At 41.6% G+C, this 144,179-nt stretch overlaps 2 protein-coding genes across 2 annotated transcripts; both read left to right on the top strand.

Annotated features, from left to right (window-relative positions):
* Positions 1-89,947: 89,947 nt before the first annotated feature.
* On the top strand, positions 89,948-119,473 carry wnt4 (wingless-type MMTV integration site family, member 4). The gene is made up of 5 exons (XM_068017471.1): positions 89,948-90,510; positions 93,374-93,609; positions 106,005-106,136; positions 109,178-109,320; positions 115,325-119,473. Exons 1-5 carry the CDS (start codon positions 90,434-90,436, stop codon positions 115,790-115,792), a joined length of 1,056 nt encoding a protein of 351 aa, XP_067873572.1. The 5' UTR covers positions 89,948-90,433; the 3' UTR covers positions 115,793-119,473.
* Positions 119,474-135,369: 15,896 nt separating this feature from the next.
* On the top strand, positions 135,370-143,826 carry svbp (small vasohibin binding protein). Its single transcript, XM_068017469.1, has 3 exons — positions 135,370-135,466; positions 136,192-136,308; positions 137,623-143,826. Exons 2-3 carry the CDS (start codon positions 136,195-136,197, stop codon positions 137,719-137,721), a joined length of 213 nt encoding a protein of 70 aa, XP_067873570.1. The 5' UTR covers positions 135,370-135,466; positions 136,192-136,194; the 3' UTR covers positions 137,722-143,826.
* Positions 143,827-144,179: the final 353 nt, after the last annotated feature.

Below are 144,179 nucleotides of genomic sequence, written 5' to 3'. Positions count from 1 at the left end.
CGGAGGTGCACCAACTTTCCAGCCGGTGGATGGGGCCGCTTCCACGGCCATTAAATTCAGCCCAGTGTGTGCAATAACTTTGCTTCACTAAAGAGAGGCTCACTGAAATAGGCTACCTGTTGCAGGCAAAACTATAACCTCACAGGAGGGCGCAGACAGCATTGCCAGTACCTGTGACAGTGACCATAGCCTGGACCAGGAGAAGGCTTTTGACAGGATATCGCACACCTACATGATGGATGTGCTTTCCAAAATGGGGTTTGGGGAGGGAATCTGCAATTGGATCAAGCTGCTCTACACAAACATCAGTAGCGCAGTCTCAATCAATGGGTGGGAATCAGAAAGTTTCCCGATCCAATCTGGAGTCAGACAGGGCTGTCCTCTCTCCCCTGTCTTGTTTGTTTGCTGTATTGAACCCTTTGCTGAGTCTATTAGGAAGGATGCGAGCATAAGAGGGCTGATAATCCCAGGCAGTGGAGGCACTCAGGTTAAAACCTCCCTGTACATGGATGACGTCGCCGTTTTCTGCTCAGACCCGCTGTCTGTGCGCAGACTGATGAGCATCTGCGACCAGTTCGAACTGACCTCGGGAGCTAAAGTTAACCATGGCAAGAGCAAGGCCATGTTCTTTGGGAACTAGGCTGACTGATCCTTTGTCCCCTTCACCGTCAGGTCAGACTACCTGAAGGTGCTGGGGTTATGGTTTGGAAGGGCCGGGGCGTGCACCAAAACCCGGAAGGAGCGAGTAGCCAGGGTACGACATAAGCTGAACATGTGGGCGCAGCGATCTCACTCCATTATGGGTAAGAACTTGGTCATCAGGTGCGAGGCGCTCACATTGTTGCTGTACGTGGCGGAGGTCTGGCCGATACCCCACTCCGGCGCTGTGGCGGTCACCCAAGCCATTTTCCGCTTCATCTGGGGATCCAAAATGGACCTGGTCTGGAGGGACACAATGTTCAAACCTCTGGATAAGGGCGGGAAAAATGTACCCAACATCGCCCTCATCCTGATGACTACCTTCGTGTGCGGCTGCATCAAGCTGTGTGTAGACCTCCAGTACGCAAACTCCAAGTGCCACTACGTGCTGAGGTTCTTTCTGTCCCCGGTGTTGCGAAGGATGGGCCTGGTCACATTGCCGCGGAACGCTCCATCCGGTTGGACTGTGCTGTACCACCTTATCCTTCGTGGAAAAGTTTCTGCGGAAAAACACCTTTGACCACCAATCCATCAGGCAGTGGTCTGCACGGTATGTCCTCAAGGCCCTACGGGAAAAGGAGATGGTGGATCCTGTCGGATGGTTCCCCGAGCAGAGTGCCAAAGTCACTTGGCGGAATGCCTCATCACCAGAACTTTCAAACAAGCACCAAGATGTAGCTTGGCTGGTGGTGAGAAGAGCCCTCCCCGTCAGATCCTTCCTGCACGCCCGAAGTCTCACCCCCTCCGCACAATGCCCTCGAGGTGGCTGTGGTGGGGAAGAGATGGTTGCCCACCTCCTTCTGGAATGTGCCTTTGCAAAGCAGGTTTGGAAAGAGATGCAGTGGTTTTTGTCGAGGTTCATCCCAAGCAGCTCTGTAACACAGGAGTCTGTGCTCTACGGGCTGTTCCCGGGGACACACACCGAGATAAACATCAACTGCTGCTGGAGGCCTATCAATTCAGTGAAAGATGCCCTTTGATCTGCCCGAAACTTGCTGGTCTTCCAGTGCAAAGAGTTGTCCACGACCGAATGTTGCAGACTGGCACATTCCAAGGTCCAGGACTACGTGCTGAGGGACGCACTAAAGCTTGGGGCGGCCACAGCAAAGGCTCAATGAGGAAAGACCACTGTGTAAGGTCCCCCCACCAAGCTGAACGGAGGGGCTGGATCCATGGAAAACCCCTCAAACTGTATCCGGAAAATTTTTGTTTGCTGTAAAATGTATATGGCATGAAAAATGAAATGGAAGGGTTGTGAGGCAACTCACTCCTGTATTGAAGGAAACTGACCTCCTTTGCACTGTTTGTATTTTTTGACTTGGTGCTGTTTGAAACTGTTTTGTAATGTATTTTTTACATATTTTTATGAATAAAAAATGTTTTTAAAAGGTGACCATAGCCATGAACTCTTCACTTCAGGCTTCTTCCAGGTTAGAGCAGACGACATTTCCAAAATCTCGTAGTTCACATTCCACTGTTGTATAATGGAGGTCACCGACACTCCAGACAGAAGCAGATGGAGCGAGCACGTGCTTTGCCAGATTGCCACCTTCCCCATGGCGGAGGTTCCCATTGACTGTATGCATGTCACTTTGCGGGTGCTTCACGTCAATTCAGAGCTGTACCACAACCAGAAGGGATTCTGCTCCTTCAATGTCTAGCTGGTGTGTGACCATAGGCAGGGAATCATGCAGGCCAATGGTACCTTCATTCTGTGGCAGTCCGCTTTACAATCTGCATTTGAGCCACAAGGACAAAGCAGAAGGTGACAAGGCTATCTGCTGAACACCTGACTCATGACTCTGTTCATAACCCAAGCACACATAGGCAGCATGAGTACAATGGGAGCATGCTGCCACACAGAATGTGATCGAACATACCAATGGAGCACTTAAACAATACCTCCGCAGCCTAGACTGTTCTGGAGAAGCCTTGCAGTACTCACCAAAGCGCATCTCAAGATATGTTGTCATCTGCTGCATGCTACACAACCTCACCATCATCAGGGCACAGGCCTTGCCACCAGGTATATGGCAAACAGCTGACAAGGAGAAGAAGGAGGAGGAAGGGAGGAGGCAACCAACACAGCTTCTTTCAGGCTGGGCTGTCCATGATCGATTCATCCGACTACAGTACCAGTGAACATAACCCTAATTTTCCATTCACCAACAGTTCCACACCTTAACTCTGTCACTGAACATCACAGTGTCCTCTTAGCAACAATGTCAAGTTAGAAGTGACCACAAAACAAACATTCCAAACCAACTTTGTAAGTCAAACCATTAAATATCACATACAAAAGTCAACTATTCATCCTTGTGCATGGCCTTAGCACTGTCTTGCAAGTGCCTTTACCTTTCCTAGTGCTCCTATGCTGTGTTACCCCAGTGGCTGCAGCATGGCTGGTGCAAGGCTGTTTACTTTCAGTGGGGAAAACTGCAGTGCATTGATGATCTCGAGCAGCTCTGGGCTTAGAATACCCGGCTTTGGACTGCACCACCTCGGGATGGGCGACAGCAGTCTGGACTGACTGGCTGATAGATAACAACAAGAGCACTGGCTGGGTGGCAGTGGTGGGAGGACAAATGCTGTCATCCTGAGAGAGGATAGCAGATTTGTTCTCTACATAACCACTGTCTCAATCCCGGTCAGCACCTCAGCAATCCTAGTAACTTTTGGAGGACAGATTGCTGGGCTGCTGGGAGACCCTGCAAGCTCCTTTGAACACTGGCATCCACAGCCATGATGGCAGCAGTCTGAACTTGCAGGTAACAAGCTGAGCTTCCATGATCTACAGTCTGGAGCTTCAGTCTAGCATCTGCGCTACCCTTTCCCCCTGCCCCGGCTGGAGGCCACTCGTGCTCGGTAACTCACCACATGCAGATCCCACCTCTAAGTGCCCTCTAAAGTATGCATAGTGTCAGTATCTGAACTGATGGCTGCCAGTGTGAGATCAAGTGACGGTGTTTTTTATCATCAGTCTCTTCTTCCTCTTCCACTTCTTGTTCCTACGCTACGTCCAGGCCAGGTTGCAGTTCTTCGGTATCTGAAAGAGGTGTTAGGACCGCAGCTATTCACAATATATATTAATGATTTAGATGAGGGAACTAAATGTATTATCTCCAAATTTGCAGATGACATAAAACTGGGTGGGAGGGTGAGTTGTGGGGAGGATGCAGAGAGGCTTCAGGGTGATTTGGACAAGTTGAGTGAGTGGGCAAATGCATGGCAGATGCAGTACAATGTGGATAAATGTGAGGTTATCCACTTTGGTAGCAAAAACAGGAAGGCAGATTATTATCTGAATGGCTATAAACTGAGAGAGGTGAATATGCAACAAGACCTAGGTGTTCTCGTACACCAGTCACTGAAGGTAAGCATGCAGGTGCAACAGGCGGTAAAAAAGGCAAGTGATATGTTGGCCTTCATAGCGAGAGGATTCGAGTACAGGAGCAGGGATGTCTTGCTGCAATTATACAAGGCCTTGGTGAGGCCACACCTGGAATATTGTGTGCAGTTTTGGTCTCCTTATCTGAGGAAGGATGTTCTTGCTATAGAGGGAGTGCAGCGAAGGTTTACCAGACTGATTCCTGGGATGGCAGGACCGACGTATGAGGAGAGATTGAGTCAGTTAGGATTATATTCGCTGGAGTTCAGAAGAGTGAGGGGGGATCTCATAGAAACCTATAAAATTCTAACAGGACTTGACAGGGTAGATGCAGGAAGGATGTTCCCGATGGTGGGGGAGTCCAGAACCAGGGGTCATAGTCTAAGGATACGGGGTAAACCTTTCAGGACTGAGATGAGGAGAAATTTCTTCACGCAAAGAGTGGTGAGCCTGTGGAATTCACTACCACAGAAAGCAGTTGAGGCCAAAACATTCTATGTTTTCAAGAAGGAGTTAGATATAGCTCTTGGGTCTAAATGGATCAAAGGGTATGGGGCGAAAGCGGGAACAGGTTACTGAGTTGGATGATCAGCCATGATCATAATGAATGACAGAGCAGGCTCAAAGGGCCGAATGGCCTACTCCTGCTCTCTATGTTTCTAATAAAGGCACGAGAGTAAGGTTGTGGTGAGGTGACTGGGTTGGCGGGGTGGGCGGCGGGGTGGGGGGTGGTGGGGGTTGAATGCAGGGGAAGCAAGAAAGCAAGAGGTGCATGCTTAGACCATCTGCAGTTCGTATATTCAAAGAGATTGTGGGATGAGGGCAAAATGAGATGTGATAAGAAGGATTAGGTGTAAGCACACCATCATCTTTGATAGTTTCAACCCCACCGCTGTTCAAGACCTCACACATTGATGCTCCAATGGTGGTGAACATCATCTCCCCATCTGGGTAAGTCTTGCAGCTGTGTCTGCCCCTGCCGGTTAGGTGCTGCTGCCTGCAGTTGGACCCCATCTTGTCCTGCAAGAGAAAGAGAAGTGTGTCAGTGCGTGAGGTGCAATTTGTTTGGGTGATCTGCCTATCATGGCTGAATAGCTGACGATGTGGGTGTGAGGTTTGCAGCAGTGCTAAGTGTTTAAGTATGAGATGAAGCTATAAATGCAAGGTGTGAGTGGTGCTAGGTAGGGATTGTTGGTAGTAAATGAAGTGGGAGTGATGAATTGAGCAGTGTGTGAGACTCGTGTTCCGGTTGTAATGATCCAGCATTTGAAGATGCATTCATTCACCTTGACTCCTCGTGTGAGGTCATTGAAAATCTTGTGACACTGTATCCAGATCCTCGGGGCGACACAGCTGGCACTCACCATGACAGCTATCTGCTCTCACTGCATTTGCATGACTATCTGGAGAGTCTTCTACTCCCCTGTGGATAGAATACCTCTCTCCTCCTGTCCAACTCGTGCACCAAGGCCAGTACTGTGTTGGAGAACCTTGGAGTACATGTTGTGCCATTATTCAATGTTCTTTCTACCCTCGGCACACTTCCCCAGCCACTTGCAGCACCTGCTGCAGCCAGAACATACCTCCCCTTTAAAAGGTGCAGGTATCTTTAAATGACCTTAGCTTCGTATGAATTGGATCCCCTACTGAGCTGTGGAGACACTCAACAGCGGATTTAGCACTGGCTGCACACCACAATCATGGTACTAAGCAGGCAGCTAAAGTTTACATTCTGCCTCCATCAGAAGGAATGTGCGCAGATTAATTACACATCGTGCTCCCCATTTCCATTTCTCAGCTATTCAATTTTTCTCCCTAGATTAATAAGGAAGTAGAAAAGGCTTCAAGCTTATCGATCACTGCTCTAAGTTTGCTGACTATAGAAATGATAAAGATTCTGAGACATTATCTGTTTAAATCTTTTTTTGGTATCAGTTCAACTTTGGTTTATCAGCCTAGGCCTTATGTCCAGATAAACTAAACTCAGGAAACTAAAGGGTTCTCAGATACCAATGTGCTTATTTTTGGGGTTGTTCCTTTACAGCTAATTATTTTTATTTGTCACATGTGATTTTGTTCTTATTTCAACAAGTTAAAGTAATGTGTCAAATCAGTGCAAGTATTCTTTCATGGGATGTGGGTGTCGCTGGCAAGGCCAGCTTTTTGGCCATCCCTAATTACCCTTGACAACTGGGTGGCTTGTTCAGCCACTTCAGAGGGCAGTTATGAGTCAACCACATTGCTGTGGGTCTGCAGTCACATGTAGGCCAGACCAGGTCAGGACAGCAGATTTCCTTCCCTAAAAGGCATTCATGAACCAGATGGGTTGTTACAACAATCAATGCTAGTTTCATGGCATCATTACAGAGACTAGCTTTCAACTCCAGATTTTTTAATTAATTAATTGAATTTATTAATTAATTGAATTTAAATTCCACCAGCTGCTGTCATGGGATTTGGACCCATGTCAGCAGGGCATTAGCCTGGGCCTCTGGATTACTAGTTCAATGACATTACCACTACACCACCATCTCCTAAGGTCATTACTCCTCTGAACCTTCCCCTTGTTCCTCCTCATCTCCTGTATTATGCCCTACGCATTGTTCCTCCTCTCTGCATCCTTGCTGCATTGAATATGAGACTCAATTGGCTGCTTCCTACTCTAATTCCCTTCCTTCTGAGTTCTTAAAATCGTTGAACACTTTATCACCCTCAGAGCTTCAATCCTCTGACAACCCACAGACTTTTAATATCCCATGCTTGCTGTCACCAAATCAGCACCTGCTTGATTTGCTTTTATTTCTCCTATTCTTTCAACCTTGGTGATATCTAACGCAATGGCATAGTTTTTTTTATCAAATAGCGCTCCACATGTAGATCTTACTGAATGGAAAATCTTGTGAGATGCATACCTAAAATCCCTTTTTGAGTTCCTTTCAGGTGTAGCTTTGCACTGCGAGCGCTAAATCATAAAATTTACCCCTGAGTCTAGGTCCTTCACTTAAGTTACTCAGTAATGATAACTGTACTAGTCATCACATGCTTTGGTCTTTTATTGCAACAGTTGTGCTGAATATTTACTGTAAGAATCAGCTGATATAAGGAATATGTAAGAAACTGGGAAACCAAGGATGGGAAACTGAGCTGGATTTTACCATTCCTCTGGAGATGGGCTGGGGGTGGGAGCCCTCATAAAATGGTGGCGGAAGTCTTCGGAAGGGGAGCCTAACATCTTCCTGCCACTATGGGACGTTCCCAAAGATGGAAACCTCAGCCCACCCACCGTCCAGAGGCAGGTGGCCAATTAAACCAATTAATTGGGCACTTAATGGCATTTCCCGTCCCTGCCAACATTTTACCCACTTCGGAAGAGGTTGCGGTTGCCGCTCCATGGGGAGACCGCCAGGTCCTGGGGGGGTCCCAACTTTACGGCCGCTCCATGGCTCACGGAGGGGCCCCTGGCAGCAATGGTCGCCCGTCAACATGGAGGCGCCCTCTTCCTCTTCCTGCAGCCCTCTGATTGGACCGGCAGCTCTAGGTGGGTTGCCATTCTCAATTGGACAGCGATCTCAGCAGCGGCCTCTTAATTGGCTGCTGCTGGTAAAATGCCGCCCCCAGGGTCCCTCAGCCCACCCGTGTGGACTCAGGTCCCGCCTCCGGTTCCCATGCCGGGATGTTGGGGCTTTCTGAAAAATTCAGCCCTATAGTTACGACTAAGAACCTAAAATGCTGGGTACTTCTTCCCTTGGAGCAGAGGAGGATAAGAAGTTATTTAATAGAGTTTTTTTTAAATTTTGAAGAGTTTTTTGACAGAATGAATAGAGAAAGATTTTTTCCTTTAGTTGGGCAGTGAGTGATTAGGTGCAATTTTTTAATGTTTTATTTATTCCTTCATGGGATGTGGGAGTCCTAATCGCTCTTGGGAAGGTGGTGGTGAGCCATCTTCTTGAATCTCTGCAGTCCATGTGATGTACACTCACAGTGCTGTTCAGTAGAGAGTTCCGGGATTCTGACCTAATGACAGTGAAGGAACGATGATATATTTCCAAGCCAGGATGGTGTGTGACTGGGCGGGGAACTTGCAGGTGGTGGTGTTCCCATGTGTCTGCTGCCCTTATCCTTCTAGGTGGTAGAGATGGCAGATTTGGGAGCTGGTGCCGTAGAAGCCTTCGCAAGTTGCTGCAGTGCATCTTGTAGATGGTACACACTGCAGACATTGGTGGAGGGAGTGAATGTTTAAGGTGGTGGATGGGGTGCCTATCAGGTAGATGGCTTTGTCCTGGATGGTGTTGAGCTTCTTGAGTGTTGTTTCAGCTGCAGTCATCCAGGCAAGTGGAGGATATTCCATCACACTTCAGATCAGTGCCTATAATTATCATTATCATTTATAATTGTCAATAAGACAAGTATGAAGAAATTCCTTGACGCAGATAGCTGTTGGGGTATCATACATTTTACCACAGGAAGTATTTGAGGCAGACACCATCTTTTATCAGAAAGATGGATAAATACTTGAAGCAGAGGAAGATATAGGGCTCTGGAAAGTGAGCCAAGCGGTTTCATTAGTTTTGGATTGCTCTGGCAATCTAGTTACAGTAAAGATGGGCTGAATGGCTCCCTTCTATGCAGTCTGTGGTTCTATATGTTGGGTGCTTTGTGCAGAGATGAGAAATCTACTGCACTGGCCAAAATGATTTGTGGCCTTTAAGAAGCTTGGTAATTGTGGAATAGACATTTAATGCATTGGTGTAACAAGGGAATCTCTGCAAAAGAAAGTGGGACGGGGGGGGGGGGGGGGGGGCGGGGGAGGTGCAGGATATTATGGCGCAGCAATTATGCTACTGGACTAGTACTCTAGAAATCTAGATGAATGTGAGTCCAAATCCCCCCATAGCAGCTGGGGAATTTAAATTTAATTAAATAAAATCTGGAAATAAAAAACTAGCATTCATAAAGGTGACCATGAAACTACCAGATTGTCCCAAATACTCACAATATATGAATACTCTGACCCAGTCTGACCTATATGACTCCAAACCCACAGCAATGTGGTTGACTGTTAACTGCCCAGCAAGCCACTCAGTTGTAGTTGAGAAGGTGACTCACCACCACCCTACTTGGGTAATAAGGAATGGGTAATAAATGTTGGCCTTACCAGAAATCCCCACATCCTGTGAATGAATGAATGGTTTAAATTGGATATTTTGACGGGGAGGCTGAGTAGAGCCAGAGCCTCCACTCGGAGAGCGGCAGGGAACAGCGCAGAGCGAGCGAGAGTTCATTCGGAGAGCAGCGGGAAACAGTGAGAGCTGAGCCAAGCTTAGAAACAGTGCAGGGAGAGTGAGAGTTCACTCGGAGAGTGGCAGGAAACAGTGAGAGCGGAGCGGGGCTAGCCGCTGCCATCAGTCTGTAGGTTCAGAACCAGGGTTCAGAAAGAAAAATTGAGGTGTTAGGGAAGCAGGTAGGTGATTAGCTGGTGAGTATTTCCTATTTATCTTATCTAAACTAGGGAATAAATTCGTGAGTCCTTTTTTTTAAAGTAAGGTTTATTATTACTCGTAAGGTGTATTAAGTATTAGTATGGCTTATCGGTATTAGTAAGGTTCATTAGCATTAGTAAGGTTTATTATAGCAATAAAGTTTATTAGTATTGGTAAAGGTTTATTAGCAGTAGTAAGGTTTATTAGCAGTAGCAAGGTTATGAACTAACAGATAGAGGAATGGCAGGGTTGCTGCAAGCTCCAGATAGCACATCCTGTGCTCTGTGAGAACTCCAGGACATTTCCTGTGTCTGGATAACCATATGTGCAGAAAGTGTTGTCATTTGCAGCACCTTGAGCTCTGAGTTTCGGAAATTGAGCAACGGCTGGCGTCACTGCACAGCATCCATGAGGTTGAGAGTTTTGTGGATAGCACATTTATAGATGTGGTCAACCTGTGGCTTAAGAGTATGCAGGGAGAGAGGGAATGCCTGACAGTCCAGAAGAAACAGGCAGATAGTTCAGGAGACCCCTGAGTGCATCTTACTCTCCAACCGGTATTCAGTTCTGAATACTGAGGAAAGTGATGGTTCATCTGGGGAGTGCAGCCAGAGCCAAGACCATGGCACCATGGCTGGCTCAGCTGCACAGGGAGGCACAAGGAATACTGGAAGAGTGATAGTGATGAGATTCAATAGTCAGGGGACTGCAGATATGAATCCAGGAGGATGTGTTACCTCCCTGGTGCCAGAGTCAAGGATGTCACTGAATGGCTGCAGATCACTCTGAAGGGGGAGGATGAACAGCCAGCAGTCGTGGTCAACATTGGTACCGACGACATAAGTAAGAAGAGGGATGTAGTCCTGCAGGAAGACTTTAGTGAGCTAGGTAAGAAATTAGCAAGAAGGACCTCAAAAGTAGTAATCTCCAGATAACTCCCAGTACCATGCACAAGTGAGTATAGAAATAGGAGGATAGTGCAGATGAATGCGTGGCTGGAGAGATGGTGCAGGAGGGAGGGTTTTAGATTCCTGGGACACTGGGACCAGTTCTGGAGAAGGTGGGACCTGTACAAGCCGGACAGATTGCACCTGAACAGAGCTGGGACAAATTTCCTTGTGGGTCGATTTGCTAGTGCTATTGGGGAGGGTTTAAACTAACTTGGCAGTGGTGTGGGAACCAGGAGGAAATATCAGAGAAAAATACCAAGGTGCACAGAATACTGGGAGAGTTGGATAACACTAGAGTAGGGAATAATAAGTTATTGGGTGGGGTCAGAGTAAGGGAGAAAATATTAAAGTCTAAATCAGGGTTAATGTGCATGTATGTGAATGCACAGAGAGCGTTTAATAAGATTGGTGAGTTACAGGTGCAGATTGACATGTGGAAACATGATGTTGGGCTATAATAAAGACCTGGCTTAAAGAAGGGCCGGACTGGGTGTTAAATATTCCTGGATACAAGGTGTTCAGGAAAGATAGAAAAGGAAGAGAAGGGGGAGGAATGGCAGTATTCATTAAGGAGAGAAATGCTGGAGAGAGAAGATATCCCTGAGGGGTCAAGGACAGAATCTATTTGGTTCGAGCTAAGGAACAAAAAGGGTGCAATTACATTGCTCGGTGTAGTCCATAGGCCACCAACTAGTGGAAAGGATGAAGAGGAACAAATTTGTAAGGAAATTACAGAGAGATGCAAGAATTATAGAGTAGTCACAATGGGGGACTTTAATTATCCAAATATAGACTGGGACAGTAGTAGTGTAAAGGGCAGAGAGGGGCAGGAGTTCCTAGAGTGCGTTCAGGACAATTTTCTACAGTAGTATGTTTCCAGTCCATCGAGATGGAAGGCACTGCTGGATCTGGTCCGTGGGATTGAGGTGGGCCAAGTGGATTAAATATCAGTAGGAGAACATTTAGGGGACAGTGCTCACTGTATCATAAGGTTTAGGTTGGTTATCGAAAAGGACAAAGAACAATCTAGGGCTGAATTTTATAAGCCCACCACTGAAATCGGCGGCCGCACACCAAAGAGCTGCTGCAATTCCAAGCGAAGCGGTTCATTTAAATAGGCTGGGTGGGCTGCCTCCCCCTGATCATGTGGAAGGGGCGGGCTATCCATCCCTGGCAATAGTGTCAGCTGCCTGTGCACAGGTGTTGATGCCATTTTTAAAGGGCTGTCAGCCCTACTGTGAAATTTAAATATTTAAAGTTAAATGGAATTTTAAAAAATAAATACATCTCATTTGCCCCTCTCCCACCCCCCCCCCCCAATAACAATTAAATTAATTATCTGCCCTTTTCCACCCACAACACTTGCCTTTACCTTCCGACCTTCCCCTCCAACTGCACAAACTTTAAACTATAACCCTTCCCGCCATCACCTATACCCATGACGTTAATTTGACTCCATCCCCCCAACCCCGCACTGAGAAACCTACCTCCTCCCCCCTCCCCACTAGTGTTGCGCCTCGTTTCCCCAGATGGGGATCCGAAGGCTCAGCAGTGCCGGCTGCCGGGTGAAGATCGCGGTGGGACATCAGGAGGTGACGTGAAAGTTATTAATTCAGGTATTTTAATTTATTTAGATATTTAAATTGTGGTCCCGTCACCAAGCGGTTGGGGGGGGGAGGCACCACGAGGCCTTGGAGCCGCCAGCAATATCAGGCTGGGCCCTGCCGGTGTTGAGGTCCGTGGTGGGTCGTATCTGGGGCCATCTTCAGGCCCCACCCCACCATGAGTCCTGACGTTGAGGGATCCTTAAAATCCAGCCCATACAGTAAGAATAATTAACTGAGGGAAAGCCAACTTCAATGGGGTAAGCATGGATCTGAGCCAACTAAATTGGAATCAAAGGTTGGCAGGAAAAACAGTAGCTGCACAATGGCCTTCCTTCAAAGAAGAGATAATTGAGGCACAGTCAAGGTATATTCCCTCAAAGGGGAAAGGTAGGGCAAATAGATTCAGAGCTCCCTGGATGACAACAGAGATAGAAATGAAGATGAAGAAGAAAATGTGTGCTTACGACAGATGTCAGGTAGCTAATACAATGGAGATCCAGGCTGAATATAGAAGGTTCAGAAGGGAAGTGAAGAAGCACATTTTTTTTTTCTATATTCGTTCATGGGATGTTTGCTTCGCTGGCTAGGCCGCCATTTATTGCTCATCCCTAATTGCCTTGAGAAGGTAGCGGTGAGCTGCCTTCTTGAACTGCTGCAGTCCATGGGGTGTAGGTACACCAACAGTGCTGTTAGGAAGGGAGTTCCAGACTTTTGACCAGCGACAGTGAAGGAACAGCGATATAGTTCCAAGTCAGGATTTTGTGTGGCTTGGAGGGAAACTTGCAGGTGGTGGTGTTCCCATGCATCTGCTGCCCTTGTCCTTCTAGGTGGTAGAGATCGTGGGTTTGGAAGGTGCTGTTGAAGGAGCTTGGTGAGTCGCTGAAGTGCATCTTGTAGATGATACATACTGCTGCCACTGTGCGTCAGTGGTGGAGGGAATGAATGTTGAAAGTGGTGGACAGGGTGCCTATCAAGCCGGCTGCTTTGTCCTGGATGGTGTCGAGCTTCTTGAGTGTTGTTAGAGCTGGACCCATCCAGGCAAGTGGAGAGTATTCCATCACACTCCTGAGTTGTGCCTTGTAGATGGTGGACAGGCTTTGGGAAGTCAGGAAGTGAGTTACTCGTCGTAGGATTCCTAGCCTCTGACAGCCACAGTATTTATGTGGCTGGTCCAGTAAAGTTTCTGGTCAATGATAACCCCCAGGATGTTGATAATGGGGGATTCAGTGAGGGTAATGCCATTAAACGTCGAGAGGAGATGGTTGAAATCTCTCTTGTTTGAGATGGTCATTGCCTGGCACTTGTGTGGCACGAATGTTACTTGCCAGTTATCAGCCCAAACCTGGTGTCTTGCTGCTTATGGACACGGGCTGCTTCAGTATCTGAGGAGTTGCGAATGTTGTTGAACATTGTGAAATCATCAGGAACATCCCCACTTCTGACCTTTATGATTGAAGGAAGGTCATTGATGAAGCAGCTGAAGATGGTTGGGCCTAGGACACTACCCTAAGGAACTCCTGCAGTAATGTCCTGGGACTGAGATGATTGACCTCCAACAACCACAACCATCTTCCTTTGTGCTAGGTATGACTCCAACCAGCAGAGAGTTTTCCCCCTAAATTCTCATTGACTCCAGTTTTGCTAGGGCTCCTTGATACAATACTTGGTCAAATGCTGCCTTGATGTCAAAGGCAGTCACTCTCACCTCACCTCGGGAGTTCAGCTCTTTTGTCCATGTTTGGACCAAGGCTGTAATGAGGTCAGGAGCTGAGTGGCCTTGACAGAACCCAAACTGAGCAGATTATTGCTGAGCAAGTGCCGCTTGATAACAATGTTGATGACCTTTCCATCACTTTGCTGGTGATAGACAGTAGACTGATAGGGTGGTAATTGCTCAGGTTGGATATGTCCTGCTTTTTGTACACAGGACATACCTGGGCAATTTTCCACATTGCTGGGTAGATGCCAGTGTTGTAGCTGTACTGGAACAGCTTGGCTAGGGACGCTGCTCATTCTGGAGCACAAGTCTTCAGTACTATTGCCGGAATGTTGTCAGGACCCATAGCCTTTGCAGTATCTAGTACCTTCAGCCGTTTCTTGATATCACGTGGAGTGAATCGGATTAGCTGAAGACTAGCATCTGTGATGCTGGGGACTTCAGGAGGAGGTCGAGATGGATCATCCACTTGGCATTTCTGGCTGAAGCTGGATGCAAATGCTTCAGCCTTGTCTTTTGCACTGATATGCTGGGCTCCCCCATCGTTGAGGATGGGAATATTTGTGGAGCCACCTCCTCCTGTCAGTTGTTTAATAAGAAAAACAAAGAAAGAGTATGAAAAGAGACTGGCAGCTAACATAAAAGGGAATTCCGAAGTTTTCTGTAGGCATATAAATAGTAAAATGATAGTAAAAGATGGACTAGGGCCGATTAGGGACCAAAAGGAGGATTTACGCCTGGAGGCAGGGGGAGTAGCTGAGGTATTAAATGAATACTTTGCATCTATTTTTACCCAGGAAGAAGTTGCTACCCAGGCCGCAATGAAAGAGGAGGTCATTGATACGCTAGAAGGGCGTAAAATTGATAAGGAGGTATTAGATAGTCTGTCTATACTTAAAGTTGATAAGACACCAGGGCCAGATAAGATGCATCCAAGGATATTGAGGGACATGAGAGTAGAAATTGCGGAGGCACTGGCCATAATTTTTCAGTCTTCCTTAGACTCAGGGGTGGTGCCAGAGGACTGGAGAATCGCAAATGTTACATCCTTGTTCAAAAAAGGATGTAAAGATAAGCCAAGCAACTACAGTCCAGTCAGTTTAACTTCGGTGGTGGAGAAACTTCTAGAAACAATAATTCGGGACCAAATTAATAGTCACATGGACAAATGAGGGTTAATTAAGGAAAGCCAGCATGAATTTGTTAGGGAAAATCATGTTTAATTAACTTGCTGGAGTTTTTTTGGATAGGTAACAGAGAGCGTTGATGAGGGCAATGCTATTGATGTGTACATGGACTTCCAGAAGGCATTTGACACAGTGTTGCACAACAGACTTGTGAGCAAATTTATAGCTCATGGAGTAACAGGGACAGTAGCAACATGGATACGAAATTGGCTCAGTAACAGGAAACAGAGAGTACTGCTTAATGGGTGTTCTTCAGGCTGGAGGAAGGCTTGCAGTGGAGTTCCCCAGGGGTCAGTAATGGGACCGTTGCTCTTCCTGATATATATTAATGACCTAGACCTTGGTGAACAGGACACAATTTCAAAACTTGCAGATGATACAAAACTAGGAACAATGGTGAACTGTGAGGAGGATAGTGTAGAACTTCAAAAGTTGGTGGAATGGGCAGACAAGTGGTAGATGAAGTTCAATGTGGAGAAATATGAAGTGATTCAGTTTGTAGGAAGAACATGGAGAGACAATATAACATAAAGGGTACAACTCTAAAGGGGATGGAGGAGCAGAGGAACCTGGGGGTTTATGTGCTTAAGCCATTGAAGGTGGCAGGACAGGTTGAGAGAGCGGTTAATAAAGCAGTATCCTAGGCTTTATAAATAGTGGCATCGAGTACAAGAGAAAGGAGGGTTATATTGAACTTGTATCAGACAGTAGTTCAGCCTCAGCTGGAGTATTGTGTCCAGTTCTGGGTGCTGCACTTTAGGAAAGATGTGAAGGCATTGGAGAGAGTGCAGAAAAGATTCACAAGAATGGTTCCAGGGATGAAGAACTTCAGTTATGAAGATAGATTGGAGAGGTTGGGACTGTTTTCCTTGGCGAAGAGAGGTGATTTGATAGAAGTATTCAAAATCATGAGGGGTCTGGACAGAGTAGGTAGGGAAAAATTTCCCACTCATGAAAGGATCAAGAAAGAGAGGGAACAGATTTAAAATGATTGGCAAAAGGAGCAAAAATGGCAGGAGGAAAAACCTTTTCACATGGCAAGTGGTTCGGATTTGAAATGCACTACCTGAGAGTGTGGTGGTAGCAGGTTCAATAGAGTCATTCAAAAGGGAATTACACTGTTATCTGAAAAGGAAGAATGTGCAGGGTTACAGGAAGAAGGCGGGGGAATGGTACTTGGTGAATTGCTCATTCGGAGAGCCGGTGCAGAAACGATGGGCCGAATGGCCTCCTTCTGTGCTGCAACAAATTCTATGCTTCTGAGATTCTTTTTCCATAGGAGAATCAACCAAAACACATGGATAGACCGGCAATACCACTTTCACACAGCTGTCTAAAGAAACTGGGAGTCGAATGGCTGCTTGGCCTTTTACATAGTGTTACAACCAGGTGAGGAAGGGGTCTAGGGCTGCCCTCTCGGTCTTTTCCTTGTTTGGCCGTAACAGAGTTTAACTTTTAAAACACAGTGTTTTTAGCTTCCCCTCAGAGAGTCCTTGCTCACTGCTCTCTAATTGTAATTGTAAAGAAATCAACCAGACAGGTTTTCTCAGATTTAAACAAGAAAGGTGTAAGTTTCAAAAAGCTTAAAACTCTAACTCAGTTAAAACTACGAAAAATATATAACGTGACCACACTGGCATGCATACACCATAAACACACATACAAATAGATACAGAGGAGGAGAAAGAATTAAAGGGGAAAGGTTTGAATTAGTAGATGGAATTCAGTTACTGGTTTTGGGTTGGATGTAAAGTCTTTGATTGAAGTTAAGTCTTGCAGTTCTCGTTGGGGCCCAGTGCACACTTTCAAACTTGTTTCGCTGGTACCAGAAGTTTGCAGGGGTCTTCTGTCTTGTGGCTTGAGTTACTTCTGTGGGTCCCTGGAACTTTGTGTGAGAGAGACAGAGAGAGAGAAACCTTGCTTCTCTTTTTGTCTTCAAAAAGCAATCTAACTCAAAACTTTACTGCACAATTCAATCAACTCCAGGTTGACCAGCAAGTTAGTCGTGTGACTAGCTTTTTGTTTGAAACAGCCTCGCCTTTGAGATTTGTGGATTCCTCCAAGCTTACTGGGGGCGGCGGGGGGAAGGGGAAGGGGGGGGGGTGGAATGCTGGCTCTTACACATTCAATGACTCTCAATGTCTCTTGATCATCACTATTGACAAAACCCATCTGGCTAATTGAATCTGGGAATACTTCCATTGTCTCTCTGGGCAACTGTCTCTCAGAATGCAAATGTGCAGCCATGTTTTCAGCCACTCAGTACCATGGACTTTTTTTAAAAACAAGTTATGTTCAAAGTCCAGTAACAACTCAAATATTGTTTCATATGATGAAATTAATATGTTAATAGGTGTGGATATGGTCAAAATAGGACATCAGTATGTATCATGGATATCGATAAAGATGGGAACTCATCCCCAAACCTTCCTTCATCTCTAAAATCCAAATTGAGTTGTCTAATTTCTTAGATAATCACTACACGCAGCCATTGTGTTGTAGCCCGAAACCTACACTATAGCCCTCTAAGGCTTAAAGGTTCTTCATATAATAATGGTCTCTATTATTATACCTTTTGTTTAATATAGTAAAATAACTAAGGAGGCAAGCAGTTCAATTGAGCAAGAATAAATTAGAGTGGGAGCTATTTCAAAAATTTCAACGTATGTGAGGATGTAGGGAAGAATGAGGGTTGAGGGTGGTATACTTGGAGATTGGGAGGAAGATAAAGAAGAAAATTCAGAGCAGCAAGGAGTAAAGAAACTACGTATTTACAGAACAGTTTTCAGTGATGGATCTTAAAATGAACTGCACCAATGGACAGCAAAACAACTGTTGATCCCTGTTATGACCAGGTGAGAAAGAGGTCTAGGGTTCCCTTTCAGCTTTCATCTGGTCTTCCTGTAACAGGGTTTTATTTTTAAACACACTGTGTTTTTAGCTCCCCCTTGGTGAATCCTTGTTTACCACTTTCCAACTGTAAGGCAAAGAAACAAGCACAATCAGGCTTTCTTAGGTTAAAAGAAGAAAGATTGAAATTTATTAAACTTAAACTCTAATTCGGTTGACGTCTGTGGATACGCGACGCGCCCACGCTAGCATGCATATATGATACACACATGCAAACAGAGACAGAAAAGAGCAGAAGAAAAAATTAAGGTGGAAAGATTTGAGGTAATATCTGAAGAGGAGTTGTTATGGTTTTTTGAGCTCACTGTAGAGTCCTTTTGTAGGTAGATCTTTGCTTTTCGTTGGGGCCCAGTATTCTTCTTAAACCTTGTTCATTGGAGGAGACTTTTCTTTCTTGGGATTCATGTGTCTTCAGTCAGTTTTTAGAGTTCCATGAGAAAGAGATGGGAGCAGACAGGAGAGAGGGGAGGTTTGCTTCAGTCCAGGAGCATTCTATACACTGTCTCTACAATTTAAAACTCCCCAAGTTGGCCAGCAGGGTAGTCATGTGGCCGACAGGTATAACCACTTCTGGCTTTGTGTATTGTGTGGGTCAATGAATGGTCCTTTGTCTACAAATATTGTCTATTAATATGCAAAAATATCTTTCTAGCCAGGGGCCTGGCAACCCCTTGTAACAGGCCTTCTCTTCCCAGCAACAACTTGAAATTTAATGTTCATGTGACGAAATTAATATGCCTCATTTTTGGCAGGTGGGGGCCTGCATGACACCCCTGACATTGTATAGCAACAGCTATAGCCTACATGGATCTTCAAAGCCGAATTAAATAGTTCTCATATTAGGAAGCATTTCTGCTCAAAAATAAAATTGTAAGTACAATAATGTAAATCAGCAGCTTTGTATAACTGATTGATCTCTTAGTATGCCCAGTGCCCTTAGCCTCTACCTTCAGAAATTATAGTACATTCTGATATCAGTGAAAATGAAAGCCATTTGGATTTGACACTGAGCAGAAATCTGCAGTGAAGCAAAAATGTGGCAGCTCCAGACCTTTGAGTTAATTACCGGGTCACTTTTTTCAATGAGCCTCTATTTCTGGGGACCTTGTTACCTTGAAAACAATCTGTAAATTTATGATTCGAGCTGATCCTGCAAGCATGGAAGCTGAATTCTGTTTGAATCCACCATCCTGTAAAGAGAATATAGTCTGATACTTTGTGCAATATTACATAAAAACATACAAATTTTCAGGAATGGGAAAGGACCATTAGGCATAACTTGTGCAGTCATATCTCATCGTCTAGCCCCATTGACCCATGTTCTCATCATATCCTTCAATCCCTTCTATCTCCATAGATGCATGCAACTATCTATTGAATCCATTCATATATACATCAAAAGCCTTTTTGTAGTAACTTATTCCTTAACTCTAAAGCCCTTGGGGTAAAATTGTCTGTTAGGCTTCCCTTCTTTCTCCTATCCTCTCCATTTTAACTTCTGTTCCCTAGGACCCTTCACCATATATAAATAATTAACCTGCATCAATTTAAAAAGAAAGAACTTATATTTCTATATTGCCTTTCATGACCTCAAGATGTCCCAAACTGCTTTAGAGCCAATCAAGTAATTTTGAAGTGATGTAATGTAGGAACTGCTGCTATCGTTTGCAGACAGCAAGGTCCCACAAACAGCAATGTGATAATGACTAGATAAATTGTTTTAGTGATATTGGTTGAGGGATAAATATTGATTCGGACACCAGGGAGAACATCCAAACTCATCTTCCAGAATAGTGTCATGGGAAATAAAAGCAAAATACTGCAAATGATGGAAATCTGAAATAAAAACAGACAGTGCTGGAAATACTCAGCAGGTCTGGCAGCATCTGTGGAGAAAGAAACAGAGTTAATGTTACAGGTCTGTGACCATTCATCAGAACTGGCAAAGGTTAGAAATTTTAAATTGAGCAAATTAAAAGGGGCAGGGGAGAAGAAGAACAAAAGGGAAGCTGTGTGATAGGGCAAGGGCAGGAGAGATTAAATGACAGATGTGTCACGAAACAAAAGCAAAGGAAGTGCTAATAGTTGTAGTAAAAGACAAAACATTAGTTCAGAAAGTGTTAATGGCAGAATAATGAACAGCTCTGTCCAAAAGAAAAAAAAGGAAAATACTGTAGATGCTGGAAATCTGAAATAAAAACAGGAAGTGCTGGAAATACTCAGTAGGTTAGGCTGCATCTGTGGAGAGAGAAGCAGAGTTAACGTTTCAGGCCTATGACCTTTCATCGGATGATCAGACCTGAAACGTTAACTCTCCTTCTCTCTCCACAGATGCTGCACACCTGCTGAGTATTTCCAGCACTTTCTGTTTCTATTATGTTTCTAACTTTTGCCAGTTCTGATGTAAGTTCACAGACCTGAAACATTAACTCTCTGTTGCTATCTCCACAGATGCTGCCAGACCTGCTCAGTGCTTCCAGCACTTTCTATTTTTATTTTAGTGTTATGGAATCTTTTGCATCCACCTGAAAGAGCAGGCAGAACCTTCTTTTAATGTCTCATCCAAAAAATGGCACCTCTAACAGTGCAGCACTCCCTCAGTACTGCACTGCAGAGTCAGCCTAGATTATGTGCTCAAGCATTTAGAGTGAGTCTGCATTGGTTGTAAAGCATTTTGGGACATCCTGAGGTGCTTGAAATCACAACCTTCGAACTTAGATGTGAGAGTGCTACCACTCAGCCACGGCGGACGCCTCAGCACAGATGGAAATTTAGTCAATTGCCTTCCAAATCTTGAAATCCTCAATCAGGTTACTTCAAAGTGTCAACTGATCCCAACTTGCTCAAAATTTAAATTCCTGATTCCTGGAACTAACTTAATTGCCCCCTCTGTAACTTCTCAAGGACAAAGATGCACACAGTACTTCAGATGTATTGAGATACAATATAAAATATTTTTGGGTACAGTATATGAGTAAGAATGTTTGCACTTCACTCACTATTAACTTTTCAAGGGCCAATACAACAATTCCTACACATAATTGGGTTGCAATGTCCTCTTCTTCTGCTTGTTTCTTTTAATTTTTTTCTTCCTGTTCCTTTCTATTTATTTATTCTCCCTGTTTCAAACCTCTCTCTATTTTTCTGTCCGGATCTAATTTGACTCTAATCTACTTCCTTCACCTTTGTTCACCCTGTTCCTTTCTCTATCCTTAAATTTCATTGGTTAAAAAGACAGACTATTGGGTTGGACAATCATGAGCCCCCAGATGCGACATCGATCGCATTATGAATTCGCATTTCCATCAAATGTAATGCAATCTGAAGTGTGAAGAAAAAGGTCCAGTTCACCTCACTCCCCAGGAGATGCTCCATTCCAGCAATTTCTGAGCCATTAGTGCGTTCCTTATTAAAATCAAGCCAAATAATTTTTAGCTTTCCATTGAATGATTATACCCAGGAGCACCAATTTTAAAAAGGATTTCTTGTTCTTATTTCATTGATCATAAATATTCTGCTGTCACCTCAAAGTTGATTTTGATAATTTGATGCAAATTTTGTGACTTTTCTTCTGTAAAACAGTATTTTAAGTCATTTTCCTTTTCCAGACTCTCTTATCTCAATTTTAATCACACTGCAACCTGTCAATCATGATGTTATCCTTCTGTAAGGGCAGAGAAAGATCTATTCTGTATTTTAGATTGATAAAGCAGGCTGCACATTCTCCATTTCTGCTGAGAATAGGTGGTTGGTGCTTGGTTTGGAAGAAAATGAAGTAAGTGTTGGTGTAATAACAACATCTTTCAGGCTATTTTTTGATAACGAATAGATAAATTCACCAGCTTCTGTGGTATTCGGCCACATAGACCAAGAAGGTCCTAGGTTTGTTTCCAGTTCTGCTCAAGAGTCAAGGTTCCAAAGAGCTAGAATTGACTTCAGCCCCCAACCAGGACAGGGAGGAGAAAAATTAGTTGATCCTTGGACATCTGCATTGGACACACTGAAAGTTGGCTGTGATGCTCTTCATGAAAAAATAGTTTTTCACTGAAGAAGGAGCACTTGGACAAGTAGCGGGGGTGCGGGGGTGGGGGGGGGTGGTGTGGTGGGGTGGCCAGAACTTCTGGAAGCACACCCCAGCTTGAGTCAGTACCTTGATAATAGGAGCAGAGAAAAAGATTACCAGCCACAACATCAGTCAAGGCCTGAAACAGCTCCTCATAGTGCACCAGGAATTCTATCAGTTTACTAAAAATGTGGAATAATGTTCTCAGCAACTGAAAACAAAAGAACAAGGCAGCAAGTTCGATGGTGTACAAATAAAGTAATTGTGACAGTGTAAAATGAATTGAGGATGAATAAGTGAGACAAAAGAGGAAGGAATGCATGAAGGAAGGGAGTTAGAAGAATGTACGACAGGAAGGCTGAAGGGAGAGAGAGATGGAGAGAAGGAGGGACAAGAAGATTGTGAAGAAAGGTATTTATTTAGGTTGTAAAACTATAAGCTCCATAATATTACATTCTTTTGGGCCTCCTTATCTCGAGAGACAATGGATACGCGCCTGGAGGTGGTCAGTGGTTAATATTACATAATATTACATTACACAGAAACAAAACACGTACTCAAACACACTGTGAAGTGTAAATTATATAGGATCTAGAGATAAGCGGACAAACTGGGGAAAAGTGACTTCTCAGTAGCAATCGTTAAGCACTGAATTTATTCCATGGTCCTAATAAACTCACAAGAACAAAGGGCATGAGTGAGATGTATTAACCTCTACTTACAGGCGTAGTAAATTCTATATTCAACAGCTTGCTGTGCAGAATAGTGTTTAGGTCTCAAGTGTGGGAAATAATATTAGCCTTTGGGAACTAAACAAGAATATTTATAAATATTTTCAAAAGTTTCAAATGTGCTACACACCCTTCCTTCTCCTTAGACCTCCACTGTGCTACTAAATGCAGCTGGAGGTGGGAACTGAGTTATCACACAGTTCTGAAGAACTTTAATTCAGTTGTCTAATTGTGAGAGTCATTGAATGCTCCAAGCCAGTATGTCTGATAATGTCATCAGCGCCCCTGTTTAAACAGCAATATTGACTTAAATCCTGCTCTCACTTCTCACTCGTCGATACGAAGAAATACCATGCCACCTGAGAGGCAATCCCTTTCTCCCAACGTTTCTGTCTCAGTCACAACCTCTCTTGTCTCTATTTTTCAATCTTCTCGAGCTTATTGCTCCTCTGAACTCTTCCTCTCTTGCTCCTCCTAAGGTACATTTCCCTGCATCTACAATCTGTTGAAATCTAATTTATTCTTTCCCTCAAAACTATGGAACTTCTTAACTTCCTCAGCTTTAAAACATTTTAATAGGATCCTTCTTACTTCATTTAATTTTAACTCTTTAAGGACTGTGCAGAATTGACCGAGAAAACAAAAGGTACTATCCCAATGTTTGTATATCATAGAGTCACAGTTATACAGCACGGAAACAGGCCCTTCGGCCCATCGTGTCTGTGCCAGCCAAGCACCTATCTATACTTGTCCCATTTTCCAGCACTTGACCCATAGCCTTGTATGCTACGGTGTTTCAAATGCTCATCTAAATACTTCTTAAATGTTGTGAGGGTTCCTGCCTCTAACACCACTTCAGGCAGTGTATTCCAACCACCCTCTGGGTGAAAAAACTTTTCCTCAAATCCACTCTAAACCTCCTGCCCCTTACCTTAAATCTATGCCCCCTGATTATTGACCCCTCCGCTAAGGGAAAAAGTTTCTTCCTATCTAACCTATCAATGCTCCTCATAATTTTGTATACCTCAATCATGTCCCCCCTCATCCTTATCTGTTCTAAGGAAAACAACCCTAGCCTTTTCAGTCTCTCTTCATAGCTGAAATGCTCCAGCCCAGGCAACATCCTGGTGAATCTCCTCTGCACCCTCTCCAGTGCAATCATATCCTTCCTATAGTGTAGTGCCCAGAACTGTACACAGTACTCCAGCTGTCACCTAACTAGCATTTTATACAGCTCCATTATAACCTCCCTGCTCTTATATTGTATGCCTTGGCTAATAAAGGCAAATATCCCATATGCCTTCCTAAACACCTTATTTACCTGTGCTGCTGCCTTCAGTGATCTATGGACAAGTACACCAAGGTCCCTCTGACCTTCTGTACTTCCCAGGGTCCTACCATCCATTGTATAATCCCTTGCCTTGTTAGTTCTCCCAAAATGCATCACCTCACACTTCTCAGGATTAAATTCCATTTTCCACAGCTCCGCCCATCTTACCAGCCCATCTATGTCGTCCTGTAATCTAAGGCTTTCCTCCTCACTATTTACAACACCGCCATTTTTCGTGTCATCTGCGAACTTACTTATCATACCTCCTATATTCACGTCTAAATCATTAATGTACACGACAAACAGCAAGAGTCCCAGCACTGATCCCTGTGGCATACCACTGGTCACAGGTTACCACTCGCAAAAACAACCCTTGACCATTACCCTCTGTTTCCTGCCACCAAGCCAATTTTGGATCCAATTTGCCAGTGAAAATTCAAAACTGTGCAGCTCCTTATCTGTCTCAGTCTTCTTTTTACAACCTAAATGCTTTTAAAACCCAACTTATCATCCATGCACAATTTCTTGATTTGTCATGTCAGTTCTTCAACACTTTTCCACCTTGGTGTTATTCTGCACTATAGGCTTTAGCACTTCACCTACATTTCAAATTTTTAAAAAGTTGTTGATGTGGTTTTAGTGATAACTGTGAGACAAAACCCTCTGCTTCAGTTCTTTTTGATCTAACAATTTGGTTTACAGTTCTGCTGAGTCATGGAGATAAAAACTTAGTTCAATCTTGTGACAGATTAATGACTGATAAAGACCCATCCTTTAGTGGTAAAAGTTTGCACTCATCTAGTACTTGCAGTAGAATGGTTATTTTAAAGTAAACCCTACTTTAAGTGCAACAGCAAACTTTGTGCAGTTAGTTAATACACCATTTAAACTAATTATTAAAGAGACAGACCTGACTAAAATCCCATTTTGCCAATAGGATAGAGGCACTAGCAAAGGTGCATGAAAGATCCACAAGGATGATTCCAGAACTGAGAGGTCCTAACTATCAAGAAAGACTGAACAGAGAAGAGAAGGCTGAGAGATAATCTGATAGAGGTCTTTAAAATTATGAGGCAGCTCAATAGGGTAGATGTAGAGAAGATGTTTCCACATATGGGGAGAGTCTGCAATTAGGTGCTATAAATATATGATTGTCCCTAATAAATCAAGACATTCGAGAGAAACTTCTTTATTCAGAGCGAGGTTAGAATGTGGAACTCGCTACCACATGGAGCAGTTGATGCGAATGGCATTGATGCATTTAAGTGGAAGCTAGATAAGTACATAAGGGCGGAAAGGAACAGAAGGAGATGTTTGTAGGGTGAGATGAAGTAGGACGAAAGGAGACTCATGCGTAGCATAAACACCAGCATAGGGCCAAATGGCCTGTTTCTGTGCTATCAATTCTATCTAATTCCATGTAACTATGTTATACTATGTATTAAGTTATGACATCTTTGAATGCAATTGAGTTGCATCTGACCAGTTGCTTCTTCCCTAATTGTAAAAGAAATGATGAACCACAAATATAGCTATATTGTTCCTGCTGCTCTAGTTAACTTTTGGAAATCATCAGAGGCTATGGGAAGGAGTTTTAGGATTTGCAAACAACTTCCATTTTTTAATGAACTATTACAATTACAGCTTATATAGTTTAGTTAAAAGTTCATTCACAAGTATTACATAAATGGAAACTGCATTGTACAACTGGGTGAGTTACTTGACAGAAAGCAGGACGCTTTTTATGAGCGTAAAGAGGATCCAGAGAACAATGAACATTTGCCAGAATATTCCAGAAAATGCAAATATAAGAGTCGGGGCCACCTCACAGCATTCAATCCACATCACATATACTTTATTTCAAAATGCTAAGCTGGTTCCTGTGCAGTATTTTAGGAAGTTTTTCTTACGTTAAAGGCATTATATGAGTTGTTGTTGTTTTACAACATTGAAAACAAAGTTAAGTGCAGAAGAATTAATAAACAACTTTGTATTTAACAAGTCCATTACAGGAAAAGCAAATAAAGTATATTTATATCTTTTAAATCAGTGGCGTAATTTTACAAGGTTGCATTCCCAGTATGGAGCTTTGCTTGTTGGGAATAAATATTGTGAATTCAGGCAGATGTCTATATTCCCTAAATGTGGATAAAGCTCTGCAAAGGGGGACAAATTCATCGCACTAACCCTCTGATGGTAACTTCATTTTTTGAGGGCAGAGATGGTGGGGCTCCATTGCCGAATTCCATATAAGCATTCCCAGTTGACAGAGCTTCACACCAAGAGCACAAATTCATCGCATTACCCCTCAGTTAACCACTTATCAAGGTGGAGGTTGCAAGGCTGCACTCCTGACTCTAACTCATGCTTGTGTCAAGTGAAGCTCTGTGACAGCAGTAAAGCCCCACTATTTCACTTCAACTGAAAGACTCAACAGCCTGAGGTTCTTTTCTCCAGAAAAGAGAAGACTGAAATGGAAGTCTTTGAAATTATGAAAGGGTTCAATAGGGTAGGCATAGAGAAGATGTTTCCACTTGTGGGGGCAGTTCAAAACAAGGGAGCAATAATATAATATAGTAATAAATCCAGTAAGGAATTCAGGCGAAACTTCTTTACTCAGAGACTGGTGAGAATGTGGAACTCAGTTCCAGAGGGAATAGTTATGATGAATAGCTTAAATGTATTTACTGGGAAGCTGGATAAGTACATGAGGGAAAAAGGAATAGAAGGATATGGTGATAGGATGGGATGAAGTAAAGTGAGAGGAGGCTCGTGTGGAACATAAACACTGGCATAGATCTGTTGAGCCAAATGGCCTGTTCTTGTGTTATAAATTCTACATAATTCTCTGTATTGTTTTTAAAGGACATTACTGGTGCACAACTTCAGGAAGAATCAATAGTACTAGGATCCTGCACAAGATCAGCCATTGAACGGAGTGGTGATTCAGCCATAATGATGCTCGAGGCTACCTTATGATCCAAACAATTATTGACAGAAAAGCTGACTGGCATCGTTTTTGAGTTGCTTGGAAAGTGTTGGCAGGTGGCAGACTAGTGCAGTCAGCAAACTGACATGAGAGCTAATCTGTTAAGCAAACTGTGCCCAGCCAACATTCACAAATGTGATGCAAGGAAGCCAGCCTGCATACCAAAACAAACTTGGCATCTGTGCTCTGAAGGTACTTCCAGCCCAGGACAGCAAGACAGAAACACAACCTACTGAGAAAGAGGGAAGAGGAAGAATTGTTCAATTAATACAGCTGATTTGGGGGTCAATTTGACCTCCTTCGTCAGTTCACAGTTTTGATGTAGAGTATATTCAAGTTTTTATTTTTTATTTCTCTCCCCATGGTTTAACAAGTCAATCAGATAGATGCATTCACATCTTTCTGAGAATTGTGCTGTCTTTACACAGGCATGGTGAAGAAAATCCTCACAGAAATATAGGTTGTGTAGGCCTCTGAGTTGCAGCATATGGGTGATGCATTACCAGCCTAGCTATAAGCTGAAAGGTTTGCCATTTTCAAAGGCATTACATAAGTCAAAACTATAACAACTGTACCCAATCAATCATGCATATTACATTTCAATTAGCATAGTTTATGTGAGTACAGGAGCCTGATTAGTACACTGTGTGAGATTGTCAGATGAACAAATTAAGCTTTCATACAATAATATCAAACATGGGGACAATGTTAACTTTGGACAATGGTGGAATATGGGCCCTGCGAGATTATCCCATTGAATGAAATCAATGGAAAAGAAATCCAGGCAGCGTGTATATTGGGCGATGAATTCAATATTGCCCGCTGGGCCAAGTCAAATGTACTTTATAAAAAGTGCACAAATTTCAAATTGCTTTTCTTCTTTTTTAATGCATTTAAAATGAAAAAATTAACACCTCTGCTCAATAGCACACAGAGGAATTTGATCGGAACAAAATTAATAGACAACATAATCTCAATACAATAATACAAACAGAATATGCTGGAAATGCTCAGCATGTCTGGCAGCATCTGTGGAGATAGAAACCATTCTGACAAAATGCCACTAACCTGAAATGTTAACCCTTTTCTCTCTCCACAGATGCTGCCAGATATGCCGAGCATTTCCAGCATTTTCAGTTTTTATTTCACATTTCCAGCATCTGTGGTATTTTGCTTTTCTCAATACAATAATCTTTTGCTCCTAAATTATCATCAAAAAGAAAACATGGTACATTTTAGTGTACATTTAAAATGTAATTATTCATTTTGAATTTCCCATGGAATTTCTCCGGCAGGAGATTGGTAGTACCCCAAAGTTACAGTGTATACTATCTGTGTGCAGCAAGACCTGGACAACATTCAGACCTGGGCTGATACTGGCAAGTAGCATTCGCAACACACAAGTGCCAGGCAATGACCATTTCCAATAAAAGAGAGTCTAACCATCTCCCCTTGACGTTCAATGGCATTACCATCACTGAAACCCCCACAATCAACATCCTGGGGGTTACCATTGACCTGAAACTTCACTGGACCAGCCATATAAATACTGTAGCTATAAAAGCAGGTCAGAGGCTTGGAATTCTGCAGCAAGTAACTCCTTACTCCCCAAGGCCTGTCCACCATCGACAAGGCACAAGTCAGGAGTGTAATGGAATACTCTCTAGTGCAGCTCCAACAACACTCAAGAACCTTGGCACCATCCAGGATAAAACAGCCCACTTGTGTGGGACCCCTTCCACCACCTTAAGCACTCACTCCCTCCAACATTGGCACAATGTGCAAAGGGCCCCAGAAACTGCAGGGAATACTTGTGCAAACTTAATACTGTCTTTGGCCTCCTTATCTCGAGAGACAATGGGTAAGCGCATGGAGGTGGTCAGTGGTGTGTGGAGCAGTGCCTGGAGTGGCTATAAAGGCCAATTCTAGAGTGACAGGCTCTTCCACAGGTGCTGCAGAAGAATTTGTTTGTCGGGGCTGTTACACAGTTGGCTCTCCCCTTGCGCTTCTGTTTTTTTTCCTGCCAACTGCTAAGTCTCTTCGACTCGCCACACTTTAGCCCCGCCTTTATGGCTGCCCGCCAGCTCTGGCGAACGCTGGCAACTGACTCCCACGACGTGATCAATGTCACAGGACTTCATGTCGCGTTTGCAGACGTCTGTAAAGCGGAGACATGGACGGCCGGTGGGTCTGATACCAGTGGCGAGCTCGCTGTACAATGTGTCTTTGGGGATCCTGCCCTCTTCCATGCGGCTCACATGGCCAAGCCATCTCAAGCGCCGCTGACTCAGTAGTGTGTATAAGCTGGGGATGTTGGCCGCCTCGCGGACTTCTGTGTTGGAGATATGGTCCTGCCACCTGATGCCAAGTATTTTCCAGAGGCAGCGAAGATGGAATGAATTGAGACGTTGCTCTTGGCTGACATACGTTGTCCAGGCCTCGCTGCCATAGAGCAAGGTACTGAGGACACAGGCTTGATACACTCGGACTTTTGTGTTCCGTGTCAGTGCGCCATTTTCCCACACTCTCTTGGCCAGTCTGGACACAGCAGTGGAAGTCTTTCCTATGCGCTTGTTGATTTCTGCATCTAGAGACAGGTTACTGGTGATAGTTGAGTCTAGGTAGGTGAACTCTTGAACCACTTCCAGAGCGTGGTCACCAATATTGATGGATGGAGCATTTCTGACGTCCTGCCCCATGATATTCGTTTTCTTGAGGCTGATGGTTAGGCCAAATTCGTTGCAGGCAACCGCAAACCTGTCGATGAGACTCTGCAGACACTCTTCAGTGTGAGATGCTAAAGCAGCATCGTCAGCAAAGAGGAGTTCCCTGATGAGGACTTTCCGTAATTTGGACTTCGCTCTTAGAGGGGCAAGGTTGAACAACCTGCCCCCTGATCTTGTGTGGAGGAAAATTCCTTCTTCTGAAGACTTGAACGCATGTGAGAGCGGCAGGGAGAAAAAAATCCCCAAAAGTGTGGGTGCGAGAACACAGCCCTGTTTCACGCCACTCAGGATAGGAAAGGGGTCTGATGAGGTTCCTGCTATGTTGAATTGTGCCTTTCATATTTGATACAATCACAGTAATACAGGGTACTGAAAGTAAAGTACTGCATAACATGTTTCATGTACCACAAATAACAACAACTTGTATGTATGCAGCACCTTTAATATCATAAAACGTCCCAAGACAGGTCACAGAAGTGTTACGACGCAAACTTTGACACCAAGCCACATAAGGAGATATTATAGCAGATGACCAAAAGCTTGGTCAAAGATGTAGGTTTTACAGAATGTCTTAAAGGAGGAAAGAGAGGTAACGAGACACAGAGGTTTAGGGAGGAAATTCCAGAGCTTAGGGACAGGCAGTCGAAGGCACATCCACCAATGTGTAGCAATTAAAAGCAATGGACAAGAAGCCAAAATTAGAGGAGCGCAGATATCGCAGAGGGCTGTGGGGCTAGAGGAGATTACAAAGATAGGGAGCAGCGAGGGCATGAAGGGATTTAAAAACAAGGATGAGAATTTTTAATTCGAGGCATTGCTTAACTGAGAACCAATGTAGGTCAGCAAGCACAGGGATGATCAGTAAATGGGACATGGTCACTAGATTGATTCCAGGGATGAGGGGTTTGTCTTATGAAGAGAGATTGAGCAGTTTCGGCCTTTACTCTCTAGAGTTTAGAAGAATGAGAGGAGATCTATTTGAGGTATATAAGATGATTAAGGGGATTGACAAAGTAGACATAGAGAGGATGTTTCCTCTTGAGGGGCAATCTAGAACAAGAGGTCATAGTTTTAGGATAAGGGGTAGCAGATTTAAAACAGAGATGAGGAGAAATTACTTCTCTCAAAGGGTCGTGAGTCTGTGGAATACACTACCCCAGAGTGCAGTGGATGCTGGGACATTGAGTAAATTTAAGGAGGAGATAGACAGATTTTTAATTAGTAAAGGGTTAAAGGGTTATGGAGAACGGGCAGGAAAGTGGAGTTGAGGCCAAGATGAGATCAGCCATGATCATATTGAATGGTGGAGCAGGCTCGAGGGGCTGAATTTTGGATGATTCAGTCAATCATCTGTATATCTTAATTTAAAAACAAGTTCCACATGAAAGATTTTTAAATTCACATTATTGTCCTTTTAAATTGTAGTTTCCATATATTTCTAAACCTGGTGCTTTGAACCTATTGGATTCATCTGGGATTCACCAACTGTTCCAATATTATGCATAAGCTATCATCAAATGTGTACTATGGCTGATGACTGATGGATGATATTTTTGAGCCACATGTGATACACGTATCATTTGTTTATCTCTAATAGGTTACATTCCACCTTGAAGTAAATCCTGTGATGTCACACAACCTTATGATATTTGAAGTCATGAGCAGCACCATTTAAAATGCACAATCATAGACTTTTACAACACATATGGGGGACATTTAGTCCATTGTGTCTGTGTAACTCTCTGAAAGAGTGTGCAATTTAGTCCCATTGCCCTGTCCTTTCCCTATACCATTTCAAAATTTATCTTTATCCATTTCTCTTTTAAAAGCTATTTTTGATTCCGCTTCCACCACTGTTCCTGATTGGAAATTCCATGTGTTGACAATACTATGCTACAAAAAAGGTTTCTCCTTAGTTCTTCCTTTGTTCTTTTGGTGATTATTTTAAATGTATGCCCTCTAGGTACCAACTCAGCAGTCAGTGGAAATAATTTCACCTCACCAGTTCACCTCATCAAAACCCTCCATAATGTTGAATATCTTCATCAAATCTCCTCTTAAGCTTCTCTGCTGTAATGAGGAAAATCCCATAATCTCTCCTTGTAACTAAAGCTCACATCCTAGGTATCATCTTAATTAATCTCTTCCTCATCCTCTCCATAGTCTTGACATCCTTCCTAACGCAGGATGCCCAAAACTGTACACAAGTAAATGCAGCCTAGCAAAGACTTGTATAATTTTGGCACTACCTCATTGCTTTTGTATCCAATGCCCCTTTTATAAAACCTGAGATCCCATACCTCATTTTTTTTACAGCTTTATCAATTTGTATTCCTACTTTTAAAGATTTATGTATCTGAAGCTCTACATCTGTCTGTTCCTCTACTCCTTTTAAGTTTTATCATAAAGTATAAATTACCAAAATGTATCACATTTGACATCTAGTTTTCCAATCAATTAGCCTGCCTATGTCCTCAAGTTGCATAAGGTTCTCTTCACAGTTAACATGGCTTCCTATTTTCATGTAATCTGTAAATTTTGGTATTGTGCTCCCTTTACCCAAATCCAGAGAGAACAATGCTTCCAATACTGACCCCTAGTGACACCATTGGTCCCTCCATTTCAAAAAACGCCCTTTAACCGCCACTCTCCATTTCAAACTTAAGCCAAATTCCTATCCATGCTGCTAGATTCCCTTTAGTACCATGTGCCTACATTGTACCAAAAAACCTCCTTTACAGAAACTTATCAAACACTTATAGATTTCCTCTATAATACATTCTAATATTTCAGCAAAAACTCTTAAATTCAATGAGACATGACTTGTCTTTTACAAGTTCATGTTGGCTATTTTTAGTTAATCTGTACCCTTTTTGAATGATTATCAATGTTATTTGATATCATGGCCACTACAAGCTTACCCACCATTAATGTTGGACTAACAGGTCTAGTGTTGCCTGGTTTATCCATTTCTCCCTTTTTGAATAGAAGGTTACATTAGCAACCCTCCAGTCCTTCAGCACGATTTCCCTATGAAAAGAATGCATTGATCAGTCATATAGACAAAGAGTACTATCCTCCTTAATTTATAACACATACCAATGACTCTATACCTTATTCTTTCTGCAAATCATGTTCCTGTAAACTGCATGGTGACACTTGATATTTCATTTTCTATACCTCACATCCAACACTGCAAATTCATCATGCATAAATACTGTTATTTGCTTACCTACAGCAAGTATGAGGTCACAAAATAGATTTCAATAAAGAGTGAAGCAAACAATGGAGCTGCTATCAATCATACATATAATCAGAATCTTTGAAGTGACATTATGTGAACAGTACACAAATAGTTTGAGGCCTGAATATGCACCAGTACCTCTCCATTATCTTTTCCTTTGTCGATGTTGTGCTTTTCATCTCTTCACCTCTTCGCTACATAATGCACACATGCCCTCTGTCCAGGTATTCTCCATTATATTCATTATTGCTCTCTTCAGTTCTTCCTTATATGATATACACTATCACTCTCCTGTAATTTCCAAAATAATATAGATTATCACTACCTTCAGCATTTCTCAACATAATATCTGGTGTAATCTCTTCAGCTGTCCTATAATTAATATACACTCTCGTCCACTTCTATTGTTCCTATATAATTTATACAAACATGCTCCTTTCAGTTTTTCCGATATAATCTATACTATTGCTCGTTATTAATATATATTATACACTATCAATCAACTCTTCTCTATAAAATATATATTAATTTTTGCTTATATTTGTCAGAATGAACTTTACTTCCCATCCATCAATGCAATAGTACCTCAACCTCAGGGTGCAATAACTTACACCTGGTGTCCAATATTCAGCATATAAACTGCTCAAATCCTTCAATTAGATTCCAGCCTGCTATCCATTGCCAGGTATCCATTTAGTTTATAAACAAACCATCTGAAGCCCCTGATGCGACTGCAACCTGTAACTATTTGTTCTTCTGAGATTTTGCTTTGCTGCAGCTTTGAGTAATATTTTGCAAAAAAAAAGGGTGAGAAAAAAATCTCCCATGAAGCAGGTCTGTGCAGCGATTGTGAATATAACTCCTAATATGAATATGTATTGTGCTGCCACAATGAGCAGGTCAGCTCAAGCCCTGCATTTTTCAGAGACTCCCAGCATGCAAGGATTAAAGAGGGAATCAGCAACAGCCTGGCTCCGTCGCCAGGGGCATTGCCATTCATTTAGTGCCATACCATCTACGTGAAACAGCGAGGCAATGTCTTCTAATTTTAAATCAGGATTAGGGTGTAAATCCTGCTATAGTTGGACGGGACTTTTGTCAGCAAAGCCAATTGATTTTTTTTTTGTATACTTTTTTCCATGTTCTGAGGTCAGGCTGCAGAAATAGACATTAATAACCTCGCCGAATATAACTCTGAACAGTCCTTATAGAATCACTGTCTAACATGAACTATATTCAGAACGGTGCGACACTCGCTCTGCTGACTCACCTATATATTTAAAGCAGGCCATCAACATAAAACATACAATCCCTTATAGGTACACACCACTGTCCCCTGCAGAATGCAAGGGCTGATTTGCATAGCCGCTGTAACTCAGGCATGCAATCAAGTATCTCCCAATACCCATCAAAAGTCAACAGGCAGGCTGGCGACACTGTAGATTGGGGTTTGTCATTCCAACAAATATGTATTATAGTATAGTACATATTATCTATTTCAGCTGTACAGTTGCCCAGTTATCGGCTGCATTCTAATTTGCAAGTGAATTTGCAATAATGAAGTTACAATTATCAGTCTGTTGTTATGCATTAACAAGGCCAGGGCACTCTGGCAGTTGACTTCTTTCCTGAATTTACCCTGACACTATTGGGAAATTGCTCTTGTAGAAAGTGCGGAACTAGCATTTCCACTGAGATGTTCGAATAATGGGCACGTGGATTAAAATAGACTAGGATACCACTTAGTGCTTTCATCAAACCAATACTAGGAACTTGGCACAGAGGTAATTGGTGGCACAAACATACATCCTATCACAATGTTGGATGGCACTAAACTAGCCTGACAGATAGATGCACACAGTGGCAATGTCAATGGACTTGCCGTATCATTGGGCTTTTTTTTATGAACTTAAATGTGCTAGCACATCAGCACCCATGAACTGATACAAAGCTATATTTGGAGATGGGCAAATGCAGACCTGAGAGAGAGGCAAAATATGGCCGGTAATCCTTGAGTGCTGGAAGACCTTTTCAGCATGAACCCTTGGAAATCCTAAATACTCGCAAAATAAAAATTCTGTAGGCGCCCAACATCGAACTTAGGAAGTAGAATTAAAGCCGTGAATTGGCAAATAGAATTTGTTTTACTGATATATTTTCCAATACTTTGAGACAGCCTATCACACCGGAACTCTCTAGAATCTGCTGCTTACCGTCTCGGTAAGTGCAACTCCCATCAGGTTATGTACCTTTTTCTTGACCAGAACCGATGGTATCAGCACTTCTGAAATGGTAGCATGCCTTTTGTAACAAATGCATCACCAAAGAACAATGATCTTTTAACATACCATAGATAAATTCTTTCTCCAGTCATTATGTGTTAATGTAGGAGGAATATTTCCTCTGGTTGCTTATTTTTATTAAGAATGTTCTAAAGAATATGTTTGCAATTTTGCAACATAACGTGATTGTAGGGTATATTCCCTTTATGTTCACAATATCCATAAGGTATAATGATCAGGGGAAATCTTTCCAATATTCTATGAATAATCATTTTTTAATAATAAGTTTCATTCACATTGGCAAGCACTGAAATGCTTGCTGACCTAAAGGGGTTACAATATCCTTAATAAATAGAATAGAAGTGAAGACAAGGGGAACCATTTCATCAAATGGCAAAAGTCTGCCTGTTGAACAATCTCACAGGTACAACCACCCCCACCCCCTATGCTGCTTTGACCATCTTCAAGTCATAACCCTATGGATGACCACTGTCAGGGACAAAATCCTTTTAACCCTCTTTACCATGCTTTGAGATGCCAAACTTCTCTCCTCCCCTTCAGATGCAATTGTGTCTTATTCACGGCTTCAAGCACAAAGGCCCCTGAGCATTTCTGTCTCCTCCTCCCCGCTATAGATAAATAAATGATCAGCTCACTCTGTCAGAGAAGAGCTGAATGGTGCCTCTGAATCCCCAGACTATAGCCCAGTGTGAGGCAAGCACCACATCAATGCTGTCTTTTGGTGCTAATTATTACAAGCCTAATCCTGTATTTCCATCCAGTTGCGCCTTGATAAAAGCCAATTAATTCAAAGCTAATGGGATTTCAATTCAAAACAATCAACAGAGATTTCAAAAGGTGAAAGTATTTTAATACCTTTGGAGACAGCATTGAGGTGGGATTCAGCAGAACTCACAGAAGCCCCTCTTTAAGTTAAAGTGTATCTTGGGCTCATGGAGGCGAGATGGAGATTAGTTGATTTTGGATGTGAAGTTCCCGCTCTGAGACCCTTTTCTTAACTTGAACAATAATAAAAGAAACATTCAATAGAATCCCTTTGCAGGCCATTGTTAAACCATCTCTGTTGCTCTTAGCTCACTAGGTGTCCTCCGCTTTGTGTTCTGCAATTCAAATACCACCAGTTGGGTTGCTTTGTGTCTGCTAAATACCATATTTCAGCTGCTCAATTCTGTGCCTTGTATCCCTCGGTTCTTTGACTAATTATCCATTGGCATCCTCGAACCTACTGCAGAAGAAAAGCTATGCCATTCATCCTGAGAACTCGTGTTGCATGCCTTCTTTGCCAACCAAACCATTGACATTAAAATGGAAATAAGTGAATTTAGAAAATGGTTGTTGAATATTTGTCAGTTCTACAGCACAACTCTCTCTACTATGCTGTCTCTGGGAGCTATGCAAACAGGTAGCTGTACTGAGCAGAGTTTCCCAGAGAATGCTTGCTATGATTTCAATATACATTAAGAGATTTAAGTAATGATATTATATCAAAGGTTTTTTTTTAATTGAGAGTGGAGAGCCAAGGCCCATTGTGATGGAAACCACCTAGCTTGAAAAAGTAGGGGAGAAAGACTGGATAAATTAAGTCAGGTGACACTGAGCTTGAGTTTGAAAAAGCTGTAGATTATAGGATGAAGGAAGGATTGAGGGAGGTAAGGAGCTCTACAGTTTTGAAATCCAGAAATTCATCCCTTTCTTACACAACTGATTGGCTCCTCATCAGAACAGAAGAAGAATTTCCTGCCATTTTAAGGAATGCATAACAGGTTAAACAATAAAAAGTTAATTGAGCTTTTTTTTATTTCCACTATTGTGGCACCACATGACATAGTGCAACACAACGGTACCAATATTTGTGCTAGACTCCTCGTTGTTTGAGTATGTCCAAGCTGTAAATAATTTAATCGTCTTCTGTGGGTCTTCTCATGACTGAAGAGCCCGATACGGGATCGGCATGGGCGACCATAGGAACTGGCAGCTCATATTGTTGTTGTTGGTGTTTGGGGGAGCTTTTGCAGCTGTGTCTTCCTCTACGTACATTGGACATTGTGAATTTGGCATAGGTAGTCCTTGAAACATGCTGAACTCAATTTCAGTGCTTGCCTGCACGTGGGCCGGTCAGCTGCAGTGTTTTCCCAAGAGAGGTAGTCTGCAATGCAGATGTTTGTAAGGCTCTTTTTTAGGGTGTCCTTATATCGTTTGTAATGACCACCTTGATGTTGTTTGCCCTGAGACAGTTGCTCATAGAAGATCTGCTCGGAGATTCTGTAATCATCCATGCGGGAGACATGGCCTGCCCATCTAAGTTGAATTTTCTGGAGGGTGATCACCATGCTGTTGCACCCAGCATGATGCAGGACCTCGCTGTTTGTGATTTTGGTCTGCCATTGAATTCTCATGATGGACCACAGGTGTCTTTGGCAGAAGTGTTCTAGAGCTTTGATCTGGTGCCTATAGCTGACCCAGGATTCTGTGCCATACAGCAGAGTGTAAGGACAGTGGCCTGGGAGACTTTGATCTTAGTCTTCAGTTTAATGCAATGCTGCTTCCAGACATGATCATGGAGTCGGCTGTAGGCAGAACCTGCTTTCTGGATGCGTGCATGGATATCTTTATCACTAGTGGCATCCCTAGAGAGCACACTACCAAGGTATGAGAATTTTTCTACAGCCTTAAGACTGGTTCCATCAATGGTTATGTTTGGTGCTTCATAGCGTACGCCTGGTGCTGGTTGAAACATAACCTCGGTCTTGGAGACACTGATTTGGAGACTAAGATTTTTGGCAGCACTCGAGAATTTGTTTGCCATAGTCTGGATGTCTTCTTTATTCTGGGCAGTTAGGGCACAGTTATCGGCACCCAGAAGCTCTCTGATTACTGCCTCTGTGACTTTGGTGGAGGCACACACAGTCTGTAGAGATTGAAGAAATTCCCTGAACAGAACCTAATGTTGATGTCTATGGGCATGTCTCTGGCTTCCTTAAGCATTGCAGCAACAAAGAGATTGAAGAATTGGGGAGCCATAAAGCATCCTTGCTTTACAATATTAAGGACATTTCATTACTGAAAATTGCAAAGGAACACATAAGGACAAAGTATCTGTGGGGCCGATTATGCAAATGTGCAGTGCTCACTATTTGGTGTGTCCAGTGTCATCATTTTCATCCAGACAGGACTATGTTAAAATAATCACAAGTTACAAGTTGCACCTCAAAGCCCTTTTAGTCCTTCACTTACTCAGCAAAACACTGAAACAGTCACAATCCGAAGAGTTCAGCTGAAGTGCTCCCTTGGACCGTGCCAATTTCCAACCATCCTTGTCTGCTCTGCTTTCTGATCAATTGTGAACCACCTGTTTTCATCTCCATAGCTCTGGGGTCAATTTTAACCCAGATTTCAGGCAGGGAGTGTTACAAAAATGCACTCGCTTGTCTAAATTTTGGAGTCTTTTAACTCCCAGGCTTCATTTAAATTTAACTGCTCTTTTCTCCACCCAATCACATTGGGAGCAGAAAACCCGCCTATTTTCAGCAGATAATTTATGGAGGGCTATTTGAAGCAAGAGTGTTGTATTCCCTTCTGGAATATTACTCTGTGGGATTGCTGCAAATAGATTTTCTGCAGCAATGAGGCAGAAGCAAGCCACCCGGGGTTTCTGAAGCATCCATTGAGGTCCTGCTCGAACAGGAGAGGAGAGAAGCTCTCTTTCCGACCAATGGCAAGAAGAGACCAAAAATGGCCATTCACATGCCCTGGAGAGAGATGGCTGATTGTGTACTCCAGGAGCCTGACCCCAAGAGCCTGGGTTTAATGCAGGAAACGTTCCAATTACCTGATGAGAGGAGCAAGGGTGAGTTCAGCCATTCCTCTCAGTAACTCCTGGCAACAGTCTTTCTCCTCCCCAACACACTGAAGCACTCCGTCTCCAGCATCACATCCTTCACCATCCATCACATGGCACACTATATCTGCTGTTATCTTCAGTCAAAACACATACTCACCTCTTGTTTGTTGCCTTCATAACAGTCATTAACAGCACTCTGTTCTCACATGGTAGATATTGCAGAACTAAGAACTCATCTGAAGACTCCTTCCTCATTTGACAATCCATCCATTTAGCACCTTCCCATCCTGCTTGCATCTTGGTTCTTCTGCTTCTTAGCATATATACAAGAAGAGGCCCTACACACGTGGACTGTCCTTTTCAGTAGCCATTCACCAACACGCACTCTCTCTTTTTTCAGGAGAAAATGGCACACAGCACAAGGGAAAGGAGTAAGACCCTGTAACATAATTTAACACAAACACTAATATAAGCTTAATACAACCAATATTAATCGATTACAAGCTGTTATGAAAATCCTAATGTGAGCCCGAATATTAGCTAAAAACAAGACCAATCCCAATATAACCATAATAAAACGTTAAGTATAACTTTATAACAAACCCAGTATAAATATATACACCCCTAAAATCCTAATATGAACTATAATGCATAGCAAATACAAGGCTTAATGCAGATTAAAGTCAGTGACTCCTTAGTTATCCACTGCTAGTTGGTAACGCCATGCAAGAATGCATGATTAAGAGTTTAGAACAGGGACAAGGAGTAGAAATTATAATCTCTGCTGTACTTGTACAAACCCTTCATGCACTTAAACCAAATTCATCTTTACACTACTTCAACACATTTGGATTTGAAAAGAGTTCAGATTGGAATTTAAATGTTCACACAGGACAGCGCTGGTTATAATTTCTACAGTCTGTAAAGCAGCTGAAACTTCACACCAGGTCCAATTGCCTATGCTGTTATGAGTCTAAGAACTTTCAGAATGAACCTCTTACAGGGGTTCCATGTATGGAACTAATAGCTTCCGAACACCCCTGCTATCAAACTTCAAAGACAGACCTCTCAATGAAATGCCTTAAACAAAAAGACGATTCACCACAAGAACAGTTGGTTTCAGATGCTGGGTCCTGTGGCTCTTTGCAGTAGACACCAAACAGTGCTGACGACCACTTCTTAACAACATGCAGAAAATAATTTAATGTGGGTAGGTGGGAATCAGTCAGCAGTATAATGAAATAAAGGCTGCTCCTTTTATAAACCACTCAAACTTTGCCCTCATAGTTGATTATATCATCATCGCTCCAATTCATTTTTACCTTCATACATGTGGCAGCTCAATTGTTAATGTATATTATTGTATAAGGGTGTCAGTGTCTATATAGATATATAAAAAATGTATATATGTCAACACGGACAAGGCCTAGGTGTGGAACTTTCCGTTGAAAGCCATATATATGAGGTGTCACCTCATATGTAAAACATAAGTATTGTTAAAAATGGTAAACTGACTCTGTCATATGAGTGGCAGCGAATAGCCCAGTGCCATTAATATATTTTTCTGATCTTCTCTCATTCTTTTACCCTCTATTTTTCTTATTTTGTTAAGTACCTCTCTTTCTCCATCCACCATCTGTTAGGCTGTGGGATTTGCAAGTGTTTTCCCCCAACGAAGCTAAAACAAGACAAAACAGGGCAAAACTATGGAAGTGGTGCTATCCCAGCATTCATTACAGCAGTAAAAGCTCTCTGCCAAAATTGTCAATGGCAGCAACAGAAATACCACAACAACAAGACAAGTTTCAGGCAATCAGACAGTGGGAATGAACAGGATCACATCATTGGACTCTGATCTGCTTATATAAAGAAGGATCTTGTTGGTTCTGGGCAAGCTTGAGTAAACATCAAGGTCAGCAGGATCTGGCCAAAGCATTTTAATTGACAGTGGGATAGGGTTAAAATCACTCCCTCTGCAACTAGCACTTATAATAGTGTATTTAATGTAGAAAAATGTTGCAAGGATGGAATCCAGAAAATCAACCAAAAGGTTGGTCAGAGAGGTGGGTTTTAAAGAGGGCTTTAATGGAGGAGAGGGAGGGGCAGAGGGGTGGCCCTGAGGAGGGTGCTGGTCAGCTTGTTCACAAGTCTGTTAATAAAAATGAGAGCACATGGAATTGGATGCAATCTATTAATGGATAGGGAGTTGGTTAGAAGGCAGGAGACAGAGAGTTTGGTTAATGGGTATGCACTCAAATTGGTAATGACTAATGGTGTACCCCAGTGATCTGTACCGGGACCTCAGCTTTTCACTATATTTATAAATGATTTAGACAGAGGAATAAAGAGCCATATATATTCAAATTTGCTGACAACACCAAGCTAAGCGGCTAGTGTAGATGGGAGCAGAAAGTTACAAAGGGACACTGATAGATTAAGTGAGTAGGAAGAACTGTGGCAGATGGAGTTCAGCGTAGGAAACTGTGAGGCCACTCACTTTGGACCTAAGAAAGTTAGATCAAGGTATTTTCTAAAGCTAGAAACTATAGAGGAGAAGAACGATTTAGTAGTCCAGGTATAGAAATCCCTAAAAGCTAGTGGACAGGTAGGAAAAAAAATTAAAACACTAATAATGCCTTTATCTCAAGGGGGCTGGAATACAAAGGGTGGAAGTTATATTACCATTATATAAACTCTGGTTAGACCCCATTTAGAGTACTGCACCCAGTTCTGAGCACTGTACCTCAGGAAGAATATGTTGGCCTTAGAAGGAGTGCAGCACAGATTCCCCAGAATGATATTGGAGCTAAAAGGGTTAAATAATGAGGTGAGGTTGCATAGACTAGTCTTGTACTTCCTTGAGTATAGAAGATTAAGGGGTGATCCAACTGAGGTGTTTAGTATGATCAAAGGAATTGATAAGGTGGAAAGAGAGAAACTAGTTCCTCTGGTGGGGAGGCCAGAACATGGGGACATAACCTTAAAATTAGAGCTAGGCCATTCAAGGGTTATGTGAGGAAGCGCTTCTTCACTCAAAGGGTAGTGGAAATCTGGAACTCACTTCCCCCAGTAAGCTGTTGAGGCTGGGGGGGTCAATTGAAAATTTCAAAACAGATTGATAGATTTTTGTTAGGCAAGAGTATTAAAAAGTTTGGAATCAAAACAGGTAGATGCAGTTAAGATACAAATCGCCATGATCTAATTGAGTAGTGGAACAGGCTCAAGGGACTGAATGGACTTCTCCTGTTCCTATGTATGTATATAGGTCCTGATGTAAGGACAGCAAAAGGGGAAACTGCACCTGCAATGTTAATAGTGGGATGCAGCATATTCAAATCTGAGCTGATTGTCCTCTCAATTAGAAGAGGCTCATTATCAAATGGGAACCTACTAGTCTGCACCCGCCTCCTTGGAGACAAACTGCTCACCCCTCAGGTCTGAAATGCCAAATTGTTGAATTGTAGTGCTTTTAAGCTGACACAGAAATAGTTCAGAATCTCAATTAGTCTCCTTCTAATAAGCCCACCCACCCCTTGTACCAGGCAAAATATTCTAGGGATCATTTGAGCATTTCTAGATTAATAACTTGCTTTGGAATCAAAATTTGAAAGCAGAGTGAAGAGGCAGCATCAGGAGGAGCAGACCTCAGTTACAACACATACTTGCATTAAGATAAAGGACCTTCACTCTGAGGGGACAAATAATCAGTCACTCTTGATTCTACCAGTGTTCTACCCACGCTTCCCATACGAAAGTATCAATCTATAGGTGTGCAAATATTCTAGGGACTATTTCGGCTGGTCCAAAGGGTAGACTGGCTTATAACGGAAAAGACAAACTGAACGCAATTCCAGTTCAAGAGCAACAATTTCAGCAATTCAGCAATTCAGACCTGAGTCTTTCCTATAACTGTTTGAAAGAGCTGAACAGAAAGCAGAAAGAAAGGTAGGGTGATTTCTAAATTGGGAAGTGTATGTTGGAAGACTTAGCCAGTCAGTTAACCTCAGTCTTATCCCCCAAAGTTCAGAATTGTTGATGTTTGCCATCTAAACTCAAATCTTCTCTTCATCTTCAAAGACCTGGAACATATTGCTGCCTTGCAACCGCACTCCTACCTATCTCATCACTTCTTATTTGAGTCCCTCCATTTGAGTTGTTCTTTGACCCACTCCTCTTCACTATCTATATGAATTAAGAAGTCAGTTTCTGGTCTCAAATCTATCAATCTCCCAGCAGCCATCTTGAGTTGAGTCAGGAAGTACAAAACCTTGGCTACTCAATTACCTATGCTCCTTTCCTGTTCTATTGCCAAAACTCTAGCCTATTCCCTCAACACCTGACTCCTCTAGTGCTCTTCTAGATAGCCTCCCGAATCCATTCAAAATATCACTGCTTATGTTCTCTCCTGCATTGAGTTCACCCCCATTCTCTCCAAGATTCAGTGGCTCCCTCTGCTTCAACTGTTGATTTCCCAATTCTCACCCTGGCTTGCAGATCTCTCCATGGCCTCACTCCTCTCCACCTTAATGATCTTCTCCTGTCTTACATCCTTTCCTCTCCTCAAATATTAGACTTTTCACCAATTGCCTCTTCATTCCATTATTAGTGACCACTTGTTCAGTCTTGCACTCCTCCCCATGGGAATTCTCTACCCAGTCTCCTGTACTTCATTCCACCCATCCCACTTAACAAAAAATACTCAAAGCCTTTTTTTGACTGTATTTTCAAGTCCCTATCTTAGCCTCTCAATTTTTCTCCCATTCCCCTGTGCTTAGTGTCCACCTTATCCCTTTCCTATTATTGTAAAGCTCTAGGAAGTATTCCCACACCTGAGAAGGACTCTTTAAACACAAGTTTAACATACAATACAAAACATTTCTCAAATACATTTGCAATTAATGTCTAATTAGTTTGGAACTAATTGCACTGCCATTTCCCAAACTTTATTTTTGCGACAAATATAAGGTTCTTCATCTTATTGTCTTTCTATAATCATTGCTATTTATTGCTTAACACAACTCCACACCCCTACCCCCCTCCCCCCCCCCCCCCCACCCCATCCCAGCCAACTCCCTGGATAGCTCAATGAGAACAATGTACCACATTGCATAGTACTAGGATCCAAGGGTCTTTGCTGTGATTGTTGTGACAATTGGTCTCAGTTCCCCATAAATTAGGCAGGTTAAAAGAAAAATCAAACATGCCTCCTGATCATTATCCAGTTATTCCCTGCTGGAAGGTGTTCCCGTATCAAACAACTCACTGACACTCACTAAGCTGAGAATAAACATTGGTCACATAGGTGAAGTACCAGAGGGTTAGTCACAGCCATGGAATTGCACCCCAGAAAATGTTAAGCCTTCAAGAGGAAAGTCGGGGAGGAAGAATTGGAAGCCCCTTCGCCCTCAACTCCAAACTCACTGTATAAACTCCATCATTCTCTTGGTGTTCTGGGTACATAACCTGCTTTGTAGAGGCATTATCTCTATCTTTGTTAGAGATTATCTCTTGGGTTATCTCTACCTTTCCTGTGATCAGTAATCCATTTTTTATGGCCTCCCATAGGAAATTAGAGGATGTCATTCATTAGATTGACAGGGTACATAGTGGGCATTGCCCGGTCACTGTACTTGTAAATGCTGAGAGTCGGACAGTTTGAAACCTACAGCTCAACTGATAAGATAGTATATCCCTATTTCTATGATAAGAAAACAGCTACTGAGGTCTTGTGCACAGGTTCAACATTACATACAGCATTAGATCATTCAGTCTGGGACTCGGGATTTATACCTTCCCCATAAATTCTGGCTTATGCAAAGCTCAGCTCAACTGAGAATACTTCCACTCCGTAGTCTTGTTTCCAGTCCATGTTGAATCAGGTGATCTCAATGGGGTTGGTGCTTGAAGCATTAAAATGGGGCTCAGAAACCGGACTGAGGAATGAAAGTCAGTCAAAGTTTCTGCTCCCAACAGTTATCCAGTGATTGCTGTTTTACATGCACAAGAATGGTTATTGAGTGAGGACAGGACTGAGCTTGGCTGCAGTGCCTTCCATAATAAAATAGTTTCCCAACATGCACTGTCTAGGCCCATCTTGAGTAGAGAACTTGAGGGCTGTTGGCCATGGACCATACTCCATTGTGAGTTAGTGTTTTCAGGAATAAAGCAAAGACAACTGGAAGATATTAAAGAGTAACCATTCTTTATCTTGCAACTCGATGAACTGAGAGTATGTACACCTCTGAATTTGCCCTGAATCCCATGTATTATTCAGATATATTTTCATACACTCACCTGTACTCTCTGTACTTTCCCCTGTCTTTCGGATTTAAGCTTTGAAACTTGAGATTGGGAGAATTCTTGGAATAGAGATTTTGCGCTCAGTTTCCTTTCCCCTACAACGCAAGAAGCACCACTACCTTCTCTCCAAAGTCGTTGTGAACAGGGCTAACACTGTGCTAATGGAATATCCTGTAACTGGGCTGGATTTTGCAGTCAGCAGTAATGCAATGGCATTTGTTGCTAACCTTGAAGAAAGCGGCACCCAAACAACAATATGTATTTATAGAGCACCTTGAATGTAATAAAACGTCCCAAGGTGCTTCATAGGAGCATTATAAAGCAAAGTAAGACATCAAGCCACAAAAGGCAATATTTGGTCAGATGACCAAAAGTTTGGTCAAAGACTTAAGTTATCAGGAGTGTCTCAAAGGGGGAAAGTGAGATGGAGAGGTGTGGGGAGGGTATTCCAGAGTTTGGGGCCTAGGCAACTGAAGGCACAGCCACCAATGGTAAAGCGAGCCCAGGTCTAGCGATCTCTGTGGTGCAGATTTCCCCTTTCCTGATGTAAGTTTGAATCTGGTGTTGTCAAGGGGATCTCCAGGCATTCAGCAACAGTGCTGGCATCAAGCAGGTTAAGCAGCCAATCAGATTGAAGTATTCTCACAGACAGCAAACAAGGAAGTAAAAACCACTGAATCCCTTCACGTTTAATGTTTAAGTTTTATAGATAGTGAAATAAATGATTGGGACATACACATGGGACTAAGGTAGAAGCTAAAATATCACAAACTAGCCTTAAGAAATTATTTTTAAAATATACGGGATTTCTTATCATAATGGAGAAATTTGTCATTCAACATATATAAAATTACTCTTTCGAGGTCTGTGAGGCTGTTTAGCAGTAATTATGAATATGCAGTTAAAAACCCAGTTACACCTCATTCAATGTGTATCTTTTCTAAGGCTTTTTACAGTGATACTAAGAGTGGAACCTCTTAGCAGTTCAAATAGTTCAAACTGAATGCAGTCTGGGGGGGCTTTAAACAGTGCACCCTATGGAGAAATGTAGAACATTGACAGCAACTTCTGGGCTTCCGCATTTAACTGTGTGTGCGAGCTCCAGAAGTTGGTCTCAGTTTCAAAGAAATAATAATGGCGCACAACCCACCAACTGCAGTGATTAATCATATTACTGGTATCAACCAGCCTTAATTGTTTGTTATTCCAGAGTTCTCCACAACTAAGCACAGACTCAAATTGTTTTATTGAAATATATTTGACTTTTTCTCAGGTTCTTGAGAAGTCTCTGATGTAAGTGAAATTCTGTTCCATTAACCTCTTGTTTGGCAAATTACCCTTTTGTACTGCACTGAGTAAACATAAGCCCCACACTTTGCTTGAGCGAAGATAAATTTTCTGTGCCGTCCCACTTGTTCCCTGTGGTATTGGTGTTGCACCGGTCAAACGCGACATATATTTATATTCTTTTTCCATTTGCCTGGATTTTGCAGTCAGCAGCAAAGCATGGGCGCTCACTGCTGACCTCAAAGAAGGCCTCGCTGAAAGATCTAGTGATCATTGTAGGGATCATTGTAGTGGATTCTAATGTTCTCTGATGGGGATTCCTAATGTGGAGCTACAGTGATGTCAGCAAGCTGTCCAAGCAGCCAATTACATTAAAGAATTCTCACAGACACCCAACCAGGAAATGAAAATCACTAAAATATTTAATCTTTATTATGATTTTTTTTATTTTATATACAGCAAAATAAAGATTGGGACATACACATGGGGTGAAGGTAGAAGCTGAAATATGACAAAAACTTCTAAAAAAATTATTTTAAAAATTTAGTTTAAGAAATGTAGTAATTAATCTTAGTGGTGACATTTAACAACATACCTCAAATATAAAATTATCTTTTCAGGCCAGGTCTGCTGTTCAGCAATAATTATTACTAACATTGGCATTAAAAACCCAATTACACCTGATTGAACAAGGTGTAACTTTTTATGGGGTTTCTAACAACGATATGAGAGCAGAAAAGGGGATGTTCTCACCACATAAACGGATTTCAATGATTGTTGGCTCTGTATTGTGTTCTTTATGTTGTCTGATGCAACATAAATGAGATTTGTGGAATCCAGTTTTCTGAAGTTCTCAAACAGGTTTATTACAGCTAAACTATTATACACAGTACAGAGCAAACTATTTACAGAACCTTACTCTGGGTGTTACAGTTGCAGAGTGACTCTGGCTTGGAGTAACATGACTACATCCTGGTACTCAGCTCATTAGCATACTAAGATCTTAAAGGGAGATCACTCTTAAAGGCAACCATACAACATCCCCTTTCTTCCGAAAGATCAGTCTCATATGCTAAAAGCAAAAACACATAACATTATGTAACATCAAAATTATTTACACATGGATAGAATTTACACATGCAGAAGCTTAAGAGTCCACATATCGTTTTGGTGGTTTAACAGCTCTTGCTCGGAGAATTTGCGTCTCAACTGTTGCTGTTTTTTCTGAGGTTTCTCCCTTTCTGCATTCAGTTTCTGTTGCTCTGCCTTCAGCCTGCTAATACATTCTGTTGCTTTTCTCAAGATGACCACTTTTGGGGCCTTGTCATTCTTGGAAAGTTCCGGCACCTCATCTCGAAGAGCCAATAGACAATGCCTTCAACTCATTCCTCCTCTGCCTCTTGAGGACATTGCATATCCTTCGCCTCTCCTCATCCTCCACATCTGAATGCTTGGGGCTCAAGGTTGCGGACTTGTTGGGGAAGAGTACTTGGCCTCATGGAGGTTCCTGTCCGTTTTGGCTCGTTTTAGTGCTGGCGGTTCTCTAGAGAGCAGAAGTGAAGGCACGGCATAGTTATGCTGTTGCTGGATTTCCAAACTGCACCGTTTAATGCTGGCCAGAGTCTGCGAGTGGGTTCCAGTCCTTGGAGATTTCCCCTTGGCAGTGCTCCCCACTGCCAGTCTTTGCTTCTCAATAGTGACAACATCAATCTCTTCCTCTCAGTCCCTGGAGTGCGAGGAAACACTGCCTGTTGACAATGAACTTTCACCATCTGAGTTTCGATCTTCATTCTCTTGGTGTGGCATCTCTGAAAAGGGGCTGATACTTTCCAAACCAGAACCACCAAGATCCTGGAAGAACTATGACTCAATGTGGATACCTGCATTGCTGTTCAATAGGCAGTTCAATTGCTTTTTTTGTGCTAGAGGTTTTTTATGTTCTTCATGCTTGAGTGGTTTAATGGTATTTTTATAGCTGTGGCTTCATGGTACCAGGTATAATATTTGTAGTTTCCATGCTGACTTGCGATAGCTGCATTGCATTGTTAGTGTGCCACTGCATAGGATGTAAAGGCCGGCTACCCAACCCGAACCCGACGGGGTCCGGCATTTGGACTGGGGTTGGGTCGGGTCGGACACGCTCTATCACAGGTAAGTGACTCCAACGTTAATTTAATTTTTGGACTAGAAAGACGGTTTTGTTACAGTTATTTTAAGCTTGTGCAGATCAGCAACAAAGTGAAAAACGGAAGGTAAGTTAACTGATGGTCGGGTCGAGTTGGGCGTTGGAAAAAATGGAAGGACTCGGGCCGGGTCGGGCTCAAGTCGGATATGGTTCTGTCGGGCTCAGGTTGGGTTTTTTTTTTTGTAGACCCGAGCCGGCCTTTAATGGGATGGGTGCGCCATTGTATGCTGATAACTTTGCAGTTGTCTGTTGTATCATTGATTTCCAACGACTCCGCTAAATATCTTTCAGGAGTCAGACTGGTAGACTATTTGCACTAGCTCCGGTGCCATTCTTAACCCTGAGTTTATGTTTGCCAACTTTCTTTGGGCACATGATGTTAACAGTAGCAAAAGCTTCCAGTTGTTTGACTTCATCAACATGATGTGTTATGTTCACAATGTGAAACGCTTGTTTTTCTTCTGAATGAGAATTGCTTCTCTCTGAGTCTTGTCTCAGGTCTGTTTCCCTGAGGAATTCATGTATTGGCTTGTGTTTACGCAGGTCTCTGGCACTCTCCTTGCTGCTATGCCCTGTTTTCTGTTTGTTTGTGTCCTACTGTGACTTCTGGCTGCATTTTTGGAACCGGATTTCTTGCATAGGCAGGCCCAGTGTCCTTTTGCACCGCACACCTTGCACAGGTCTTGAAATGCAGGACAACTTTGCGGCGAGTGGAGCCAACCACCATTACCACACAGATTGCTTGCTCTCTTCAACCTGGTTATCATGCCGATACCATTGGCTGCACCTAGTGCTTGCAGATGTTGTTGTCCAGCTACAATCTTCGAGTAGCACAGCAATGCTGTGACCTTTCTTTTTCCCCAAAAGGTCTTTCAGAAATGCGTCAATGGGTGTTGAGACAATCACCAGCTCCATTATTCGGTTTGAGAGCTCAGCTTCTGAAAAATCACATTTGTTGCCCTTACTACAGCATGTGCTGATGAACTGATCTATTGATTCCTGTGGCTGTTGCCTGATACCAGAGGTATTGATTCTGTGTAGTCACTCATTTACAACTGCTATTAGTATTTTTAAAGCCTGTTTCTCTGGTTTGACAATCACGTGGTCTGCAAAGCATAACTGCATTCTTTGTTTAAAAAGTTTGAATTTGGATAGGATATCAATAGCCTTCCAGTTCATGGTGGGAAATTTGGTATCCATCTTCCTGCTGTTCTTTTGCTTAAAACTTGCTTTAAGACTTGTGCCATGACTCTGCACTGTTTCCCCTTAAAGAAATTCTCTGTTGTTTAGATTAGCTGCTTGGATTGAGAGGAGCAGGTGTCTGATAGTGTTCTATATTCATCTTCCTTGCAGCACTGATGCTTGTCTGTTTACATATCTGTTCAATAGGCAGTTCAATTGCTTTTTTTGTGCTAGAGTTTGTTTATGTTCTTCATGCTTGAGTGATGTAATGGTATTTTTATAGCTGTGGCTTCATGAATGGAAGCTCTTCTTTAGGCTCGAGCAGTTTAGTGATTTTTTTTTACTTTGGCTGCGTGGATGGAGACTCTGCAGTGATTGGGGTTTCCTGCGCTTTTTGCAATTGAACACCTTCTGTAACGGCGCTAACCTCGATCAGCCTGGGAGAGGAGTCAGATCTTTCCCCTGTTTTTTAAGGTTGCCTTTTAAGCATTTCAAAGATTGTTTTTTAAAACCAATTTACCTCAACCGTCAGCACAATGACTCACCCGATTTACTTGTAGCCTATCATTCGGGCTCTGTCTTCTATAGCTTGAGGTAAGTTCTTTTTTTTTCACTGTTTGAGACAGTATTTTTTTTTAACTTTCTGTCTAGTGGCTGTAGGAAGGGTCGCTTTCAAAGCTGTTTTACCCATGGTCTTCAGCTTAGATTTTGTCTTCTAACCACAGCTGCCACCATGTAATGTATTCTTTATGTTGTCTGGTGCAACATAAATGAGATGCATGGAGTCCAGTTTGCTGAAGATCTCAAACAGGTTTATTACAGCTAAACTATATACATTACGGAGCAAACTATTTACAGAACCTTACTGTGGGTGTTATAGCTGCAGAGTGACTCTGGCTTGGAGTCACATGACTACATCCTGGTACTTAGCTCATTATCATACTAAGATCTTAAAAGGACATCATGCTTAAAGGCAATCATACAACAGGCTCGGTGGGGTGCACAGTGCAGTCTGTGGTACCTGTGAGTGACAGTCTGCAACTGCAGGATTTCTGGGTTAATCTGTGTTTGCACTAAATCCTGAAGTTGCAGTCAGTTTCAGAAGGTAAGAACAGCAAGCACTGGCAGTTCGCCATCAAAAAACTTGTAAAATCAGGCCAATATGTTTACAGGATATCCCTTTTATTTAAAAGGGTTAACACATGCTTTAAAATAATGGACGGAAGAACTTTACATGAAAACCTTAAGTGTTTATCCACTAATATCTCCAACTGTAATTTTATGTATATGGCTCAGTGGATGTTACATTTAGGCACTTGGAACTATTATCAAGTGTTATATTCCAGAAAGCCAAGTGGTGAAGGATAGAACTGGAGCCAATCTTTACACACTTTTACAAGCATTTATTTACGAAGATACACATTACGAACATGCACCTCTTTACCTGACAACCACACATTCAGTCCGTCCCTTTTTAAAAGGGCACAAGTGAATCCCAGTTAATGCCACCACCTGCATACAATTAAATGTAATTAATATACGATTAACATCAACTACCCATAGCAGATACTTTAATCAGAATAAGTAATGTTCAACATCTACCTGGAACTGGTAAAATGCCAGGTAGACTTGAGTCTGTTTATGGAGCCCCATTCAACAGAATCACATCTTCAATATTCAAAATACCTCTCAGAAGTAGGCAAAAGGCCAACACAGGCTGTGGAATAAACCAACAGCACCAACTCACTATAAAGCTGAGTAAAGAAATAAACTGCAACCAATGGGACCATTTACTAAAATAGTGAGAATGCCTTCTCACAAGCAGCTTAGTTGAACCACAGACATCAAAGAGCAACATTCTCCAACCATTACATGCACACTTCCCCTAGTTCATGACAACACATGACAACAAACCCAATATATTAATGTATATAAAATTTATACATAAAATCTTGATATTACAACAGGGATGATTGCAGGACTTGTGCTGAATTTAAACCACCAAACTGTTTCTAAAGAAATGGATCAGTAACATGTTAGAGCCATGGTATTAAGAAGTGTGCCTCATTTACTCTGTGAAGTAGATTCCACAGCACTAACAGCCACACAAAACAACCAACAAATTCACATTTTTTCCAAGAAATGCTGGAAAAATTCAGCAGGTCTGGCAGTATCCGTGGAGAGAAAAGCAGAGCCAATGTTTCAGGTCAGTGATCCTTCATCAGAACTGGCAAATGTTACATATTACATTTCTAACGTTTGCCAGTTCTGATGAAGGGTCACTGACCTGAAACATTGGCTCTGCTTCTCCCTCCACGGATGCTGCCGGACCTGCTGAGTGTTTCCAGCAATTCTTGCTTTTATTTCAGATTTCCCGCATCTGCAGTATTTTGCTTTTATTATCACATTTTTTCCATATTGGTTCTCGAAATGTGGGTGGCATTGGCAAGGCTGCCTTTATTGCCCGTTCCTAGTTCCCCTGAGAAGTTGTTGGTTTGTACAATAAAGTGCCTTTCTAGACAACTTCTAGAGTCAACAATGTAGTGTAGACTTGAGCCAGGTCAGGTATGTGGTAGCAGGTTTCCTTCCCTGAAGGATATCAGTGAACCAATTGAGCTTTTATGACATTGACAGTTTTCATGGGCATTTGTTTTCTGGTGCCAGCTCACAAATGACCAGACTGATTAAATTCAATTCCACAGTTTTCCATGATTGTCTGATTTTCAGGTTGCTAGTCCAGTATCATCAGCACTACACCACTGTCAGTTAATCCCAACTTTAATATCTGGCCGATGTCTGTGGAAATTACATACAGTTCAGCAGCTGGGAAGTCAAATTGCTGGCCTGATACTGACAGACCAATCTGTCAGCCCACCTACGCTTCCGGGAAATGGTGCCTAGCGCTGCACCTGGCAGAGGCAGTGTTTGAACTGCCACCACCAGCACTGTTGCCTCTGGAGGCTCTGCGAAAACATCCTCTTGGAGTGCTCCTTGACTGTTCCTCTGGCACCAGCAGGAGCAGCACCACCTCATTTGTATCACAGCTGCTGAAGTCAGGGCTGCTTTCAACAGCAGCAGTATTATAGTGGAGAAGCCTTTAGATCGTTGTGCTACCGCAAAAAAAGGGAATTGCTCATTTTTGCAAAATGCAAAGGAAGAAATGTGGGTCAGGTTTTTAAAATATTGAGAGGAGTGGGAAAAATGGAAGCTGATAAAAGTCTTTGAATTAAATCTGGATGTGAGCTTACTCTTGAACTTGTCATTAGTTAGCTGAGAGTTTAGAAGGAACTCCTCCAGAGTTTAACTTGTGGAATAAGCTGCCACCTAGTGCAGTGAGCACGGACTCTGGATTCTTTCAAAAGAGAACTTGATAAACTTCTGTTGCAGAAGGGTGCAGATGGGTACGGAGATGGGTTTAAGTATAGATCTATGGTAAAATGAGGTGAGGTTCTGAAGTAAAGCTAGCATAAGTACTCCACAGCCATCCTTATACTGCTATTAAAAGGCAATGGTGTACTAGTTATAATACTATACGAGTGACTTGGTTTCACAAGTAACAGACTGGGATTGCAGTTATTGCAATGGCAGCACAAGTTTTATACATCATTAGGATGGTTTTTTTAAGCATGCCTTTTTTGTTGTCATCCAACTGAGGGATGTTGGGGGATGGAACACTTGCCATTATAGACACCTGGTATAGTGTTATCAAGCACTCCCGGTCAGCTAATGCAGAACTTGACGAGAAGTAGAGGTCCCTCTGCTCTGTCTCAACAACATGCCTCAGTCCAACCCTCAGAAGAGCGCCCCATACTATTCTGGTATGATACTATTGTGTCACATTCCAGCCATCCTCTGCCCATTAAGAGTAAAATTGCCAATCATAGTATCAATTAATGCCAGGTTAGAAGCTGCCAGGCCCACTGAGAACTGGTTTGAGACTACCCAAAATCATTTTACAGAAAATCTTTGGCAACAAACAAGTAAAGGACATTTCAGAAAACTATATTTTAGGAATTGTGTTAGTATTAGTATTATATGTTAGTATTAAAGGGAATGAGCTAGTATCACAGATAAAAGGGTGAGATCACAGGCGATAGACTTATATGACAGGTAAAGAGCTAGTTGGTGTCACAGATAATGGTTTCACAGGAAACAGGCTAGTAACACTGATGATGGATTTGGATTGAATAATGGATCTGTAACACTGGTAGTAAGCCGCTATGACATATAAAAGACTATTATAACAACTAATGGGTTGACACCACAGGTAATGGATCTGTATCATTGGTAATGGACTTATATTACAGTTAATGGATTTGCATTACAGATAAAATTGTCCTATCACAGGTAATAAGCTGCATCACAGGTAATTTATTTGTGCTCTCTTGGGGTAGATTTTATGGATTAGTTTCACCCGGCAAGAGTACATCTTAGGAAATCATGTGTGGAGATTAGTGTACCCTACACAATTCTTCATCAGTTATTCTTAATGGATAGAAAATCATATGAGGTATGCTAACCTCCACATCTCAATCCTGACATTGACTGCTGTTGAAGCCCAGCAAAAAGATTTTTTTGTATTCATTCATGGGATGACAGCATCACTTGCAAGGCCAGCATTTATTGCCCATCCCTAATTGCCCTTGAGAAGGTGATGGTGAGCCAGCTTCTTGAACCACTGCAGTCATTGTGGTGTAGGTACACCACAGTGATGTTAGGGAGGGAATTCCAGGGTTTTGACCCAGCGACAGTGAAGGAGCGGCTATATAATTCCAAGTCAGGATGGTGTGTAGCTTGGAGGGAAACTTGCAGATAGTGGTGTTCCCAAGTGTCTGCTGCCTTGCTCTTCTAGGTGGTAGAGGTCGCAAGTTAGCAAGATGCTGTCAAAGGAGCCTTGGTGAGTTGCTGCAGTGCATCTTGTCGATAGTACACACTGTTGCCACAGTGTGCCAGTGATGGAGGGAGTGAATGTTTCAGGTGATGGATGGGGTACCAATCAAGCGGGTCGCTTTGTCCTGGATGGTGTTGAGCTTCTTGAGTGTTGTTGGAGCTGCACCCATCCATGCAAGTAGGGAGTATTCTATCACACTCCTGAATTGTGCCTAGTAGATGGTGGACAGGTTTTGGGGAGTCATGAGGTGAGTTACTCACTACAGAATTCCCAGCCTCTGACCTGCTCTTGTGGTCACAGCATTTATGTGGCTGGTCCAGTTCAGTTTCTGATCAATGGTGACCCCCAGGCTGTTGATGGTGCAGGATTCAGCGATGGTAATACTGTTGATTATCAAGGAGAGGTGGTTAGATTCTCACTTGTTGGAGATGATTATTGCCTGGCATTTGTGTGGCACAAATGTTACTTGCCATTTATCAGCCCAAGCCAGAATGTTGTCCAGGTCTTGCTGCATGCAGGCACAGACTGTTTCCTTATCTGAGGAATTGTGAATAGACACAGTGCAATCATCAGCGTATGTCCCTGCTTCTGACCTTATGATGCAGGGAAAATCATTTATGAAGCAGCTGAGGTGGTTGGGCCTGGGACACTGCCCTGAGGAACTCCTGTAGCAATGTCCTGAGGCTGAGATGTTTGGCCTTCAACAACCACAACCATCTTCCTTTGTGCTGGATATGACTCCAACCATTAGCAAGTTTTCCCCGGATTCCCATTGACTTCAGTTTTACTAGGGACCATTGCTGCCACACTCAGACAAATGCTGCCTTGATGTCAAGGGCAATCACACTCACCTCAGCTCATTTCTGTAATTCAGCTCTTTTTTTCCATGCTTGGACCAAGGCTGTAATAAGGTCTGGAGCAGAGTGGTCTGGCAGAACACAAACTGAGCATTGGTGAGCAGCTTATTGTAAGGGTTGCTCGATAGCACTGTCAATTATACCTTCCATCACTTTACTGATGATTAAGAGTGGGCTGATGGGGCAATAATTGGCCAGATTGGATTTGTCCTGCTTTTAGTGGACAGGACATAAGTGGGCAACTTTTCCACTTTGTCGGGTAGATGGCAGTGTTGTAGCTGCACTGGAACAGCTTGACTAAGGGAATGGTTAATTCTAGAGTACAAGTCTTCAGCACTACAACCGGGATGTTGTCAGATCACATAGCCATTGCCGTATCCAGTGCATTCAGTCATTTCTTGATATTATGTGGAGTGAATCGAATTGGTTGAAGTCTGGAATCTGTGATGGTGGGGACCTCAGGAGATGATTGCAAATGCTTCAGCCTTGTCTTTTGGCCTGACATGCTGGGCTCCACGATCATTGAGGCCTCTGCCTCCTGTTAGTTGTTTAATTGTCCACCACCATTCATGACTGGATGTGGTAGGACTGCAGAGCTTTTGGCTGATCTGTTGGCTGTGGGATTGCTTAGCTCTATCTATAGAATGCTGCTCCAACTGGTTAATGTTATGTTAATCATCAAATGTTCCCTTCCTCCTATAATCTACAGTCTTTTAAAACCAAGCTTGGAATTCCCAAATCACTACTTGATTTACCTCATCTTCTTTCCCACTCTTTTCAACCTTGGTGGTGTCCTGCACCATAGGCCTTGTTCCCTCACCTAAGTTTCTCCGTGAAAACAAATTAAAACATTGTTCCCAGGATCATGCTTTTGACCCTTTCAACCGAATTAGAACTACATTAGGTATTTTCTAATCTTTTAGTTCTACCCTGTTACTTAATGAGCTGTAAAAAATTTCAGTCACAGCTCCTCTACCTCTACAAGTATTTTTGGATGCATTCCATCTGTTCCTGTTGTCTTATGAATATTCAAGTGCTCCTGTTCTTTCATGGCAATTTTATTACTGAGCTCCATTTTGTTCTTGAATTCAGTGCATCCCTTAGTCTTTCCTAGTATCAGAAAGCAAATATTAATGTTCTCTTCAGTGTTTGTATTGTTAAAGCATTTATTAAATTTCTGTACATTCTTTTCATAACAAAGAACATCAGAAAAAGCCATGGATCAGAAAAGGCCCTTCTAGCCCATCAAGTTCATTTCTCTAGCATGTATCCAACCAGCCCAGCGCCCATCTCACCCACCCAGCATCATCTCACCCACCATGTATCCAAATACATCCTGTACTTCCCTAAGTTGATTCTAGTAGCATATCTGATAAATCATTTCTAACTGTCTCCTGGCAGCCTTCCGTCTCATAAGATAATGGTTTGTGCCTTGGTGGTCAACTCTGTTTTAAACATTACCTGGTGTGGCTCAGGAGCCCCACTCTGGCATGGCAATCTCTGCAACACGCTGCAAATGAAGGCAGGATTCACTGTCCTCTGTTTTCTCTGGGCCCTCTTCTCACCCAGCTGAACTTTCCATTTCTCCTCGCTTCTTCCATTGCTCATCCCAACAGTCAGCCTCCAGAGACCCCGGCCATCGGTAGCTGTCTCCCCGTTGTCCACAATCTTTATATCTCGTTTGTAGATGTCTTTGTGGTGGAGGTATGGACATCCAGCAGGTCATAATTCAGTGGCCAGTTCACGGTACAGAAGGTCTTTGGGCATACTGCCATCATTCATCCAATGAACGTGGCTGAGCCATTGCAGAGTCATGGTTAAAGATATTTTATCCGGGATTTATTTTAGATTGACATTTCTCTCATTTATATTTATGTTCTCTTACTGAATTGCCATGACAACCTTAATATGTAGTACATGCACAAACAAGGGGCAAACACACTATCAAAATACAGTAAACATGTTGATCAGTATCATGACATAGTTGAATAAAATGAATGTTAATGCATTCATATTACATTTAATATGTTGGTATCACACAAACTGTACTGGCATCCCAGATAGTGTACCGATATTAGAAGAAATGCATGTATTACAGGTAATATACAGTATTAATAATGTTTGTATTATGGGTAATGTGCTGATATTACAGGTCTTTTGCTGTATCATAAGATCACAATAAAATAGTCACTGATAAGGAAGACCATTCAGCTCACCTTTGTTCATCCACCCAGAAAGATACTAAAGCTCTCCCATTTCAGTATCCAATTGTTTCTTAAAAAGGTTCCAGGTTTTTTCATCTCCACCACTCTTCCTGAAACTCTACTCCATACACTGATGTGTGATTTGTGTGAAGAAAAAGTTCCTCACAATAGTCCTAAAGTTAGGTTTACTACTCCCACCATTTAATGCAAAGTCGTACTCTAGGTTTACCTTCCCTATTCCGTTACCTATTTCATGAACCTATGTAAAATAGGATCTCAGACACTTCCTTTCCAGGATGACAAACCCAAATTTTTCTTGCATTTATATGGCGCCTTTCATAACTTCAAGATGTCTCAAAGCACTTTACAATGAAGTACTTTTGAAAAACAATCACTGTGGTAATGTAGGGATCAACTTTGTGGCTCTTCTCTGCACTGACTTTGGCATGTGGATGTCTCCCTAAGATCTGGTGACCAGAACTGGACGCAATACTCAAGGTAAGGTCAGACGAGAGCATTATACATTTTGGGCATAACTTCCTCTGACTCACATTTAACATTTGTGGCTATGTAGTCCAACATCCTATTAGCTTTGTTGGTTGCTGCATGTGTATTGGTTGGTTATGATTAGTGTTAAGTCTGTTCAGACTCCTACGTCTCTTTTGTCAGGTAATGGGTTGGCACTATAGGTAATGTGTTGGGATCACAGGTGATGTGTTGGCAATACAACTAATGTACAGGCATCACATTTATTATGCTGGTATTGTAGGTAATGTACTGGTATCACAGGTAATGTACTGGCAACATAGACAAGCTAACTGGCTGCTACTTTTGCCTATGAAACAACACTGACTACACTCCAAATGTGTTTAGTTGATTGTGGAGCACTCTGAGATGTCCTAGGGACATGAATGGCACTATGTGAATCAAGTCGTTTCATAGTGGGGTTTTGACAATTTTCTGGTGTCGAGGGAAAACACAACATAAAAAATTTAAAGAAATGTGGAAATGAGAAAGATTGAATATCATTCAAATCATTCAGGTAGCAAGAAATATAATTTGGAGGGGAAATAAAATAAATATATCAGGAATATGTTCAGAGCAGATAAATTATTAAAGAACAATTGAGGCTCCATAAGGCAGATGAAATAGAATTAGGGCAAAATTTAAAATAATTTATTTCTAACAGTTTGCACTGTACAAACATTGGTGATGTTACTATCTGGTAAGTGATCACAGAAAATATTCAAGTGTCGAAAAATGGTTACTAATGTACCTGTCAGTAAAAATCTGAATCCTGAATATTCATAAAGCATCACACGATGGACCGAGTCCAAAAATACTTAAGTAAATGAGGATAGAAGCAGAGGGCTGTTGTAGAAATGTTTCACAGGTCATTGGTATAATGTCAAAAGTTTGGAATTTTTTCCCTAAAGTCAGAATTATAGTTCTAGAAATTACAAAGCTTTTATTTTGGCATTTATTGTACGGAAACAGGGAACCCATTATATAGGAAGCATTCCATACTGACTGAAAGGTTCAAGATTCGATCTGTACTGAGAGAGCCAACCTCCACCAGGGTGATGGCAGGAGCATTATAACTGGCCAGAAAGGGAAAATAAACCAATATTCCTGATCCATATCCTGTGACAGCTGTTAGAAACTGTTGGGTTGACATCAGATAAAGAACAATATCTGGCTCTACTGTGTTGCACCTCATGGTCACACATTAGCAGGTTCACTCATGGAGAATAGCACCCAGCACCTTTGGGACCATAATCCAGTAAGTCAACACCTACAGAGGAGGGGCCAAAATTGCAGGAAAGTGCAATCAAAGAAGAATTCTGAGAGACTGGATCTGAGTTTGACAATAATATGAAGGACAGTAATAGGAAATTAATTACGAATGTGAACTTTTGATACACAGCTTTGCCCACTAGAAACACATTTCTAGAAAGCAGATGCACAAGTCGGTGGGTGCGTGGGGCCCATAGGTTTTCTGTCTATATAGACGGAAATCCCGGAGGGATCCTCAAACATCAGTGCCCATGTTCCTGATATGTGCTCCCAGTAGGGAAAGCTCTGCAACTGGAGTGCAAATTATTAAAATTATCTCATATCTGGACTTTCAGAAGTTATTTGATAAGGTGTGTAATGAGGTATATGGCGAAAGCTCTTGAGTAAAGGAGGAAGCTTTAAATTGAATAATGAATTGGTTAAATATTAGGAAATAAAGGATAGTGATCAATTATGGTAGTTCCAATGAGTACACAGGGCTGAGTACTGGAACCTCTCCTGTGCCCATTATTTATAAAAGTAGAATGCATTCAATTATGTGTGAAAGCAGGAGGTTTGGAGGAAAGGTGCTAATCATGAATTGATCTGTAATACTTGTAAAGTTCTAGGTGTAAAACCTGACCAGAGTTTGAAATTTGTCACAAAAGTTTCAGAGGTTTCAAAGGCATTCTGCATTTTGGGAAACATGAGGAGAAGCTCATAATATTAATCCAAGAAAAGGACATTGGCAAACTATTACTAAGAACACAAATAAGGGATGATTCCATTAATTGATGCTCTCAGCAGGGTGTGGCACTCACTGGGAGTGCTTATCGCACAATCACACACATGCAGCCCATGATTTTTCTGTCTAAATGATGGACAGAAAATGATGGGCTATATGCCTGCAATTCCCAAAGGCCCGTTCCCCTCTGAGAACATCAGGTTGTGGAATCGCCCTTATGGAGTATTGAGTAAAGTTGTGGCCATTGTGATTACAGAAAGGCACAAGCCTAGAAATGACTGTTGGCAATATTAGCAGACAAAAGTTTTACTATGTTGGCATTCGTTTGTCTGCTCTTTTAGTGGAGGCTGTAACCCACTAAAATAAATGGGTTAATGCCTGCATTAAATAGTAAAGAGAAAAATCCCATACAAACATTTTACATGTTTGTGATTTTTATTAACGACTTGGATGAGGAAGTCGAAGGGTGGGTCAGTAAATTTGCAGATGATACAAAGGTTGGTGGAGTTGTGGATACCGAGGAGGGCTATTGTCGTCTGCAAAGGGACTTGGATAGGTTGCAGTGCTGGGCTGAAAAGTGGCAGATGGAGTTTAACCCTGAAAAGTGTGAGGTCGTCCATTTTGGAAGGACAAACACGAATGCAAAATACTGGGTTAACGGTAGGGTTCTTGGGCATGTGGAGGAGCAGAGAGACCTTGGGGTCTATGTGCATAGATCGTTGAAAGTTGCAACTCAGGTGGATAGGGCTGTGAAGAAGGCATATGGGGTGTTAGCGTTCATTAGCAGAGGAATTGAATTTAAGAGCCGTGAGGTGATGATGCAGCTGTACAGGACCTTGGTAAGGCCTCATTTGGAGTACTGTGTGCAGTTCTGGTCGCCTCATTTTAGGAAGGATGTGGAAGCCTTGGAGAGGGTGCAGAGGAGATTTACCAGGATGTTGCCTGGAATGGAGAATAAGTCTTACGAGGAAAGGCTGAACATTCTAGGCCTCTTCTCATTAGAACGGAGAAGGATGAGGGGTGACATGATAGAGGTTTATAAGATGATCAGGGGAATAGATAGGGTAGACAGTCAGAAACTTTTTCCCCGGGTGGAGCAAAGCGTTACAAGGGGTCATAAATTTAAGGTGAAGGGTGGGAGATATAAGGGGGATGTCAGGGGAAGGTTCTTTACCCAGAGAGTGGTCGGGGCATGGAATGCCTTGCCTGGGGAAGTTGTTGAGTCAGAAACTTTAGGGACTTTCAAACGGCTTTTAGATAGGTATATGGATAAAGGAGAATGATGGGGTATAGATTAAATTGTCCTTGACAGAGGACAAAGGATCGGCACAACATCGTGGGCCGAAGGGCCTGTTCTGTGCTGTATTTTTCTATGTTCTATGTTCTAAGTTCATCCAGTCTTTTCTAGGCTGTAAGGGAGGGTCGACAATCAAGGTCAACAATATAATTCCACATTTTAGGTTACTGAGCTATAAAAATTGGCTAAGGAAGATCAAACTATTATCACTTTCAGCCCTTCATTCAGTACTGGATTCAAATTCTTGTATCAAAAATGAAAGAAATAATATTGATAATGGTGAATATGGTATTTATTAATGTCACTTATAGAACATCAACAACCATATTTCAAATATACTCTTATAATGATTATTGCATAAGTACCTTAGCCTTGGTATCACAGTTACTTGCAACATATTTTGCATTACAGGTAGCCTGTGGCTATTACATACGAACATACGAATTAGAAGTAGGAGTAGGCCACTCGGCCCCTCGAGCCTGCTCTGTCTTTCAATAAGTTCATGGCTGAACTGATTACTCCACATTTCCACCTACCCCCGATAACCTTTCACCCCCTTACTTATCAAGAATCTATCTACCTCTGCCTTAAAAATATTCAAAGATTCTGCTTCTACCGCCTTTTGAGGAAGAAAATTCCAAAGACTCACGACCCTCTGAGAGAAAAAATTTTTCCTCATCTCTGTATTAAATGGGTGACCCCTTACTTTTAAACAGTGATCCCTAGTTCTAGATTCTCCCACAAGGTGAAACATCCTTTCCACATCCACCCTGTCAAGACTCCTCAGGATCTTATATGTTTCTAAGTCAGAAGGCTGTGAATTCAAGCCCCACTCCAGGAAAGAAGCACATAATGTAAGTTGACACTGCAATGCAGCACTAAGGAAGTTGTAGGAGGTGCTGCATTTTGGATGAGAAGTTAAACTGAGGCTTTATTTGCCTGTTTAGGTATTCCATGGCACTATTTGAAGAAGAGCAGGAAGTTCTCCTGGTATCCTGGACATTAATTCTCCCTTAACTGAAAACATATTCAGGTCATCCTGCATATTTGCTGTCTGTGGGACTTGCCTGTGTGCATATGTGGCCGTGTTTGCCTCCATAACAAATACTTGTGAAAAATAAAGTAAATGTGAAGCATTTTAGAGCACACGATAAGGTGATATATCAATGCAAATTCTTTAATTTCTTTATGGTAGAACAGTTCAAATATTGGTCAACACAAATTAAAAGAATAATGAATTTAAGGGCAAAGGAACTTTTGGAATAATCTCCTGGAAAAAGCCATTGAAGCAGACAATATAAAAGGGTTCAAGAGGCAATTAAATGCATTTCTGGAGACAGAATATATGAGGGATAGAATGAGAATGCAGACAGGTGCGATTGATCTATAAAAGAGTCATCTTGAAGGCCCCAAAAGGCCTTCACTGGTTCCTAAACCTTGTGCCAGTCAAAATACTGCATTATTGATCCATCTTTCTGCCATTTACGGTTAAAAGTTACAGTAATCAGTTCATCAGTCCAGTAATCAGTACACTGAAAAATGTTGATAAATTTGAATGATCCCCACAAAAAAGATTGATGCATTCAGACCAAATAGTTACAGGGTAATTTCAGAAAAAAGTCACAGCCAAATTGATTATTGTTAATGACTAGGATTATGAAGTATGACTAAAGTAATGGTTGCAGGCACTTTTCAGAGTCATAGACTGAAATAAATTGAGCTTGCTGGAGAACTTTCAAATTATGGTTTTTCTCCCACTGCCTGATGAGCATGGTCATTAATCAGGAGACCAATAAAGCTTCGCATGTCTTAAAGATCTAGCAATTTAATTTTTTATGGTCAAAAGACCATGCAATGCCATGCAGGATGTGATTCAGAATGTAACTATGCATGCAACCTTTCCTGTCAAAGAGCTATATTAGGAGGAATATGCACAACACTTATTTATACATAGATTAATTTTCTATGAAAGCACTCTGAAGATATATGTTAAAAGTCATTAACAGGAAAATATATATCGTGAACTATATTCTCATCTTCTCTCACCATAACAGTAAGTGTTGGCAAGCTAATTGATTCTGGAGGGTTTCAAAGTGGGTTAATCTGTTCTCACCACACTTTACAGGAGGTGTCAATGGATAGCGATCATTTTTTGCGGCCCACACCCAGCTCAATGGAGCTGAGGCCAGTTGTCTTTCTCCAACTTCTGTCCTGGCTGAGAACAGGATCTCAGACTTGGCCCTGACGCCCTTCACTGTCAAATTGCTTGCCAACATCTGCTGTCCTGTCACATTTTTGAAGAATGGCTACTTGGGCAGTGTACTGGACAGCACCCAAGATCAGTACCCTGCCACAAGTCAGCACCTTTGGGAGAGATGGGGAGATGATCGGAGAACTCATAAAATAAAAACAACTGAAATTACATATACTTTCCAGCACTGTTAAGAGTACTGTAATAGCTGCAGTGCACAGATGTTGAGTTTAGCCTCAGACTGCTATATAATTGCTGGAGCTTAAATATTCATGGTTTGGAAACTCTCTCCCCAACACACACACTCAGACAAGGGTCAATACAAATCACTTTATTGCACGTATTTAGGAAATCAGTCTGTTTGTATCCCAAGAGGGCATCTCAGGGTCAGAGTTGGGAGTCAAGTTATAGAGTGTGACCATCACTATGAGTTACTGAGTAACTGGAGTTAGCAGGGGGTGTGAGGCAAAATACCAAGCATGATTAATTGGAGGCATTTGTACCTTCTACTTAAATTATGGAAAAAGTTGCTGTAAGTTGTGGAGACAGTCAAATGGCTGTATGAGAGAAAAGAGAAAGAATTTAAAGAAAAAGAAGAAACAAAGATTGCAAGGAAAGAGGAAAGACAGAAGCAACAGAGAGAAATATGGAGAAGACAGAAAGAACAAGAAAAAGAAAATGATGAGGAAGAAAAATAAAAAACAGATAGAAACAAAGAGTGAAAGATCAAGAGAGAGAGATGAAACTCGAAAAAAGTAAAAGGAAGAAAAAAAAGGAAAAATTATTCTTTTAAATTGGATTTGTTTTTCAACAAAGCTTTTCATTTACATACTAACCTGTTCCATTTGAAATGTCTCATTGTGGTTTGCTCACAGAAAGGAAATAGATTTTCAATTGTTATACCTGTCTGTCTATTCCCGACTATCGCAGAAGTTAACTGCTATAAAAACTCAGATAATCACCATCTTTGCATCCATGGCAAGGGTGGAGAGTAGATTATCTCTATGCCACTTTCACTGCCATGTCCTGCTTCAGTAATGCATTTACTTTCTTGATTCAATTTTCAGCACTGCTTTGCAGAAATAATAGGCCAAGACTTTTATTTTGAAGTCAATGGCCTTTTAAACTCATTTTATGATTGTGCTATTTAACTTAACTGAATTTCAGACATAATTAACACCTCCTAGTGGAACCTTCCTCTATGTAGTGCCCCTCTGTCTCTTTTCAATGTGCAGATTCACTCCATTAACATCAATTTCCTCGAACAACATCTTATAAGAAACATAATTGTCAATGGGGAACACGGGTTCTGATACACAGATTATCACTGACAGTCAAAAATCGCAATTGCACTATGAACCCTCAGTTATAAACTACGTATTAGCACAAGATCATTATTGTGAATTGATTATTTTTAAATATGACTATTTTAATACCTATGGGCCCGATTTTAACTCACTCAAAACCCAGTCACTTACACGGACTTAAAATTGGGTCCATGTGTCAGTTTGACTCAGTTGGTAGCATTCTTATCTCCAAGTCAGAAGATTGCAGGGTTAAGCCCTGCTTCAGGACTTGAGCACATAATTTAGGCTAACACTTCAGCGATGTAGCAAGAGAGTGTTTCATTGTCGGAGATGCTACCTTTCAGATAAAATGTTAAACCAAGAATCCATATACCTGCTCAGGAGGATATATAAAAATCTATTGTGCTACTTGAAAAAGAATTTTCCTACTATCCTAAACATCATTCTTTCCCCCAACCACCATCAAAATGAGGGCTTGTTTCATTCATTCATTTTCTGGGTGCAAATTGGCTGCCATGTTTGCCTACGTAACAACAGTGACTACACTTAAAAAGTAATCCATTGGTCAAAAAGCACTTAGGAACATCCCTAAGAAGTGATAAGCTGCCGTACAACTGCATGTTCTTTTCTGTCTATATTTTGTAACCTTTTTAAACTTTCAGACCTTAAGATTATGTTGTGAAAGAATGAATGAACACTTAGGTGTTTGCATTAAATACCCTATGGCTTCTGAGTCATTAATCTGTTTATTTTATATAGGTTGATGCCAATATTAAATGATAATTGTGCAGTAAGGAATTTAATAGGAACAAGTTAAGGGTTGTATGCTAAATTCTACACCCTGTAATTTCAGCCTCAATTTATTTTTGAAGTTTTCTTGATCTCTGTATGATTGTGACTTTTGTTTTCTGGATGAGGAAATTTCCCACGGCCATGGAAGATTCACACAGGGCAGGAATGTGAAACTTACAGTCAGAAAATGGAGTAGCTCATGGCATCCAGCAAATTAAACTGTTCTCGATGGTAGGGCAGTGCTGAAGGGAAAAACACTCCTCTTGAAGTGGTATTCCATACTATTAAAAAGATTAGTATTGCTTTCTTTACAGTTCAGTATTGCCCCTAGAGCTGAAGCAATCGCCAGCAGTAGAGTATAGGGTAATTACAGCACTGATGGTGACATCTGTATGAGTAGAAGCACGTTGCAATAAGGACCTTACAATTGGTCTGCATTAGGAGAAGGAGAATCAGCCAGGCCCCCATTGCTGACCACTAGGTCACAATCCCCTGCCCCAACATTGGAAATAGCACGTATGGACATCAGGTGAGGACAGGAAAGGGTTTGGCTGTGAAACCCCTTTCAATTGAATGACCTGTTAACATTCACTGAGCCCAAGCTCATACATACAGAATGGTCACTTGGGAGGTTACCAGTAGCTGTGGAACAGTATTCCAGCATGAGGAAGCATGTTGGAAAAGGAAAAAGAAAATTGATACAGTGAAATATAACTTTATGGGAATGCAACATTTACCAGCTGAAATGATATAGTCCCAGTTTCACCTCATTTTCACCTTACCAGAAATCAATATTTGTACAGTAATTTCTGGACAGCAACCAAGTAATGGAAAAACTAATAAAAGAAAATAAACTTTGCTATTCCCTAACCACATGTGCTGTGCTATGTAAGGGTTTCCTGCTCAGTATTTAAAGGAATTAGATGACTTCATTTGGCGCTGATGCATGCATACACACTAATATTGTGATTCCATTGCAAATAATATTCCAACCAAAGCACATGCAATGTATATAAAATGATCATTCTGTCAGAATTTTGTACTCATTACGATGAAGGATGTTAGATCTGAGGAATAGGACATGCCCAGGTCATCTATCACAGGTTAGATGTAGAATAAAGCTCCAACTACTCTACTCCAAGATTGCGCTTCAGCTTCAAACTCAGAAGAGCATCCCCTAATGTACTGGTGCTATCCTCTGTGTGTAAATTTATTGGCAATTTTGTGACGTGGGCTGATGCTCTCGAAGAAATGCATTGAGTCCACCAAAGTTCCTTTCTTAAATAGCCCTTACAAATAACTAGCAGGCACATTATATCCCATCAGTCTGGGCTAGACATGAACCAAGATCCAAGGTGAGATATTGGATATGAAACCTTCCTGCTATGTATGGTTCAGCCACAACAACAAAAACTTGTATTTATATAGCACCTTTAAAGTATAAAACAATCATGAGGGATTCACAGGAGTATAACAGGCAAAAACTGACACCAAGTCAGATAAAGAGCTATTAGGACAAGTGACCAAAAGCTTGGTCAAAGATGTAGGCTTTAAAAAGTGTCTTAAAGGAGAAGAGAGAGGCAAAGAAGGAACTACACATTGCATAAAGTCAGCTGAGCCTTCTGGGATCGAGTACCTAGACAGTTAAAGGCAATATGTATAAATGGACATGTAGATGTCCTTTGGTTGAACGGCTCACAGGCTGAGTATTTAGTGTAGCTTTGCAGAGTTGCTATTTCCTACCATAGACAAATAAAAGAGCTAGTTAAGTTCCTAAGCCATTAAGATTCCCATTGTTGCAAGATTTATTTATTAGTCTATGTTGCCATGGCCCAGAATTGTAGACCGTTAAAGGACTGAATGTGGCTTTGTACACAGTACCTTACGTCAGGAGGTTTTTAAGCTAAGAAACATACTCCTTTGTCAAGTGTATAACCCACTATTTATCACTGTATCCAGTTTCCCTCTGCTTTTGCTATTCTTTCAATTGAGACGAATAAAAACCCAAAAGTTGTTTTAAAATGCATCGAATATCTTTCACTTTGAACAATATGCATTTCATGTTAGCACTGTCACAACATAAAACTGATTGGTATACCAAAAGAAGCAACCAGCTACTCAGAGTTATTAAGGTATCTATATACTAAAACTGAATTGGTAATTGTTCAGGTAAAATGTTCAGTTAATGCATGCTAACCTCCCAGTACTGAAACAATAGGCACTGATAATGGAGCATTACACACTGCAAGATGCATAACTGAGCCTTTCAGATCAACAAGTCTTACGTACAATCTCTGCTCTGCTAATTAGCTGGTCTCAACCAGGGCATAGGTATGAGCACTACAATCAGCCTCATTTACCCTAGGATAGGATTACGAGCGGGGGTGGGGGCATCAGTCAGAATGATTGCTGCTGTTTGCTAAGCAGTGGTTCCTGCTGAAGTGTGCATGTGGGAATGTTGCTTGTGAGCAGAAGTTATCTCCACAGTGATGCCTCCCTGAATACAATAGAAAGACTTGCATTTATGTAGCACCTTACACAACTTCAAGATGTCCAAAAACACTTACGAACATACCAACATATGAATTAGGAGCAGGAGTAGGCCACACGGCCCCTCGAGCCTGTTCCGCCATTCAATAAGTTCATGGCTGAACTGATTACTCCACATTTCCACCTACCCCCGATATCCTTTCACTCCCTTGCTTATCAATAATCTATCTACCTCTGCCTTAAAAATACTCAAAGACTCTGCTTCCACCGCCTTTTGAGGAAGAGAATTCCAAAGACTCACGACCCTCTGAGAGAAAAAATTTCTCCTCATCTCTGTCTTAAATGGGCGACCCCTGATTTTTAAATAGTGACTCCTAGTTCTAAATTCTCCCACAAGGGGAAACATCCTTTCCACATCCACCTTATCAATTCACTTCACAGACAATAGCTGGCCAATGCTCACTGTCTTGGCTCATAATGAAAAAAACCCAATTGGATGAAGTACTGCAGGGCAGATAGCATGAAACAGTACTCCAGCATGAGCTGGCACCTTCAGGAAAGGAGGGCCAAGTTATTAAAGTCATTTTGAGCAAAGAATCAGCTTATGCTTTACAGCTTGTGCTTATCAAGGTAACAGCTGTCAGTTGCAGGAAGCTTATTGAGACTAAATTGATTTGGGGGACTTTTTATATTAAACACTCCCAGGTCAACATGTGTTTGATGACAATAATGTTCAACCCACTTTGCTTAAGATTCTGCATTATCATAAGCATCAGAAAATCACTCAGTGCTGACGCAGTGTGCCTTTTCTAACTCCTGCATCACCCATTCTTGACACCTTTATGAGTGAGATTGCCAATTAGACCTGAATTATGGGTAGCTTTATGTTGCGGATTTATGCTGGCAGTAAAATGAGTTGAAACTCTAAAGACCCTCTAAAGATCTTCCAAACATCTGTGAGTGAATCTGCATTAGATTTGGGTTAGATCCCAATCAGATCCTGGGATAAAAGGACAGTTTTCTGAAACCTCAGCAGCATACAGCTCTCTTTTAAACTGGCCTAGGAACAGAAAGGGGTAATTTTAACCGTGGGTGACAGTGTAAAATGGACAATATCGATTTAGCTGCCAATTTTAATTTCCAAATGAAATTTGGGAGAGATATGTAGCTGAATCTATATCACTCATTTTACACTATCGTTCAAAGTCAAAATTATCCCCAAAGATTTACACTCATATTTCCTCTTTCCTCATTTTCTCTTTCTTCTATAATATATAGGTTTTTAAAATTCAATTTTGACTTATCCCATCTTCTCTTTGCAATCATGGTGCTGACCTGTACCCCAGATGTTGGTTTTTCATCTGTGTTTCACAACTAATAAAGAGATTTATATTATTTATATTGTAAGACACTAAGATACATATGTGTTGAGTCACAAAGATCACAGGAGGGAGGCCATTCAGCCCAATTTGCTTATCCTTTCATAGAAATTTATGTCTCCCCATCACATCATCTAACAACCGCACGAATGACCACAAAGACTTTGCCTCCACTAAATCACTCCAAATAATTTCCCTAGTCACGATTGTTGTTTCTGTGAAGATGTGCTTCCAGACATCAATTCTCAACTTATCTTTTATTAGTTGATACCATGAGCTTTTTTCCTGCAATCATAGTTTAACTCAAATGATGCTCTGGATTAATTCATATTCTGCATGGTATCTTATACACCTCTAGAAGATCTCTCTTATTTGCCTCTTTTCAAGGTTGAATGGTCTGAGTTTTTCTAAACTTTCCTTATATCTCAATCCTCACACTCGGGCCAAGAAATTGGATGGTGCAGCACCCATTTTTGAGGCAGAAAATAGGCACTGAAGAGTCCAATATGGCATGCGGCATTGGCACTGATTCTGTACCGGGTATGTGCTATACGCCACATTGGTTAGCGGGCCATGTAATCACCCAGAGCATCCCCGTGAAGTAGATGTTAGGCCCACTGCCTATGCAAATTATAGGGTTAATCCAGGCCCCTACCCAAAATAGGTGGCGCCAAGATTGCTGCAGTCAGTTGTCTTAGGTGCAGAGCAGCCAAACCAATGTTCCTTAAAGCAACAACTGGAGGCTGCCAACATAAAGGTAAGTAACAATTGTTTACTCACCTGGAAGAAGGGCCAGCAGGAGCACTCCTGCCACATTAAAATTGTGGGCCACTGTCAGCATTCACTCACTCCTCTTCTCATCTCCTCCCCACCCCAGCCACCTATCCTGGGCTTACCATTGCTCCGGTGACGGCGTCCCTCATCTCTTACCTGACCACTGCACTGCCTCGTGGTGCCCCCAGCATACCTGTCGTGTCATGATGATGCAAGGGGACCAATTTTGCATGGTCCTCCTGATCATTAGTTTCGTCATGGTGGTTTCCATTTGCAATAGGGTTTGTGCCCAAAGTTGGGCACGAATGAATTTCTCAGCCTATGGGCCTTCTCTGCATGGTCTCTGGGACTTGGATGGTTCCCTTTTGCCAGAACTGAATCCAGTACTGAAAGTGTGGCCTGATCAGAGCTCTATGCAGTTTCAGCGTGATGGTCTCAGACTTGAATGCTACTAATTTGGCAATACTCATAATCTACTTGTTGTTGTTTCGCATGTAACTACACTCCATTACAAGCAACACAGTAACACTGGGCTGGGAAGAACAGCAGAACAACATGTTGATTCTTCACGGGTATTCACTCCAGATTTTGAATTGCAAAGATCTGAAACTGATATTATTCTGCATGAATATTCAAAGTAACCTTCAGGACATTCAAATTATTACATGATCCGATGCATATTATGAATACATTTATGTCTAATAACGGTTCCTGGTATTTGACTAATTAGAAAGCCTTTTTTTTTAAAGGCAGGAAATCACTAAAGAAATTACATAATTGTCACAATATGCATGATACTTTATATATGGTTTGTTGAAGGTGTGAGCATAATGGTACAGATATACTTTTCTCTTTCTGTGCTTTCCTTTGATCTTAATCAAACACTTGGAGGGCTATGGTACTGCTTCACCATAGCTTTCCCCATGAAGAACTTGCATTTTTATAGCCCCTTGCATGACCTCAGGATGCTCCAATTAAATATGTTTTACAGCCAATGAAACATTTTTGAAGTGTAGTCGGTGTTGTAATGTAGGAAATGCTACAGCCAATTTGTGCACTGCAGTCTCACAAACATCAATGAGTTAAAGAACAGATAACTTGTTTTATGTTGCTGTTGAGAGTGACAGCATTGTGAAATACAGTGAAAAACAAGAGCCATGATGAAAGATCATGGACCTGAAACAATTAATTAACTCTGTTTCTCTCTCCACAGATGCTGCCAGACCTGCTGAGTAGTTCTCGAATTTTCTGTTTTTATTAAATGTTACGACTGGGTGAGAGAGAGGTCTAGGGTTCCCTTTCAGCTTTCACCTGGTCTTACTGTAACAGGGTTAATTTTAAACATACCGTGTTTTTAGCTCCCCCTTAGTGAATTCTTGTTCAGTGTTTTCCAATTATAAGGCAAAGAAACCAACACAAACAGGCTTCCTTAGGTTTAAAGAAGAAAAGGTGTAATTTATTAAACTTAAACTCTAATTCGGTTAACGCCTACAGATACATGCCACGCCCCATGCTAACATGCATGTGCGATACACACAGGCAAATAGAGACAGAAAAGAGCAGGAAAAAAAATAAAGTGGAAAGGTTAGAGGCAATATCTGAAGAGTTGTTGTTACGGGTCTTCGAGCTCACTGTAGAGTCCTTGATTGTAGGTAGATCTGGCTTTTCGTTGGGGCCCAGTATTCTTCTTAAACCTTGTTCGCTGTAGGAGACTTTTCTCTCTTGGGGTTCATGTGTCTTCAGTGGATTCAGAGGCTTATGAGAAAGAGATATGGGAGCAGACAGGAGAGAGATCTTCTCAGTCCAGGAACATTCTGCTTTCTGCCCAAACTGTTTGTACAAATTCAAAAAATTAAAGTTGCCCAGCAGGTTAGTCATGTGACTAGCTGGTTTGACCATGTCCGTTTATGTATTCGGCCATCTTAGCAGTCAACCTGGAATGCAAGCTCCCCCACTTTCAACGTCTGATGATCAAAAGTCCATTGTGGGTTGAGTGTCAGAGAACGGCTGCTTTGTCCTTCCAAAGACTGTCTGTTAATATGCAAATGTCTTTTCCAGCCACGGCTGATCTGTTTAACAAGTCTTCTTCACTCCAGTAACAGTTTAAAATCAATGTTCATGGCAAAATGAATGTGCCTCATTCTTGACGGGGGGTGGGGGGGTGGGGGGCGTGGTGCCTAGCATGACTTTTATACTCAGGTGAGGGTCTGAGGCACTAGAAAGTATTGCAGTTTTTTATTGCATACACTTTTTTTAGCCATTAAGTACTATTCTGCATGCAGAACAATCGCTTCAATCACAGGGGCGTGACTGCATATGGGGCTTTTCTTACATCTTCGGAAATTGGATTTAAATCAGAGGAGTGATTCCATAATCCGGAGTTGACAAACCTTGCACAGAGTGCATGTGGGAATGTCACAGGCACCAACTTGACATTTTCTGTCACTTTGTTTTAAAGGACAAAAACAATTTCCCCAAGAGACACTCTCTGCAAGTGGCAGGTCATGAAACCACTATTCTTTACCCAAAGAAATCAGAAGAATGATTACGTTCTCTTCCTGTCTAACAGTTTCCAAGAGATTCAAGTGGAGTCAATTCATGTTGTGCAACATTAGTAACACATATTAATATATTTGTATGAATTTTCCCCCTATTTTCTAAACGATTTAAAACAATTAGGCTAGTGTCTTTGCGGAAATAACAAAGAAACATGTTCATGCATTTGTAACTACAATACGATTTTAACCCCAGTGAGTCTAAACAGTGTCTGAAAATGATGGCAAGCAAGTCTAAGCAATGAGTTTGGCCTCATTTTTTTTTTTTGCTTTCTTTTTGGTGAAACTATCTCAATAATCTTGCTTAAAACAGACTATAAACTTAAGGAATGCAAAATATAATGCATTAATGCAGTTAGAAGGCCTCTCATTGGAGCTGATTCTGTTGATGTTGAACCTCGACACTGGATCTACAAAACAGCAACAAACAGACAGGCATTGAAAATGGGATGGTGAGCTGGGAAAGATGTGGTTCAGAGATGTCACAGAAAGCTTGGCTGAAGAGGTGGCTTTGAAAAGGTTTTTCAAAGGTGGAGGAGGTAAGGGGTGGAGAGGTCCAAGGTGAAACTGATAGAGAGCAAGGCTAATACAACTGATGGCTCTACCACCAAAAGCATGGTGAAAGATGAAGGGGAAAATATTAGATGGTCAGAGTTAAAGGAGGACAGCATCTGGGAGAGTTTATAAGGCTGGAAGAATTTGCAAAAGTAGGCTGGGACAGAGTCGAGGAGAGATATAATGGCAAAAACCAGGGATATTAAATGTAATATGCTGGGGGATGAGATGCCATTGGAAGTTAGTGAGAATGGATGGTAGAGAAATGAAGGATGAATGAAACTTTGTACGGGACAGGACAAGAGCAGCATATCAAATGAGAGTTGATCAATCAGCATTTGAAACAGAAAGACAAGTTAACATTTAGAGATTCTCAGCTGAAAAGGTTAAGCTCTCTTTCCCTTTCAGAGGCTTTTCCAACACTTTCTATTTCAGATTTCCAGCAATTAAATTTTTCCTATCTCTACTCTTTAACCTAAGAGTCTTTGATTAAGGTTCCTACAAGTACAATCATTTGCCCTGTGGACCTATGTTTTAGGTAAATTTGCCCAAAAATCTTTGCAATAAAGCTCTGTCAAACATTCCAGAAATATTACTGCTCCAGTGTGCTGCATGCCACTTTTGTTTAGTATTCAGCATGTCCTGGAAACCGTGTTCCGCTCCTTAGTGCTACAGATAAAGTGTTGAAGGATTCTTGTCATTACCTGTATGGACCATTTAACAGTTTAAAATTTTTGTACATATTGTGCACTGTTGCAGGCTTGTGTCTTTCACTTGCAATGTTTCAATTTGTAAAATCAGAACAGGAGAAGCATCTTGTCAATTAGTTCATGTTATCTGTTTGTGAATATCGACTTTGCATCAGGGGAGAAAAATCCTATACAATAATAAACTACAATAATTCTAGCAACATAGGTAACTTTAACATTCCTTTTGGGTTTTTGAAATAGCTCACTGCATTTATTTAGAAATTGTTTAGAAGAAAGAACTTGCAACTACAACTTGCATTTATCTAACGCCTTTAAAGTAGTCAAATATCCCAAGGGGCTTTGCAGGCACATTATCAAAAAATCGCATTTTTATTGCACCTTATCATTGTCTTTCAGAATGTTCCAATGTATAGAATTGTATGTATATAAAAAGGAACCTTGTTTCCTGTGTGTTTTCCCAGGGTAGTGTTAAAGATGCTAAAGTCAGCTTCATTAGCACCCTCCACAAGACAGCATGCAACAAGGCATATTCAAGAGGCAGAAACATGTTCCAGCCGATATTTGGTGTGCTCAAACAACAGTTTTGATGTTTGATCCACATCAACGATGCTCTATAGTCTGTATATCTACAGGTTATAGTACAGGAGAAAATGTTCGCAAACTCATTAGCCAGCAGTGAATTGTTTGATGATGGTCTCCCTCCAGCATTACAACAGAGACCAATAAAACTGCTGTAAAATTTCAGGGCTTCCACCTTTTGTCTCAGATTTTAATTTTTAAGTCCAATTGACCTCTTGATATATATTATAAAGCTATATTCTTCCAATTGTAATTAGATTCTTCCAATTGTAATTCTACTATAAGAAATTTCATTTCTGGCAGGTCAAAGGAACATGAGCAGTTAAACAGCTTGAAATCCAAATGGTTCCCAGTGAAGATCACATGATGGGGAGCTGAAGAAAATTTCCATTGAGATCAAATATGCCTGGTGCACTACCTTCAATGTGCTGAAAAGAAATGAATCAATTCATTAGCATGGTCTGGAGTGGAGATGTGAAATGTGTGTGAATAAACCTTATAATACCAAAGTTCTAAGAGTTTACCTCCGACTTATGGACACAGGGCAGGAGTGAAGAGGTACATCAGACCTTTAAAGCACCTGCAAACTTCCAAACATTAACTTCCATCAGCTCTAAAGTGTGAACTATGATCTCTAAGGATTTCAAGACTTCAAAATGGAACTCTTAATCTCCCTTAACTTCTCTTCTTCTGACACTCTATAGACGTTTAACACTGAAGCCTGGAATTACTGAATCACTTTTTCAGTGCTTTGTCTTCTCTCCTATTCTAATCAAACTGAAAGTCCTGCACTATGGATCTTCATTTACATTTTGCAATTTAAAAATCATCATTGCACCTAAATTAAATTGTGTCTATACTCTAATATTCATAATAAACAATTCCATAGCTGCAAAAAGTGAGAGGTGGACATCCTCGGCTTCCACGTATGTTGGAAAAAGTGTCTGAAATAAATGTGGAAAGCAAAGTACACTATGGAGGCCTGTTCTGATGAAAGGCCATCAACCTGAAACAATAGTTCTGGTTCTCTCTCCATAGATGTTGCCTGACATGCTGAGTATTTCCAGCAGTTTCTGTTCTTGTTACAATATGGAGGTAATCAGTCATGATGTTCTATTTTCTCAGATACCTCTCCCCATAATTATCCCCAGATAAAGTTAGGAAGATTGATGAATGTTGGCGTGTCTATTAGGCTAACAGGGTAATAATTAATAGCTGTAGACTGGTTTAAATGGGAATAAAGTCTGATGTCACTTCAAATGGTTGGTAAGCAACTGAGGAAGGCACTGTTTTTTTTTTGTTTTTTTTTATTCATTCATGGGATGTAGGCGTCACTGGCTAGGCCAGCATTTATTGCCCATCCCTGATTGCCCTTGAGAAGGTGGTGGTGAGCTGCCTTCTTGAACTGCTGCAGTCCATTTGGGGTAGGTACACCCACAATGCTGTTAGGAAGGGAGTTCCAGGATTTTGACCCAGCGACAGTGAAGGAACGGCGATATAGTTCCAAGTCAGGATGGAGGGGAACTTGCAGGTGGTGGTGTTCCCATGTATTTGCTGCCCTTGTCCTTCTAGTTGGTAGAGGTCGCGGGTTTGGAAGGTGCTGTCTCAGGAGCCTTGGTGCATTGCTGCAGTGCATCTTGTAGATGGTACATACTGCTGCCACTGTGCGTCGGTGGTGGAGGGAGTGAATGTTTGTAGATGGGGTGCCAATCAAGCGGGCTGCTTTGTCCTGGATGGTGTCAACCTTCTTGAGTGTTGTTGGAGCTGTACTGTGCTCAACGAGGCAGACTGGATGTTGATCTGTGGCAGGTTTACCACTGAAAATGTGTCAGGCCCGCACTTCTGATGGTGGGTGTGACCCTCTTTGAACTATCACGTTTTCCTGAGTCAGGAGGCTAGGTTTGAAATGCCTCATAGCGGATAATTTTAATCTGTACCACTTTATAAGATTGGATTGGGAACCCGTTTTACACCCAGCCCAACCTTATTTTCCTTTAACTTCAATGGAAAGCAAAATCGGGCAGAGTGTAAAGCAGGTGCCCAATCAAAGCCTGTCAGCTTTCCACCAGGCAGGTTAGGTTAAAATGCCCCCCATGGTTTCAAGTAGCAAGGCGAGACACGTGGACAAAGATAGTACGACAGCATGCATATTTCAAAGCATTCAATAACTCTCCTGATGGAATGCACAGGTTGATTAGTGGCAAGGTGAGGGAATATCTGGGTAAATAAGTTGCAGCAAGATCCAAAATGGGAGCATTGGTGATTGGTCAGGAGAGCAAAATGCCTGCAGCTGTATGATTTCAGAAATATTTACAGAAGGTGGATGATAATGGAAGAAGAGAGTTTGCAGTGGGCACAATTGAAGGTGTCTGTTATCAACTCATTTCATAGATGTCTTGCAGATGGCAAAGAGTTCTTCTGCATGATTTTTCCTCCAACATGGTCTTGTCTGCCTGCTCATCCTGCTGGCCTTGTTTACTTTCCTCTACCACCTCCATGACATTAATCAGGAATCCTTTGTGAATGGCAAAATTGTGCAGCATGTAGTAAATCACACTGAGAAACACCTTGGTTGGACTGTACCGGAGCATCCCCCCAGATCTATTAAGGCACCCGAAGCATGCCTTCAGAGGATTTATGACGTGTTTAATGACAATCCTTATAGCACTGTGAGCTTCGCTGTACTTGTGCTAAGCAGGGGTCCACAGGATCCAAACCAGGGTCATCCACCACTGCTGCAAAGAGGACCTTTCCCGCCTAATCAGCTGTCCAGACGCCTGCCTATCATTTATAAAAAGTGGTGGTTGCTGTACTGTCTTCAAATAATGATTTATGGTAGCTACCCTTTTAATGAGAATTAAGTTCCAAAGTATAAGGTCTTCCTTACACAAATCAACGATTCTCGGATGACCGCCATCATTAACAACGAGCTCAGTAGACTCAATGTGGACATTGCAGCACTTCAGGAGACACACCTCCCTGCGAGCGGATCTCTAAGAGAGCAAGACTACACCTTCTACTGGCAGGGTAGGGATCCTGAAGAATCAAGACAGCATGGAGTGGGCTTCGCCATCAGAAACTCTTTGCTCAGCATGATAGAGCCACCTTCAAATGGCTCAGAACGCATTCTGTCCAACCGACTGCTCACCGCCTCTGGTCCAGTACACCTACTCAGCATCTATGCTCCAACACTCTGCTCCCCACCTGAAGCTAAAGACCAGTTCTACGAGGAACTCCATAATATCATTAGTAGCATCCCCAATACCGAACATCAACCTGGTTCCCTGTACAGCTCTTTAAGATCGTCTCTTATACCTCTTCATATTAGATGAAAATGTATGGGAGGCAACATGTCTCATGTGGTGAATGAATTAAGTTGAAAAAATAAAGACCACAGTAACCAGAGTAACATTGAAGCAATCAACAAAGGTGAGATGGCAAAGCAGTAACAAAAAAAAGAGCCATCAACAACAAACTACCTATCCTGAGAAGGTGACCATTAACTCCACTTTCACAAATCGGCAGCTGCTTTACAACACTGACTGCCTCTTCGGTGTGAGTGTTCATTTCAGAACATGTGCCACACACAATGAGGGAGGGAAATTTCACATGGGACATTGAAGTTACATTTGAATCTGATCTGTATGTGACAACCACTCACATTGCACTCCCCGGAATACTTAATTGTGTTTTTTTAGAACAGGAATTCAACAAAACAACACCCGACTCAGTTAACTCTGCAGGCCACTCTGAAGCCGTCTGAAAACAAGCAATACACATGAAGAAAATCTTGGCCAGAAAGTCTAGAGAAGGTTAAAAATTACCTACCTGGATTGATTTCTCTTGTTTCTTGGACATCCTGTTTGAAGGCATTTGTCAAGGATTTATATGTGAATTTATCTGGTGTAGACATTTGGAGTTATGTTAGTTCAAAAGAAAATTCATCAAGCTCTAACACGAATCGGCAAGCTGTTCTGTCTTGCCACCAGAATTTAAGGTGAGCCACTAAAATGTGGAATGAGGTTTCTTGCACCAGAGTTGGAGGTGAACTAGGATATTTGACAAATAGCTTTTGAAGTATTATAGAACTCAGCAAATGGATATAATCACTGAGGTTCAGTTTTATAACCAGCACTAAATCTACATATTTGCACATTTGCAGAATGAATGCCCCTTCTTCGAATCTTCCCCAAGCATTTCAAATATTTCACCATTACTTCAGATATGACTGATATGTACTGCTATTATGTTTAAATACATTTTTAAAAAAGTATTCACATAGTAATGTTTTGGGCAAGAGAAAACCACTGGTCAATCTAGTCTACTATTCCGGTTCTGGAGAAGGTGGTTCCTGTACAAGCCAGACGGTCTGCACCTGAACAGGACTGGGACAAATATCCTTGCAGGAAGGTTTGCTAGTGCTATTGGGGATGGCTTAAACTAGCTTGGCAGGTGGATGGCAACCTGAGCGCAGTCTTAGGTGGGACAATTTCAGGACAGGGAACAGAAGACAGAAAATTAGCGAGTGACTCTGAAAGACAGAAGAAGCAAAGATTAATAAGTGTGCAGCACAGGAATTTGGCAATGTTAAAGGGTATTTATTTAAATGCAAGGAGTATAGTAAATAAAGCCGATGAGCTGAGGGCACAGATAGACACATGGCAACACGATATTGCTGCTATAATGGAAACTTAGCTTAAAGAGAGGCAAGAATGGCAACTCAATGTCCCTGGATATAAAGTTTTCAGGCAGGATAAAGAGGGGGATAAAAAAGGAGGAGGTGTAGCATTATTAGTTAAGGAAGCAAAAACAGCTTTGAGGAGGGATGATATGCCTCATCAAATCATCAAATTAGGCCATATGGGTGGAGCTCAGAAATAAAAACTAGCCACACTACTAAGAGTGTACTATAGACCCCCAAATAGTGAGAGGAAGGTAGAAGAACAAATATGTAGGCAAATTTCTGACAGCAAAAAATATAGGGCAATAATAGTTGGGGATTTCAACTACCCCAATATCAACTGGGATACAAACAGTGTGAAGGACACAGAGGGGACAAAATTTCTGAACTGCATTCAAGAGATCCTTTTTAGCCAGCACTTAACAAGCCCAAGGAGAGGGTGTGCAATTCTAGATTTAGTCTTCGGTAATGAAGCTGGGCAAGTGGAGATAACAGTGGGTGACCATGTTGGACATAGTGACCATAATACAGTAAGTTTTAGCATAATCATGGAAAAGGACAAAGATAAAACAAGAGTAAAAGTTCTAAATTGGGGGAAGGCAAATTTTAAGAAACTGAGAGGTGACCCGCCAAAAGTGGACTGGATACAGCTACTTGAAGGAAAATCAGTGGCAAACCAGTGGGAGGCATTCAAAAGTGAGATACTAAAGGCACAGTGTAGGCATGTACCCACAAAGATGAAGGGTGGTACTGCCAAATCTAGAGCCCCCTGGTTATCTAGAAGCTTACAGGGTAAGTTAAAGCAGAAAAAGAAAGCTTATGATGATCACAAAAAGCTTAATACTTTAGAAAGCCTAGAGGAGTATAGAAAGTGCAGGGGTAAAGTAAAAAAGGAAATTAGAAAAGCAAAGCGAGGACATAAAGAATTATTGGCAGGTAAAATCAAGGAAAACCCAAAGATGTTTTATTGGTACATTAAGAGCAAGAGGATAACTGAGGAAAGGGTAGGACCTATCAGAGGTGTACAAGGAAACTTATGCGTCGATGCAGAAGATGTGGGAAGGGTTCTAAATAAGTTTTTTGTCTCTGTCTTCACAAAGGAGAGGGTTGATGTAGACATTGTAGTTAAAGAGGAGTGTGAAATATTAGATATGATAAGCTTATTGAGAGAGGAAGTACTAGAGGGTCTTACATCCTTGAAAGTGGATAAATCGCCAGGGCTGGATGGATTGCATCCCAGGTTGTTAAAGGAAGCTAGGGAGGAAATAGTGGATGTGCTGAGGATCATCTTCAAATCCTCACTAGATACAAGAGAGGTACCAGACGATTGGAGATCTGCAAACGTACCATTGTTTAAAAAGGGTGCGAGGGACCAAATAATTATAGGCCGGTCAGTCTGACCTCGGTGGTGGGTAAATTGTTAGAATCTATTCTGAGGGACAGGATAAACTGCCACTTAGAAAGGCACAGATTAATCAGGGATAGTCGGCATGAAGGAAAGGTCATGTCTTACTAACTTAATTGAGTTTTTTGAGGAAGTAACAAGAAGGATTGATGAGGGTAGTGCAGTGGATGTGATCTACATGGATTTTAGTAAGGCATTTGACAAGGTCCCACATGGCAGACTGGTCAGTAAAATGAAAGCCCATGGGATACAGGGGAATGTGGCAGGTTGGAACCAGAATTGGATCAGGGACAGGAAACAAAGGGGAGTAGTCAATGGATGTCTTTGTGAATGGAAAGCTGTTTCCAATGGCGTTCCACAGGGCTCAGTGTTGGGTCCCTTGCTGTTTGTGATATATATTAATGATTTGGACTTAAATGTGGGAGGCATGATTGGGAAATTTGCTAATGATGCAAAAATTGTCCGTGTAGTTGATAGTGAAGAGGATAGCTGTAGATTCCTGAATGATATCAATGGTTTGGTTGAGTGGCAGGAAAGTGGCAAATAGAATTCAATCCAGATAAGTGTGAGGTAATGCATTTGGGGAGGGCAAATAAAGCAAAGGAATACACAATAAATGGGAGGGATATTGAGAGGGGTTGAAGAAGTGAATGTCCACAGGTCCCTGAAGATGGCAGGACAGATAGATAGAGTGATGAAGAAGGCATATGGAATGCTTTCCTTTATTGGCCGAGGTATAGAATACAAAAGCAAGGATGTAATGCTGGAACTGCATAAAACACTGATTAGGCCACAGTTGGAGTATTGCATACAGTTCTGGTCACCACATTACAGAAAGGACATAATTGTTCTGGAGAGAGAACAGAGGAGATTTACAAGAATGTTGCCAGGGCTCAAAAGTTGCAGCTATGAGGAAAGACTGGATAGGATAGGGTAGTTTTCCTTAGAACAGAGGAGACTGAGGGGTGACTTAATTGAGGCGTAAAAAATTATGAGGGGCCTAGATAGAGTAGACGGGAAGGACCTGTTTCCCCTAGCGGAGAGGTCAATTACCAGGGGGCACAGATTTAAGGTGATTGGTAGAAGGATTAGAGGGGACATGAGGAGAAGCTTTTTCACCCAGAGGGTGGTGGGTGTCTGGAATTCACTGCCAGGAATGGTGGTGGAGGTGGAAACCCTCAATTCGTTTAAGGGGTACCTAGACATGCACCTGAAGTGGTGTAACTGGCAAGGCTATGGACCAGGTGCTGGAAGGTGGGATTAGATTGGGCAGCTAGTTTTTTCGGCCAGCACAGACATGACGGGCTGAATGGTCTCCTTCTGTGTCGTAATTTTTCTATGGTTCTATGCTTCCTAAACAACATATCAGGTTACTTATTGTGAATCTAGCCTTGAATATTCTTTACTGATAGGAGTCCATTTTCTAAAACCCACCATGATTTACCACTCCACCATCCCTGCTGGTATTTTGCTCCACATTTCTATCACCCTCTCATTCAAAAAATTGCCTACAATTCTTATTTTAATTTGACATGCTTAACTTTAAACTGCAGCACCGTGCATCAGAGAGTTAATAAGTTGCACTGTAGAATAGTGGTCTGCAAGTTTGATGCCACATTTTCCAGGGTTGCTGTAGACTACTATACCTTTGTGGAAGGAGCGATGAGTAGACTCCATACAGGGAGGGGAGAGATCAGAGGAAGCGATCTCAGCAGGTCATTGCTACACAGCATCCAGTGGCAGACTTTGGAGCAACTTGGCAAGAGGCCTGCGGAAAGCAGGAGGAAAGAAAAACAAGAGAAGAATTAGTAGGTAACAAATCCATTAAAAAAGTATCAAACCATAAACATTATTTACAAAATTAACCTATGAGAATACTCCCATCCTATACTTATTAACCAATCGTCTCTATCACAGCCTGTCTGATCTCTCTACATTATCAGTAATCCTAGGTTATTGCTCCTCTGATCTTTCCTTATTTGCTCCTACTAAGCGCTAACTATTCTAGCCTACATGCTATTACTCCTTCCTGTCTGCATCCTTATTGCAATGAAACCAAGAGCATTTCCTACTTTGCCTTATTCTCCCCAAGACCTACTGTGAAACTCTCCTTAGTCTTCTCTTCCTCTTGAAAACAGGCTTCCAAAATGCCACCAATAACTTCTCGGTGGCTGACTTCATTATTTTTAACCACTGCAACATAGGTCTTCCCCCTTCAACTAAAAAAAATCCATCATCATTTTCTAGACTTGTATAGCTATCCCTGTTAAATGATAATCTAAGTAGATAAGGAGGCTTCCTTATCCCTTCCAGCTCTCCTCTCCTGAAAATGTTAATCCTTGCTGCATATGATTTCAGGAATATGCCAAATGACCTTCAGTACCTTGTTGAAGAAGCATTCTTCATGTGTGAGCTAAGACACTAAGTGACAGTATTATCATATTGGCATGCTAGGTCCAAAGGAAACAATATGAACTGAGCAGCACATATAAAGAATATGCTGGTTACTTGCTTGATGCAGGTTGCCAATTGGCCAATGTTGCAAATATCCCCCAATTCTACCTGAAAGCAGCCAGTGGCACTGAAGTTGAATGCCATGGTGACTTTGATTGACATGAAAGATAACACAGCAAAGTCTGAACTTGTCCCACCCAACTTCTATATATGCACACTCCAGTAGGGATTGTTGGATAGCAATCAGCAGCAGAAATCTTGGCCTATTTTCACCTATTTAACATGGAGCACTGGCCTCAATTGAGGCAGCTCTTCCTGTTCCACTATCCTGCCTAGATCAGCTAATGTGAATTTGGAAATTTCTTGGTCTTTATGGCTCAGCTACACACTATCATAGCCATAAAGCAGAGCCATCTGGAGTGCCAACTACAAGGTTTCCTGGTGTGATGTGTTATTGTATTTAAAAGGATTTCACTGTAATATTCTAAATCCCTATCTTTCAGAAGTATAATCAGTTAATGGACAAACATCCCTTTTCCTGTGAGTGACATATGTATAGTTATATATGAAAACCTTCCCATTGGAACTAAATTGCTAAATTGCTCCGAAATGTAGAGTTAAATAGAACTTTGTGAAATGGAGATTATCTGCTTTATTGTTAATTTAACTGTTTAAAATTAAGATTTTTTTCCTCTTTACCACACTGCATTTGGCATGTGGCCCAGTACTAGGTAGTAAATCAATTGCTTTTCAGTGTCTGTGGATTTGATTAATATGGGTGCCGAGCCAGTTCTTTATAAAGTGATAACAGGAGCCCTGCACTTCCTCAGATTGGGGAATGGGAAAGGACAGCACAAAAGATTAAGATAAATGAAACTTGGAAAGTGGTTTCTAGTAAAGAGCTGACTGGTTTCTCCATGAAAAGTATGATGTCTTATAGTGGACCAAAAGGTCATCACTCATCTGCACTCCCACCTTGAGCCTGGGAGGTACGAACAAGGTAAAGGTAGCCATGAAATATGTAGAGTTATCATTTGTACAAGTACCCAGATTTTTTTTAAAATCAGCCTTCTGCTCAAACTCTTATCTTTCAGTAACACCTTCTATTTGTACTGTGCCCCCAAGGCATCTCACGTAAGAGAGAACAACCACAATGTATTAACCTGCAAACTATGCTGTATTGTATTATCATTCCATTGTTTTAATGGAGAAATTAATTTATTTTTGCTAGATTAATGGTTCCAGTAAAATAGTGGATAGAAAATAGCATGCTGCATAAAAGGTTAACATCACAGTTAAAACAGCAAAAGAATTTAATACAAAGTCATTGTATAATAACACACAAGACAATGCCTGTGCTGTTATTCCTTGACAACAATGTAGCATTGATATCTCCTATTGTTTATCTGTTTTATTTTCTGTTTGTAAGCTATTACAGGAGAGGCTGTGGAGTAGTGGTAATGTCACTGGACTAGTAATTCTGAGACCCAGGCTAATGCTCTGGGGACATGTGTTCAAATCCCACCATGGAGGATGGTGAAATTTGAATTCAATTAATTTTAAAAATCTGGAATTTAAAAAAGCTAGTCTAATGGTGACCATGAAACCATTGTCGATTGTTGTAAAAATCCTTCTGGTTCACTAATGTCCTTTAATGCTGTCTTGTATTCCTTTACGAAAGGAAATCTGCTGTCCTTACCTGGTCTGGCCTACATGTGACTCCAGACCCACAGCAATGTGGTTGACTCTTAAATGCTCTCTGAAATGGACTAGCAAGCTACTCAGTTCAAGGGCAATTTAGGGATGGGCAACAAATGCTGGCCTAGCCAGCGATATCTGCATCCCATGAACAAATATAAAAAACAATTTGGATTATTGAGATGTAAAGGTGATATAGTAAAGGTTGGCAAGCTAGAAATGGCAAATTCATCTTACAAGGGTTAAAAAGTAGAATTACAAATGCTGTTAATCTGAAATAGAAAATGCTGGAACTGATCAGCCACTCAATGAGTGTCTGAAAGAGAAAGGCTAATGTCTGGGAGTAACCTTTCATCTTTTAATTCAGTCAAATTGCATGAGTGTCCTCACCAAGTTATTTAAACAGAGATAAAGTCATCAAAAATATATTTACAAAGCACTGTATTCAATTCCACTATGACAAAAAATAGCAAGAAAATTCAATTCTAAATAGCCATGTCCTCATCGCAAAATGCTGCCCTAAAGCAGACCAATGTCAGCAACGTCATTAGACCAACGCTAATGTCAAAAATATGATTATAAGTTTAATTTCCTGCGTACTATTTATTTTTAGCATAATAATTAATGCATTTGTGTTAAATTCCTGTCAATATTCCGATGCAGTTCTTAACCCATTGAAAATAAATAGGCTTACAGTACTGTTAAAGTAGCTAAACTTGTATCAGCAGGAGGTATTTCACCCCAAGTATATCTTACCCAACTACCTCAGAACATTTCCCCTATTAGACCAGCCTGAGGTTTTCAATTCCCATACAATACATTCTTGTGGCCTTCCTACATTTTGTGTATTTTTAATATTTTTGCTAAAGTTACAGCACTTTTTTCTAGTTCATACTTTAGCCCACACTACTCCCATTACTCTTGCTCCTACAATCTGCCGTGTTTAATGCCCACTATTCATCTGGTCCTAATGATTCAAGACTCATGTTCGAGAGTCATTTCACTATAAAATTAGATTTTATGATATTTTTCATTCCACAACTGTGAGGAATGTTACTGCTGGGAATGGAACACATTCTAATTTCAGGCACTCCTAAGTCAAATATAGTATGGTTAGTTATAGCACCTTGTTTCTTTACTTGTCCCATTACCACCACTTTTGCCTTGCACCATCATCCCTTTTGTCATTTAATCCCTTTTGTCATTTAATCACTTCTGCTTTCCACCCTATCACAGACCTTCTATTTTGTTCTTTCCTCCCCTCTCCCCACTCCTTTCAGTGCCTCTATACTTGCTTAAAAACTGTTACATCTCTATCTTTTTCCAGTTCTGACAAAAGGTTGTTGACATGTAAAGGTAACTCTGGTTCTCTCTCCAAAGATGCCGCCTGACCTGCTGAGTATTTACAGCACTTCCTGGTTTTATTTTAGACATAGCACGGTTAGTTATAACATGTGGCTCGCTATCAAATTGATAAAGTTACTGTGAAACTCCTTGGGACATTTTACTACATTAAAGATGAATTGTTGTTGTTATACCATGGTTAGTTACAGAGTAAAACTCCCGCCACTCTGGCCCACCAATGTTCCTCAGCCCAAACCTCAGAAGAGTGCATGCCACAGCACCAGTGTGGTAATTTCCCTTTTCCCAAACCAACCATCCTATCATTTGAATGAGTGAGTTTTCCAAATTAGTCCCAAATGGGGGGCAGTTTTGTGGACCCCATTCCCACTCGAAGGAGTGAGCCTTTGGCTCAGTGGTAGCGTTCCTACCTCCAAGTCAGGAGGGTTGGGTTTAAACCTACTCCAGCCAGCCCAAGCAAGTGGAGACTGGAGCAGCGGCTCTGAATACTTGGTTGACATCCAGTGGGGGTACTTGTGTATGATGAGTGCAGCTGTCCCACTCCCAATAGTAAAATACCTCAGTTGCAGACCACCTAGGATAAGGTATTCCGAAGATAAAAACAATGAGGAAAGCAAAAGGAAACCTTCTCAGCCACTCTTCCCTGGTAAGTGGCTCAAGAAGCTTATGTATGAGACTTAAATTAGGACCTGCCCTAAGGCAGAACACGATGGGTGGATGGACCCACTGGGATGTGGACTGAACCTACTCAAATTCATTACACATAAGACCTTGACAGCTAACAGACAAAGGAAACTTTCAGCTCATCATTTTGGGCTGGATTTGAACCTGGGCCCATTTTTGTTTTTAATGAATACAGTAAATACCTCAGCTTTCAACAATATCCAAACACTATTCTATTTGATTAATATGCTCCTTGAGACCACATTCCTCCTATTTACTGTCAGCATAGTCTGATAGCATCAGCTCAATATTGCCAAATGATCAATTAATACGACAGCAATACTGTACATTTTGCATCCCATCATATGTGTTCATTTTGAAACTTTCAGATGCTCACACAAAAAAACGGAATCCCACCTACGTGTAAGGCCAAACAGGAACTGCATCTTAAAGGAGCTCTATCATTCATTTTGAGGAGTTTCGCAAGTGGAGCTCAATTCCAGGAATTGGCTGCACTGTAAAGCAATCGGTGTAGGATGAAAGGTTCCAGCTCTAAGTATAACAGTACATTTTTCAAAGATCTTTTAGCAGATAATTACTTTTTTTAAAAAGAGCAATTTGTAGTATTAAAGTGAAAGAATGGAATATTTGTCCACTCTTGCCTATCATTGACTTTCAGAACTCTACTCGAGTCAGATAGAGCATGTTAGATCTATAGTAAAACTCTCTCTATTTCATGAAACCAATGTGTCTTAAATGTAATTTCAGGACAGCATCTGCTGTTGAATCAGTGTGCCATTTCCATTTTCCATGCCAGCTATCCTTATGGTATCTTTAAGATTAATTTAATGCTAACATATGCTGAATTATAAGTAAGTTGGTACTGTACACAGACGTTTAACAAGGAATTTGGATTGAATAGCACCTTACACATTAAACACCTTTCACCCAGAATTCTTAAGAGTGGAGACTTGTTCATCTCTAAGTCTGGGTTGGGTGGGAACAAGGTTCCAGAGGTGAAACCACAGTGCTCTAGTTCCTTTAGTAGCTTAAATCTTAAAAAGTATGTGTGAATTGATGTGGCACAGTGATTATGATGACGTGGCGTCGCCATGCAATTTTTTTTGTCACAATGGTGCTTATAAACAGATTGAAAAGCAAATTGTTAGCTCTTCCTCTCCCTTCCCCTATGAACTGCCTTTTCAAAATGTTGGGGCTCAGTTGGCCTTGCACTCCTTCATGATTGATCCTTTTGTGGCTTGGGACATCTGGCTGTCAGGAGATAAGAGCAATTTTTATCAATGCCTGTGAACACACCAGCCTGGATGCTTGTTGAGCCTAATTTAGGTGACCACATTACTTTCTTCAGTGTTGATTGTGACCAGTCTCAGACCAGAAACTTCAGTCATCCACTGTAGGGATTTTGATGCATCACTATGTCATATGATTCCATCCTCATCTTCACTCATTATTGCCATCAGTACTAACCTTGGGAGAAGATTCCCTCTATGCGCCATGTGTAATTATATCATAAACCTATTTATAAAGAACAAGATTTTGTTACACATGGGACACATTTCCTTCATAATGCTATTCATCTGATTGTCTGCTAAAGGAAAAACTGCTTCAATAAAGATTCATGATCTGCTGTCCCTCTGAAGGCTAGCAAGAGGAAGGGGAAGTACTTAATAGTTTCAGTTTGAAAAGATGAGTAGGTTTTCGTGCTCCAGTCTGTCCTGTATGAGCTGATCTCAGTCAGGGAGGCAACTGGAGTGCTACAAATGGCCTCAGTGTTCCCGGGCTTGGGAGCAGGAAAATGAGCCATTGTTCCTGCCCCAGTCGCTATTTGATGATCCATGTTGGAAAGTGTGAACGTTGGGTGAGAACAGGTTCGGGCTTGGCTCTGATACGCTCCACAGTAAACAGGCTGCCCACGTTCACTTTCTAATCCTGCACATGAAGTGTGGCTAATTGGCTGATGTACTCAAGGGATGCTGTGTCCGTGTGACCGTAAAACAACACGAGCAATCACCTGCCACCGAGACAATGTAGAAGGGAAAAGGACAATTCGTTTTGATAAGACTACGTTTTGGTCGGTTTAAAAAAAAAGTCGAAAAAGGAAAAATACTTGCTCGAAAGGGTGAGAAACTTCTCTCCCTCTACCGGTTGTTTCAGTGCTTTTCTGTCCAGATCTAGTGTATTCGCTGTCAGATGGTGCTCCTGTCAGTGTATCAGTGACTCATCAGCGCCCCTATACACCACACACAGCGGCGAATGGAAGCAGCCTGTGGCGCTGATTGACACGGTGGCCGGTCCAACCCTGTGCTGCCTAGCCCGCCCCCGGGGGGGCTCTGTGCCCGATCAGGGATCCGAGCGGGGCTCGCCTCGGCTCTTCGCATTCTCCTGCTCACCCAGCCTCGGCGCAACATCCCACGGATACAAGCCTTCGACACCGCACCGGGACTCGCAGCGTTACCTCCTGCCTCTGCAACCCAACCAGAGCTCGCCTGGACCCGGCTAGAGCTCCACCGAACCTCCGCTAAACCCACATCACATCCCCTCGACCGTGGAAGGCTTGTGTTATTTCACCAGAATTCACTTATAAGCACACTCAAAAAGCACTTAAAAGCGATCTCTTCGTCCGTATATATTTATATATATATATTGGCGACATCCTTGATTATAACTTTTTTTAAAGAAATTGAGTGGATCTTTCTTTGGGCGAAGATTTTTTTTAACCTGTAACAAACAACCTGGAAAACTAAAAAGACTTGTTGCACTTTGTGATTTTATAAGGAGAAAAATCTGAAACACATTTAAAAAAAAACATCTGCAATTAAGGGAACAAATATTTTTGCCTGGATTTTAGGTTGCTGAAGTTTCTTCGTGATGACTCCAGTCTGCTTATTGCGTTCGCTTCTCGTCCTGATCTTGGCTCTGTTTTCAGCAAATGCTAGTAACTGGCTGTAAGTGTTGATAATTATGACTTTATATTATTATTATTGCAAAGTTCTAATTCTCTCATCTGAAGGTGAGCTGGTGCAACAAACAGAATGCATGAGGTGGGGGTGGGGAGGGAGGGATTCAAGTTTCATTCTCTCGCTAAAAAAAGTCACATTTTGTTTCCCTGTTTTGTTTTGGTGATTTTTTTTAAAGATCTTCAGATCCATCTGGATGAGTGTTTTCTAACCCTTGACTCCCACCCTGTTGACATTCAGGCTGTGAAAGAGTTCCCAATAAAACAATACCACCCTTTTAAAACATTAAACGTATTTGGAAATTTAAAATCGATCCTTGTTTTATTGATAATATAGTGAAGTTGCATTTAATTTATAACATTTTGAAGTTTTTATAAAAACTTACACCACTCTGCCAACAATCAATGTCCCTTGGGGTAGAGGATGCCAATCTTATTAATTTATTTCAATTCATTAATTTTTGATTAGTTAGGTAGGGTGATCTGAGTGAGACAGAGAAAAAATAGACTTGTACAGACCTGTTCTAGACTTCTGCAGATACGTGCTTTCAATTAATCCTCATTTTTCATTCATACTGAGGGCGAAGGTACCGGCAGATGACAGGCGTGTTATTTAAATTGTGGGATTCCCCCCAGGCTGCTTTATTCCAATAATTTTAGTGTGAAGAAAGAAACGAGTCAAATTGTGTCAGTCGTGCATAAAATGTTGATAGAATAGAATAATAGCCTGATGGTACCTGGAATATAGCCTCACCCGGCATTGTGATAATGTCCAGTCTGTTTGAAATGTCAGTGATTCTTCAATTCTTCAACTCCTTTAAACAAAAAAATGCTTATAACCAGACCCATGTATAACAGAGGTGGCTGTAATGGGTGGATTTATAATTTTTTTTATTACTTGTATCATGAATTACCGCGTATTTAAATTACTAGCACGTGGTGCTTTAAAAAAACAAAGTAATTCCAAGGGTGTGGATGTTGGTTCCACACAATTAGCATTTCATGTGATTTATGGAGCGGCGGAATTAAATCGTTGTCCTGTCCTCTGTTGGGAAACATATATTTCGTCCTATATCCGCGACAGCGAAAACGTGAGAACGAGTGAAAGAGATAGTGTGAGAGAGGTGGATCTGTCTATTTCCCATGTCTGATTAAAGAAAGTATTTGTTTTCCAAACGACACTGGGCAAATCGAAGAAGGGGGAGCTGTTTAGGGGAGCTGAAGGTCAGCTCTGCACAACAACAGTCTCGTATACTGTCATAGTGCTGTGAACCGCCCAAACAACAGATACCTCGCCAGTCTGATTGTTATTACTGTGGACGACCCTATCCGAAAGACAGTAGGCAGGACAGCCTGCGATGATCAAGTTATTCGAGGGGCGGGGGTTTTATAAGGTTAAATAAAGGTGTACCAAACTACAGAAAGGAAAATCCAGATAACCTTAACCCTTTAATTACAAAAAAAATGATTTTTTTTGTTACAACTTTGAACTCTGCAGATAAGGAAGTGTGTTCATTTCCAATAACGTTTAGAATTTGAGAAATCTGTGAAACCCGAAGTGTTCTGGTTTACAGGAATCTACATTGTTACCCAACCAAAACTATATTGACTGACCTGGCAGGCTTCATGCTGGTATATGGAGAGAGAACTCATTGACCGCAAGGCAAGTGGTGGGTGTTCATAATTCACCGCAGGTCCATTTCCCAACGTGAAACTTAGGATAACTCCCCATAAACTTACAATTACAAAGTGGGGATCAGACGATTTTGCAACTTTTTTGTTGAGTTTTTCCCTTTTTCACATTTTCGGGCTGAATAATGTCTCTTTTATGTAGATTAGTTTAAGAATAATAAGAATTTTTAAGAAATCTAGATATCTAGTGGCGGAGCAACTGGAATCTTCGGATCGATTCAATAACATACATTAATGCAGAAAGAAACAATCCTCAAACCAATAACATTTCATGTTTTAGAATTGTGTGAAATATATATGGTACATAACAATCTGTGACTTACACAATTTTCACCATAAATTTTCTGGTCATTTTTCCCAAGAATTCAGATAGTAAATAATTATTGTGCCCCCCCCCAAAAAAAATTAAAACGTAATTGTTTCTACAACCCTCCCCCAAACATACGCACAATTTTGGGTGCATCCGTTTCAAATACGGTGACGGGAATAGGTGCAGTGCGAAACTTTTTCAAAACTTCTAATCACCGAGCTAAAATGCTCCTCCTATCAAAACCTGCATAAAATATTACAAATTAATTAATAAAAATATTACGATTATTAAAGATTATGTATAAAAGACTGAGTTTGTCGAATATTTGGTTTGATGTGTCTTCATTCTCCGGTCCTCTTTTACAGTTGTCACGAGCTTATCGTCGCTCAGACTCCTTAGTTCCAGTTTTACTGAAGTAAAGAGTGAATTTAGAAAGTTGAAATTTACAAACAACTTTCGTTCTGAATTTTCTTTTTGGTTAGAATCTCCGTCGTGTGTTGACCTTCTGTGATTACAAACATTTGAGTGTAAAAATTTAAACAACAAGGAAGTCTCCAGACAAAACAGATAGTTAAGACATTTTTTGGCACTGCCCCAGGGAATGTCTTTCGGGTTCTGAAGATATGATATCTGGGTTATATTGCAATAGATTTCTATTTTACACTGAGTTCGATCCCCTATTTCATACTCTGGTAGATCCCCCGTTTTGAAATGTGGCAGATGCACTTTGTTACACTGCAGTGAGACCTCCAGTTATTTTAAACTGCCACATCCCCTATTGTTTTACACTGGCGGATCGCTGCGTTCTGTTGGGTTCTGCTAACCCTTTGCCTTCTGGCTGTTTTAACAGGTATCTGGCCAAGCTATCGTCAATCGCCAGCATTCAAGATGAGGAAACGTGCGAGAGGTTGAAGGGTTTGATTAACCGACAAATCCAGATCTGCAAGCGGAATGTGGAGGTTATGGACTCGGTGCGGAGAGGAGCGGAGCTGGCGATAGAAGAGTGTCAGCATCAGTTCAGAAACCGCCGCTGGAACTGCTCCACTGTCGACACACTGCCTGTATTCGGCAAAGTAGTCACACAAGGTACACAGAGACCGAGACCAATAATCCCGGGTTACAGCACACAAGGTACACAGATCAGGGGCAACAACTCCAGGACATGAATCAGGAATAGTGTAAGGATCAATGGCATGCACAATTAAAGCAGTGACAGAAGTGGCTAAATTAAATTGCAGAAACTGACAGTTTTGGATTCAAGAAACAAGTAAATGGAGAGAGAGAGAGAGACAGACATGTGTTAAGGGGGAGGAGGTAGATACACTGATCTATGAAAAAGGGACAGACTTGCTGTCTTTAATGATCTTTTCTTGCTTCTAAAAATTATGTTGTCATATAATCCAGGAATGTGGTAAGAGAATTGAAGGATAGTTGTCACAGGCTGAAGGCACACAAGTTAAAGATAAGAAAGAAGAGAACTTGCATTTAAAAGAACTCATAATTACTACACAAGGCATAGATCTGTCATTGTAATCTTGGGATTTAATATACACAGATCAGGGATAATAATCCAACAGATGAGAACACACAAGATACCAAGACCAGGAGCAATGATTACTCACAGATTAAAGATATTGATACAAAGATTGAAAGGATAGTTGTAAATACACATTTGTGATAGCAATCCCTGGATAGAACAGCAGGAGGGTTGGGATACACTGTGCTCCTCTATCTCCGGAAAGAGGAATTAATTATTGGAAAACCAATAAAGGCTAAACCACAATGATAGATCCCTTGCCTCTCTCTCTACTTTATCAACACCACCTTGGCTTTCTTCTCTTGTTGCTCCTAAACTGCAAATATGTTATCGTCTTCACCATATTGGAATCACGATTCATTACAGTATCTCCTACTCTAACTCATTATTTCCCAAGACTTCAAAACTGTGGAACACTCTACCTCCCTCAGTCTTCCCTGCTACCATCTACTGGGTTTAAAACCCAAGCTTGGAATCACTGCTCCTTGTGTTAACTTGTCTTCTCCCCTACTCTTTTCAACCATGGAGGTGTTTTGCACTGTGGATTTCTGAAATAGAACACAAAACAATGACAGACCTGAGATAAAGCAGAAATAGATCACTGAAAGACCTGGATAACCAATAGTGAAACCTAGAGTGGGTTTATTGTTTTTATAATCCAGAACTAGGAAGTGTAGATCAGTGAAAGCAATCACGAGATAAAATGTGAATCTGGAATAGCAAGGTCAGATAAGGATTATAATCCAGAGATGTATGACACACAGATGTGGATGAGAAATGACAGTATACTGGGAAGGATTATGCACTGATCATATATAATCTCAGGGTAACACCAATTAGAGAGCTTCCCTAATAGGTCAGTGAGTTTATCCAGTGAATAGTTGAGCCTTAAAGATGAAGAAGGCCTCAGGTTTGATCCCAGGTCACAGCCAGCACCCATCATTTAAGGGAGAAACAATTGGCCAGGGTTCACTACTTATGACTATCCAGCAACCCTCGCTGTGGACTGTGAACATTAGATGAGGGCAAGATTAGGCTAGGAAGTGATGCTCTTTGTGGTCAGCTGGCTGCTGATTATTAGAGCTCACACATCAATAATGGCCAACGTGGAAATGTCAGAGGACTTCCAGGCCCAAAGAGTCAACAAATTCAGGAGAGCAGGGGAGAAGAAAAATAAAGATGTGATAATGGCACAGCTCCTAACTCTAAAATATAGTGACATAATAATTCAAGAAATAAGACAGAAATCCTGGGCAGAACAATCAACTGCCATGGGGGTGTAGAACAGGTGAAAATGGATTGGCCATTTGTTATACAGCCCGCATGGTTTTCATTGCGATTGAAACCGATGGAAGGAATCTTGATGGAGTGTGTAACAGGTGACCAGTCTGCTATCTGGTTTACCCATCCCCAGCCTCCACTGAACATGAAAGTTCTACCCCCGTCTTTCTATTTCAAATCCTGACCCATCTGCCATGTGTTTCCAGCATCTTGTTTTTATTTCACATTTCTCAGTGTTTATTTTTATCCATAGTAATTTACACATTGGCAAATAAAATGCATAGGATTAATACAGTTGAGATGTACAAATAGAGGAAATAGTACTAGGAATAACAGACATATTGAGCAGACAGTAATCTCAGTGGTGCCACAGATGGATCAGTGACAGTGATATCTGGACAGCTATGGTAATCCCAAAACAGTCACGTACTGAATAGGAACAGTAATCCCAGGACAATCATACACACAGCAATGACAGAAATCCCAGGACATTCACCCACAGCAGTGACAATATTCTTGGTAAGGTCACAAAAAAGAAGGCCCCCTCACAAAGACAGTTACTTCAATCTCTGTAACAGCTCCTGTCTATACCTCTGCCACAACTTATTTCCTGCTGCAACCTTCATCTATACATTTGATATCTTCTACCCTCTATAAACCTGAGCTCATCCAAAAATCAGCTGCCTGTATTCTAACTCACACCAGGTCCTGTTTATTAACACCCCTGTGCTCACTGACCTACAATGTCTCAATTTTAAAGTTCCCATTCCCATGTCCAAATCCCTCTATGGCCTCGGTATTCCCTATTTCTGTAACCTCCTGCAGCCCTATAGTGCTTCAATAACACCACCTTACTCCAACTCTAGACTTGTGAATCCCGCACTCCTTTTTCCCCACCATTAGCAGCTGTGCTGTCAACCATCTGGGCCCTAAGCTCTGGAATTCCCTTCCTAAACCGCTTTGTGTCTCCACCTCTTTCTCCTCCTTTAAGATCCTCCATAAATGTGAATAAAATTATTACACTCCAGTGAAGCACTTTGGGGAGTTTCCCTACAGTAAAGACACTATATAAATACAAGTTGTTGTCACACACAGAACAGTCACAGAGCAATGACAATAATCCCAGGACAGATGTGCACAGAGCAGCGACAGTTGCACATAGTCATTTTGTGACAGGACTGCATAATATAAGTCAAAAATTGATTAAATGAGATAATGACACTGAAACAAGAGACAGGAGATCAAGATCAGTTATAAAGAACAGAAAGATTGCATCCAGAATTAAATTGATATTAATTTATTCATTCACAGGATGTGGGTCTCACTGGCAAAACCAGCATTTATTGCCCATCCCTAATTGCCCTTGAGCAGATGATGGTGAGCCACCTTCTTGAACTGCTGAAGTGCATCATAGTGGTTTTGATACAACTGAGTGGCTTGCAAGGCCATTTCAGAGGGCAGTTAAGAGTCAACCACATTGTTGTGGGTCTGGAGACAGACCGGGTAAGGATAGTAGGTTTCCTTCCCTAAAGAACATTCGTGAACCAGTTTGGCTTGTACGTCAATCCAGTTCTTTCACAGTCACTAAGAATTAACAATAATCCTGTAGTTTCATGATCAGACCGAAAAGGACAGCAGATTTCCTTCCAGAAAGGACATTAGTGAACCAGTTGGGCTTTGAAACGACAATTCAGTTGTTTTATGGTCACCATTACCGATGCTAGCTTTTTACTCCAGATTTACTTAATTAACTGAATTTAAGTTCCCTAGCTGCCATGGGGATTTGAACTCATGTTTTCAGATTATTAGTCCAGACTTCTGGATTGCTAGTCAAATAACAACCACAGTGCTCCTGTACTCAGTAATAAAAGGAAATACTTCATAGATTTACCAAGCTAGTACAGGTAAATCAGGGCCAGATGCCCAGTAAGAACTTTAAAACATCCCAAGTGAATTAGACCATAAAATAATGCAAAGATAGACATGGTTGCGAGGTCTTGGGATCTGAAGGAAATTATAGAAATCAAGAGGTGGTTAGGAAAATATAATGTATTGGATTAACACTAAAATCAAATTTACTGTAGAATCCTGGGTTTTGAGTAGGCTAACCAGATCAGCAGATATAGAGATGTACATAAATATTGTACAAAAATTGCATAAGTAAACAAACAACATATACAGATATTGGGCATTAGATTGTGGAAATCATGCATGGAACATGTTTTAAAAACTTAACATTGAACTCTCGGGACGGAAATAGGGTATATGTTATTTTACATTAAATTCAAGGCTAGCAAAGGGCTCGGCTTGAGCAGAAATGTGCAGAATCAGCCCCAGGGATAATACTATTAATGCCACCCACACACACCACCCACAACTTCAAATATGTAAGTTAAAATCTCACTGGCAGCAATTTGTATTTGTGACTTTTATTAAAATTTTTGATAAACTATAGGCAAGTTAGATTGCAGTTTTGACATTGATGCAGCACAATTATTTATGTAGCACAAGTTAACTGTGGTTTGAAATCCCAGTATCAGTGTGACTTGAACTTTGACAAGCAGTGTGAGGCCATCATGAGGAGATAGTTTCACATCACCTGCATGTCGCATAACCTGCAGTATAACTGCAACTGGTGTAAACCCATTTAGAATTTAAAATAATCCAGGTAATCCCCTGAACCATATTTACATCTTTAGTACTAGCACAATTTATGGTAGGACAGTCTGCCTTTACTAACACAGAACATTTCATCAGCTTCAGACCCTGGTGGATGGAGGTCGCTCATGTATTCAAGTGTACATGTGCCGAACTGCCTGTAGTGCCTGCTCTCACAGTTCAACTGGCATCCAACCCAGCTGTATCAAGGTGCTATGAAAGAGTTCAAGCTCCCTTCATCTAGTTATACTGATCTGTATAGAATTGAGCCATATAGACTAAGATGGTCACAGATTCCATCCACAGCATCTGCTATGATAGCTGATCTCAGCTGGGGCAGAAAAAGGGCTGGATTTTTACTTTGGGGACTCAAATTCAAGTGAGATGACGTCTTGGAGAGTACTGTACCCCCAAACCACTTTGCATTAATGTAAAAATAACTAATTAAATCCAGCCTTGAAGTATTACAACTTGACCTTGGCATAAATGGGCAAAGGAAGAAAAAACTCTCTACAAATCATTATCCAGTGGCTCCTGTTGAAATTGTATTAGCATGAACGTAAACACAGCTCAGCTGTGATATCCCAATAATCAGATGGCCTGCTAACCCTCAAATCAAGATTTTCCCAAAGTTCTGACAAAGGTCATCGACCTGAAACGTTAACTCTGTTTCTCTCCCCACAGATGCTGCCTGACGTGCAGAGTTTTTATGGCACTTTCTGTCCCCACCTCCCTCCGTCCCTATTGGTGTCATTTTAATACAGGCTGATGTTAAAATAACACCAGTCGGAAAATCTAGGCCTCGCAGAAGTCTTGACTGGAGAATGGGCACTCGCTGAAGTGCCAGGCAGCAGACACTACTGGTGGAACTGTAACAAGAGGTCGTGTCTTCTGGACAGTGAAGAAATTGTAGGGAGGGGCATTCGGAGCTTCTATTTATAGAGCGTAATCCAGAACTTATCCTGAGCCAAATTTGGATCAACAGTGAAGTTTGATTGACCTTTATTGCAGATTAAAACTGGATGAAGTGTGACCAGAACGCGCTAAACAAGCCCAGATATGACCTAAACATTAATTTATTGAGTGGTATTAAACAGAGCTCAACATTCTTTTAGCACTTTAAGCTCAGATGACCTGAGACAAACAGTCCCTTTACCTCTTGTCCTTGTCAATTTTGATCGGTTAAATTAGATCCTGTGTAAAGGACCTAACAGTCAGTGTGATAGAGCTTTATACTGGGACTAATAATGAGATAGAAGCAGATGTTGGAAGTGGGAAATGTGTCTGTCCGAGTGGGGTTCTGTGGATTAGAGCGACCTCCACAGTCACTACTTAACCTTGCAAGGTTTGACGGACGGAGCATCAGGGAAAATATCGCAGCTCACAAAGCCATCCCAGCGTGTTTTCGGGAACTTCTTCCATCACTGTCCTTTTCCCCATGTGGTTAAATCGTTTTACATTATTTTAAAACGCGAATATAGCTCAGGCAGTCATAGATATCTGTTTTTAAAAACCATCTTGACACAAATACGCTCCATCTGCTTCTGTAACTCAGGGATTTAGCTCAGTTGTTACCTGACAATTGTACAAAATCTATCAATACTAAACACTAATCACATATTTTCACTAAACGAATTCATACCAGATGTAACTTCGATTGTGTACGTGATGGCAGTACATTTGGGGAAATGTTTTTCTGTGCATTTAATTTTCCTAGTATTATAAAAAAAAGTATCACTTCTTAATGTTCTTCTCTCTTCTGAACGCTTTGTTACCAGGGTGTGGTTCCACAGATCTAGATATCCTCTGCTCTCTCCTGCATGTTGTACTCTAGATCAGTATTGATACGTGTCAAACAGGCTGTTTGTTCATAGAAACAATACCCAAATTCGTCATTGACAAACATGGACACGCGCATTTTTAGTAGAGGTCACTAGGAACATAGTAACAGGAGTAGGCCATTCAGCCCCTTGAGCCTGCTCCAACATTCAATTAGATCACAGCTAATCTGTAACAACAACATTTACCCGCCCTTACCTAATGAAAATCTAAGGATAAACACCAGAAGTAGATTTTTCATCCCCTCTAAGGGACAGTGAAATCAATTTTAGTCCCTATTCCTTAATTGAACACTGACTAGGTTTCCTGGACTTTCCTGGTCTGCATGGGTCAGTACCACACTAAGTGGTTCCTTTGCCCATTAGGCCATGGGGACAAGTCATAAATCAATGAATCATACAACACAAAAGGAGGCCATTCAGCCCATCGTGCCTATGCCAGTTCTTTGAAAGAGCTATCGAATTAATCCCGCTCTCCTGCTGTTTCCACATAGTCCTGCAAATAGTCCTTTTCAAGCGCTTTATCCAATTCTCTTGTGAAAGTTACTATTGAATCTGCTTCCACCACCTTTTCAGGCAGTGCATTCCAGAACATAGCAACTTGCAGTTTATTTATTTTATGGGTACCAAAGCTTACGCTCCAGGCAATCCACCTTGTGTGATACTCTTATTAATCACCTCAAATCATCACATTCACTATTACTGTCCTATTACTAGCAGTTATTCACCCTGGTGAGCCAACCCATAGGTCTGGGGAGATAAAATCTGTTTTTCACAGTTCCAGTGGACATAACACAACAATTTCACACACCCACTGTTACACTTCACTGAAATCCTAGTGACAATGCTGCTGTCCAATGTTAAAGCAACAATGAAGGGGAAGGGGTGTGTTTATCCTGTATTTCAGCACAGCATGGGCTATTTTTGCAGTAGGCAGGTCCTGGTATGGCAGACCAAGATAACTATGCACCTTGTGAGTTCATTTTTGGCATTCAATTGGGGTGTACACATTTCTTTTGATAAAATGTTGATATTAAATTTTGCAGTTTGTAGTTCTGTCATCACACCATTGACTCAGATGTAGGATACTGGGTGACTCTGATGATGAATTAAATAATCAGAATCCTCCATTAAACCTACCTAGGATTGAATTTTTATTTTGAATGTTACACAAAAAGTAAACAGCTCTCTCCCACTTTTTTTTTTAATTGTACAATCATAGAACTTATGTGACATTGTATCTATTCAGGCTCTGTAGAAAAAAAAATCAGCGATAAAACCATTGGGTCCTATGTCATGTTACCCGAATCTCACAATCCACTGACAAAAGCAACCAGTTTCACTAACATTTTGTAAACTAGTTATATTACAGCACTCACAGAATCACATCACTGAAGAGGACATTTGGCCCATCACATCTGTGCCAGGTCTCTGAAAGAGCTATTCATTTAGTCTCATTCTCATGCTCTTTCCCCTTATTAAAGGTTTTCTTTATCAAATAGTTATCCATTTTCCTTTTGAAAGCTGTTATGGATTCTGATTTCACCACTGTAAAACATTCCATATTTGTAAAAATTTCATTTACTGCCCTCCCTCATTCTTTTGGTGACGATCTTAAAATGATAGTCTCGATACCATTCTGAGAAATGTAAATGAGGCAGCGACCAACACCTCAGAAGATAGTTTCATTCTCTGCCCCCTTGAGCAAATGTCACACGTGAGCAAGTGTAAATGGCTGCTGATAGCCCTGCTCGATGTTAGGTCCAGCAATTTATTTTCACTGTAGGTGGGTGGGGGGGGGGGTCAACTTTAAACCCTTCTAAGTCGGATAGCAGTGCAATTTTTTTAATGGATTTTCCCCTCAGATCAGGGAAAATGTGCAGTCAGAATGGAAAGGTCAGGAATGCACCTTTGTAGCAACTGCACATGCACAAATCTTGCAAGAGATATGAAATTAAATGTTTTTTGCAATGTAGCTTTCAGGTAGCCATCTACAAAGCACTGGAAGGTGTATGATTACAACCTAGATTGATTCACCCTGGATATACCCTCCTCCCCACTTCTAAGGTAGATCCTTCCTTTCATCCATGCAGCATCCCACTGCACTTACCAAGATGAGGAACTTAACCAAATGTACACTCATTCATGCCCTGTTACTGTGGTGGAACATGATGGACTGGCCTCCTTTAATCATTTCTTTATCCCCTTCAATTCTTTTTTCTCTTCATCTGAGGTGGCTGTCTCAGAGTGGGATTTTCTTTTTTCTTAGGGTGTGCATTCATGGTACCAGCAAGTGTCAGCAAGCTGATGAACAATAGGGAACATCACTGTTGAGCCTGGCCTCTTCCCCAAAGTCCAGTAGTTTTTAAGGAACTCACTGTATAGCAGTCATAAATGGGAACCCTGGCTGATCCTTACTCCTATTTAGCCTGGAGTGCTAAGGTCATTTGTGACACTCCTATAGTCATCCCAACCCAGTTCAACTAACTCAGTAAAGACTGAGTATCAAACATGGGACACCTTGATCTATTCTTCACTTGATGGTGCATTTATTAGCTGGGGTCTTATTCATATCTAACTGAATAATAATAACCATAGAAGCAAACTGTGCTATAATCCTCATTCACAGAATGTACACACATAAGCAGTAGATTCCTAGCCTCCTGTCTCATATTTCCAAATGCTGATCTGTTAATTAGTTACATAAGTTGGTCACTTTAACACTTCATTATTCACTATTAGAATCCAGCCACTGTAAGTGGCACTCTGCAAGCTATAATTGTAAACACAAAAAAGTAATGTCAAACTTTTGTGTACCTTTATACATTTGCACTTTAAATTTATACCCATGGTTGGAAAAACATTTTTAGGTGTTGCCCACAAAGAACTGGGTGGTGCAGTGAGTTAACACTGATTTTCACTCCAATGGGTTTGAATCTAGCCCAGACTGATGGGCTGTTTCCCCTGTCTGCTGACTGTCATGGTCCCATGTAAAATTACTTTGTTTAGTTTCACTTCCAGTTCCTAGTGGGCATAGACCCACACCTTGAAGCTGCCCATTGCACCACTGGGTGGATCTGATATTATAATCTTACTCAAAGTGGGGTTAGGGTGAGTTTTGGACATGGAAAAATATCTCACTTGTTGCTCCTTTGACGTTGGGATGGAGGTATGTTTTGGGGACAGAGTAGAGGCAGTTTTGTTCTGTGTCTAACTGACCTGAGATTTTTGATGTTGACACTGAGTTCCTTCAATGGGAAAGTGTTCTACTATGAAGCATTAATGTCTCTTAACTAGACAAAGACAAAAATTCACAACAAAAAGTCATTTAGAAAAAGTTCACTTTTTTTTATTCATTTCATGGGATGTGGGCATCACTGGCAAGGCCAGCATTTGTTGCCCATCCCCAATTGCCCTTGAGAAGGTGGTGGTGGTGAGCTGCCTTCTTGAATTGCTGCAGTCCATCTGGTGAAGGTACACCCACAGTACTGCAACTCAGTAAGTGTAGCTTTTAAATAAAAATGGCTTAAATTAATATTTCACTTGGCATTAATTTAAAAAAGCAAATCCTAAAAAAAGGACTAAAATGTGTCTTTGGTACAGTGGAGGTGCTTAAGATGTTTCTGCAATAGTGTCTTAAAGTCGCATGTTGCAGAAATCTGTATATTTAGAGTGTAGCATGGATTTCATACAGCCAGAAAGAAGAGCTGAAAAAGTGCAGTTATTAATTTCCTTTCTGGCTGCTGTAACTTCTCCAGGGACCAGGGAAGGTTTACACAGGCGAGAGATGTCAAACCACTTTGCTGGCCTTTACAGGTAGGCTAGGGTGTTCAGTTGGTGAGTGACCAGAAAACATTATTGCTTCCACCTCTGATAGCAAAGTTGTCATTGGTCCAGAGATGCCCATTAACAATACTTGTTTTGGTGGGGCTCAGAGCTTTCAGAGGTAGCAGAGACATCTTCTTCACGCTACTGCTTTTCTGCTGAAGTTGGGCCTGCTGTCAGTGGTATTGCAGTAAAGTAAATATAGCTCAAGTTAGTGCAGTATGGAACAGCTGCAGCAGTACACAAAGGACCAAGAGCAGTCCAAGTGAATGCAGTTTCTCAACCCTTTGTAAAGATATTGTGGGGGATTTCTCCCAAAGGTCTTTCATAAAGGTACTGCCTGGTGCAGCAGTTGTGACTCTGCAACTGTCGTCAGTGTCCTAGGGAACGAACTAGCCAGAGTACTTGCCCCAGATCATTAACAAGGCTGAAAAGTGGACATTGTGTTAGCAGAATTGGGCTATGCCAGAATGTCCCGCACTGTTAAATGTTAGCTGATACCAAATGGTTACATTCATAATTGAAGAATGACCACTCAATAAAGGCAATAAAGAGCTGTTAGCTCCCATGAGACAGTATTCCCACAGTCAGTAACTTCAGGAGATGAAGGGAGACAAGAGGAGGAAACTGGAGAAAAATGTTTGTGGCAAGGGGATGAATTGCACATTCAAGAGGGATAAACTCCATCAATGTAAGGGAAAATTGCATCATATTCCTAAAATACATTATTATTATTAATAGCGTTGGTATATATACGTGTCAGCTGTCTGGTACAAGGCTTATTAACAGGAAATAGTTTTATTTGTAAATGCGTTTTTTAGTATGGTAAAAATTCACTCTCGTATTGAGTGAGGCTGGGGACTACTTTTAATAACAGAGAAATTCCCTCTTGCAACAAATAATACTGTTATGTGTTAGCAGATACTTAATTAAAATGGAGCAATCCAATTGGTACTGCCAATTGGCGCTAATTCCTGTTAGACAGTCTCAATTCATAGAACACCATTTCAATATGAAACTCTGTTAAAGGGGCCCCACATAATGTAAGTCTAAGATACCTACATGAAGCTCCCCAACAGCTTAGAGGTTACAAACTCTACCCTACTGATCCTGGTAAACTGATTTCAGCTCTGATGGTGGTGCAACTGCTACAATTGGCTTCAGCACCTCTAAGTTCAGGAGAGGAAAATCAACCAGTTTTTGCACTTCTCATCACTTTTCAGTGGGCCCTGGTGAGAAATGTATACGTGGATATTGAATGAGGACAGGGCTGGTCTCAGCTCTTATGTCCACATGATATAATACTCTACCAACAGTTACTTTCCAGCCTCACACATGCAAAATGGTCTGTTGGGTGAGGTGCCACAGGGCAAAAGATGGTCTTTAAGCTATACCCCTGAAGCTTGAGCACCTTTCGGAGAGAAGGGGAGGAAATATGAAGATTAAAATAAATCTATTTGCAATGCTCAGAGCAGAAACACAGTCTTAAATTTGGTAATAAGAAACCTCAGTTCTGTTTTAATAAGATTACTGTTCTCTATACCAGCAGGGAACAGCCTCATTCTCAGCTATCATCTCATGGCTTAATCAGCTTCACATTCCTACCCACCAGCCATTAAAGTAACATGATCTAAAGCACTAATAATCTTTGTTGGCCCATCAGTTAATGCTCAGTCAGAGAGAGTAGTTGGCTTTATTTTATGGGTTAGTTATGCTACAGGTAATGCTCTCAGACCAGATGGAAGGGGCCGGGGGGCATTCAGCCAACCTGAGCTGCTGCCAGCCCCTGCAGTGTACTTTCTGCATGCACCTGCCAATTAGATTTTAATGTTAAGACTGAGTCAAAAACTGTGTAGAAACTGATGCTTCAAGAGAGCTGCCTGGGAGCTATTAAAATGAGCCTGAAGTTATACCACACCATTTGTAAAGTTCAAGTGGTTTTCTGTCGAGTGCAGTCTACAAACTGATCCCACTCTGACTCTCAAATTATGGTTCTAAGTTTTGTGTTGATATGCAACCATAACCACTTTTCCACAATATAAGAAAAGCCCACTGGATTGGAAGAAAAATCAGAAATGCTTCTCAACATAACTGTAACAAACATAGCTCCCAGGTAGTTCTTTTTAAATGTCAGTTTCCATGCACTCATCAGCTTGCTCCTAACATTGAAATCTAACTAGCTGATGTGCACAAGCACAGAACTATGTCAGTGCTAGGCAGACAACATAGAAAATGGCAGTGTAACTTGGGTCTGCCATCTTGTTCTGCACTATACAGGTATTGTTACATCCAAATGTGCCTGTGATGTGATTGAGTAACCATTCTTACTTCTTTAATTGCAGGAACAAGAGAAGCAGCTTTTGTGTATGCAATCTCATCTGCTGGAGTGGCCTTTGCAGTTACTCGTGCCTGCAGCAGTGGAGAGCTGGAAAAGTGTGGTTGTGATCGCACGGTCCATGGAGTAAGCCCTGATGGTGAGTCTAAAAATATTGCTCCATCAGGATGCTTGATGGTGCAAAGAGTTAACCATTGACCTTTTTCCTCTGAGATATATGTTCAAAGCTAGCCCAGAGAAATGGGCTGAAAGCATGCTTTGCCTGTACAGGTCTAATGGGAAACACATTTCAGCATTTTTAGTCCAGTTCCTAGTGTGTAGTGCAATTTGCCTATAATCTGGCATAAATTGGCAATCAAACTGAGGGAGACCACAGATAGGCTGGTGTGAAAAATGAAAAAAAAATCACACAAATGTAGTAGGTCCTTTCCCAAGGTTGGAGTGGGGTTCATTGTTGAGGTAGAGTGCATTGTATCTAGCCATACTATGCTTGATTTGGGAATGCTTGACGCTGATACCAGGTGCCTCAGAGGGAAAATGTTCCATTGTCCAGTACTAACATTTATCATGGATGACTACACAAAAAAAATCACATTTAATGTGCTTTATGATCATCCACGTATTAGACCTTAAAATAGAGGGAGACCACTTTGGGTAATTGAAGTCTTCATAATGGCCAGTAGTAGTCTTCAGAGGCCTTGTTCTCCCCCTTTCGAACCCCTATGTTCTCTAAGATGAAGCCTGACTTCCATTATGACTCTCCAGCTAGCAGCTTACGTATTTATGGTGCATTTAGGACATCATTAAGAGCAGGAATAGTGCTGCCATATCCTATCCTCTTAATTCCTGGTGTGCTGGTACATAAGGAGTTAAAAACCAGCTTCCCTCACAGAAGTCATGTACCAGCTTAACTTGAAACAATTGTTACAGATTTAAGTCAGGTTTTCTGTGCCTCTCTAAGGGAATAGACAAGTGATTTAATTCAAATACAAACATCTTGTGGGATTTGTGGAAATGTGTGTTTGATTGGCAACTCTTTTGAATTTAACAATTAATTAAATCTGAGTGGTTCTGGTCAAGATTTTTAAAGGGATTTAATCAACTTGTCTTGTTCAAATCTGCCTGATGACTTCAAAGAGAGATAGTTAGGCCTGATAGCTTCCTTGGATGATGAGAAAAAGGACGGAATCACTGTATAATTGTCTAGCACAACAGTTATAAGCTATTTATTATTTTCTAGTATTTGAGGAGCTAGCTACGTTTAACAGATACTGTAAAAATGTTGTTACTTCTGGTATTTGTAGTTGCTTTAATGTTTAATTAACTTGTTTGTCAGTCAAAGCCTAAGTCAAAATCCACCTTCCAAAACATGTGATAAAACCTTGAGCTGAAATAAACTGGGCACTCTACAAATTTGCCTAGCTATCTGGGCAAATGAAAACATTCTTTCTAGAAAATGGGTTACCTAGAGTAAAGAAAAGTAAAGAAACCAAAAACATGGAGTAGTGGTTTCTGCTTTGCAGCATTGCTGGAGCTGGTGTGTAAACACAGAGTTTGATCAATGATCTGACTCCCCATTGTATTAGACACTGAAAAGTAAAACTATGTTGGGGTTGAAAAATCAAACAGCAAATCCCTAAATGCAGTGTAAATGTGGTCTCCATAATCGACAGAAAGCTCCATTTCAGTTTACTGCGCACAGTGTAACTGAACCCCAAGAACAATTAAATACAAAAACAAAATACTGCAGATGCTGGAAATCTGAAATAAAATCACAAAATGCTGGAAATACTCAGCAAGTCAGGCAGTATCTGTGGAGAGGGAAACAGAGTTAACGTTACAGTTTGATGACCTTTCATCAGAATGGATCATTTATTTCATGGTTCTGAATATATTGGAGCACTCGCAGGAATTTTGAAATCAATTTTAATTTTCCTCTGCTCAATGGGAACGGTACAGGAGGGATGTTCATGCCATGTTTCTGCTGGCCACCATCTTAACTGACCTCAGATCAGGCATGGAAGGGCCGCCCAGCCCAGATAGGCAAGGACCTACTTGATAAGCAAGTGTCGTGGCCCCATGACGTCATTGGTGTGGCAATTTTTGCTTATGGATTTAAGGGCTTACATGGGTCCAAAACCAATAGCGATACCATGCCGGGAGTCGGTGGAGTGACAGAAAGTTAATTTTATTTTTCTGCGGTATTCTTGTGGAATAGGAGTGTTCACCTGGGCCCCATAAGGAGCCCTTGGACCTCCCCAGCCCTGGCCTTCCGCCTCCCTCCCAGCACTGGAAACTGCTGCCAAACCCTTCCCTAGCAGTAACTTCATACCGAGGACTGTTCTCTCAAGTCCTGGTGGTCCTTGAACTCATGAACCAATTTCTGCTCATGCTTGCTGATATTACTTCCACCATTTGCTGTAGGGACACAGTGCTACTTATTTTAAATTAGGCCCAACAGTTAAAGTGGCCTGGGTCTCAGGCTAAAGTTTCCCCAGAGGTTTATAGGGACATACTAACATATGTGGTGCCAGAGAGTTGTTGCCTATAAAGTCCATAGATAGAATAAAGTTAGATGTTGGAATAATCTCTCTTTGCAAAGAGTCATCAGCCTCTGGAAAAGGCTTTTACAATATGTGGTGTGAGATCATTCCAGTCTTATAAACGGGAACTTGACAGCTTTCTAAAAGAAGGGGACATTCCCAGTGATAGTGGATACCTGGTTAGTTGGTTTAGATTGTGATGCAAAATGGGCAACCACAATTTTCTGAAGCTTGCTTGTTTGGCTTAGGGAATCTGAGAGGAATTTGCCAGCAATTTTTCTTAATTGGCTAGTCTTTTTTTCTATTAGTTTTGCGTCCCAAGAGACAACATTACCAGGAGTTGAGAGGATGAAAGGCTACAAAGTCTACTGGTTAGGGTGAACTTGATGGGCTTAAAGGTGATTTCTCACCTTTCTTTTTATACATTCAACCTATGCTCTATAAAATGATCAGCTGTTAATTAACCTGTCAGGTTACCGTTTATAAGAAAGTATATACTGTAATTCCTAGATTTTGAATTTGGTTTAGTTCCTGGTTTGGCCTAGACCTGACCTTGGAAATATCTGATTGTTCATTTCTGAATTATGCAGGCTTTTTGTTCTGATCATTAATATTTCTTCATTACTGTTGGGTTTAGGCTTCCAGTGGTCAGGCTGTTCAGATAATATTGCATATGGTGTTGCCTTTTCCCAGTCTTTTGTGGATGTAAGGGAAAGAAGCAAAGGCGCCTCTTCTAGCAGGCCATTAATGAATCTGCATAACAACGAGGCAGGACGGAAGGTATGTGGTTTATAATCCTAAAGCTCCAACTCTGTTCTAAACTGTTCCCAATTCAAATGTTAAACAAGCTTCTTTAGCTCTTTATTGCACCAATAATTTTCCTTGTTCAACAGCTTGATTCGAGGGAAAAATAGGTTTTATCAAGTGTGTTTACCAATAGCTGATTAATGCTGTGGGTTGGCAATAGATTTGGCAATATTTGCCCACATGTGAACACATTTGTCATAAGATCACAAGATGAATAGAGATGTGTAAGGCCATTTGGCCCACATGAGGTCATTCATCCAGAAAGATCCTAAAGTTCACCCTAACATTGCAAAAACCTAATTATTTTCAGGGTTTTGCCTCCGTTACTCTACTTGGAAGTCCACTCCAAGTGTTTACTCTTTGTGTGAAGACCTTCCTAACACCAGTTCGAAATTTGCCTATTACTAGTTTAAGCCTGTGTCCTTGACCTAATTCCATAATTTAATTTGAAGTAATTTCTGGATCTACTTTTTCCAGACTACTGAGTAATTTATCATAGTTTATCCATTATTTGACAGTGAGCTTTGAGCTGTGCTCTGACAGACTACTTGAGTACAGGGTGTATCACAACAGAGCTCAATATCCATAAACAGGTGCTTTCAGTAGGGGTTGCTGAATTAAAATCAGGAGTAAGAACCATGTCTGATTTTTTTCCCTTCTAATCCAAGGGCACAGAGACCGACTACAGCAGCTGCACCACTGCCCCAACTGACAATCAGCTAATTCTGCCCAAACAGGGGATTGAACTTGGGACATTTCTTGCCAGATAAACTCGCTGAGTAACTGGGGCACTCTATTTTAAGACTGAACTTTCACTTTAGGTATAAATGCTGTAATAATCCCCTGCATTGCATTCTCCTATGTTCTCTTTCTCTCAAGCGAGAGAAGTGTTGGAATTTCAATGATCACAGATCTGAAATTACAATCCTGAAGTGATGATTACAATCTCATTTGGGGGTTGGATCATCTGAATTCTGGATATATAGATTGATTTTGGAATCCAGACATCCAATCTACATAAAAGCCATAAGGTCTAATGTTATGTAGTTTACTTCTCTTACTTCCATGTCACATAACTCAAATTGTCTGATAATTTTAGCATAAAATTTTCACTTTGCTATGTTATTTACATTGCTTTATTGTAATTGTTGAATAATTCAATTTTTAGTGCAAAAAAATGGAATTATCAAGAACAGACTATATCTGCCAAAAAGAAAATTTGTGGATTAGTTTGGTAACCAGTTGCTATTATTTTGCAATACTTGGAAACACAATAAGCGATTTGCCTATTAGCAAATTTGTTCAGCTAAATTATTGATTAGTTTTCAAACAATTCTCTTGTTTATATCATTGACTAGTTGCATGTTTGACTCTAACAACACCACAGCAATTTTTTTATATTAATTGACTAGATGTGATTAAGTCCTAACACTGTTGACCTTTATTATTGTTATCTTGGAAGGTGGCGCAAAACAGGTGGTAGTGGATCAGCTGCATGTTATACATAAGAACATAAGAACTAGGAGCAGCAGTAAACCATATGGCTCCTTGAGTCTGCTCCGCCATTCAATACAATAATGGATAATCTTCTGCCTCAGATCCACTTTCCCGCCTCCCCATATCCCTTGATTCCCTGAGAGACCAAGGGCTGGATTTGGTGTCAAGCAAGCCTTCAGCCCAATTAGAGGTTTTGTGGGGTCGGGACCTGGAAATATCCTGCTTGTCTGGTTCCCGACCCCGGATTGAAAATCCAGCTCCAAAGATCTGGCTATCTCAGTCTTAAATAAATTCAATGATGGAGCATTCACAACCCTCAGGGGTAGAAAATTCCAAAGATTCACAACCCTTTCAGTGAAGAAATTTCTCCTCAACTTAGTCCTAAATGATCGATCCTTTATCCTGAGACTGTACCCCCATGTTCTAGATTCCCAGCCAGGGGGAACAACTTCTCAATATCTATCCTGTCAAGCCCCTTCAGAATCTTGTATGTTTCAATGAGATCGCCTCTCATTCTTCTAAACTCCAGAGAGTATAGGCCCAATTTACTCAGACTTTCATCATAAAACAACCCTCTACTCCCAGGAACTAATCTAGCGAACCTTCGCTGTACCGTCTCCAAAGCAAGTATATCCTTCCTTAAATATGGAGACCAAAACTGCACACAGGACTCCAGATGTGGTCGCACCAAGCCCTGTACAATTGTAGCAGGACTTCCTTATTCTTTTACTCTAATCCCCTTGCAATAAAGGCCAAAATGCCATTTGCCTTCCTAATTAATTGCTGCGCCTGCATGCTAACTTACTGTGTTCTTTGTACAAGCACACCCAAGTCTCTCTAAACATCAACATTTACAAGTTTCCTGCCTTTTAAAAAATGTTATGCTTTTCTGTTCTTACTACCAAAGTGAATAACCTCACACTTCCCACATTATACTCCATCTGCCACCTTGTTGTCCATTCACTTAACCTATCTAGATCTCTTCGCAGGCTCTGTCATCTTAGCTAACATTCCCACCCAGCTTTGTATCATCAGCAAACTTAGATACATTAATCTAGGTCTCCTCATCTAATTCATTAATATAAATTGTAAATAGCTGAGGCCTCAGCACTAATCCTTGCGGCACTCCACTAGTTACAGCCTGCCATCTTGAAAATGCCCCAGTTATCCCTGCTGTCTGCATCCTGTCCATTAACCAATCTGCTGTCCATGCCAATATAATAACACCAACTCCACACGCCCTTATCCTGTACATTAGCCTTTTGTGTGGTGCCTTATCTAATGCCTTTTAGAAATCCAAGTATACTATATCTACTGGTTTCCCTTTATCCACCCTACTAGTTACATCCTCAAAAAACATTAATAGATTTGTCAAACACGATTTCCCTTTCATAAAACTATGTTGTCTCTGTCTGATTTTCTAAGTGCAATGTTAAGACTTCCTTAGTAATAGATTACAGAATTTTCTTGACAACTGATGTCAGGCTAACTGGCCTGTAGTTGCCTGTTTTCTCTTTCCCTCCTTTCTTGAGCAGCAGTGTTACATTTGCTAACTGCCAATCCGCTGAACCATTCCAGAATCTAGGGAATTTTGGAATATCATAACCAGTGCATCCACTATCTCTGCAGCTACTTCTTTTAGAACCCTAGGATGTAGGCTATCGGGTCGTGGGGATTTGTCAGCTTTTAATCCTTTAAGTTCCCCAATACTTTTTTCTCTGCTGTTATTATTACCTTAAGTCCTTCACTCTTATTAAGCCTTTGGTTACCCTCAATTTCTGGTATGTAATTTGTGTCTTCAACTGTAAAGTTAGACACAAAATATTTGTTCAACATCTCTGTCATTTCCTCATTCCCCATCATAATATTTCCTGTCACTGTTTCTAAGAAATCAACGCTTATTTTAGTTCCTCTTCTTTTTACACAATTGTAAAAGCTCTTAGGATCTGTTTTTATATTCCTGGCTAGGTTACTATTCTATTTTTTCCCTTTTTATCAACTTATTGGTGACCCTTTGCTGGTTTCTAAAACACTCCCAATCCTCAGAATATTACTATTCTTTGCAACATTATAAGCCTCTTCTTTTAATCTAATACTACCCTTAACTTACCTATCAAGCCACAGATGGATCTTCCTTGACGAGTTTTTTATTTAAATGGAATGTGTTTTTGTTGAACATTTTGAATTGTTTCTTTAAATGTTTCCTATGGTTTATTTACCACCATTTTAGTTAAATTACCCAATCAACGTTAGCCTCCTATGTAATTGGCTTTGTTTATGTTCAAGATTCTTGTTTGGGACTGGAGTATGTCACTTTTAAACTTAATATGGAATTCAATTGTATGATAGAAACATAGAAAGATACAGCACTGAAACAGGCCCTTCGGCCCACCGAGTCTGTGCCAACCAACAACCACCCATTTATACTAATCTTACATTAATCCCATAATCCCTACCACATCCCCACCATTCTCCTACCACCTACCTACACTAGGGGCAATTTACAATGGCCAATTTACCTATCAACTGCAAGTCTTTGGCTGTGGGAAGAAACCGGAGCACCCTGCAGAAACCCACGCCATGATCATTTTTTCCCAGAGGATCTTTTACTATAAGATTACTAAGTAAACCTGCCTCATTGCACAATACTAGATCTAAAATAGCATTATGCATAGTTGGTTCCAGGAAACTGTCACAAAAACATTCTACAAATTCATCTTTCAGACTACCTTTGCCAATTTGATTTGTTCAATCTATATGAAGATTAAAGTCCCTCACAATTATTGCATTGCCTTTGTTACAAGCTCGAATTATTTCTTGCTTAATGCTCTGTCCAATGGCATAACTACTGCTAGGAGGCCTATAAGCTACTCCCCCTAGTGTTTTCTGATCCTTTTCATTCTTAATCACCACTGATTCTACTTCCTGATCTTCTGAACCAAGATCCTTTCTCATACTATCCTTATGTCACCCTTTATTTATGAGGGCTCCTCCTTCTCCTTTTTCATTCTGTCTGTTTTTTCGAACTGTTGTGTACCGTGGAATATTTATTTCCCAACCTAGGTTACCTTGTAACCATGTCTCTGTAATGGCAATTAGATCCAAACCATTTATCTCTATTTGTACCCACGCCTGATATTTAATTCCATTGATTGCATTGAACTGAATATCAGGCGTTGGGTAGAACAGGCGGCTGCTCCAATACCACCTGTTTTGCACCACCACCTAAACGCATTTCTAACCCCGAGTTTGTCTCCAACCTATAAGAAACGCGGCTGGCCTTTTATGGAACTGCATTGTGTATAAAGGTGGCATAAACCAATTATGTTTACCACAAAGAAAACAGTGAATTTCACTGCATTACTATGGGAGTGAATCAGCCCTTTTAACATCATATCAACCAATTATCCTATTGGACTGTTTTTAAATGTGTGGAGTTTGTAGAAACATGTTAAAACCATCTAAAACTGCTCAAGCAGTTGAGTGGTTGATTCCCAATTAGAATGTCACACATTGAAATCACTTGGCTCAGTGATGCTGCAGCATAATACCTTTACTTGGAGGCCTTTTAGGGTGATAAAAGTTGCTAAGACAGCTAATCCTGCATAGACTAGACAATATTATCTCCTGACATACTACCCAGTACCTACCAAGGTTCCTCTTTTACTCATGCTCCTCAATACACCTGTTACTGCTCCCTACAAGTCTCCTCAACTCTTCCTCCTTCCTCAACCACATATACTACTTTCCTCAAACTTGTTCTACTGTTATCCATCCATTGCATTTGTTCCTTTACACATGCCTCTTTAACTCTTTCCCCTTTCCTTCTCAGTTATACCTACCACTCCACCTTGACCTATTTCACTCTTCCCATACCTCTGCCACAACTATTCACTCCAAGATAACTTCACTGCTCTCCTTCATCATGGCCTCCATCTCTGCTACTCTCTCAATGTGATTTCGAAATTTCTCCTGATGCTACTTCCACCATCCTCTGCTCGTCTCTCCCAAAGATGCCTCCAGTTTCCAATTCTCTTCCTGCTTCAATTACGACTACATGGATATGTAACTACTGTTACAAAATGTCACTGTGTGCCTTATTACATATCCATGTAACTACTGTTACAAAATTGTTATTTGTTATTTTAATTTCAATGTTAAAAAATCTAAGATTGAAAACACATTGTGAGCTGCAGCAGACAAGGCGTCTGCTATCGCGTAAATGTTTCGCGACAGCATGATGTTCCAGGAACTAAGCAGCACCATAAACTCCCCATCAAAGCAGCACCACCCCTTCAAGGATGCAGCTGTTTCCAGATTCAGTCACAGTTGCACTATTAAAACAAACACAGTTCAAAATGTAACCCTCACCTCCTCAAATATAACTGTGACATATGAACAATATTGTGTACTACACCACATCAAGTATTAAAACAGTTGGTTATTTTCCACAGCATTTAACTAAGCATTCTTTTTTCAGGCCATTTTGAACAATATGAGGGTGGAATGTAAATGTCATGGGGTTTCTGGATCGTGTGAAGTGAAGACTTGCTGGAAAGCCATGCCTCCTTTCAGGAAAGTAGGGAATGTGCTGAAGGAGAAATTTGATGGAGCCACAGAAGTCGAACAAAGGAAAGTCGGTTCCACAAAAGTCTTAGTGCCCAAGAATTCACAGTTCAAGCCTCACACGGATGAGGACCTCGTGTACCTCGACTCAAGTCCAGATTTCTGTGATCATGACATTAAGAATGGGGTCCTCGGAACCTCTGGGCGGCAGTGCAATAAGACGTCCAAGGCGATTGACGGTTGTGAGCTCATGTGTTGCGGTCGTAGCTTCAATACAGAGGAGGTGGAGATCGTGGAGAGGTGCAGTTGTAAATTCCACTGGTGCTGTTTTGTCAAGTGCAAGCAGTGCCGCAAAGTGGTGGAGATGCACACATGTCGGTGATGAGGCCTGTCCCAGGTCAGCCCAGGCAAACCCAGGTCAATGCCCGTCACTACGGGGGACTTGAATACTCCAGCGATTCCAAGAAGACAGACAGAGAGAAAACATTATTTAAAATGTCCCAAAGGATCCTTGTTTTATTATTTTTATTTATTGCTGACTAACAAAGATCTGGAGGTACTTCTCCATGGACTGTTACTGCTCCAGTTGAACTTACCTCTCTGTTACTGATGCTGCTTAAGTGGAACAAGGGGGCAGAAGATGGTCTGGTTTGACACTGGTATTGTTGCACAGGCCTTTTCTGGTATGGATACCTCTTCAGTTGTACACTGCTCTCTTACAGACACATCTGGTTTAGAACTCATGTCAATATCTCTCCAATTCTCCATGAATTCCTGCTATTCTCTGATGATACAAAAGTTACTCTTACCTCCAGCTGCTAGCAGCAACTTCCAATGATCAACCAGTCCAATCTGGCTTGTGCTGAAACCTCTCCATCCATTCAATGGCCTTCTGATTGTGTACTATTACATAATGACACGTCTTGCAGAGCTCCTGTGGTCTCCGGAAAACTCAGTATATCGATACCTCCAAATCGCATACATTCCAAACTGTGTGTCATTACAAGCTTTCACACAACTCCTGACAGCTTGCAGTGACTGGCATATCATGACTTCCCCCACAATATGTGTGTGCGTGTGTGTGATTTTATTTTGTAACAGAGAAGACAGCACTATACCGTCAATAAATAATTTAGATGGTACCAATTGTAACATAATGTATAGAGTCGTTGAAACAGAAAAAGACCAAATACAGAGAAAAACCCTTTGTGGGATGAATATGCACGCTGGACAGACTAACAGAATGTATTATAACAGTGTTCTGAATATTTCAGTTACAAAGAGACTAAGTCAAGATGAAATGAATCCTAGAAGATTCTATCTCAAATACTGCTTCTAGTACGATGTAATGCACAGTACAGTTTAGCCTGTACAATGATCCTAGTGTTCATGTATTGTTGACCATGTTATCTGGACAGATATTTGCTACAGATGTTAAAGATCTAGAATTCTAACTCTGATCTTTTGCAGTTGTTCTTGTGCTAGAGTTACACTCTTCTTTCTTTTGTATATGCATGCGCATCCCTTCAGACTAGGCAGAAACTAACACCCACGGGACTGGGTGCTGCTAGGAATTAGACATTGAGCTGGGATTAAATTCAATCGAGTTAACTGCTGACTGTAATTGTACCAAATGCGTTTGGACGCTCTCAATCAAGTTGTTAGTGAGCATGGGCCCACAACACAAAACTGTCCCCATTTGGCACAAGCTTCAATCAAATTGGCAATATTGCTCAGAAGAACCGCAGGATGGCTGATTTGGAAATAGAAAAACCCCTGGTATAGAGGTTGTTGCTCAGCCTAATAGTTGGGTAGAGTGGGAAGTTTTGCTCTGCATCTGATGGCTATACATGACCTGAAAGAGCTTGATGCTCATGCTCCATAATTCAAATGGAAAAATGTTCTATTCCCTATTAATAACCTTCCTAATCTTGAAGGCTGCCCAGTGGATGGGCCAGGCTAGTAAAACATCAACGTGCTGACTTCAAAGCTGCTATCTTGAATTGTATTTTTTTTCAAGATTTCAGTATGTTATTTTGTATAATACAGGCTGCTCTATAATATTAATCATATTAGCTTGTCTCATTTCTCCAATGATTTTTGTAACAACAAAAGAACTGTTCCTTAGAGTTAGGTGTAATTTTGTGTGTATACATTAAATGAACAGGCATCTTTTATTTAACAACAATGAATAAGAATGAGATAATCCAGGCAAATACAAAACACTGAGCATTGTAACTGCAGTTTAATACCAGTAGTAGTTGAATTCAGATTTGATGGCAGCACCTCTAGTGGTTGGGTTTAGAACTTGGGTACTGCTATGGATAACTCCTGCCTCTTCTAAAGAAGCTGGACTAGTTCTGTCTGGGGAGGAGCAAACTTTAAGGCACCTTAGTTAAAGTTTCATGGTTAACAACTCACACAATGATCAACAAACTGACAATAAGCTGATACTACAAATTATTCACTCTCATGAAAACCTTAAACCAGGGGAATACAAATTAAAAATCAGGAAGTGTTGGTAAGAAAGGAAGTCAAGCAGAAATGTTTTACTAAAAGGGTAATAAAGTTGTAAAATTAATGACCAAGGAAGGCCATTGTTACAGGCAGCATAAATAGGTTTAAGAGGCAAATAGGTGCACTTGTGCTTTGTTGAACCTAATAGCCTTTTCCCCGCTCCTAAAAATATTACTTCCTCCCCCATCAATTTTCTCTTCTGCTGTCCCTCTCTCTTGAATGCATTGAGTCCTTAACAGGTTCAACTCCAACAGGTACGAGGCACGCTCTTATTCCTTGCCTAAGTGTTCATGTGCCTGATAAATTTGTGTGGAGCCTTTGCATGAGAACAGCTCCAATCATACTTTGTACCCTATAGTTGCTATGGCGGGTTGCTCCAGGTTCTTGTGGCCTTATGAGACGTGATATCGCAAAGGTACGTTATGTGATGACACCTAGTTTTATAGAAAGCATTTGCTTATATGGTTCGTAGTATTTTAAGCCTCTTCATTTTTGAACAGACACCTTCCCCTATTCAAAGCTCATAAACAGTATAGTTCAAACTGTGACAAGTAGCAAAATTCAGAAGGAAAAAAGATCTATATTAAAAAATGGTAATAATTGCAGCTGAGCCCTAAAATTGGCCTCAATGCAGTGGAGAAAAGAAAGGTTAAAATCAGGCTGAGATCCACTTCCTAGTTGCTATCCAGATGACTGTATGTGGTTGGCAGCCTGACGCGGACAGGATCAGCTGTAATGCCCTCCATAAGTGAATCCCCCACAAACTTTGCTGTCCAGGCTCAAACGGAAAATGGCTATTGAAGCCAGGTACCAGAGGGCAGAGAGCACCCTTGGAGTCGCCCTTTTAGGACAGAGATGAGGAGAAATTTTTGGAACTCTCTGCCTCAGAAAGTGGTGAAGGAGGGGTCAATGAATATTTTTAAGGTGGAGGTAGATAGATTCTTGTTAGGCAAGGGAATCAAAGGATTTTGGGAGTAGATGGGAGTGTGGAATTCGAGACACAATAAGATCAGCCATGATCTTATTGAATGCCGGAGCAGACTCAAAGGGCTGAATGGCCTCCTTCTGCTCCTAATTTGTATGTTCATATAACTGTATCACAACATGAGCCAGCATCTCCAGAAGAAATGGGAAGGAGACGGAGAAAGAAAAATATTCCCACTCAAAGCTATGATTGTCATCCAAGCTCAATTATTTGACAGTGGGACAGGGGCGAGGGGGATGTGGAGAGAAAGACAATGACCCACCTGAGCAAGATGGAGGAGGTAACTATCATAGACCGCACAACCTGCAACAGCCCTGCCTTCAGTTGGCTGGTCATGCAGCAATATCAATAGTGGCTGAACAGGAGCACAGACCAAAATTATCCCATTTTTATCACAAAACAGGGAGCTTGAAAGAGAGAAGCTCCTGTTAGGAAGCTAGAGAGCAAACTGAGGGAAAAAGTAGTAGTAACAGTTCTGTTCTAATAATAGAGCAATGAAACACTGGAAAAAAAGTTGTAAAATAGATTTGTATAGGAATGCCAGTGTAATCTAAATAATGTACAAATCCTAATATATTTGTTTAGACAGATTCTATGTGATTTTCAGACTACGACATTCTTAATACAGAATTAATAAATATGATGTTTGCACTCCCAAATGAAATCAGCCTTATTCAGATGCACCTATGTTGTACACAGTGAATATAAGGTATTACCAGCTCCTGGTATGATGAGGTCCCAGTGCCGAACAGACTCAAAGCACTAAATGCATTTATGTTTAACAAAAAATATTTCATTATCAGGTATGTTACTTCCTTGTATCATTCAAATAAAATTAGTATAAGTGCAGTTTGAGTCATGTGGTGCAATATTACTACAGCTGGAAAGTGAGAGAAGCAAGACAATGCAGCGAAGCTGGATTTATCCCTGGATAGTATATAGCTTTAGTGAAAGCCCCTCTTAAACCTGCTGGTGCTCTATTAAAACTAGGTCCCTTCAGTTTATTAGAGGGGTTTCTGTACTGCTGGGGATGCTGGGATAACCCTGCCTCCAAATCAGACTCCTGCTTTCCAATAAGTAAGGAGGTAATAAGTCACAAAGCCAAGTGGATCAGAGTCACTTGGTACACAGTTGTTGCAGTATGATTTACAAGATATGATCTCAATTCATTCTGAGTTACATGGCACATTCAAAAGGGCATTTTATCATCTGAGACAAGGATGTCCAATGACTTAACCCACAACCTATTTTCCACCAAAACTATTTAGCGAAGTCATAAAGAACATAAGTGGAATTCATCCCTCTTGCTTATCACTGACTATTCAGCTTGCTGAGTGAGGTAAATAGGAGCACTTTGGGTTTGAAGTAGCTCCAAGATCACATGTCTGGCAATGGAAGATCAGAACCCAGTCCACCCTATGTTGTAGACTCAGGAAAACAATTGCTAAACTAGACTGTCCACAGTACCCCAGCCACCTCACTAATGGAACCAAGAGAGGTAGGCCGGTCACTGGGGAGTGGAATTATCCTGCATTCAGTTCCCGATTGCAAACCTATGTCCTAGCTCGACAAGCAGCAGAAGGTCTGTGCTGACAGGCTGTTAAGGTTTTAGTTGATTAAAATCCACCAATATTCCTGCACACACATGGAGTTCCCAACACCATGGGTCTGCCAACCTGAGCTATGTTCGCTGAACTTAAATAAGCAGGGTGTGTCCCTATGGTGAGAGAGCGTGCATTCCATATCAAGCAAACAGAAGCCTTATCCGTGTAAACTTCTCAGCTTTATTAAAGATGGTGATGGGTTTCTGTGTATGGCAGACACTCAGTTGATCAAAACACAATCTGATCATCAATGAAGAGGATATTCCACCCACTACATCTCAACAAGACTAATGCATACATGTGGATATCTTTCAAGGCAGCAACACATCTGGGGGTTCACATCATGGAGATAAACCTCCGTGGATGCGTTATTGCCTGTTAACACACACTAAAATAATATTATTTGGAACTCTGCATTTAAGGGGCTTATCTTTGAAAAGAGTCCACAAGAACTTTTTGAGAGTTTATTTTGAACTTTGCAAATGTGGCTAAAAATCAGAAAGAAAATCCTAATAACTTTCTGTTTGTCATAGCTATGCACTCTGTGTATTTTCTTCCGCTTTCTCCACTTGATAATCACAGCACAAGTAACTGCGCTTCAGAATCAGCAAGAATCAGAATTCAGGGCAAGAACAGAGAGTGTGAATTTTGGTCAGCCAGAAGCAACATTTGCCGTTCAAATCAAAGAAAAAGTTTTTAAATCAGAAAGCAATGAAACATCAAAAAGGAGTTGATGACTGGGCATAAATTTGGAAAACAAATGAATGGGCTGAAATATGGAAAAACATTGAATGTTTCAGTGAAAACTGGTTAAAACCCAATGCATCAATTACCTTGTATATATAAATTTCAGAATCCTTGGTTTGTTACTGACTTGTCCCAACTATTTATAATTGTGCACATAATATAAACCACCTGAATCCCTTGATGTGTTCCTGAGTTTAATGCAGCCCCAAGCATTCCTTATTGTTTTACTACCTTATAAGAAATTCCTAGCTTGCTAGTATTTTATGTGTAATATTATAAAGCATATCCATTAGTAACTTGTAACTTTTTTAACTGCTTACGATTTAATTGATAATGCATGGAGAAGAATTATAAATAGTTGAAGCAATTAGAATGTTACGTGAATTTAGCACCCCTGTGCTAGAAAGAGAAAAAATAGTCAGGATTGCTGTTTCCGATCATGCAGTAACCCCCTGATGGACAATGCGCATGTGGATGGTGAGTGAGGACATGTTTCTGCTCAGCTGTGATATCCTGAATGATCTCTTGAACAAGGTACGAAAGGACAACCAGCACCCATTAAAATGTACTGAAGAATCATGTAAGTTTACAGCACAGAAGGAGGCCATTCAGCCCCTTGTGTCTGTGTTCTTTGCTGGAGCAACTCAAAACTAATCCCACTGCCCTGTACTCTTCCCATAGCCTTACATCTTGCCCTACTTCAAAATTTATCCAGTATTGCTATAAATATGCAATGGTCTCTGCCTTACCTACTCCCTGTGTCAAAGTATTCCATGGTCCCAACTGCCTTCTAAATAAAGTAATTTCTCCTCAGCTCTGCCCTCATTTTCTTAGTGACAATTTAAAGTAATGACACGGCACCCCAACCTCCATCACAACTTCCCAACTCGCAGAAATAGTCTAGCCCTATTTCATATATTAAAACCCTTCAGAGTTTAAAAACCTCAATACAATCCCCACTTAGGTTTTTCTGTTTCAGTGGAAATAATCCCACTATCTTAAGTCTTTCTTTATAACTATAGTTTTCCTTCTCTGACATCATCCTGACGAATCTACATTGCATGGTATCTGTGGCTTTAATGTCCCTTCTCTATTAGGCTGTCCAAAACTGCACACAGTGCCATATCTAGAGGCGGCACCTTCAGTAAACAAGATAAGAAAGATGGAAAAAGATAACATTAGTCTCCTCTCTTTTAGTCCTGAAGCAGTAATGAGACGAGCTGGTACCTATGCTGCTGGGCCCACCAGATTCAAACAGGTGATCCTGGTGGCATAGATAGGAATACAATGCTAACTATTTGGACTCCAGGTCTTATAGACAAGGGGGAATTGGAGAGAGAAGGGCCTAAAGAAGATAGCAAGAGAGCAGCAAGCCGGAGCTAAAACACAATCAATACCAGGCATGCTGGGCCAGTTTTAACCAGAATGCATAACAGTCTGACAGAGAGGGAGATCAGCGGGAGAGATCAAGAGGGTGGAAGCAGGTGAGTCACAAAATTACACTGAAGTAAAAACTTTGATATAACAAGGATCCACTGTAGTATGTACATTTCTGGCTAAAACAGTCTCAAAATTTCAGAATACCTATAAAGTGACATTGAGAATGTTAGGGGTACCGTTATATTGTGGATCAGAAGCTATGATATCCATTTGCAGCCACCAACACCTTGTTTATTCTGCCTGATGGTGATTTGGACCGTCATACCCAAGAGAAAGGGCTATGCTTCTGGCTTACACATGCACATAGTTCTATTTCCAGCCATTAAATATTACCATCGCTGAATCCCCACTATCAACATCCTGAATATTACCATTGACCAAAAACTGAACTGGACCAGCCACTGTGACTACAAGAGCAGGTCAGAGACTAGGAATTGTGTGGTGGGTAGCTCACCTCCTGTATCCCCAATGCCTGTCCACCATCTACAGGGCACAAGCCAGAAGTGTGATGGAATTCTCTCCACTTGCCTGGATGGGTGCAGCTCCAACAACACTCAAGAAGCTAGGCACCATCCAGGACAAGGCAGCCCGCTTGACTGGCTTCAACATTCACTCCCTTCACCACCGACGCACAGTGGCAGCAGTGTGTACCATCTACAAGATGCACTGCAGCAACTCACCAAGGCTCCTTCAACAGCACCTTCCACATCCACAACCTCTACCACCTATAAGAACAAGGGCAGCAGATGCATGGGAACACCACCACCTGCAAGTTCCCTCCAAGCCACACATCATGCTGACTTGGAATTATATCACCGTTCCCTCACTGTCGCTGGGTCAAAATCCTGGAACTCCTTTCCTAACAGCACTGTTGGTGTACCTACACCCCAAGGACTGCAGCAGTTCAAGAAAGCAGCTCATCACCACCTTCTCCAGGGCAATTAGGGATGGGCAATAAATGCTGGCCTAGCCAGCTACACTAGGGGCAATTTACAATGGCCAATTTACCTATCACCTGCAAGTCTTTGGCGGTGGGAGGAAACTGGAGCACCCGGAGAAAACCCATGCAGACACAGGGAGAACTTGCAAACTCCACACAGGCAGTACCCAGAATTGAACCCGGGTCGCTGGAGCTGTGAGGCTGCGGTGCTAACCACTGCGCCACTGTGCCGCCCAATGCTGTAGATACTGTAGTTCCTAATTCACAGTATGAGTGTACCAATAATGTATATAATCGCAGGGATTTTAACACTGCTTCCCCACCCACAAATGGAAAATGTTGTACGATTAATACACCCTAAGGATCAATGTCACAAGAAACGATAATACTTTTAATCAAAAGTCGTCACTTCAGTTTTGAAACCTGCACTAAGAGTGCCTTGGTGTTTCAACAAGCTCATCTAGTGAGTAGCTGAGCCACACATTTAAAATTTAAAAAAGGCCTTTGCAGCTGGGCCACCACTATGGAGGGGGAACCAAGGCAGGCAGGCAAGGAGGGCCTCCAAGTCTGCCTGGAGCACTGGGCCTCCCCGCCCCTGGTCTGCTGCCGGGAGAGACCCCCCCCTCCCCCATCCAGCCCTGACAGCTCCACTGTCCCCCACTGCCTGCAGAGTACTGGAGGCTGACTGGAAAATCCCAGTTGGCCTCCGACAATAGGCTTGTGGACAGGTATCCCTGACGCACACCACCCCACCCAACACCCCCATCCCACTTCCGGGAAAAAGGCCCAGGGACTGGATAGAGCCGGGGAACTAGCAAGTCGGCCAATGGTGCAAAATTCTGCCCCCGCCACCTTTGTTTCAGCCTAATGTATGTAAGATTTTCCTGGAGTCTCCAGCAATTAATGGTTAATCTCCAGAGTACTGCTGCAAACAACCCAAGAGAAAAATCAGGGGAATTAAAAAATATTGGAGAAGGAAAAAACGGCTGTTTTATTGAAGGTCAAGAATCATACAATCAGGTAGAGTGTTTGCTTTCCAATTTGCTTGGGGAGGTGAGTTGCCGAGAGGATTGACGTGTCAGGCGACCAATGATAGGGGGATGGAGTGGGGTGGTTGAAGGTGAGCGGTCATGTGATGAAACCTTTAGGAATATGTCCAACCAGAGTCGGCAGAGTTAACTGTATGTAAACTCCTTTGAGATGTTTCTGAGAGAGGTAATAAGACACTATATAAATGCAAGTCTTGAATACCACATGTTCCAAAATAATGATTTTTGCTGTTTGGTTACAAGGCTCAAAGCAATAACAAGGAAATCGGAACTATTGAGTTCCTATAACTGGGCCTCTTGAGCTAAGCATTTTTCAAATTTCATTGAGTGTGTATGACTGATTGCCATTTAGCACTGTGTATATAAAATATAAAAGCTGTAAATGTTGCAAGCCAAAATCTAATAGCCTCATAAAAGAGATATATAATGGAGAGCTCTGTAATAAAAGGTACAAATCAGTGATTGCAATCCCTTCCTCAGAGATTTCTGCTGCTTTTACTATTGTTTCACATGTATTTAATAACTTGGTAAGTCAAAAATAGAAGTTTCTATGCCAAGGAAGACAAGATGGCTCAAGTACCGAGCCTGGAAGCACAGATGTGGAGGGCTGCCAGCCACGCTGCAGAACACAGGTCCTGCTGACAACATAGGGGCTGTTTGACAGTAGGAATCTCTGTTAACTTGTCACCAAACCCCAGAGACTGTCACCAGGACAATCCATCAGGATCTTGTTATGACAGGGCTTTAAATAGGAAGATAGTCAAGTTCAGAGCAGCAGATGGACAGTCAGACAGTGTTCGTTGCCCTGTTCAGAGGATATGAAGCAATATTTGGGAGATACAGTGATTCATTAGTATACAAAGGTAATATTTGTGTAAAGAAAAATGTAGTTACGATCAGGCTCAATGTATAATAGTTCCGTAACATATTTGTTAATGAGAACACTAAACTGAATAATGTGCCTAATATTTTGCACTGTCTCTCCTGAAAATGCTAACTTGTTGGTGATGTAGTTCCATAAATGCTTTTTTCATCCATGGGATGTGGGCATCACTGGCAAGGCCAGCATTTATTGCCCATCCCCATACAATTGAGTGGATTGCTGGGCCATTTCAGAGGGCAGTTAAGAATCAACCAGATTGCTGTAGGTCTGGAGTCATCTACAGGCCAGACCAGGTAAGGACAGCAGACTTCCTTCCGAAAAGGACATTAGTGAACCAGATGGGTTTTTACAAAAATTTGGCAGTTTCATGGTCACCATTACTGAGACTAGCTTTTTCAGTCCAGATTTATTTAATTAATTGAATTTAAATTCTCCAGCTGCCATGGTGGGATTTGTCTCTGGGTCATTAGTCCAGGCCTCTGGATTACTAGTCAGTAATATCATCACTATGATACTGTTCCCCCAACTGACTGACCCCTGACAACTTGTTCAATTGGTTATTCTTCCTGTATAAGTCAAAACATTAGGAATCAGCTGGCTATTTAACAATGGAAGGCAACACACTCAAGTTTGATCTTTGTCCCACCTGGCATTCACACAAGTCCAGGGGTCACAAGACAACAATCAAGAGAAAGGACCCTGGTTGATTTATCCCCCTCTCTGGCCCACTGGCATTGAGGCCAATTGTATCACCTGACTGTCGCCCAAGCTGAGGTCAGCTATATCAGCATCAAACACTGGAGCTTCTAGCTTGTAAGGCTTAGTACTACTCCAGTCTTTACCCACAAGGGAATGAAGGGAGGGATATTATTACACTGTTTGTAGCACAACACTGGCCACTACTGGCACAATCACTCTTCCAGTTGTCATAACTTATTTCCAAGACTGAATTTCATTCTTAAAGGGGCATGACCGCTTAGTAAGATTTGTGTGGTAGACCCTTTCATTCAGTTTCCAATGATGCACATTGTGGATACTAACTAGCACAGCACATTGCAAATGTTTATGTTGAACCAGATATAGCACTGCACAAAGTTCTTGGAACAGGCTATGTCACTCTTCTCAGAACTGAGCTTGGAAATTCACTGGAGAGGCAGTAATGATGTATTCGGTGCAACTATATATTAGTGTTTGACACACTCAAGTACCTTTATATTTGTTCTGACTTGGAAGACATTTTAACAGGTCACAATAAACAAGAAAATTGGGCAAAAATACAGATTAGAAACTAGATATAAATGGAGCCTATTACATTGAATTCATTGTGCTTTCCAGTCCTCCTAATTTGAGATGACAAAGTAGTTACACCAGTAAGTGTTTAACCAGGAGATCAAAATTCCATTTCCAGTCTGAATAACTCGCATTTACTCTTAATATTACCCACTGGGGGCAGGATTTGTTTGATCAGACTGAGAAAGCAGACATGTAACCTATCCCAAAGCCTCAAATTTAAAATAAAAACAGAAAGGGGGGCTGGAAATACTCAGCAGGTCAGGCAGCCTCTGTGGAGAGAGAAGCAGAGTTAATGTTTCGGGCCTGTGACCTTTCATCAGAACTGATGAAACTTTTTGAAGAACTTTCTCAGAGGCTAAAGAAAATCCAAGTGGTTGAAATGGGGGTTACTCCAAGAAATTTGCCTGACCTGTAAGACTGATCTTAAGCTATAATCCCCAAAGACCAGCTGGCAATCTAGCAAGAGTGCTGATCTCATAGAAACAGGAAAAAAGTTTGAATTTTTTATATTCCCCGTGCTTGCTGTTGCTTGCATTCTTCAGGGTTATTAAGTATGAAAATGTTAGTATTCTTTGACATTGTTGTGACAGTGTGTACTGAACACTCTGGGTTTCCAGGTGGGTGGAAGAATTTCAGCAATTTTACAATTTGTAGAATTAACAGCTTTCAGCACCTATTTACGACAAGTACTTGTTGACAAGTGATACTCACGAATAATACAGCATGTCAGGATTTGCATGGGGGTTAGGTATTCTGCTACAATCTCCAGTCAACTAGACACAAAACTGACAAGGTGATGCCAGAAATGCATAGTCTCTCAAACAAACTGAATCAAACTTGGGTAAAGCACAGCTTAATGTAGTAATAAGCCCGACAAGACTAGACCATCTCAAGTGCCATTCCCAGTATATGCTCAGTTACCTGATTTCAGTCTTGGGGAGGGGGGCAATCGAGATGTTGGTGTAAGCACCCCAGGGCTGAGGTGGGGTTGAAAAAAGACAAGCAAAATTCCAATCCTGATTGTTATCTGGTCATCGCTAGAGTGCATGTCTGTGGACACTGGGTCTGAAGAGGATCAGCCTCCTGTCTTGACTCACATAAGAGGAATGGCTCTTGGTTCCTGAGCAGTTGTTCTGCAACTGGCTCGGTGACTTCAGGAGGAGCAATTTGGAGGACGTAAATTATCAAGAATCTCCAACTAGCATTCGAAGGGCTAAGTAATTGCTGTACTACTGCATTTGCATCAGTGACTGCAATAGCTACCCAAAGAGAGCATCAAAGCTCTACCTCCTTGATATTACATGGTCCCTCAGTTTTTCTCCCTTGAATATCTGAATGTGCTGATTCCTGGTCCTTTGTGACATGCCATGGGACATTATTCTATGTTAAAGGCACTAAATACAAGTTGCTGTTGTTGTCACACAGTGTTCCACCAATGTAAGCAGCCCTTCAGTATTTCACTCAAATGACCAATGTTCATGCTGAATTCGAGAAGAAATGTCCCTGGAACGGTATCACCCACACGTGCTCTCCTTCTGGCTGGGCCGATTTGACTGCAATCAAGGGCAGGAACTCTGACTGAGATTTCCCCTCCCTCTGCCGATTTTAGTTCCCTGGCTGAGATCAACAAACACCTCACAGCTAGAGACTGTTCCTGGTCCCTATAACCTAGTACCACACAAAGCAGTGCATTCGCCCACTAGGCCACTGGAAAAACTATATTTATTTAGGAGGTTTTCCATATTTCATTATCCAGAGTAGTCCAGCATCCCACCAGCACCGAATTAAAATCCATTATGCTTGTGATTTATTGTCTCACTATCAATATTTCTTTAAATTCCAAAATAATCATAAAACAAGGTGTGAATGAATTAACAGAAAGTTTAAGCCATGGAATAATACTACAAACAATGTGAATGCTGGCAAAAGGATATTGGCCAGGAATCAATCTAAAGAGTTTTGATGGCATTGTAAACTGTGAGAGAGCTCCTTCATTCAACTGTATTTTACTGCTAGCTATTGAGAATACTCCGACTTAAGTCAAACTGGCACTTCTTTGCAGTATTTCGACAGCAGGTTGTTACGACCAGGTGAGAAAGGTGTATAGGGGTCCCTCTCAGCCTTCACCTGGTCTTACTGTAACAGGGTTTAATTTTAAACACGCCGTGTTTTTAGGTCCCCCTTGGTGAATCCTTGATCACCGCTTTCCAATTATAAGGAAAATAAACCAGCACAAACAGGCTTCCTTAGGTTTAAATAAAAAAAGTTGAAATTTATTAAATTTGAACCTAAACTCTAATTCAGTCAACGCCTATGGATACACGATGCGCCCACGCTAGCATGCATATGCGATACACACATGCAAATAGAGACAGAAAAGAGCAGAAGAAAAATAAAGTGGAAAAATTTGAGGCAATATATGAAGAGTTGTTGTTATGGTTCTTCGAGCTCACTGTAGAGTCCTTGATTGTAGGTAGATCTTGCTTTTCATTGGGGCCCAGTATTCCTCTTAAACCTTGTTTGCTGTAGGAGACTTTTTTCTCTTCGGCTTCATGTGTCTTCAGTTGATTCAGAGGCTTGTGAGAAAGAGATGGGAGCAGGTAGACAGGAGAGGCTGTGGCGAGCCAGCCAAGAGAGATCTTCTCAGTCCAGGAGCATTCTGCTTTTTTTTTGCCCAAACTGTTTGTACAAATTCAAAAAGCTCAGGTTGCCCAGCAGGTTGGTCATGTGACTAGCTGGTTTGACCATGTCAGTTTGTGTATTCGGCCATCTTAGCAGTCAACCGGGAATGTGAGCTCCCCACCTTCAATGCCTGGTGATCAAACGTTCACCGTAGGTTGAATGTAACAGGGAATGGCTGCTTTGCCCTTCCAAACACTGTCTGTTAATATGCAAATGTCTTCTCCAGCCACAGCTGATCGGTTTAACAAGTCCTTTCTTCACATCAGTAACAGTTTAAAATCAATGTTCATGACAAAATTAATGTGCTTCATTCTTGGCAGGTGGGGGCCTAGCATGACAAAGTGGTAAATGTAGAAATTTGTGAGATTTGTTGCATGATTTCACCCGACTTATAAAACTCGTAAATTCACGAGGAGCAGATTCAGCTGATTTTCTTGAGTTGAGAAAACTACAAAAAAAAACCTCTAATTTTTTTTCTTAAAACAAGGTTTTGCTGAGTTGTGCAACGTTTGTTGAGACATGATGCTGCACAGATCACATAGTGCTTGGTCTTATGGGAGACAAATAGAAAAAACTATAAATACTGCAAACCTGAAATAAGCCAAAATGGACTCGTTCATTCTCATCTTTCAATTCTGATAAAGAGTCTATATCCAAATCATCTGTCTTTTCTGATCTCACAAAGCTGTTGTGCCTTTTCAGTTGAAGTTTTTAAACAACTGTGTATATTTGAATAGCACTGTACATAGGCTACAATAGGCCTGAAGTTAGTATGGACAGAGGGTGTTGATGGGGTTTGAGTGGTACCTGGTGTGTTGAGTTCTTGGAGCAGGCAGTGAGTTATTGGGGCCTCAATGTTCTTCTCTTTATTCTGGCCCCCTCAGATGTGGACTTCAGGGACGGCTTTGGATGCAGTTGAGCTAACACGGTTTGGACCTCCTCCAACTACAGATGCATTCCATGTTTTACTCATTCAAACTGGCATATACCACACGGATCAGTAGTCCATATTTGCAATGGCAGGGAATGAGTTGTGCACCAATAGCAGGATACACCTTCTCATGTGCAGAAGTGCCAGCTTGAAGCAGAAGGAATTACCTACCATCATAGTAGAAGGCCAGGCTTGGGCCTAAGTCTAGGGAGATGGTAAAGCCACTCACAGTTCTTGTGGCCTCTACAACAACAACCAGCATTATATAACGTAGAAAAGTGTTCCAAGATGCTTTAGAGGTGTAATCAGAGAGAATATCTTTCCAAAAGGATTTTTTTTGAGAACTATTATTAACAAGCTATGTCCTTGGGTAGCGAGAGGTGCTCATCCTTGTTTCTATTTTTCATACAAAAAGGCATTTTTTTATCAACTGGATTTCAGATCCAAAAAATGCTAAATGGCCACCCTGAAAAATAATTTTTTGTTCTAAAGATTTGCAGAAAACTGGTCTGAAAATCTGCAGGTTTTTCTCTGGCCTCCTACCATTACTCCAATGGAGACTGGCACAAGCTCCCAGAAAAGGGCAGAGACTTGGCTGCACTGAGAATGCATCAATTCCCAGAGACTGCAGTGGGCCTCAGCAGAATCTCCTTCCTCTCCTGAAACGAGGAATGTAAGAGCTCGGGGAGGGGATTCCCTACAGGTAACTGGAGCTCCCATTAGCCCAGCACAGTAGGGATGTGACAAATCTCTGGAGAATGATATGCCGAGTGAGTTGCCGAGTATTGGCCTTCAGATGGGTGGCAATGGACACCACCAGTGGGGTCTAGGCCAGGGACCTTGAAGATAGACCTGGGGATTTTTGAAAAAATAATACAGATGCCCCTCCCCTCCCCTTACGTAAGGTGCCAAGGGGGATATAGCCAGAGTTAGCAGCAGGCACCAGATTTTTCTTCCACATGGGGCATGCAGGTGCCCGAGACCACCCATAGTAGCACGTGCGCCCACCTGCCTATGCAAATTAGCTGCTCTGTCACTGTGCCCACAAAACACAGCAGTGGTTGCGCTGGCAGACACTGGCTGCCTGAGGCAAGCTGCAGCTACCAACCACATCAGCAGGTGACAGATAGCTGGAACAACCTCCAGATATGGAGGCCAGCTGCAAAATAAGTAGGACCACTCCTGATGAAAAAGCAGTTGGAGACTGCAGCGACAGGGTGGTGCCTCTACATCATTCAAAACCCCGATAAACCTACATTTACCGCACTGTGCGATATGGTGAGCAAGGGCTACCATTCAGTAAGTCCTAGCACAATAAAATCCTTCAATGGTGGATCGGCTGATGGCTGTGAAGGCTGACAAAAGGTTGCAGCAGAGCCTCATCCTCAATTACACAGGTTTGCCTGATCATTAAAATCAGGCAATTCCCCACCAAGACAGTGTGGAGCCTGCTGTGCAACAGGCTTCCCACTCAAAAAGACACCATGCACAGGGCCTTCTACGGATGGCTGCTCAACATAACACCGGGATCATGTCCCAAGGAATTTCGCCCTCAATTCATTTTGTACTTTATGGGCTGGATTTAGCAGAAGCAGCAGGGTTTCCACTTCCAGGGCCGAAAGTGGTGGCGACCCAGCTTTGGCACACAGCAGAACCTAGGGCCACATTTTGCCGACAGCAGCTAATTAAGGGGCTGCCGCCAGGATTGTCGTCCCTATTAAGGACAGCAATCCGCCCCCAAGAGTTGCCGGTCCAATCAGATGGTCAGCAGCCTCAGCAGCGGCACCACTAGAGGTCGTCTGCTGGAGCTGCACCTGGAGATGAGAGTGTATCGATGGCCATGCACACTCAAAGTCAGGTAAAGTCAAAGTGGGGTCTGGGGGTGCTGCGGCCAGTCAGTCAGGTCCTAGCAAGGGGAGAAGGAGTGGTCGCTGAGAGCAGGTGGCATTGTTGCCACAGGGGCAGCCATTGCCACTGGGTGGCCCCTCTGTGGGCCATGTAGTGCCCAAAATGGAGGATCCACACCCTCCCCCACCCTGGATCCTGCTTGGAGGCTGCTAGGGTTTACCTGGTGGTCTCCCCACACACTGATGAACTCCCCAGCTGCTGGTAAAATGCCAGCGGAGGCAGGGAGAGGCCCTTAATTGTCCACTTAAGTGGGACAATTGGGCTCCGGGTAGGTGGGCTGTCTGCCAGCTTTGTCGCCACTGGCAAAATGGCAGGTGGTGGGATGACGTAAGCACGTCACCTGATGCTTTCCTGTGCCATTTTGCCAGCCTTCCCACCTCCCTGCCTGTCTCCAAAGGGCTGGTAAAATTCAGCTCTGTATGTATTATGACAGGGCAAATAAGCAAACTTTCATTTCCTTTTAAATCTGTGCAAGAGTGGGGCCCAAAACTGGGAACAGTTTCACCATTGGTTCATGGTGCAACACTGCCACATGCTGGTAGCAAAGCAGTATTGCAGCAAAAAAATGCATCAGCTGAAAAAATAGCAAGGTGACATTCCACTCTCAATAATTCTAACGAAAAGGTCGACTTGAGTGTAGAAAATTGTACCAACGGGAGAAATTTCACCCCAAGCCATTAAGATGGGTGGATAATTCAGGCTTTGTCTAACTCTTTCCCAACATGAATGTATATAACAAGACTAAAGTACTGCGGATGCTGGAAATCTGAAATTGAAACAGAAAACACTGCAAACACTCAGCAGCTCCAGCAGTATCTGTGGAGAGGGAAACAGAGTAAACATTTCAGGTCGATGACCTTTCATCAGAAGTGGAAGATGTTGGAGATTAACAGCTTATATGCAAGTACAGTGCCAGGCAAAAGGGGGCAGGAAAAACTAAAGGTCTGTGATAGGGTGGCGGGCAGGAATGATTAAGTGACAAAAATTATGATGGTGCAAGGTGAAAAGGAGGTGATAATGAGACAGGTATAAGGACGAAAGCAGTGGTGAGAAGAACGTTGAAGATCATGGAACTGTTAGTTGATCAATACATGATTAAATACATAAATAGCTGCCTACAACAGCTACTATACTATCAGGTATGCCACAAATGTCCCCAAGTAGTAATTTACAATTGGTTTTAAATTTTGAAAATATAGGTGTAAAAGTCTGTGCTTTATAACATTTAGTTGAACTATATTTCTTAATTTTTGCTTGTAGATATTTCAGATAAATAATTCAAAAATATTTACTATTTTTTATATTTTCCATTCTATTTCAAATTTTCTATTTTTTGTTGATTTTAATTTTTTCTATTAACTGATTTTAGAAGGTAGCATCCTTCCTAAGTTTACATCTCTCAGAAAGTTGGAACTTTTATTTCCCAGTTATGATTGGTTTGGATAGAGTAAATAGGGAAATACTGTTTCCACTAGCAGAAGGGACACAGATTTAAGATAATGGGCAAAAGAATCAGAGGGAAGATATGGAGATTTTTTTCTGTGCAGCAATTTATGATCTGGAATGCACTGGCTGAAAGTGGGGGGGGGTGGAAGCATATTCAATTGTAACTTTCAAAAGGGAATTGGAGGAGAAAAATTTGCAGGGCTATGGGGAAAGAGCAAGGGAATCAGAGCAAGGGGGTCAGACTAATCAGCTCTTTCAAAGAATGGGCTGGATGGCCTCCTTTTGTTCTGTATCATTCTATGAATTCTGTTCTATCTGTAATCATGGGTGATCTGAAGCAATTTGACTTAGAAGTGTCCAATAATAGCCTAGTTTTATCCAATGCATGACTGAAGAATGTTCTATCTGTATAGTTTCGGAACTAAAAGTCCTGCATAACTCAGGAAGATTTAGGTGCAGTCTTTACTGCGCAGCCATCTTTCAATATCTGTCGCCTTTATAACCGAGTAGCTCTAAATGTTCCGAAGAAGGGTCACTGACCCGAAACGTTAACTCTGCTTCTCTTTCCACAGATGCTGCCAGACCTGCTGAGTGATTCCAGCATTTCTTGTTTTTGTTTCAGATTTCCAGCATCCGCAGTATTTTGCTTTTATTATAGCTCTAAATGTCTGTCTATCTAGTTTGGAACCAGTTAATATTGACTATGTGAACAGTCTAATAGACACTGGCTACATCTGAACTCCAGCAAAAATCAAGAGTAATTACATACTTTACACAGTACATTGCAAGTAGTGACTTTACTGGATGTACATAGCTTCCCAAGGACAGTACTTTGACAGTGAAGTACAGCGGTGGCAAGTTGAGCAAATGCAACTTATAACCTGCTCATTTGTTGCCGTATACGTTCAAAAGCCAACCAAACAAATATTAATGTAATAATATGGATGTTCTAATTTTATAAATTGCTACAGTTTCTAAATGTGGTTGAAAAATATTTTCCCAGCTTCCTTAATGATTTAGTTGGCAAATCCACCACTGCATGTAAAACTGAGGCACATGCACAAGGAGAGTCTCACCTGCAATCCCCAGCATGTGCTGATTTAGCTGCTCCCGGTCTGAGAGGTGGTGAAGAAGATAAAATGTGTGTCAATGCCCCCCAGCTAAGGAAGGGCAAAGTCTGGGTGGAATATTCCAACATAAATTAGCACTTTCAAGAAAGGAGTGGGGAAATTGGATGGAAAGTATTTTCTCCTCTGACCTAAATTCCCCCTGAACCTCTGGTCCCTCCTACTTTCACAATTTAATATAATTTTTCAGATTTGCATTTTCCATACTGTTTACTGTCTTCTTTGAAATGAAGCCTTTTTCAAACCCTTTGCCAACTGTTTTAAAAGAAAATCTGACAGGATTGCGCCTTCCCTCCTGCAGTAACCCACTCACCTGAGCGCACACTCTCCTCCCGCCATTGTGTTGCGGCTCCGTCTCCATGGTAACCAGGCCGCCCGGAGCGCTTTGAGGGACGGACCTGGAGACGTCCGTGTAGGAATTAGTTCCGGCCGCTGCCGACTGGAAGCAGCGGCGGTGGCGGCGGGTTCCGCTGGATTAATTACTGCGGTTTAACTCGGCCTGTGGTGAGTAAACGCGCGCGCCGCAGCTCCTTGTGAAAGAGCATGAGTAACATTTTGTTTTAGCTGCTCCATTTAATTCAGTGGCAGGCTGTGGTTTTTCATTGCAGCTCATGTCAATGTTAAATGTACTCCATGGATGACTCAATGAGGGGGTTTGACCTCCCAGTCTGGGCCTGAGAGAGAGAGAGAGAGAGAGAGGGAAGGGGAAGGGGAAGGGGCCCAACTTCCAGCCTTAATTCCTGACGAGTTACGCTGGTCTCAGCCAGGGCGGCCTTACAATTTACCTCCGTGGCCCTGGATTACTGAGAGGAAAAATCAACCTGGGTTCCCACTCATTCATTGCTGTCCATTGGGATTGGTCTTTGGAGCAGGGCAGGGTCAGGTCAGGCCAGGCTTGGCTGCAATGCCAACAACTTGTAAACACTTGTTGCTTAGCCTCACACATGAAGTGGCCACTTGAGTGATGTTCCACACAGTGTGACAGTCATCCATGAAATTGTATCCCTGGAAGAAACCACTGCTGTCAAGAAAGGAGAACTGTTTGACATTTTTTTAAATGGATTGTAGTCTACTTGGGTCTCATGTCCAAGTTTTATTGTATTTTGGGATCTAAATATAAGTTGTTATATGCAAGGTAAGCTGCTTTAGATGGAGCATGGCATTGCCAATCCATTTCAAATTGCATTCAGATCAACTCTCTCTTCCCCTTCAAATTGTTCCTTTTGCAGGAGATGGAACCATCCTGTCGTAAGGAGAAGCCAAAGTCAAAGGAACCGGCCTACCGAGGGGACAAAGCCAAACAGAAATCTGCTTTACAAGAACTCAAACAGAGGCAGCGAGCTGAGGTACATGATATAAAGTTGATATGCTGGTTAAGCACTCTGTGAATTACAAAGCCAGAGCCCAAAGAGTCTAACCCAGGAGGATCTGGTGACCTCAGAACTACTAGAGTAGATATCAAGCAGTTTATGTTTGTCATCTGAATGCGAGATTGAAATGCAGTCTTTGATAGCGGTTATCCTGTACTACTGCTCCGCAACTGGTAGTTACAGAGTGCCTACTTTATACTAAAGTAAAATACTGCAGCTGGTGGAAATCTGAAGAAAACAGAATATGCTAGAACTGCTCAGCAGGTCAGCCAGCAATTGTGGAAAGAAATACAGAGTTAATGTTTCAGGTCAATGACCTTTCATTAGAACTGTTCTGTTCTGACGAGAGGTCATCAACATGAAATGTTAACTCTGTTTCTCTTTCTGCAGATGTTGCCAGACCTGCTGAGTATTTCCAGCATTTTTTGTTTTTATTACCAGATTTATACTGCATGGCTGGAAATCATCCTCTCTGTCAGGAGAGAGCTTTTCTCCCAGTCAGTAAATATTGATGGGCTTGCCAGGGTGGGCAAGAGCATCGGTTATCTCAGAATATTTTTCAAAAATCGATTGTCCAATTGTGACATTTCCAGGTGGTCCATAAAACATGTTTTAAACCTGGATTGATAGCACAGTGAATTCATATGTAATAAATATAAGGCCATGTGGAGTAAAACAACCTCTCCAAGAAGGAGGGTCTCCAACCCATTGCGTTTCTGAGTCAGATCAGAGTTACATTGTCCTTTCTTTTTGCTTTGGAAACTGCTTCACTGCACAAAAGTGTCAGTATGAATGTAAAATTAAATATGAGAGTGAGAGGTATATATTTATAATTATCTTGGAAAATTTCAAGAAGTGTGTGTATTTTTAACTATTAGAACTCCACAAGTTTAGTTTTACCTCATGTAAAATTAATTGTGAGATCTTAAGAAATATCCATACTTAGGCTGGTAGGATGAAAGTCTGTCCTATGGGTTGGTTGCAAGGGAAATGAGTTTGGAAAGGCTCTACCCAGTTCTCCCTACTGTCTAAGAGCTCCAGTTGATAAATATTTGCATAAATAAATCAACAAAGGATTTACTTATTCAGCAATTCTTTGCTCCCAGTGGAGGGCCTTACTTGATAGGCAATTGGGTCAGAGAATTGATACCACAGTATCACTATCTCTTAAAATATTCACTAGGAGTGCAGGATTTCTGAATTTACTCTTATCTGCCTATGATTAGATTGTTTACATCTTTTCATTGTTATGATGCTGAACTTTGTGCTGTTTCCATCTCCCCCCAACAGATCTATGCTTTGAACAAAGTGATGACTGAGCTGGAACAACAACAGTTTGAGGCTTTCTGCAAGCAGATGCAGTCACAGAGCGAATGCGGACAGCACTGACTACCTGACACTCCACAACCCAGCACAGGCTGCCTTTTTCTTTTACACTAAATGCATACAACGAAAAACACTTTTTTTTTTTAAAAAAAGGATCCTGTTCTTTGTTCATAAGCCGGCCTCAAAGTTAAGCAAAAAATAAGTAACTCGTCTCAGATTGCAACTTTTTGTCAGTAGAATATGGCCACATTGAGTTATTTTGTTTCCCTCAAGTTAAAACGTTTCAGCTTACTGTAAAGCAGAGGTGGTAGTCAGTCAGAGTTGCTGCTCTATATTGTCATCCCGTGTCTCCTGCTGCTCCTTGTATACGTGTGCCAATGTTGGGTGAAGACTAGAAGGGCTTCAGCTGGAATGCCCTGCATGCTGAAATAGTCTTCCATTGTATACTGCCCAAGCTTAATGCAGAATTGCCTATGAATGAGGCACTGAGGGACTGTTATCCTTTCCTGAATCTAGATTTCAAACAGCGCTTTGTGCAGACCTGGCTTCTCTTGCCCAATGGGAATGATGCCAATCATTTACCATTTTATGAAGTGAGCTAAGAAGAATAATCCTCACAAGCAATTCATGACTTAAATCTTTTCTATATGAAAGTCTAGAGTGAGAAAAGGCCGTTTGAACCATCAAGGCTGCTGCACCCAATATCCATGTAATATATCATTGTATCATGGACTCCACCCTAAACCAGCAGCCCCATATCCTGTTGATCCCCTCCAATAAGTAATGCTAAATTCCTTCTCCTACCTCCCCTGAAAAATATCAAGCAGTGCTAATAATATCTCTGTAACCCACAAGCACCCTCCTCCTCAACAGAAATCGATCCACTGCCCTCTTTTACTTGGCCCTTGAATCAACTCCATTCTCCAATACTCTGTTCCAAATGTGCACAACCTTGCTGGAGGGAAAGAATGCTTTCTCTGACCACTCCTTGTTTAAGTCTTGTGAAGTTTTTATTTGCGTCCTCTTATTCTATACTTTCTTCTTTCAAACCACTATAGACTTGCTTTGCTGTCAGACTTAAGACGCTTCACTTTGCACCCAAGCAGAGTGAAACTCCATTCTCCAGCTTTACAGTGCCAATACAGTTGCAGTGTAAATGCACGTGGTGGGTCATTGGTACCTTGGGTGAATACATTCTAAAGAACCCTAGGAACAATCTTCTCACTTTCCTAAACATTACCATTTCGATGTTTCCTTTTTTAGTAAATCTGTTTTGAATATAGAAGTTTCATCTAGCCAGAAATGTTTATACCTTGCAGTTTTGCAGGGATGATATATAACTCACTCTAGCTTAACCTCCAGTTGAAAAGGTCAAAATGTCCTCCTTCTCCCCCCCCCCCCCCCCCCCCGCACCCCCCCCCCAGCTGTCGCTCCGAACACAGTATCAGAGCAATATAGTTAGGAGATCCGCCTGTAATATTGAGGGATCAGCACAAATGATCTGGAATTTTGCTGGATAGAAATGGAGAAACATAAGCTGTAAAGGTCCAGAGTCCTCAGAGAGTGCGTTTATAATTGGAGTGTAAAATGGAGCACAGGAATGACGCAAATTAGATTACCTAATTTGTAGGGTCTTCATTGTTCATTGACTGCCTTTAGAAAAAAACATGTATTTATATACTTGTATTTGTGTGTTTCATTATTTATTGTCATTATATACTGAAATTTGTACATCGTGTTTCAACTTCCCCGGAGAAAGTACTGGTAGCAATCTGAGGGAGGCAAGATGGCTGCCACTGTAAATGACCATAAAGGTAGAACTTGAATGAGAAATGAAAGTCTTGGTTAGGACGTTTTGTTTGAAGTACTGCCCAATGTCAATGTAATAAGCAAAAGATTATGAAAATACTTTGGGCTAGAGTTTCTGTTTGATTGTGTTTTTTTTTTGATGAAATTTGCCCAGAATCAGCGTAACCCAGACAAAAGATTGTGGAATTTTAAGCGCCAATTACATTCAGTACAATTTGAGTTTCTGCAATCTGTTGCACTAGTTTTAAAAAATCACACTAGATGTCAACCCACCTACTTAACTAGCCCCGCCCCTAGGATGAATTTATTACCATTAGGAGTTTCCACTAATTGCGTTTATTTGTGGCCTTCAAGGAGGCCCTATATATTTAGATGGTTCTTTTGGCCTCAAGGACACTGATTTAAAAGCGTTTTTAAAAACTTTTTGAATTTTTTTTTACTCTTCTAAGAAACAGACTACTGGACCCCAGTGTAACTAGCAAATGGTTTGTATATTTTTTATAAGCCATTTTCGGTAATTAAAATTGAAAAACTCACTGGTGGATTGACATTGATTAAAGCTACTTATTTTTCATGATAAACCCATTTGCAGCAGTATTAATCAAACTACACCAAGTTACCACTCTTAAGTATATTAACAAATACTTTTCAAAGCAACCCTTTTTTTAAAAAAAAAACTATTACATTTTAAAACACTGCCTAATGGCACTGGTTCATGGCAGGTTTTGGGTCCGGTGATAAGCGAGTGAATTTGAGCAGAAACACGAGAAATTGGTGTAATTTTGGGGGCAGTTTGTACCCAGATTACCGATTGTCCCCAAAGCAGAAATTCTACCCCTTTTGATTTAAGCCAGTCATGTTTCTTGTCTCAGTGGAAACCAGTCACGTCAGATTTCCATCATTCCAGAGCCATGCCAGTGATGTCACTGACAAAAATGAGTCATCTGCATCCCAGAGCAGCTTCATTCACTTTAATGGGCAAACACTACTGGCAAGGTTGGCAGTGAAGTCGGGCAGCTCTGCATTGACTCTCAAGCTTAATCTACTGTAGGGTGCAGCATGCAGTAAGCATCAGAACATGAAAGTTCACAGACCTGATAATTAACTCTGTTTCTCTCTCTACAGATGCTGCCTGACCTGCTGAGTGTTTCCTGCATTTTCTCCTTTTATTTCAGATTTCCACCATCCACAGTATTTTGCTTTTGTTTTATTGCAGGAATTGCTCACCGAACTGAGTCGAGAAACAGAACCAGTTTGTATCGGGGTGGGTGTTGGATGCAGAATTCGGTCCCTGGCCCCCGGTGTAGGCTATTTTTTGTTACATCAGTTTGAGCTGGAGTGCAGATGGAGGCAAAGTTGCTGGGTTTAACCCCAAGCACTTTTGAGCCCAGTCCGGCCCAACAATTTCCAATGTGAGACTGTCAAGGGAGGTAGATTCCAGGGGAGATAATGTTGCTAAATGGACACCAACTACTCAGTGAAGCTGCTGCTGGGTTTCTGGACACCAGCAAGTGCAATGATCTCTTGACCAAGTTTGCATGCAGTGTCAAGTATCACATTGAAATAATGTTGAGATCAGTTTTCCTTCATATTAAATACACTATAATGTAATTATACTAATGACATATTTAGTTTGCATTTATCTATCCATATTTTTTCAATGTAAGTGGCTTGTGCTATTTTTCAGTTATCAGAAGTAGCTTTTAATGAAGAAAAGTTTGGAGATCCCTGTTCTACATCAACTCCACCTTCCCAGCCAATCCTTATATTGCTTCCCTTCATGCCCAAAAGTCTATCAATCTGAGTCATCGAATGAGCATTTGCAGCCCTCTGGAGCAGAGAATTTCAAAGATTCACAACTCTCTGAGTGAAGAAATTTCTCCTCATCTTAGACCTAAATGGTTGACCCCTTATACTGAGACTGTGACCCCTAGTTCTAGAATGTCCTACACTAACTGCACTACATTCAGCTGCAATACTTCAGGATTAGGGAAGGGCAATTCTGCCAGTGTTTCCACTGCAGATTGCTATTCAGCCACTTTTTTGGAAGCATACTGGCATCAGGCTTAATTCTGATTTCCATGATCAGAAAGTCTGCTCTCACCCATTGTCAAGGCTCATGACTAAATAGCCATTTGAGTAAGATGTCAGAGGGTTAATGGCAGCATAACCCAGTGAATGAGGTCAAGATTTACAAGTGAGGGAGAAAAGGGGCAAAAATGTGTTAATGTGTCATCAGAACAGTTCTTGCAAAGAGTCCCATCTGAAACATTAACAGATCTTTCTGAGACTAATGCTAATCTCTGTCTTTCTAGCATTTTTTGTTTTTATTTCCAGCATTTAAAGAACTTGCATTTATATTGCACCTCTCACAACCACAGGATGCCCCAAAGCACTTTACAGCCAACAATGTTCTTTTGAAATGTCGTCACAGTTGTAAGGTAGGGAAACGCTTTTGATAAGGTCTTGCATGGGAGATTGGTTAAGAAGGTAAGAGTCCATGGGATCCAGGGCAATTTGGCAAATTGGATCCAAAATTGGCTTAGTGGCAGGAGGCAGAGGGTAATGGTCGAGGGCTGTTTTTGCGATTGGAAGCCTGTGACCAGTGGTGTACCGCAGGGATCAGTGCTGGGACCCTTGCTGTTTGTAGTGTACATTAATGATTTAGACGTGAATATAGGAGGTATGATCAGTAAGTTCGCAGATGACATGAAAATTGGTGGTGTTGTAAATAGTGAGGACGATATAGATGGGCTGGTAAGATGGGCAGAGCAGTGGCAAATGGAATTTAATCCTGAAAAGTGTGGGTAATGCATTTTGGGAGGACTAACAAGGCAAGGGAATATACAATGGATGGTAGGACCCTAGGAAGTACAGAAAGTCAGAAGGACCTGATCACTAAAGGCAGCAGCACAGGTAGATAGGTGGTTAGGAAGGCATATGGGATATTTGCCTTTATTAGCTGAGACATAGAATATGAGCAGGGAGGTTATGCTGGAGCTGTATAAAATGCTAGTTAGGCCACAGCTGGAATACTGTGTACAGTTCTGGTCACCACACGACAGGAAGGATGTGATTGCACTGGTGAGGGTGCAGAGGAGATTCACCAGGATGTTGCCTGGGCTGAAGCATTTCAGCTATGAAGAGAGACTGAAAAGGCTAGGGTTGTTTTCCTTAGAGCAGAGAAGGCTGAGGGGGGACATGATTGAGGTGTACAAGATTATGAGGGGCATTGATAGGTTAGATAGGAAGAAACTTTTTCCCTTAGCGGAGGGGTCAAGAACCAGGGACATAGATTTAGGGTAAGGGGCAGGAGGTTTAGGGGGGGTTTGAGGAAGCATTTTATCACCGAGGGTGGTTGGAATCTGGAACACGCTGACTGAAGAGGAGGCGGAGGCAGGAACCCTCACAACATTTAAGAAGTATTTAGATGAGCACTTGAAATGCCATAGCATACATGTCTGTGGGCCAAGTGCAGGAATATGGGATTAGAATAGTCGGATGCAGTATGGCCGGCACAGACGCGATGGGCCGAAGGGCCTGTTTCTGTGTTGTATAACTCTATGACTCTAATGTGCACACAACAAGCTCCCAAAAACAGCAGATCTTTTTTTGCAATGTTGGTTGAGGGATAATTATTGTGCAGAATCCTGCTGCTTTTTCAAGTGTGAACAGGATATTTTACGTTCACCTGAGGGTGCAGACAGGGGCCTCGATTTAACATCTCATTTGAAAGCTGGCACTTCCAGCAGTGCAGTATTCTCTTTGTACTGCCCTGGAGTGGTAGCCTAAATTATGTGTTCAGGTCTCTTGAAGGGGACTTGAACCTATGAACTTCTGACTGAAAGACAAGAGCACTCTCAATGAGCCAAAGCTGATACCCATGCCTCGTACAAGGAGCGTTAAATTGAATGTGGCTTATCTGAGAAAGTCTTTCATCTAAAATGCCAGTCTTTTGATTATTGTTTAGTTCTGAGTTTTGTTTTCTGTACCTTTCCCTCTTAAATTTTCTTTGAAATAAACCTCTGTTCAAATCCATGCAAAATTATAGATTATTGTATGAAGCCAAGTTACTGCGCTGGACCCATGTATAGGTGCTGCAATGCAGCGAACAGCTTGCTAAGGCCACTAAGAGATTGGTTTCTCATTTTATGTGAAACGAAACTGGTGCTTGTTGTATTTATGAATTAATTCACTGAAGGAGAATTCTGACTCTTTACACATGTTGATGCTGGATATCCAGCTGGAACCTGCTATAATTCAATGTGTTTATTTATAGAAGTTAAGTAGCTGCACACACAGTTCTGTAAAAGTTATTGTCACAGATATTGGTGGGCCTCCACTAATTAAAAATTGCCTGGGAGTGTTCCTACAAAGTGTTTGTGTTATTGTCTCTGCTAAACAGCCGCTAACATACTGATGCCATTGTCTTTGGTCCCCACCATAAATTCCATCCCCGTCCTTGGTCACCGTCTGAGGCTGAACCAGACTGTTTGCAACCTCAGTGTCCTATTTGATCCTGAGCTGAGCTTCTGATCCCATATCCTCTCCAATGCCAAGACCGACTACTTCCACCTCCGTCTCTGCCCCTGCCTCAGCTCATCTGCTGCTGAAACCCTCATCCAGGTCTTTGTTGCCTCTAGGCTCAACTATTCTAATATCTTCTCGTTGGCCTTCCACTTTCCACCCCCCATAAATTTGAGCTGATCCAA

This window comes from Heterodontus francisci, chromosome 37 (genome assembly GCF_036365525.1).
Source record: "Heterodontus francisci isolate sHetFra1 chromosome 37, sHetFra1.hap1, whole genome shotgun sequence".
Lineage (NCBI taxonomy): Eukaryota > Metazoa > Chordata > Chondrichthyes > Heterodontiformes > Heterodontidae > Heterodontus > Heterodontus francisci.
This window is presented reverse-complemented; position numbering and strand designations above follow the sequence as displayed.

What these genes read in the sequence shown, in the direction of transcription:
- wnt4 (XM_068017471.1), top strand. Translation starts at nt 90,434, where the DNA reads ATGACTCCAGTCTGCTTATTGCGTTCGCTTCTCGTCCTGATCTTGGCT. An exon ending in CCATGGAGTAAGCCCTGATG is followed by an intron (nt 106,137 to 109,177) that starts GTGAGTCTAAAA and finishes TGTTGGGTTTAG; the next exon opens with GCTTCCAGTGGTCAGGCTGT. An exon ending in ACAACGAGGCAGGACGGAAG is followed by an intron (nt 109,321 to 115,324) that starts GTATGTGGTTTA and finishes TTCTTTTTTCAG; the next exon opens with GCCATTTTGAACAATATGAG.
- svbp (XM_068017469.1), top strand. Translation starts at nt 136,195, where the DNA reads ATGGAACCATCCTGTCGTAAGGAGAAGCCAAAGTCAAAGGAACCGGCC. An exon ending in AACAGAGGCAGCGAGCTGAG is followed by an intron (nt 136,309 to 137,622) that starts GTACATGATATA and finishes TCCCCCCAACAG; the next exon opens with ATCTATGCTTTGAACAAAGT.